Raw genomic sequence first — 144,179 nt, forward strand, 5'->3', positions numbered from 1 at the left:
TCTGGCCCTGGACTCTTGTTTCTGGGAGATTTTTGATTACTAATTTGATTTCTTTGCTGGTTATGGGTCTGTTCAAATTTTCTATTTCTTCCTGTTTCAGTTTTGGTAGTTTATATGTTTCCAGGAATTTGACCATTTCTTCCAGATTGCCCATTTTATTGGCATATAATTTCTCATAATATTCTCTTATTATTGTTTGTATTTCTGCTATGTTGGTTGTGATCTCTCCTCTTTCCTTCTTGATTTTATTTGTTTGGGTCCTTTCCTTTTTCTTTTTGATCAGACTGGCTAAGAGTTTATCAATTTTGTTAATTCTTTCAAAGAACCAGCTCCTGGTTTCATTGATGTGTTCTACTGTTTTTTGTTTGTTTGTTTGTTTTCTTTTGATAGCATTGATTCCTGCTCTAATCTTTATTATTTCCTGTTTTCTGCTGGTTTTCAGTTTTATGTGCTGTTCTTTTTCCAGGTCTGTAAGGTATAAGGTTAGGTTGTATACCTGAGACCTTTCTTCCTTCTTTAGGAAGGTCTAGATTGTTATATACTTCCCTCTTATGACTACCTTTGCTGTGTCCCAGAGGTTGGACTGTGGTGTTATTATTTTCATTGGCTTCCATGTACTTTTAAAATTCCTTTTTAACTTCTTGGTTAGCCCATTCATTCTTTAGTAGGATGTTCTTTAGTCTCCAAGTATTTGTTATCTTTCCAAATTTTTTCTTGTGGTTGATTTCAGCTTTCATAGTGTTGTGGTCTGAAAATATGCACAGTATGATCTCAATCTTTTTGTACTTGTTGAAGGCTGACTTGTGTCCCAGTATGTGATCTATTCTGGAGAATGTTCCATATGCACTTGAGAAAAATGTATATTCTGCTGATTTAGGATGAACTGTTCTGAATATATCTGTTAAGTCCATCTGGTCCAGTGTATCATTCAAAGTCATTGTTTCCTTGTTGATCTTCTGTTTAGATGATCTGTCCATTGTTGTAAGTGGGATGCTGAAGCTCCCTATTATTATGGTATTATTATCAATGAGTTTCTTTATGTGTGTAATTAATTGATTTATATATTTGGGTGTACCACGTTTGGAGCATAAATGCTTATAATTGTTAGATTTTTTTTTAAGGGGGTAGATCCCTTAATTATGATATAATGCCCTTCATCATCTCTTGTTACAGTCTTTATTTTAAAATCTTGATTGTCTCATATCACTCTGGCTACTCTGGCTTTCTTTTGGTGACCATTAGCATGATAGATGGTTCTCCATCCCCTTACTTTCAATCTGAAGGTGTCTTTAGGTCTAAAATGGATCTCTTGAACAAAACAACATATAGATGGATCTTGTTTTCTTATTCATTCTGTTACTCTATGTATTTTTCTTGGAGCACTTAGTCCATTGATGGTTACAGTGAGTACTGAGAGATTTGAATTTACTGCCATTATGTTGCTTGTAGAGTGGAGTTTCTGGTGGTGTTCTCTGGTCCTTTCTAGTCTTTGTTGCTTTTGGTCTTTTTTTTTTTTTTTTTTTTTTTTTTTTTCCCATCTTTTCTCCCCTCAGAGAATCTCCCTTAAAATTTCTTGCAGGGCTGGTTTATTAGTCACAAACTCCTTTAATTTTTGTCTCAGAAACTTTTTATCTCTCTTATTTTGAATGACAGCCTTGCTGGCCTGCCAAGTTTCTGTGGATAGGTCTGCTGTGAACCTGATCTGTCTTGCCTTGTAGGTTCAGTCCCTTGTAGACTTTTTTTCCCTTGCTGCTTTCATGATTCTTTCCTGGCCTGAGTATTTTGTGAATTTGACTATGATATGCCTTGTTGATGGTCAGTTTTTGTTGAATCTAATGGGAGTTCTCTGTGCTTCCTGGGTTTTGATGTCTGTGTCTTACCCCAGGTTATGGAAGTTTTCTGCCATGATTTTCTCACATAAGCCTTCTACCCCTTTTTCTCTCTTCATCTTCTGGGACTCCTATGATTCTGATGTTATTCCTTTTCAATAAGTCACTAATTCTTATGTTCGCTAATTCTTATGTTGTGCTCTTTTGCCTTAGTCTCCCTCTTTTTTTCTGTTTCATTATTCTCCATAAGTTTGCTCTCTATTTGGCTGATTCGCTGTTCTGCTTCATCCATCCTTACCGCTGTGGCATACATTTGAAATTGCAACTCAGTTATAGCATTTTTTATTTCATCCTGACTAGCTTTTACTTCCTTTATCTCTGCAGAAAGGGATTCTAATCTATTTTCAACCCCAGCTAGTAGTAGTATTATCGTGATTCTAAATTCTGGTTCAGACATCTGGCTTGTATCTGTGTTAAGTCCCTGGCTGTCATTTCTTCCTGTTCTTTTTTCTGGGGTGAATTCCTTCACTTAGTCATTTTGAAGGAAGTAATAAAGTAAAAGATAAAAATAAAAATAAAATTAAAAAGTGAAAAAAACATAAAAAAAATCAAATAAAGGATGCTAGATCCTAGGTGTATTTGGTTCCTTATCTGGGGAAAGATCAAGAAAAAAAAGGGAAAAAAATTCATTTGAAAAAATGAATACAATAAATAGAATAAAATGAAATGATGAAAGTAAATTAGAATTTAAAAAATTTACAAAAATAAAAAATATAGAAAAAAATTAAAGAAAAATCTTTTTAATAAAAATGGGAAGTAAAAATATTTTTTTTTTTTATTCAAGAATAGAAAAAGAAAAAAATTGAATAGATGGATCAGCAAACAGAATGAAATACGATTGAACTTACATCCAGTTTCCCCTAGAAGTCAAAATATGAAGCACTTTATAGTCTGTAAACTAAGCAGAGGGAGAGACTTGTGGGGTTCCTCAAGAGTGAGGTTGGCCTAGCTGGGCACAGCTTAGTGTAACGGCTCTATTCTCCACTAGAGGGTGCTGCTCAGCTTACTGGGGTGGATTGTTGTGGCATGTGTAGGCATGTATGCACATGTGCAAGAGGGGTGAAAATGGCACCACCCAGCTACCCAGTCTCTAGTTCAGAACTCTGTTCTCTCCCTAACTGGCAATCAAGCACCCCTCCTTTTTCTCCGGCTTCCGTCCACTCACCACTACTTCTACATTGTCTGTGACCAAGCCATCAGCCTGCCAGGCGGCACCTCCCTCCCTCTGGGGGAGGGTCTTGCTGAGCAATGACCAGGTGCTCGCCTGCCCCCAGCAACATTCCCCAGACCATGCTGCTGGCAATCCATGCCCAGAGACTGCGGCTGGATGCCAGCCACTCCAGAAAAAGTTTGCATGATCATGTAGCAGCAGCATTTCAGGGATTATGGTAAATCTCAACACACATCTGGCACCAGCCTTCCCCCTTAACATCCTTGTTCCAATACCAGCAAATGTGGTTGTCTCTGGGGTCCACTGGGACCTTTGTTTGAGGAGAGGCCACACACAGCGTCTACCAAATGTCTTCCCAGAAGGGGAACTGCCACTCTCATTGTGGCCCTAGGACTCCTTGGACCTCCCTCTCCATACCTGGAGTTTTGCCCTTCCCACCAGGGCACTGCCAGGTGTCCAGCTGTGGAGTTTCAGACTCTGCACTTCCCCGGTTTATAGAATCTTAATGGAATTTAAACCCTCTCCTTTCTCCTTTCTCCCATTTTAGTTCAATCCCTGTGACTGTTGCCACTCTTCCACTTTTCTCCAGCTGCTTTCGGGGTGGAGGGTGCTTTTCCCATACTCTCCCCCAGTGTCTGTCCTCTCTCCACAAGCAAAAACAGCTCCCTGTCCTCCATGGTTTCTCTCTCCCCCATTCATCTCTCTGCACCACATACCTGATGAGTTCTGTGGTTCAGGTTGTACAGATTGTTGTGTTAATCCTCAAATCAGTTTTCTCAGTGTGCAGGATGGTTTAATGTTGATATGGCTGGATTTCAGGGACTAGAGATGCAAAAAAAACCTTCCATGCTGTTCTACCATCTTGGCCCCTCCTCTCATTCTTTATGTATTTTAGATGTTAACACTTTTTTGGATATGTCATTTGGAAATATCTTCTCCCATTCAGCAGGTTGCCTTTTTGTTTTGTTGATGGTTTCCTTTGCTATGCAAAGTCTTTTTAGTTTGGTGGAGTCCAATAGTTTATTTTTAATTTTGTTTTCCCTTGCCTAAGGAGACATATCTAGAAAAATGTTGCTAAAGCTGATGTCAAAGAGATTACCACCTATGTTTTCTTCTAGTTTTATAGTTTCAGATTTTACATTTAGGACTTTATCCATTTTGAGTTTATTTTTGTGTATGATGTAAAAAATCGGTCCAGTTTGAATTTATTTCATATAGCTGTCCAGTTTTCCCATCACCATTTATTGAAGAGACTATCTTTTTCCCATTGTATATTCTTGCCTCTTTTGCCATAGACAAATTGATCATAAAATGGTGGGTTTATTTCTGGGCTTGCTATTCTGTTCTGTAGATATATGTGTCTATATATTTGTGCCAGTACCATACTATCTTGATTACTATAGCTTTGTTATATATCTCAGAATCTGGAATTATGATATCTCTAGTTTTGTTCTTCTTTCTCAAGATTGCTTTGGCTATTTAGGTGTTTCATGCTTCCATATAACTTTGAAGATTGTTTTAGTTCTGTGAAAAATACTGTTGGTATTTTGATAGGGATTGCGTTGAATCTGTAGATTGCTTAGGTAATATAGACATTGTAATGATATTATTTTTCTAATCCATTGTAACAGTATTCTTCCAATCCATTATCACAGAGTATCTTCCCATTTGTGTCATTCTCAATTTCTCTCATCAGTGTTCTACAGTTTTCAGAATATAGGTCTTTCTCCTCCATAGTTGAATCTATTCCTGTGTGTTTCATTTTTCTTGATGCAACTGTAAATGGGATTGTTTTCTTAATTTCTCTTTCTGTTACATCAATATTAGTGTATAGAAATGCAACAGATTTCTCTATATTGTTTCCTGCAGCTTTACTGAAGTCATTTGTCCATCCTAATAATTTCTGGTGGATACTGTGGGATTTAGTAAGTCCTATCTCCGAAACAGATCAAGAACATTATGCCCTGAGTGTGTACTTAAGGGTGTGGTAAAGCAAAAGAAAGGAATCAGGGTGGGAGGAGCTGTACTTGAGAATATTTTTGGTCAAAAGGTCCTCATGGTAGATTTGTCCAACATGGCATTAGTCTGGATCACATATAAATTTGTTGAGACTTGTTTTGTGGCTTAACATGATCTATCCAGGAGAATGTTCCATACGCAGCAGAAAAAAATGTATATTCTGTTTTGGGATGGAATATTCTATATATATGTTAGGTCCGTCTGGTCTAATGTGTCACTCAAAGACAGTTTCCTTATTTTCTGACTGAAAAATCTGTCCATGGACATGTGGAGTATCAAAGTCCCCTACTCGTGTTATTACTGGTAATTTCTCTGTATGTCTGTTAACATTTGCTTTATGTATTTAGGTGTTCCAATGTTGGGTGGATATTTTTTGTTATATCCTCTTATTGGATTGGCTCCTTTATCATTATGTAATGGCTTTAGTCTCTTGTTACAATCTTTGTCTTAATGTGTATTTTGCCTGATATAAGTATTGCTGACCTGCTACCCCCCCCCCCCTTTTTTTTTTTTGCTTTCACCTGTATGAAAGAAATATCTTTTCATACCTTCACATTCAGTCTGTATGTCTTTGGGTCCGAAGTGGGTCTTTCTGTAGGTAGCACATAGATGGGTCCTGTGTTTTTAAGCCATTCCACTCTGTGTCTTTAGAATGGAGCACTTAGACCACTTACATTTAAAGTAATCATTATTAGGTATGTACTTATTGGCATTTTGTTAAATGTTTTCAGGTTGTTTTTGTAGTTGTCTCTTCTCTTGCCTTTTTTTAAAAATGACTTTCCGTAGCGTTATGTTTGGCTTTATTTTTTTGTGCATCTGTTATTGGTTTTGGGTTTGTGGTTACCATGAGTTTCATAAATAACATCTTAAGTACGTAGCAATCTCTATTAAGTTATTGTCATTTTGCTTCAAACATATTCTAAAATAATTTTTTGCTCACTTCTCCACATTTTTATGTGTATGTCATGTTTTTATATCTTTTTTATTCATATTTTGATTATGTCTAATTATGGATTTTCCTCTTAGAGAAGTCCCTTTAACATTTGTTATAAGGCCAATTTAGTGGTGATGTGCTTTTAACTTTTATTTACCTGGGAAAGTCTTTGTCTTTCAATTCTGAATCTTGCTAGGTCAAACATTCTTGGTTGTAGGTTTTTTCCTCCCAGCACTTTGAATATATCATTCCACTCCCTTTCGGCATGAAAATTTTCTGCTGAAAATTTAGCTGTTTTATGGGGTTTCTCTTGCATATAATCTTTTGCTTCTCTCTTACTGTTTAAAGAATTCTCTTTATCTTTAACCATTGACATTTTAATTATTACATGTTGTGGTGTGGATCTCCTTGGGTTCATCTTGTTTGGAACTCTCTGCTTCCTGAACCAGATATCTGTTTCCTAGGTTAGTGAAATTTTCAGCTGTATATTTAAGTTAGTTTTCCTCCTTTTTCTCTCTCTTCTCCTTGTGGGATTTCTATAATGTGAATGTTCTGTTGATGTTGTCCAAGAAATCACTTAACATATCTTTATTTTTAAAAACTCTTTATGCTGTTCAGCTTGGGTGCTGACTTCCATTACCCCGTTTTCTAGATTGCTAATCTGTTCTTCTGCATCTGCTAATCTGTTGATTCCCTCTAGTGTACTTTTAACTGTTATTGTATTCAAATCTAGTTGGGTCTTTTTTCATATTTTCTACCTCTTTGTTGCAACTCTGAGTTCTTCCACTCTTTTCTCCAGTCCAGAAAGCATTTTTATGATTACTTAACTCTTTATCAGGCATATTGCTTGTCTGTTTCATTTAGTTCTTGGGACTACTCTAGGTTAGGGGCCTGGGGCTCATCGAAGTGGTAAGCTGGCTGGGGCACCCAGGCCTTCCCTTCTGACCAAAGTGTAGGGGGGAACGTAAACCATGGTGCTTTGAGAACCTCTCTGACTTGGGAGAGTTCCAGCAGCTTCCTTGCTGTTCAGTGGAGTTCTGGGGCTGCATCTTTTATTTTCTGGTGTTTCAAACTTTATTTTTTCTGTGCCCCAGGATATCCAGGAGAGGTGTGCGGGCATTTCCTTATAAGAAATGTCCCAGGGTCCATTGAGGGAACTGGCTGGCTATGGTGCAGGGACTGTGCCCCTAATCAAGGTAGAGTGGGAATGTAAACCCCTCATACCTAGAGAGAGTTCCAGCAGTTCTCCCACCATTTGGCAGGGTTCTAGGGCTGGATCTTTTATATACTGGTTGCTCTTTTCCACCATGGCTCCTTTTCTGTGCCCCAGGGCAGATGAATCTGCAGTCAGTCCCTCAGTACTATCCCTCCCATCACCATTCATAGCATCTGATTCCCTTGTTGTCCTGTCTGCCTCTTGCTTCTGTATGTGGCCTCTCTTGTGAAGGTGTCGTCCAACCCTCTTCTTCAGGAACAATGGTCCTATAAATAGGCATAGATTTGGTGTGTTCCTGGAGGAGGTGAGTTGATCTTTCTACGATGCCATCTTGGACCCTAAATCTAAGTTATTTTCCATCTTTTAAATGTTGGCCAAAAGATTTTTATTTTCTGGGACGTTTTCTGGACCATCCCCAGATATTTTGGCATGCTGTATTCTAGACTCCATCACTTTCACATTAGGTTATAATTTTCCCCTAGTCTGTTTTACCATAGGTGGTGAGCCTCAAATTGAAGAATGTTTGGGTTTGAGTACAATAGGTGCTTAGTAAACACTGGTTTTCCTATTACAAACAGCAGTAAACTATTTAATGCTTAAGATTTAGCAAGGCTTAAACCATCTTAGTTTCTTAAAGCTCACAGTTGGGAACAGGGTAAGGCTGAATGTGCACAGGTAGGGACATGTCAAATTACTGAATGCCCAGGCTTTCAGTAGCCTTCTCAGATGGGCTCAGGAAACCTCCAGTTCATCGGCTAACTTCGTTTAGGGCTGCAAGGGCATATACCAATAGGCACGTCATAATTTGCAGGTACTTAGCAGTTACAGGGATATATCTGTGCCCCAAAGATTCCTCAGCACTAGCCATTGGTTACTTTCATTTTAATTTCATTACATGCTAATATATATCATCACTGTATATCTACCCAAGTTTCAGATCATATGGCCCTTCTGTTGACAAAGACACTATTCTTTCATTTTTTTTAACCCAAGACTTCTTGAAAAATTCACTATCTGTATGAACAATTATTCTAGAGAAGGCAAACAAAAGATGAGGCATAATTAACATTTTTCCTGGGGAACACCATCAACAAAACAATACTCCAAAATTTACAGCTTATAACACAACTTTTATTAGAAAAGTTATACATAACATAGCATCAACTATTTTCAAGAACAATATTAAACCCGATAAGCAACAAAACCAGACTAACAAAATGTGTTAACAAGAAACTAATGACCTTTCTATAATCAAACATTCAATTATCTACAATGACTTTTTACAAAGGGAGAAAAAAATCCATGGTTTACAGGCACATATTGAAAATAAAGCTGCAATAGCAATTTTATACAATTACCATTCTCAAGAAACTGAATCATCAAAACAGTAATTACGAGTTCACTAATTTAAAACATTTCACATAATTTAAAATTATTGGGTATACACTGAAGTCTGAGTTTGAAAAGTGATTTTTTTCCACAAAAGTGCCAACATTTAAGCTAGAACTTTCAGTGTAATTTTGCCCTAAAAAGTTAAGACATATTTTGAGAATCATAATAGTCACATAATTTCTGGTGCTATCTGGTCTGTTAATAATAAAGCCTTTATTTGGATGTTTTTCTTAAATTACAGGAAACCGGATATAGGATTTCTGTTGCAAAGCCATTAAAAATAAAGTTCCAAACATAGGAGTGTGCAGCATTGGGAAAAGATCAGTACTAAAACTTGTAATAAATATCAGAGAAGCCATTAGTTATTAACAGCATTGTCTGCTTAAGGGCTAAGTCAACCAGGTGTACAATTTCCCATCAGTCTGTCCTTTCAGTTGGCATAGCAATTTCTATTTTCATGATCTGAATACTCAAATATATCCAAACATCTTTTTAAAACTTTGATTTATAGCTTCTGGAAAGTTATAAAATGTTTTTATATTTATTCTACTCTAAAAAGTCTACTTTGGCTCATTTTAGAGCCTCACTAAAACAACAGATTTCAGGATAGTCAGGTTCATTAAAAAGTTTCAAATGGAATGACTTACAAAATAGAACACTTTAAACCAAGTTCTATCATTTTGTAGCTGAAAGGTTTTACTTATATATAGCACAATTTCACATGCCCTCTTGGTCATTATGGAATTACACTTTAAAATGTATCTCAAGAGGACAATTTGTTTTGGGCACCATCCCTAAAAATAGGTGTTAAGATTGCCAGTGTTACTAGTGGGAAAAGACAACTTCTTTCTGTCAAAGACTCACACCATAGTTCTTAATTAACTGTCCAGCGTTTTTTTCCTGACATGTTTTCCTTTCCACTGCAATAATGGAGAACTAAGATAAAAATCCCGACTTTCAACTGCTACTCATCATCACATGCGCCAATATTGCACACAACTGTTCTGAACTGTTAAAATGATCTTCTGGGTCCTCGGGTGTGCTTGTTTCTCCATCAGAACACAAACACATCCATATAAGCAGTTTCCCTTAAAGATGAAACTGATAAATTTAAAATACTGGAAAATGAAGAAAAAGGCAGAGACTTTGTACAGACAAAAATCTAAATTTTCTCAAAGGGTTTTGTGTGCCCTACACATGGGGGCAATTTGTATACACTAGTGAAATGAACACTAGCTATAATGCTTCTAGCTGCTCAAATAATGTGGAACCTTGGTCCAGGTGTTGCAATGATGTCACTGTATGGTTCTTCCTGTGTCAGCTCGATAGCTTGTTGCTTTTTAAGAACCAAAAAACTGTAGAATTTTGCTGCAGCTTGCTTTCTGTTTGTGTTTCGACATAACTCAAGCAAACTGATAGATTCAGCTCCAGTTTTAGCAAGAGCTCGCTGAAATAAAACAAAGGAAGAATTAAAGTAATCTCACAGGAAAGTGCTATTTTTTTTTTTTTTTTTTTTAATGTTTGAGAGCCAGAGCATGGGAGGGGCAGAGAGAGACAGGGAGACACAGAATTGGAAGCAGGCTCCAGGCCCTGAGCTGTCAGCACAGCCTGATGTGTGGCTCAGAACTTATGAGCTGTGAGATCATGACTTGAGCTGAAGTTGGACACTGAACCGACAGCCCCAGTAAAGTGCTAATATTAAAAAGATGCTAATTTTGGATACTAGGAAGAGTATACTATGTATTCTGGTGGGAGTGGACTTTTTTCAATAGTGAGTGAAGGTAAAGGGGAAAAGCAAATGTGATACGATAGTAAAACTGAGCACTAACTCTTCCTAAGATTTCAACTTATTTTTTTAATGTCTTTGAGAGAGACAGAGAATGAGTGGGGGAGGGGCAGAGGGAGACACAGAATCCGAAGCAGGCTCTGAGCCAAAGTCAGGTGTTTGACTGAGCCACCCAGGCGCCCCTCAGCTTATTTTTAAAAATCTCTCGATCCTTTGACTCTATTTTGGGAAACCTTAAGCAACATGCCTGGTATTTCATAGATGCTCAAATAATGATCCAACAAATACATTCAATGATCCCTAAAAAGTAGCAGACACACAGAGGAATTCCATAAGCCACCACCACAGTTTACCTTCGCAGCATAACCACTGCAAATTGTTCACCTGGATGCTTTCCAGGCTTACTCTTTCTTTTTTAAGGCCTTATTTGTTTGGAGGGGGAGAGGCAGCGTGGAGCATGACACAGGCAAACTGTGTGATTATGACCTGAGCAGATATCAAGAGCTGGACACTTAATGGACTGAGGCAGCCCAGGCTTACTCTTGGCATATGTATTGGAATATGTAGTGCTGGAAAAAGTGTCACAAACGTAGACTTTCTGGTTATAGCATGTTGCTTTTTGAGGGAGCAATGTCAAGTTTTCACTCAAGTCTTTCTAAGTCTGGACTGGCACACGTACCTGAAGACCATGAAGCATCTGCTGAGTCCTTTTATTCCATCTTCTTTCTTCTTGATCCTGATCACCTCCAGAAGCATCTTCATCCTGAATGAAAATGACCCCACCCAACACATAAAAAAGCTGACAAAAGTGTTCTGCAAAATGTTATCCTTAAAGGTCTAATTTAAATTGTGTATTGAGTAACAAAGTATCTGTGTCTAGTATGAACTTGCCTAACTTACAGAAGAAAGTCTTCTGTAAGCAAACACTTAACTGAATATATAGCTCATCTCCTTGCAGACTAGTACCAAAGAGCATACAGATTAGCAGATGAGGAAGTACTACTGGTCTGGATAGTGTTTTAAAAGAAATGGGCTAATATTTGATTTTACTTGAGCTGCCTGGCTCCCAGTCACCTGCAGACCTGTCTTCTGTGAAGCTGGCATGGGGCAACTGCTGAGACCTGCTATGCCGGAACTACATACCCCATTTCCAAGAACCGGGAGTTTACAGCTTCATACATAATAAAATGCACAAGAATTTTAAATACCGACTCAACACTGAGTCCGAGATAATGTGGCATACATTAGTGCATAGAAGAGTAGCAGCTCTGGGGCTAAATCCTGACTGTAAAAAAAGGTGGTACTCAAGCACTAAATGGTTATAAAATCTATGGTTGGCATGATGATGATAAATTATAAATACAGATACTCATGAAAATATATACCCAATCCATAACCTTTAGTCTTTAGAAGAAATTTAAACTTCCTGGAAGATATTTTATTAACATTTTTATTGTAAATTTAAAATAGCTGACAGCATCAAAATAATAAATCCTAAGTTACCTAGAACAGCCTCAAAGGTCCAGAAAGACCCCAAACAGCCAAGAAAAGCCATTCTCAAAGCACCTCTTCTTTTAAAAAAATAAAGCCATTCAAATCTTTCTTTTAGCCAAGTCACATCTCACCCCAATCTAATGAAAACAAAACTCATGGAAAATGGTTATGTGCTTTCCAGGCCACAGAGAGCGAGGTCATACCAGAGGCAGACACTAATAGTAAGAATTGGCCACAAGATAATAAAAGCAGGTACAAACCACCTAGACTTTAAGAAATCCGTGAGAGGGCAGTCGTGTGTCCTTCAAAAGCCCACAAGGGAGCCAATGAGGTATAGCAGAGCATAAAACTTGATGTTCTTAATGATGATCCAGATCATTAAGAACTTGGTTAAATTTTGTTTATGTGTGAACATTTTTCATCACTGTGATGCTCAACATCAATTACCTTAGCTCTAATATGAGAAGTAAAAGAGAGCTGTTTTAAGATTTTTGCTAAATCTGGGATGGGAATTTATTCATCAGATCTCTTTTCCAGTATTTCCTTACCTCCTCCTCCTCATCATCTTCCTTCTCCTTCTCTTTCTCCTTCTCTTTCTCTGGTAGAAGTTCTAACTCTGGAATTAACTGACAGATATTTGGAGGCTCTTCTGGGGGCAGCTCTACAGGGGGGATTTCCACCTGCTCTACCTGCTGGGGCTGAAACAGTAGAAAGAAATACTGGGTCATATTGCCATACTTCCTTAAAACCAAAACTTGATCTGTTCTTCTTAAAGAGCTTTAACATTAGGGTACAGAAAAAATTAACCCATTATAACAAAAGTGTTGTGTTCTTATACTTACTTTTTAGGCATCAAATACCTATAAAGTCCATGTGAGAAAGTTGTAAATCACAAGAAAAACTAGGGAACAGAAAACCCTCCGAACTTTGTCTAGTAGCATTTTAGGAAAAACCATACAAAACAGACCCACCCACTAACTCTAAGGCAACGCAAAAAGGCTTTAACGTTAAATAGCCTGTACTATCAACCATTACTACATACAACTGTCTTAAGATTATTACAACTAATAATGGGCTTGCCTTGGAGCTCTTACTGGCAGCAAATTACAGGAATGAGGAGACTATCTTTCTGAGTCCATCTCTTGAATATCCTTCCTCTCACAGGCTTAATGTAAACAGTGAAGAACATTACAAAACAAGTTCCACCAGGATAGTAGTACTAGAGTAACTCTCTTGATACCTGTTTCCACCCTCATTCCTGAGCTCATACAGGAAGATGCTCTCCTTGACAACTATACCATCAGAGGGCACAGGAAACTAGTTCTTAAAATTGGCATTAAAATTGGCAGAGGAATCTTCTGCCAAAACCTCCTGATGGAGGCTGAACCAAGAGCCTAAGGTTATAAAAAATCATCCTTTTGCCCAGATTCATTTATTCTATAAACTTAGGATTAGGGAGCCTCACGCTACACCTTACTCTCTTTATACTTATTTTAGTTTTCCTATCCTACATGAACTTGAGGGTAGCCAGATGTTACTTCATGACCAGTATATTCTGATTATTTAATAAGATAGCCTAAAATGGTCTCATACTACAGGAACCTGGAACAGAATAGAGAGCCCAAGAATCAACCCGTGTATATATAGCCTACAATGCGGAAATCTTATTTCAATAATGGTTTTGGAAAAATTGGACCCCTATCTTATACCACACACACAAATCAACTCAAAATGTATTAAAGACTTGAATGTAAGATCTGAAACCACAAAACTACTAGGAGAAAACACAGGATGGGTAAGCTCCTCAAAATAGGTCTTGGCAAAGCGTAAGAGACTGTTAAAAACTGAGAACAAACTGAGGGTTGATGGGGGGTGGGAGGGAGGGGAGGGTGGGGGATGGGTATTGAGGAGGGCACCTTTTGGGATGAGCACTGGGTGTTGTATGGAAACCAATTTGACAATAAATTTCATATACTGAAGAAAAAAAAATAGGTCTTGGCAATAAAGAACAAATAGACCTACATCAAACTAAAAAGCTCTGCAAAGGATGCTATGGATAAAAGGAAAAGGCAGTCTACAGAATGGAAAAAAATCTTTGCAGATCATTTATCTGATACGGGGTTAATATCCCTAATAAAGAATTCACACAATTCAAGAGCAAAAATAAAACCAGTTTGATTCAAAAATGGACACAGGAGGTGAATAAACATTTTCCAAAGACCCTAGAGATGGTCAAAAGGTCCATGAAATGGTGCTCAACATCTTTGAAGCAAGGAAATGCAAATCAAAACCACAATGAAGGATCCCCTCACACTGTTAGAATGACTAGCATCAAAAGAGAAACCCTTGTGCACTGTTGGTGCAGCCACTATGGAAAACTGTATGAAGGTTCCTTAAAAGATTAGAACAGCACTTCCACTTCTGGGTATTTATCCAACAGAAATGAAATCACCACCTTCAACAGTTATCTGCACCCTCATGTTCACTGCAGCATTATTTACAACAGCCAAGATATGAAAACGTGTCCATTAATGGATAAAGAAGATATGATACATATACTATGGAATATTTACCACGAGAAAGAAAATCCTGCCTTTTGTAACAACATGGATGAACTATAAAGGCATTATGCTACTTGAAGTAAGTCAGAGAAAGACAGATACTGTATGCTCTCACAGGTAGAATAAAAAAAGGTTAATTCATAAAAGAGTACAACAGTAGTTACTAGAGGTTAAGAAGATGGTCCAACAGTATAAACTTACAGTTGTAAGTTCTGGAGATCTAATACACAGTATGGTGATCTTACAAGTTCTCAGGACAAGAAAAAAAAATCACGTAAGACAATATATATATGTATGTGTGTTGGGAAAGGATTCCATAGTATCAAATCATTATGTTGTATACTGTAAAGTAATACGTATGTCATTTGTATCTGTCAAACTGGAAAAAACTGTTCAATCTTGCTTACAAGGAGAAGAAAACCTATTAAAAAACTGGTCAGACACCTGGAACTAGGTGTTAATTACAAAAGTGACAACCTGTGTTCACTTTACTCATGACATATTTGATACTTAAAGAATTTAACAGGTTCTATATAATGATTTTCATCTTTAATCTAGAATTGTCAGATTCACCTGGACTATTGTCTGAGAAAGAAAAATAATAAACTGGACCCAAGTTCAGAATCAAGGATTTCACATTAACCAAGGATGGTCATGTTAGGCCCCTCTGAAACAAAACTATCCAAGAAGAGTCAGAAAGGCTCAAACTCCCAGATATCTTCTCCCACTTAGGACACACTGTGTTCACATCTTCGGTTGCCATTCTTTCTCTCTAGACCCATTCCCTGCCATTAATACTTCATAAGAGTTCCTTAGATAACCTTATTACTAGGGATCTAAAATTCTTAATGACTGATATGCTTACTTACAGGGATCACAGGCTCTGGGTCAATTTGTCCTGCTTTTCGCTTCACTCCCTGGGGAGGTGGTGGGGGCATGGCTGAGTCATCCAAGTTTGTCCTGCTGGTCTCCATCACGGACTCCTGGAGGCGGCTTGGTTCTTCCAAAATGGGCTCATCTGCAATTGGTCATATGAAGAGGAGATGTGGATCATACACTCTTTAATATTTTAGAGAATTTACTTTTTAATATTAATATATTAAGAGTACTTTTTCTCTAATGAAGAAGGCCAAATAAATTTTTACCACCTCCCCCCCCCAATATTACTCAAGTTGTCAATACATTTAAAGGTGGAAAAGGGCCTTAAAAGGACAAGTTTCACCACCTCCAACCCAATGCAGGATAATCCTTTTAGCAGAAGATTACTCAGCCAGTCCTACTTTAAACCTTTCCAAAACCAGAAAGCTTATATTTAACAAAGAAATCGAACGCTATAGTAAGGAATGGATTTCCAGGTCCAAAAATTTGAGTATACCCCTTTGTTCCTGATTTCTTCTACTCTGCCAATATACAGGTAAGTCATCAAGGAACTATTCTAACAGAACATACCGATAACATCACGCTGCTGGTGCTGCTGCTGCTGGTCCTCTCTGGGAACCTCTGGATTTTCAAATTCTTTGAGGAATTCATCCAAATTATCAGCCTCTCCTCCTTTCCTCCTTTTTCTAAGATCTTCTGGTACTAGTGGTGTAAGACAGCGTGTAAAGAGCTAGGGGAAAAAAAAAATCTCAATTATAAAATAAAAATCATATTAAAATCCACCACTGACATTTCTATTTTCCATTAAGTACATTTTAATGTAGTTGTATGATTTCTACTTCATGTTAAATCCACACTTCATTCCGTCTTAACTTTTAAATACAGGTTAACAAATTATAAGTACAGCAATTTCAGAAAAATCAATAAAGAAAAATTATCCACTATCCTGTAACCTAGAGAGAACACTAAAATTTTAAATTTGTTTGCCTGCAGTTTATTTTCATATTCATACACTTACTCTAACTGGAAACATACCAAGTGGTTTTACATACTGTTTTTTTTTTCACTTAGTTAATAAGATTTCCATATAATACTATCATTTTTAATTTTAATAACTATTTAATATTCCACAGAGTGGAGATATATATGTACATGTGTACATACCACATTTGAACCATTTTTTTTGCTATTTTGTTGTTGCTCTATTGCAAACACTGTAATGGACCATACTCACAGAAATGGCTTTTTTTCCATATTTTGAATTACTTCCTTAGGAATTTTCCTAATAATGAGATCACTAAGTCAAAGAGTAGAAATACCTTAATGACTTTCTTCCAAATAATTCCATCACTCAGATTCCAGTAAATAAATTTTACAATAGCATTGCTGCTCTGAAATACTTTCTAGTAACATCTATCGTAAAATCAATTCTATGCATATTTCAACTTTAGAATAACAGTCTAATAGTACTGTTTCACTCAGCATTCTCCACTTTTGGACCTTGTTTTGGAATAGTATGGAACCTAAAATGAGTAGAAAAGAGCCTAGAGATGTAAGTAATTTTTATTAAATAAATTTAAAGCCAGAGAGATTTGTTTTGTTTTGTTTTTTTTGAGAGTGAGCAAGTGTACAAGCAGGGGAAGGGCAAAGAGAGAGAATCCCAAGCAGGCCTCAAACCCACAAACCATGAAATTGTGACCAGAGTGGAAACCAAGTGTTGGACGCTCAGTGGACTGAGCCACCCAGGTGCCCCATCAGAAAATTCTTTATTCCAGGAAAAGAACCACGCCATGGTTTGGCTTGAAAGCGGTATCTAAGGATTGTAGGCTTGAAGCACAGTGTATGCTAAGGTAATAGAATTAGTAATTTATCAGAGGTTGAGGAGAGAGAATTATTAAAAACCACAGTAGCTTTTTCATACAGAAAAAATTCCTTCTGCATCTTTTAGAAATACAGGTGTCAACACAATCTTTCAGATAGGTTATGTTCAGTATATTGTGATTTAAGTAAAAAAAAGTGCCATATAGTTGAAAATACTTGATCAAAAATGATTCAAAAGTTTTAAAAATTAACTTAAAAAAATTCTGCAAACTCTATTACCTTCAGTAGTCTGTTATTCCATAAAGGCTGAGCAGGTAAGGAGAAGAGTTTTTCCACTCCCCCTGTTTCTTTCCACATCATCAATTTCTTGGTGGGTGGTGCCAGATCCAAAGTAGTGACAATATCAGAATAATCACTGAGCTGGGCTCTAATGGTCTTACTATCCAACTCTTTGACACTATCAACAATCAGCTTCCTCTTCCTCTTGGCTTTTGTTTCTTTGACTGGAATGATAGAAGAAAATAAGGTCATTTTCCTGTGAGGCCATCATGAAATAAAGAGCCACCAGAGTTGGTCTCACTGTATCCCTAATTTCTATACACCTGGTAGAAAAACATCAAGAGGGCAGAATCCGTTTTAACTGATGTTTCTGCAGTACCATGTAGAATAGAGACTGGAATACACAATAGGTGCTTGATAAAAATTTGCTGAATTATTTATAGACTTTAGGCACAAAATGAGTAAAATAATTCAAGTGCCAATATATTTTTCCCATGTAGGTTTACAGTGTAAAAAGGAACCTATCATACTTGATTCAGATCTGGGCTCAAGAACTGGGTTTTGTAATTTATTATTACCCAAGTGACCACTTAGAAAAGTTAACTTCACCTTGCTTATCCCTTTATTTTCTCACTTGAAATAATGCCAACCACTTATAGGAGTTGTAAAATACTTAGTCTTCTGTAAATGGTTGCAATTATTATGATTTTTAGTGGAGAAGTTACAATTCACATATGGCACTTGTACAAGCAGACTGATGAAGTAAAACAAAAGCCCACACCCAGATGGACCTGGAGCTCTACTCTCCATCCTGCCTGTACTCGTAATCCTTACCAAAAACTCAGCAAAGTAGGCAGCATTCTCTCAATTTCTTAAGCTACAAATTCCTCAACATCACATCCTGTCAGAAATGTTATACCTCCACTGATTTTTTTGTATAAAACATTCAGGGAGTTCAAAATTCAAGATTCAAAGAGATGTTATACAGTGACAGCCCCTGTACAACACTTATTCTCCAGCTACTGAGTTCCCGTCTCTGAAAGTTGAAGTTCTTAAAACAGACTGCAAATCCTGATTTTTTTTTTTTTTTTTACTATTTTTTTAGAGAGTGCAAGTCAGGGGGGAGGGGCAGAGTGAGGGGGACAGAGGATCCCAAGTGGGTTCTGTGCTGACAGGCTGACGGTAACGAGCCCGATGTGGGCTCAAACTCACCAACTGCAAGATTACGACCTGAGCCGAAGTTGGACGCTCAACCGAACCACTCAAGCGCCCTCTGATTATCCTATTTTAACCAGTGCGGTGTACCTATTTTGCCTTATTTATAGCTCTCTACAAAATCGGTCACTAATACAGTACATATTGTACTTACTCATGCTCCCCTAACTAGTACTTAAGTTCCATGGGATAAAGACTTGTTTTTTGTTCTATTTTCAGTTTCTAAATAGATGTCTACCAAGCACTCTTTATATACCAGAAGCCCAAGGCAATTTTTGGTGATCAAATTCTAGTTTTAGGTAGAAAAAAAGTTTATCTTGTTCTATTTAATTCAGGATACAGCTATCACTTTTATAGTGTAACTAATTTCAAGTATTCACCCCAAAGTACCCATAAACCATCTAGAAATTTTAGTTTCACATCTAATTTACCTATCTTAAATTGCCCTTTTTATTGAGAAACAGCACCCCAGTATGTTTGGCTTTGTTTCTTAATAAGCACTAAAAGTGCTTATTTTAGAATCACATTTCCAGTTAAAAAAATAAAAATAAAAAATATAAAAATAAAAAAATAAAAAAAGAACATGCTTAGCTTTTCCCAGATGGTAGCCCAACTCTACAGAACCTAGAAGAACTTTGGAAGGTAATCAATCTTGTAAAATGCCTTGTAATGTTTTCTAATTGTTACCTGTGATCTTTTTTGGGAACCCCCAAAGACTAAGATACACGTTAGCAAAAAACGTGTTCTCTATATTTCAGAGCGACCTGTACAGATATTCTGTAAGATATCTGGATTATAACTGAAGATTCTATAATAGATACCTGACAAAAAGAAAGAAGCTTAGTTATCTAAAACAAGAGTAGCAGATTAGAGAAGAGCAGCCAGAACTAGGACCTTATATTCTAAATTTTATATGTCGAAAAAGTCTATTTGCTCACCAGTGATATCAATAGGTTCCAAAGCAAAGGCTTCTTCCTCATTTGGAACAAGTGTTGTCTGATCAGTCATAGTTGGCATTGGTTCAACAGGATCCACCGAATCAGGACTATCAGGCCCACCCACTATAAAAACAGAAATTTGGTTACAAAAGCCTTGGGTATGTAATACATCTCCTACAAATGGCAGGACAAAATCCCCTTGAGAAACTGAAAGAAACCCACTGGTAACAATAACCAACACTTTTCTAGTTATGAAGGAGTTGCTCCAGACGTGAACCCTACTGGCCACAAAAGGGGAGGGACAGAGTTAAACATGAAAGAGAATAAGAACTAAGCACTGTTTTTAAGAAGATTTACAATTCATTAAAAGCTGGAACTTTTAGTTTACGGTCGTCTACATTAAATGCCTTTCTAACTACCATATAATCATGTCCAGGTCACTGAACAGGAAATGCTTACTTGATACGTTATCATCCTCATCCATATCATCATGTGCAGGCTGTTCTGGCAACATCACACCTGCCTCAGACAGGGCAGGGGGATCGTCAAAGATACCACCATCATTATTACTTATAAGTTTGTCATCTGAAATAGGGAATGTAATTTAGTTATAACTTGAAAAAGAAATGCTAAAAGAATAGCTAATCACTAGGAAATACAATTACATGAAAATCAACCAAATTAAAAAACTTCAACTTCCATCTGTTTCTCTTCAAGGTAGCATACAAAAGTATAAAACCATATACAAAAAAATTTCTCATTCTTAATTTAGATTTTCTGGTTCATATCTCTATTTAAAACATATTTACTTAATATAGATATCAAACACAAATAGAGAAGTTTTAAGAACTAGTAAACCTTAACACTCTGAGACAAGCACCTTTAAGAAAATCAGGTACATCATATTTTTAAAGGCTAGTTTCAGAGAACTTCAATGAAATCAAATGGTCACAATACACACATCTGTACCAAAAGAGCTACTTAAGGCATAAAATTAGTGACTACTCTAAAACACCACAACTGAACAAAGAAATGTTATAAAATAACCACCTTGTTGTGACCTACCTAATATACCACCATCATTTCCTTCTCCAAAATTGTCATCCTTATATTGGTCTTCATATTCTAAATGGTTAATTTTCTCATTCAGATTGCTGGTGCTCTGTTCAGGCTCTAACAGGAGGTTAGAGGCGCTAGTGCTCACTAACATGTCGTCATCCTCAAAAGCGCTGCCTTCTCTCATTATCTCACGATCATCCATTCCAAAGTCGCCTGAACAAATTTTAGTGATAAGGTAAACAAAGTTACAAACATCACTGTTATAAAAGAAAGCACCTAACGATTTATGATAATTGTGATGCCACATCTACTTATGGAAGTCTTACTTGAGTATTAAAACATCTAGTTTAAACTTTAAACCTTTAGCATTTATATTTCATAAACTGATTCTGGGGCATGACTAGCAAATTCAAAAGTAGGATCCATATTTACATCATCTTAAATATATCAGGTAAATTTAAGTATGTATGTAGGTTAGGTCTCATAAATACTCAGATTTTGTTACAATGTGTTTTCATCAAGAAAATACTTCCGCTAACTTGTTTTAAACACTATTCAAAAAGAATAGTAGGTACATAATGAAATTGTTCCAAAGTGATTAAATGTATTACTTCAATATTCAAACTTTTCACACAGATCCATACATAGGTTCTATCACTGTGTATGGGGGACAGGAGTAGACAAAATCAAGTTTGGTGCATAAATGGAAATGACGGTTCATATACTGGTAGGAAGGCAAATTCTTTTTTTGATGAAAATACAGGAGATAAAATTTTGTTTTTCTGTCATCATAAATGTAACATATGTCTGGGTTTTCTTTTTCAAATTGCTAGTAGTGCAACAACATAATTCTAACATTAGCTAGTGTCTAGTGATCTGTTTCTCTATTACCAAAATCATTTTCTTGTAGAATACTGATGTTCCCAACTTCTTCTCTCATGGTTATTTCTTCCACTCTACTCTGGTTCAGGCTGAACTGCTGGGCCACATCTATGTCACTTTAAAAGAATTTCAAATACGTTTTAGTCTCAAGACTTACCGTAACACGTATACATACATATGTGTGTGTATATATATATATATATATATATATATATATATAAAATCCTAATTCTCTCTATAAGGAAAAAACATGCACACAAGTTATCATGGTTTATAAGTCTTAATATAGAATACTAAATACAATTAAAGAATCTTTTTCAGTTTTTTTTTTTTTAACGTTTATTCATTTTTGAGAGATGGAGAGAGACAGAGCATGAGTGGGGGAGGGGCAGAGAGAGAGGGAGACACGGAATCCGAAGCAGGCTCCAGGCTCTGAGCTGTCAGCACAGAGCCCGATGCGGGGCTCGAATCCATGAACTGTGAAATCGTGAATGACCTGAGCTAAAGTTGGGATGCTTAACTGACTGAGCCACCCAGGCACCCCTACAATTTAAGAATTTTAACAGTGATTTGGAATTTATTTTGTATGCTTATTTAAAAATCATAAGTGACCGGCAGGCAAAATAGAATATGCTGAAATCACTACATAAGGTAATAGAGTATACAGAGGAAAAACTTAGAAGTGCATGGTCTAGACAGGCATGAGTTTTCATCAGGGTTGTGAAACTTACAGGTGTTATGAACACTGAAGCTACCCAGCTTTTCTGAGACTTTCTTCTAACAAGTAATCTCTATTATTTAAAAAATATTAAATAAAAAACATGTAACATTAAACAACATAGAATATCAGGAAAATTCAGAATGTAAATGCTTCAAAACATCCGTTTTTTTTTTGTTTTTTTTTTGAGCAAATGCCAATAAAAACATGAGAGACTTCCGAAACATACCAACCAAATGCAGTTTACAGAATGTGTACAGACCCTAACTTAAACTGGGGGGAAAAGGGCCTATGTGTCAACGAGAGACATTTGAATGCTGACTGGATATCACATTAAAGAAATATTGTATTTTTAAGGTGGGATGTTGTTATGGATATATTTAGAAAATTCCTGGGGCGCCAGGGTGGCTCAGTCGGTTAAGTGTCTGACTTCGGCTCAGGTCACGATCTCACGGCTTGTGGGTTCGAGCCCCGCGTTGGGCTCTGTGCTGACAGCTCAGAGCCTGGAGCCTGCTTCAGATTCTGTGTCTCCCTCCCTCTCTGCCTCTTCCCAATTTGTGCTTGCTCTCTCTTTCTCTCAAAATTAAATGTTAAAAAAAAATTAAAAAAAAAAAAAAAAGAAAATTCCTTACCTCAAAAGAGATACATACTGAAGTATTTACAGAGAAAGGAAGATCTATAGTCTTTAAAATAATCCAGTGTGGGTTGGAGGTTGAATTGGGGAAATACATATGAAATAAAACTGGCAATATATTCAAATTAAACAACAGTGCATGGGGTTCATTATACTAATCTAATTTTTGGCTGTTAAATTTCTATGATAAAAATTTTTTAAAAATGGAAGTTTAAGAGGAAAAAGAAAACAGGAAAGGAGCTAGATAGCACCTAGCATTATTTCACACACACACAAAAATAAATCAGAATTAGGAGTCATAGATCATTTTACAAAGCAGAAAAATTTGTCAAAAAAAAAAATGGGGCGTAGTGTAAGAGTTTTCTGGTTGTCACTTGTGCTACTAAATCACATGGAAAGTTATAGGCACATTCCCTGTCATGGTAACAGCTGGATTTTGGGGACTTGAGAAAAGAGAAATATACTACAATATTATGCTAGAATGGTCATCTCTGTACAACTTTCTCAATTGGATGTTGTGACAATGACCCTTTCTTGCTCTTTAAGTTAGCTTGGCAAAGAGGATAACTATAGATGACTTTAATATATACCTCCAGAGAAAAGTCATGAACCAATAGTTCATGTTTACTAATATCCTTATGTAAAGCACAAACCTGGGAAACTGTTTACACAAGCTTTGGCCTAAGCACATGTGAATTCTATCTTAGCTTTGTTAAAGTTGACATCTGTACGGTTTTCTTACAGAAGAAACAATTCTAGGTTATATGTTTCATATTTATACATTATCCTAATTGAAAGCTTATACATTTGAGCCTCATGTTAATTTGGTGTCAAAACATTCCAAGGAAGGGGCGCCTAGGTGGCTCAGTCGGTTGAGCGTCCAACTTCAGCTCAGGTCATGATCTCACTGTTGGTGGGTTCGAGCCCCGCGTTGGGCTCTGCACTGACAGCTCAGAGCCTGGAGCCTGCTTCCGATTCTGTAACCCCCTTTCTCTGCACCTCCCCCCTTGCACTGTGTGTGTCTGTCTCTTGAAAATAAATGTTAAAAAAAAAACTATTCCATGGAAAACTATACTATTTTGGTTTATGTAGACCAAGTCAACAATTAAAAGAGGGAGAGACATACTCTAAGTCAGGCAGTGGCTGATCAAAGTCATGAAATTCTTCAGGTAAGGTAATAGCATTGTAAGCAGCTTCTCGATTTTCTTCAGGTAGGTCAACAACACCTGGAAAGGAAATGGTAAGCTTGAAGGCCTGGTTATATCACAGGTTATCTAGGGATCAGAGGAAGGTAAAGTCAGTATAATCTCCTAAGGTTATAGTCCCGAAAGATTGATAATGTATGCAAAGTACCACCAAAGCTCAAGTACTTTTGTTTTTCTATACTCATAAGCCAAATTACTTGCTTTCCAAAAAAAGTCAAAGCACTAATAATGCATTAAGGTGGTAAGTCTTGAAAAGGACATGACAAATAAACATTAATAACAGTTTTCTTCATAAACATGACATTTATGAAGAAGGGGAATGACTGGAAAGGAACACCCTAAATATCAAGAGGAGTTGGTTATTTTAGGGTAAGTGGGATTACATTATTTTGGTTTTCCTTATATTCTTCAGTGTATGCTAAAAACGCATTGCTTTAAATAAGAAAAAATAAAAAAGCATGGTTACTTAAGCAAAATGCAATTATCTACATGTTAGAGATCATTTAAGTACCATAGCCTCTACCTAAACATTTTGCTTTTAAATAAAATCTTAGATCTCAAAAATTTCAGTTCATATGTTAAAATAAATTGAAGTAGTAAAACATAATCGGTAAAAACTACCATATAAGGCATCTCTTCATTATTTTAATTAGAATAAAATTCCATCATTGTTTTAAAAATTATAAAATGACATATGAAGTCAGATAAATATCATAATTATTATCTATGCAGATGGAAATTTGGTTGCTAGAATCCAGTTTTAGAGCCAATCACTACCTAAAACAACATAACACTATAAAGAATGTTTAATAAAAGTCTCAAGTTAAAAGTGAATTTTAAGAATATGCTAAACTTATTTGGGAAAAAAATTTTAAATCCTAAGATTTTCTTAAGTTACATTTAAAAAATTCATGTAACAATCAGCTTTCAACGTTTCAATTCTGACTCAGTTCTATGTAAGATAATGAAAAGGCATTTAAAAAGGGGTGACTGCCATAATTCCATATGTACGACTGAAGTGGGTTTCTTCCCTTGAACCACTGCCTCTCCAAGCCTAGCCCTGTTTTTGAAAGGTTCCCCTGTATTAATATTAGAACAAAACAAATGGAACTAGAATATAGGTTTTGCAATTTTTCATACTGCATGAGAAAATCCAAGGTTAAAAAAAAAAAAAAAAAAGTCAACAATACCTGGCCGAAAAGCCATCTTTATCTTAATGAATGCTTCATTACAGTCTGCAAGGAGATATTTGGCTTTTCTGTGATAGATTCGAACTACTCCCAGTAAGAGATGTCCTGATGTTCGGAGCGCCATCTTCACCTAGGAATAAAACATTAATCTAATTTACAAAGTTATTTTTTTTGGTTTTAGAGGTAATCATACTTCAAAGCTTGTATTCTGTGCAATTGATGGGCAGTTTTCACTTTCTCTCTTCATACTTTTAATCATTAATTATTTGAAGTTACCTTATAAATCACCTATAATTATTTTACTTGTGCCTTACCTATAAATTTCGAGTATCTGTATGGACCAGGACTAGACTAGCAGTAATTCATGAGTGAACACAGACACAAAGGAAGCTATGCAGCAGGTACCAAGGCATCCCACAGACTGCCATCATAAGCACATTAAGGAATGTGTGGCGCTTTTGTTTGCCAATCCAGAGCGATTGCTTCTTGCTAGCTAGCTGAACTCTATTTTGTCCGGGGAGTGAATGTTCTCAGCCTTGAAGAACTCTTTCCTCTTTGCTAATGCTTTTTGAGTGGGCACATAACCCAGTTTAACCAACAAGAAAAAGTATAAAGTATGTCAGCTTCTGAGAGAGATTTTCCCAATAAGAAGAACGCCTCTCTCTTTTTTCCCTCCTGTGTTGTGAGCAGTGGGGTTTGGAGCTGCTTGTAGTCATGAGGCTGTAAGTACAAGAACAAGAAGCCAACAGGAGACTGGTGAGTCCTTAGATGAATGACATCATTGAAAGAACTCAACTAAACCTGAATCTTCCTATCTCTAAACTTCTAATTAAGTGACTGTTAATTTCTTCGCTGTTTAAGACCTTTTTCACTGAGTTTATCGGTTGACTGGAAGGCATAATAACAGTTGAAAGGTAATGGTAACCCATCTTTTTTTTTTTTTGTTTACAAGAAAATACACTCCTCAGCCTGTTTTTTTTTTTTTTTTCCCTTTCAAGGTAGATCTCAATCAATGCTTGTGTGGAATGAGATGCAGTAGTTGGGAAAAGAAAGCACAGTAAACACCGAACTAAACAGCATGATTCACAATTCCTCTAGCTAGAATATGGAAAAGTTTTTGAGAACAAGACAACATGAACTCAAACTTTCCCAGATTATTTTCCAAATCATACCACAGATCTCAAATTCTAAGGCAGCAAACAAAGCTGTTAATCATTTGCTTCAAATATAATTAGGATGTTACTTATAAAATGTTACTTATAAAATGTTATGTTACTTATAAAATGAAACACTGTATTTCTCAGTTATATATGTACTGTCTATAGCAGCCTAGGATTCCATTTACAAGGACTCTCAGGCTCTGTCTTTATGGCAATTTCACATGACTTACAACATAAATTATAAAAGTTACTGCTATTCTTAGTATATCTAAAATTAAAAATTTGTCATCAAATCCAGGACTTATCATCCTTGATATGAAAAGACCCAATTAAAACACTGTTCCTAATGGAAAGAATCTACTTTTATGATGTGGTCTTAGAAAATTTAATATTGACTGCACCTTTACCTAAGAAAGGAGGAAGGATTTAAAATTAAAACCCACTGCATGCCATTATCTTGTAAAGAATTGGAAACTTTTTAAAAAGGTGGTGTTTGGGCAAAAGATTTCTTTCTGGATGAGTTTGGTTCAGAGTTTAGCAAAGAAGTAGGTAATATGAAGTATGGCCATTTTTGCTGTTGAGCTAGCTCACGTTAAGAGTATAGGTGTAATACGGAACACAGGCTATGTACCCAGGGAAAGCTCTACAGAGGTTACCAGTGGCTGTTCAAACAGAGGAGTGTCGGGAGGGGGCAGAAGCCACAAGGTTACAACTGAGCTGTATGTCTGACGCTTGTTCTAAAATCCCTCACAAGAACTGCACAAGAGCAAACAGACATTTTTGAGTTAGTACACCTGTGGAAATATATATTCTTATCAAAATAAAACAAGATCAATCATAAAAACCCACTTAGACGGGTGCCTAAGTGGCTCAACTGGTTGAGCATCCAACTCTTGATTTTGACTCGGGTCATGATCTCACAGTTTGGTTCCTGAGGTTCATGAATCAGAGGCCCACATCAGGCTCTGGGCTGACAGGGCTGAGCCTGCCTGGAATTCTCTCTCCTTTGCTCTGCCCCTCCCACACTCACACATGCTCTCTCAAAATAAACATTGAAAAAAACCCACTTAGAAATGGTTTTTAAAGTAAGTTGTTCTTTCTCACACCCTCCACAGTTTTTTACGTTATTCTTGAACTGTATGCCTTACTTTGTGGCAACTGCTACATACCTTCACGTATCAGATTATCTTGTATTCTTTTGTAGTGTCCCTAAAGGTGTACAAAGTACTCTGCACATACTATGAAAAAATGTTATCCTTTTAAGCCAAATCACCCTTAATATTTGCTTATGGGTGTTAAAGATTAGTCATACATATCAATTTCAAGAAAAGAGCTCAACTTCTCCTTTTTCCATTCACTTCTCTCAGTAAGCATACCTATAAAAAGTAGAAAACCTCATATTCTCATACAATTCGACCAGCAGTGCAAACTGGTACTATCTCCCCACAGAGCAAACTATTAATGCATATCAGAAATATACCACCTGGCCCATCATTTATCTTCCTAAACATCAACACTAAGGAAAAATTTACAGATGGGAACCAAAGATCAATGAAAATCCAAGACTGGTTTTGATGTATCCTAACCTCACATAGTAAACAATCTTGAGTCAAAAAAAAAAGGGGGGGGGGCATCTGGGTGGCTCAGTTGGTTAAGCATCCAACTTCGGCTCAGGTCATGATCTCATGGTTTGTGAGTTCAAGTACCTTGCCTGGCTCTGTGCTAACAGCTCAGAGCCTGGAGCCGGCTTCAGATTCTGTGTCTCCCTGTCTCTCTCTGCCCCTTCCAGGTTCGTGTTTTCTCAAAAATGAATAACAACAACAAAAAGTCCACAGATGTGACCAAAAGATTTTGCAAGCAATGTTTATTCAATGGTTATTTTTTAAAAAGAGGAAAATAAACCTGTAGTCCTACCAAGTAGAAAAATCTTTGTAATTTTAATGGTTGCACAGTACAGGACCAGTGGAAGTAAAATTCAAAAAATTAGGAAAAATTATAGATTATTTAAAAAAGACACTGGTAAAATAAATCATGTATAATCGAAACAATGAATTACAGGTCTATAATCTTTTATGTTAAATCCTTGGGGCCAAAAGTGTTTTAGAATTAAGGTAATTACAACATATATTAAGACATTCCCAGGATCATCTAGTTCAAGCTGTTTCCAATAATCATTTACATTAGTAGTTCTACAGTGAACATACGAATACACAAATGACCTGTTTCTATGTTTTGTATTTAAATTCTGTGGATAAGAGACCATGACACTATACAATGCAACCATGAAAAATGATGGTAAAGTTATGAACAGAGCTTTTCCTGAATGTAGTCTTGTTATAAAACATATAATGCAGTTTGTGTATACATGCTTATGTGTAAAATATATGCACACATTTTAAATGCATACCAAAATACTAAAACTTTCTCTAGGTGGTAGGACTAGAGGTCACCTATTTCCCTGTTAGTAAACTTTTCATTTTATAATTTTTCACTTTACATCTTAGAAATAATATGATAGAAATTTCCTTAAAACCAATAAATGCCACCAAATTTAACTCTAAAACCAGCCAAAATTCTGTAGACAAGTGGAAACTCTGTAATTTAGCTCTCATTACACATATAAACTTTCACTTTTCTCTCCTAAAACATATCCTCTCCCACACGACTTTTCTGAACAAGTCTTTTCTAGATCCCAGCTTTATTCATCTGAGATCCCCTTGCTTCTTCAGCAATAAAGAACTACCCTTATTTATTTAACACATCATGGCAGCCAGCATCATCCAAACTGCCAATTCTAAGAGTAGCTCTCAATGCGGTCCAGACAGCTGTATCTGGACTATTTTCTCGACAGGACAACTAGAGCGCATATGGGTTAATACAAGGTCCACAAAAGGACCTTTAAAACACAGACATAACGTGTGTGTGTGTGTGTTGTATCATATTTAAGGACTTTTCCTTTGAGATTAGTCCTTATACATTTTGAAGTCAACGTTATCTCAACAAAGTGTTAATGATGTTAATACACGTAATTGTGTATGTTGTAAAGGTCCTTTCTTGGCAACACAAAAAAACATGGATTATTTCTAGTTACACTGTTTGTGAAATCCAAGGGTGAAAACCACTGCCTCAGAACAGTTTCACAGGATGTTAATAAAAGCTCCTCTAGGAACAGAGCTGTAAACAAGGCAGATAAGGTAAGGACATTCATGAGGCTTCCATACTAGTGGGAGACACACAATAATTAAATATTTAGGGGAAGAGCACAGCAAGTATAAAAGTTCTGAGACAGGGAAAAAGCTTGATATCTTTAAGAAACAGCAAGTAGGCCTGTGGAGCTGAGGAGGTACAAGAGTTATGGATACTATTTACTAGATGGCTACAATAATTAGATCTGATCCCTACAACAGTTTCTAATTAAAGGGTCCTTATTTTGAATATTTTATAAATTCCCAAATTAGAAACACCTATACACATGTTTAAGTACAAAAACATCTAGAAATATATTTGGGTAGTGCCTGATCTCACGCTGATCTACCATGAAAACAGGCAAATGAAAAGATCTGTGCACTTACAGAATTTTTAAAGGGAATAGCATACCAAACTGGAACTCTGGGTAATCTAGAAATTTTTCTTTGCCTCCAAAGAAGACGTAAACCTAAAAAGCTGTTTTACAGAATTGTTTCACATATCAATAAACAATCTACAAAGTGAATAAAAATATCAACAACAAACATACCTTTGGTGAGATGATACTCTCCACACTGCTCTCTAAATTACACTCAAACACATGGGCTTTGGTTAGCTTCTTATCCCAATGGGCCGCTAGCCAAATTTTGGCCAGAGGCCCTCTCTTACTGAGAACAAAATGTGCGTAGAACATTGTTCCGGCTGATTATGAAACAGGAGGAAATCTGAAAGGGAAAAAAAGTTAATATAACTACCATATGAAAACAAACATTTATCAAGACATAGAAGAAATATGAAAATAAAAGTTTCCTATTCTTTTAAATATGGAATCATGAAAGGTGGAACAAAGTACAGTATATACATTTATGAAAACAATCTACTGTGTTAGTTTTGAGAGGGCAAGAAAAAGACCCCAAAATAGCAGCTGAAGAGAAAAGGGACAAAAGAGTCAAATCATTTTCATACCCAAAATAAAAGGGCCATTTTTTTTTAAAGTAAAAATTGTCACCAGAAAACTCTTTTCCATTTTGAAGTTCCATCAAGTGTTCATTCCATTCCTACCCTGATCACTAACTTGTGGAAAAGAGTCTGCCTCTGGCAAAAAAAAAAAAAAAAAAAAAAAAAAAAAAAATTCTTTATTGCAAGAAAAGTATGTCCAAGAATACTCAGGAACAGATATTAAACAGTGTGTAAATTTACATTTTTAGAACCCCATTAACAATGGATTCTCAGCTAGATGCTTTATAGGATAATTGCTACCTCATGACAAGTACTGTGCTAACAAGTATTTCATATTGTACCAGATAAAAGTAGGTGGGTTGGTCCACCTTTACAGGTGAGTAGTTTAGAAAAGCTGAGGCTTAAACAAGCATTATATATATAGTTTTTCCAACTCAAGAACTTGAAAAGCACTTGTCCAATTATAATTTAAACACTAACAGGACATTGTATCAGGACAATGATACAGCGTAACATTTATCTTATGACTGAAATAGTCTTAGTGGAAATACAAGTACACATTTTTCTTTTAGCAAGCTATGTGTTGATATAGAAGGAAAAAAAAGGCACCCTAAAAAATCCAGTTTATAGAGTACATTAACTGTGTATGTTTCCTTCATTTCCTGTGTTATTTCCTTTATTTATTTACCCTTACATAGAAGATTAAAAAAATCTATTTCGCCAGATGAATTTCTTTAAAATGTCTACGACTACAATACGATATACAAGTCATGTTTTTACAGAAATAAACTCAAGCACACCCATAGCACATGAAAAGTACATAAACATTTTTATAACATTTTTTCTCTTGAAATAATTATAGGTTCACAGGAGTCCCAGAAATAGTAGAGAGGTCCCACTTACCCTTTAACCAGTTTCCCCCAATGGTGACATCTCACATACAGTATCAAAACCAGGACACTGACATTGGTGCAAGTGTATGTATAGTTCTATGCCATTTTATCACATGTGCAGATTTGTGTAACCACCACTGCAAGTGAATAAGATACAAAACTAGTTCATCAACACAAAGCTCTTCCTCTCTATCCTTTTTAATTGTCACCCCCATTCCTTCCTCTCTACCATTCCTAAGTCCCAGCAACCACCACTCTGTTCTTCATCTCTAATTTGGTCATTTTGAGAAGGTCATATAAGTAGAATCATACAGTATGTGACTTTTTGGATTCAGCAGTCTAACACTCTTTTTGAGATCCACCCAAGTTGTTGCCAGTTATCAATAGTATGTTCCTTTTGATCACTGAGTAGCATTCCATGGGATAGAGAGGTACACCACTATTTGCTTTGTCAATCACCTATCGAAGGACATTTGGTTGTTTCCAGTTTGAGGCTGTTTCAAATAAAGCTGCTATAAACACCTGTGTATATAGACTTTTGGTGAACAGAGTTTTCATTTCTCTGGGGCAAAAGTCCTGAAGTATGATTGCTGGGTAGCACGACAAGTGTATGTTTATTTTTTTCATGTTTATTTTGAGAGAGCACATGCATGTGCATGCAAGCAGGACATGGGCAGAGAGAGAAGGAGAGAGACAATCCCAAGCAGGCTCCAGGATGTCAGCACAGAGCCCAATGTGGGGCTTGATCCCCGGAACTATGAGATCAATGACCTGAGCTGAAATCAAGAGCAGGATGCTGAACTGAGCCACCCAGGTGCCCCTGTATGTTTAGTTTCAAAAGAAACTTTAACATCATGCCTATTGAAATTCTTTTGAGTTTTTTTTTTTTATAGCCATTGACAAGATTTTTGTAACATTTCTTTGGAAAAGGCAAAGGAACGAGAATAGCTAAAACTACTTTTTTAAAAAAGAATACAGTGGGATGAATTTGTCTAACCAATTTCGAGATTTACCTAACAGCTACAATAGTCAACATTGTGTGGCAGAAAACACACACACACACACACACACACACACACACACACACACACACACACACCAATGAAACAAGACAGAAACCCAGAAATAAATCCACATAAATAACTCCAACTGATTTTTCACAAAGATGAGGAAGCTTGACAAAGGGGAAAGGACAGTCTTTTCAGCAAATGGTGATTGGATATCATCCACAAAATATGAATCTTGATCCAAACCTCATGCATTATATAAACAGTAATTCAGGGGTGCCTGGGTGGCTCAGTTGGCTGAGGTCCAATGCTCGATTTTGGCTCAGGTCATGATCTCATGGTTTCATGGGTCTGACCCCCGCACTGGGCTCTGCATGTGACTGCAAGCTGGCTATGCAGAGACTGCTTGGGATTCTCTAGACTCTCTCTCTGCCCCTGCTGTCCCTCTCAAAATAAGTAAGCTTAAAAAAAAAAGTAATTTAAAATAAATCACAGACTTAAATGTAAAACTATAAAATTTTTAGAAAAAACCAGAGGGGAAAACCTTTAGTACCTAAACCTTGGGAAGAATTTTTAGACAGGACACCAAAAACATGTCCCATAAAGGAAAAAAAGGTAATAAATTGGCCTTTATCAAATTAAGAAATTTTGTTATATAAAAGAGTTCACTGAGAATGCAAAGATACAAAATGGGGAAAAAATTGAAAATGACATATCTGACAGGAACCTAGATCCAGAATAAAGAATTCTAAAAACACAAGTAAAAAAATCTAATTAGATAGGTGCCTGGGTGGCTCAGTCAGTTAAGCGTCTGACTCTTGGTTTCGGCTCAGGTCATGATCTCAGAGTTTCCGGAGTTGGAGCCCCGCATAGGCTCTGCACTGACACCCTGGAGCCTGCTTGAGATTCTCTCCCCCTCTCTTTGCCCCTCCCCCACTTGCACATGTGCACTCAAGGACTCTCTCTCAAAATAAACTTTAAAAAATCTAATTTGAAAATGGGCAAAAGAAATGAAGAGAAATTTCACAGAAAAGGATATACCAAAGGTAAATAAGAACCAGAAAAGATGTTCAACATCACTAGTCATTAAGAAAATGCAAATTTAGACCCACGAGATATTACTGCACATTATTAAAATGTAAAATAAAAAATAATAGCAACATCAAAGGTGGGTGAGGACACAGAGAAGCTTCACCTCTTATACACTGCCAGTGGGAATGTAAAATTTAGAATTAGCTTAAAAAAAATATCCAGAGTAAGTTAACTCCAAATTTTCAAGTTTTTGCAGAGACTGTAAATTTTAAAATGAGAATCTGTAAATTTTATAATGAGAATTTTGCTTATTGTATTTTGAATTAACAACTGTATCCATTCTTTCCAGTGTTGTACAGGAAATATATATTAGTTAAACATATTATAGGCAAGAGATTTCATGCCTGTCAAAAAAGTTTGAAAGGGTAGAGGGTGGTGGTGCAAGAGTAATTCAGTCAGGTTTGCCTCCTTTCCATTTTTCTATTACTTAATGGCAAAGGGTCCTGAAATTTTCAATCGCTGAACCAGATGTGTCCAGAGGATCATTATTAATTCACACTAGGAAAACTGTTTCAAAAGAAAACAAAAAACAAAAAACAAAAACAGGCTTCATCAACTGCCCAATGTTGTGAACTCTCTTAAATGTGACTAAGGAATGTGAAAAGTAGGAAGAATTCAGATTAAACACTCTACGACAGAATTAAACACTAACTCCTCAAGTGTATCTTATATCCTGCTCAGCAGTATTTTATATTTCCAAATAGGCTTCCCATAATCAAAGAGAGCCTATGTTGCAAAGCAATGCTTTTACTTTAAGCCTTAATGTTTGTTAGCCTGAAAATTAAGCTGCCTCTACAGCGCTATAAATAAAGTCTACAGGATTTTGTAGAAATCCAATATGGCAATGTGTTCTTAGAAATACAGTTGCTGTCATACACAAGAAGTCCCAATTTTCACTATAGAAGATAGCTGTATTCCAAACAAATATCTCCTTAATATTTAGATTTTAGAATACTGCCTGCTGCATAACAACTACTAAATACGTGCTTAATGAATAAGGAAATGAGATACACCAAGTGATCTCATAATTGACATATGTAAAAAATTCTGGAAATTTTAGAAATTAAAACTACTGGCACTTTTCAACAGGTGTCAGTAACTCATGGCCAGGACTTAAGCTGCTAGTCAGAGTACCATGCCTAAAATATCCCAGTTATGTGGAGGCAAAGATTCCTAAATAGATGCTTTCTTGGCATGGGATGGGGTAACTAAAGCAAAGTGGTGCGAAAGTTATTCTGGGAAACAATTAGCAAGAGGAAATCACCCTAATAACTATAGGACGTCTGAAGCACAGTGGTAGATCAACAACTGGCTTATATCTAAATAAAGTACAATCTTTTGAACAATCTTTTTTCTTAGTATTAGCATACTTTAATTAAAAAAAAAGTTGATTAATCTCTGTAAATGTTGAAAATTCTAAGTCTGTTAATCCTTTGTAAAAGATCTTAGCATAAAGCCTGTATTTGCTCTGAGAGGATAGCTTACGCAATTTCAGGATTTCTCATTTTTTTCTAAAGCAGCCAACTTTTTTCAATATAGCCTAAAAAGTAATTTAAGTCTAAAGTGAAATGACAAATCAGTATTTTTGAACATATTTAGAAATGGAAAAAATGACAATTTATGATCTTACAAAAAAAGGCAAATTACAGCCTTGTTTCTACAATGTAGATACAATGTTTCTACCATGATATTAGTCATTATGATATTTCACTCATCTGTTAGAAAGCAGGGCAGGACAATGGTTGTATAAATTGGGATAACCTCTTTTAAGGGCAATCTGCCAACATCTTATGAAAATCTCAAACACTCGAAATAGAAACTGCACTTCCAGTAATAATGCCAATGGCATACCTTGAGATATATAATAACAACAAAAAAGGTTAAAAACTGATGTGTCCATCCTTTTAATGACAGTCATGAGGTAAGTACCAGCCCATTTTACAGATGAGGAAACAGAGAAAATGGACAATGTACCAAGGTCATTAGCATTTAATGCAAGTGAAACTTGAATTTCAGAGCTCACACCTCTAACGCAACACTGTGTTGCCTTGCCAGCATGTCTTTTAACAGCAAAACATTAGAAATAATTTACCTGGCTGCTAATTAGTGACTTTTAACAAATTAATACAGCCATATAACAGAATTCCATGCAGACTTAAACAATGGTATACATATATGTATTCTTTAAAGGAAGGCTCTCTCTGTAAGATATATTTCATGCACTTACATAAATTATCTGTGGTGTACAAATAAACTGATGACACTGGTTACCTTTGGAAAGCGGGTCTGCTGGGAAAGTGACACCTATCTTTTTGTACTGTTCGACTTTAACTTGGAACATACACAAATATCACCCAAAGTAAAAACTATTACATTGCAAGTCAAGACACAATCCTGCTTTGCCATTAACAAGTTAAGCTGCTTAGTCTGTGTGGTTCATTTTCACAAACTATAAAAACCTGGAAGGTTGAAATTCAGTGATTTACTAACCTTGGAAAACATCTATACCTAAAACTCAGATAAGAATGTGATGATCTCTGGAGGTTTGGGGGCTGCCTCAGGAACAGAAGTTATTTCCAACCCTGCACACTAGAGCTCCCCACCCTTCTGCTACTAACATTCTTTGAACAACAATTTTACAATCAAAAGGTCCTAGATTCAAATTCAGCTCCCTCCTGAGTTGTTCTGTAATGGTTAAAAGTTATTTAACTGAGTCTTAGCTTTCACATCTATAAAATGAGGATGTTAACCAAAAAGGATGAGAATGAAACAGAACAGCAAACTAGCACAATCCTACCGGGATGTAAATAAACAAATTTGAAAAAAATCTCACAGCAGAAAATAAAAAGCATGATCATGCCTAACAATCTGACATCACAACATTTAAACAAAATACACAAAACCTTTATTTTTTAAACATTAGAAATTTCCCTTCTGCACCAAACTATGAAAGATAAAATTTTTTCAGAATACTTTAAACCTACCACTCTAAGTGAAAAACAAGTGTAGAGTGTACTAATGTGTCGTCTTTATAAACAAAAAAGTTATTAAGGTTACTCTTTACCAATGTAATTCTGACTTGTTTATGAAAAGCACCATGTCCATTAGTTATGCACTGCTGTCACCTCAACAATTTACGAACTGTTAAATAATTTAATCACTGGTTACGGTATATGTCCTCATCAGTGTCTTTCTAAAAATAATTGTAAATTGCCTCCAACATTAAAAACAAAAATAAATTTAAAGACTCTACAACTTAGGAAAGCTTCTCCAGCCCGTCTCTAAAATTCTGCCGATTCACACAGCTCATTGGCATTTGCATTCATTTTTAAAAAGAATTTTTTTCTGGATTTCAGTGATGATTCTAAACAGCATTATGAGAGCAAATATTAAACTTCGCTTGCAAAGAAAGCTGACAGACATAAGCCTTTACCAGAAATCATTAAAAGCACTAGCGCGGTTTTGCACCCTTAAGACAGCGTTACAATCATAGGGTGGGCAGACAAACCCTCCAGCGTTTCCTTCTTCCAAATTTGAAAGAATGCCGCTAGGTCTGGCACCACAAGTAGATAGTGTCACCCCACTCTATCACAGCAGATCAATCGCAAAGACTTTCTCAGAAAGGAGAAAGACTTCAAGCATTTGTCAGAAACCACCTTCCCAAAGCGTCTCTACATCAATTATCAAAACACTCAATATCCCTAATCATTAGAAAAGTAGGGTGGGGGGGGACCAATTATGCTAATTTCCTAAGAATCAGAAGCAACTTCCCTTGGTCTCGTTTTCTATTGGTCTGTCCAGTGTGTAATATTCCCAACGTAAAATATTTCCTTAAAAAAAGGGGAGGGGGAGCAGCAGCAATCCCTGGCGAGGGGCCCGTCGCCGTGCGATGAGTCCACAGCGCCCGCGAGGGCAGTGTCCGCACGTCTCCGACCCCCCGCACCCAAGCTCGGCAGACGGTTGCTGCCCCACCGAGCTGCCACCGCGGGCGCCGACCCGCCGCCGCCGCCCGCCCCGCGTCCCGCGTCTTCCTAGACAGCCATTTTTGCCCGAGTAGGCGGCCCAGTCCCAGAGCGGGCTCGTTCAAACCTCCTCCTTTCCCTCCAGGACCCAAGGTTTCCTCTGCCTCCTCCGGGAGACGTGGCTCCCGAGGGACTGGAGGAGTAACGGCTTTTTCGGCCTTGGAACGGACCAGAACCATTTGTTACCAGACAAGCGATAATGCGGGCCCAGGTTGCGCGGGTCCTGGCCGAGGGCGGGCCCGGGGAAAGCGGCCTGGGCAGGCGGCGCTGCCGTTCCAGGGCTCGGAGGGTGGCAGCACGGCCACCGTCCCGGGATACGGCGAGTGCTTTCCTCCCTCGCTCCCCCCCCCACCCCCCCTCCCCGAGCCGGGCTCCTAGGCGGCAGGACGGCAGGGAAGGGGTAGGGGGAGGGAGCCGGAGGATAAGAGGGGCCGGCCGAGTATCTTACCTTGTACTCCGCCGGGAGCTGGGCGGGCTGGGTGGCCTGGGGAGGGGAAAAGGGTCGGGGGAGGGGGCGGGGAAAGGGGGGGGAGCCCCTGTGAGGTGTAGCTTCGGAGCAGCTCCCGCCGCCGCCACAGCCACCGCCTCCTTTCCGATTCACTCAAACAAACAAGATGGCTGCCGTTACGCCGCGGCTCTTCCTGCCGCCCAAATCCTCGGTTCAAATCGGCAGGATGTTTACGGTCAAAATGGTACATATGCGCCTGCGCAGCCAGCCTAGGACCCAGAAGGAGCGGACGCAGGCGCAGTGACCATTTCCTCCTCTTTGGACCCCGCCCTCTGGTTGTGCAGCCCCGAACTAAGCAGGCGCTAAGGTGATTTTCTGGCCAGAGCGTCTTCAAGAGTTGAGAACCTGGCAGATAGCGCACGCGCAGTGCTTGCCAGGGAAGTGAATCCCTCCCTGGCTTTTACCTTTATTCTTGCACTTGTCTTAGAGGGAAGAGCTATCGTTGTTTGCCACGACACAAAAACTCATTTTAATGGCTCTGTAGCGACGAAAGTAACATAAAACCCTTAAACAAGCTCCATAAAATCTAAGGGTTCAGTCAACCTAGATTTATAGATAGTTGGGGTACAACAGAGATAGAACCTGCCTCCATGAAGCTTTCAGTATAGCTAGGGAGGGATTTTTAAATTTTTAGACATTCCTGTGGCACAAAAAAAGTCAAATATACAAGGAGACCCAAAAGTAGGGCAGTTGGGAGTGGAAGAGAGGTCTTTCTTGAGGAATTTTGCAGCTGGGATGTGGAGGTTGAGTCCCAGGAAGAGAGAACAGCATGTACAAAAGTCCTGTGGCAGTAGAGAACAAACTAAGGACAGAAGAGAAAAAAAACGAAAGTCATGTATATGGACACTGATGGAGGATTCTGCATTTTAGAAAGACCATCCAGGCATATTGGAGAGGACTAGAGTAAATGACCAGTAATTTGTGTTCGTGTGTGTGTGTTTTGTTTTGTTTTTAAGGAAATAAAACCAATAGGAAATGGTAACGGATTCCTTATGGAGTTGTGGTAGAGGGAGTTGCAAAGATGATTCCTCTGGTTTGGAACTTATAAGGATTATATGGTCTAGACTGGGTAGCCATACACTGACACAGGGCAGATGGAGGAAGGTTATATAAAGGTTAGTTTTGTTCTGTTTTTGTTTGTTGTCCATTTCACCAAGTTTCTATTCTCTCATTGGCTACTTTAACTGGTCTCTCCTCTTCCACTCTCGTTCTTCAATTAATCAATTCCTTGCAATGCAGCCAAAAGAACCTTTGCAAAACACGTGTGAACAATCCCCTCCCCTTTAAAAACTCTTCCATAGCTTTTAGGCTATTACCCAGAATACTTGATGTAGCCCCTGTCTCCTGCTCCAGCTTCCTTGCTTTACCACCCCTGCCCCCCTGCACTGTGCTCCAGTCACTCCACTTTTAAAATCATCAAATGCACTATGAGTACTCCTGCCTCAAGAATTTTGCACTGGCTGTTCCTTGTGCTTAGAATAGTCTTGTATTTCCACCCCCCACCCCCAGTCTTTTTTTTGTTTTTTTTTTTTAATGTTTATTTAGTTAAACAGTGCTGTCAGCACAGAGCCAGACATGGGGCTCGAACTCACAAACCATGAGACCATGCCCTTAGTCTAATTCTTAATCTTCCACAATCTTAGTTCCACAGTTATTTCCTCAAGAGAATCTACCCTGATCTTCTGTATTACTTAGGGTAATGTTATAACTGTAAAGTAAATCCCCTCCTTGCCCAAAATTTGAGGGCTTTACAAAATGGCCCTACCAATTACCGCCTGTATGGGGATAATAATTTTCATGATTGTTGAAAGAATTAAATGAGATCATATATTCAAAGTATGTAGCATAATGCTTGGAACTGAGTTATTACTCAGTAAATTGTGGCTGTTGTTCTTGTTCCTTCTTTCTGAGCAATGAAATAACAAGGTATGGCAAGTATTTATCAGATACTCAAGTTTTAAGAACATTGAGAATACCTGGATACTCTTAAATGTCCCTCTTAACTATACTGTGTCCATCTTGTACTCCATATTTGAAAATGTCTCTCTCTCTCCCCCTCTCCCCTTCTCTTCTCTCACTTTTCTTCCGCTCCCACTTTCCCTCCAGTACTGAATTCCCAAGGTACTATCACTTCTTTCCTCTTGAACCATTTTTATACTTACTCATTAGATCTCCACCGAAGCCCACCTTCCCTTTCACGGATTTTTATATAGTTTCTTCACATACAGCCCTAGTCACCTAAATCTGCTGAATTTGATTCTTTTGACCAAGGTTTATGTTCTGTTCTGGCTTAAAGTCCCATCCTATCGACATATTCATTGATCTCCTTGTACCAGAATGTCAAGTTAACTTTTCTTGTTATACAATTTAGCTGCAGTCACTATCTCCTTTACCTGGCAATACTTATTTGATGATTCTGCATGTTAATTTTAATAACTGTGGATTTGTTTGACTGAAACCATGACAGGACCAATTTAAATCGGCTTTCATCTTCTTTGGTTGAAAATATCCTGTTTTCCTTTTCTGATTATTCAGTTGATGACTTGTGTGATTTGGGACAATCCGTGTCTGAAGAACTGGAGGCTGCCACTGTTCTGCATATGTTTATGAAAGCAGCTGTGTTCTTTCTTATTTCACAATGACATGCACACACACATGCATACACACACAACACATGCATACACACACAACTGAGAATGTGAAACAAAAATAGTTACAGAGAAAAATTACCAACTGATTGGTAATCATTTAAGATTTACACACAATTTTGTAGACCTATTCCTTTGAGTAGCCAAATTTTAAAAGGAGGGTTATTTTATAATATAAAAAATATAGGGGCGCCTGGGTGGCTCAGTCGGTTAAGCGTCCGACTTCAGCTCAGGTCACGATCTCGCATCTGTGAGTTCGAGCCCCGCGTCGGGCTCTGGGCTGATGGCTCAGAGCCTGGAGCCTGCTTCCGATTCTGTGTCTCCCTCTCTCTCTGACCCTCCCCCGTTCATGCTCTGTCTCTCTCTGTCTCAAAAATAAATAAACATTAAAAAAAATAAAAAAAAAATTTAAAAAACTATATTTGGTAAGTAGGAGGCATTCGATTAGGAGAGATATAAGGCAAATGGATAGATGTTCAGGAGTATTTCAATGTTAGTAATGGGTGAGTATTGAGCATGTGGCACCAGAATTTTTAAAAATTTTATTTAAATAAAAAAAATCAAAGTATAAAATATTTGTTGCATGAAAGTTCTAAACTTTATTTAAGAAAATCTAGAGTGAATAGCCTCGTTAAGATTCTGGACTAAGCAGAGAAATGGACAGAAAGTAACTGGGAAAACAATCGTATATTCTGGCTTTTCCTCTAATGTCAACAATATCCATTTTATCTTTAAAAGGGACTGGAGGGGCACCTGGGTGGCACAGTTGGTTAAGTGTCTGCCTCTTGATCTTGGCTCAGGTCAGGATCACTTGGTTTGTGAATTTGAGCCCTGCCTCCAGTTCTGTGCTAACGGTGCGGAGCCTGCTTGGGATTCTGTCTTTCCTCTCTGCCCTTTCCCACTGTGTGTGCACACTCTCTTTCTCCCTCTCTCTCAAAATAAATAAGCTTAAAAACATTTAGAAATAGAAGGGACTTTAATATTTTGATCAAAGCGGGAATGCATTTTTTTTTTAACGTTTATTTATTTTTGAGACAGAGAGAGACAGAGCATGAACGGGGGAGGGTCAGAGAGAGGGAGACACAGAATCTGAAACAGGCTCCAGGGTCTGAGCTGTCAGCACAGAGCCCGACGCGGGGCTCGAACTCACGGACCGCGAGATCATGACCTGAGCCGAAGTCGGCCGCTCAACCGACTGAGCCACCCATGCGCCCCAAAGCGGGAATGCATTTTAAGGACAACCATAGTCAAAAATATTATAAAGAGACATAGAAATTATATAAGAAGACATAAGAAATTATATCAGATTGAGGACAAAACATGGAAATATTAATTCTTAATGTGCTGAGGTATTAAGTAAATGACTGGGTAATGGGGTGTGTGTCAGAGAGAGCTTTGTGAGCCACATAAATGGTAGATTTCATTCACAGCCCCATGCTTTGAGCATATGGGTTTGAGTCAGTATCATACACTGGAGAGGGACTGCAAATCTCTCTGTCCAAGTGTACAAAAGATCTGATCAGACAGGTAGGTGTCAGCAAAGAAAAATCACCAGAGGCGAGCAGGCCCAGGGATGCTATAGGTCTGTGGGCCAGGTGAGACTGTGAGTTTGTCAAGAACTGAGGTTGAGACCAGGTGAAGCTGCAAAAGCAGAAGCTGGGTAGGGGCCTATGCTAATCACTTGGACTTGTCTCAGAAACTTTCATCATACTAACTGCATTTCAATGCCGAGAGCAGTTTTAACTCTTTAGCTGGGGATTTTTGTCAGTGACTATTTTAATGCATTTCTTCTGTCTTCAAGCCCATCATCTCTTCTGTGCATTGTGCTGCACCTTTGAGAATAACGGGTATTTATCCAAAAGTAGATGGATAGTGTTTCTTCTGAACCCCTCTAATCATTGCAGAATGTGGGCATTTGTGTTGTTGTAACACTATATACTTTGTTCCTTTCATTTAGCAAAACTGCTTACTAAAAATAATAGGGCAAACTGGAAGAAAATTCAGCTGGGTAGGTCTCTTAAATCCTATACAACTATCAAAAATGTTAACATCTTAATGAAAAATCCTTGCAAACTTAAAAAAGACATACTAAGTTACCATTCATCAAAGACGTAACCTAGTAAATAGAGTACTTTTCCTAAAAAGAAGGGGAAGGTGGCTTGATGGAAGGGGTGAAAGGGAAGGTGGGAGCTGCTAAGTTAAGAGGCAAGGACAAAATGCACAGAGATAAAGGAAACTCCAGCAGTAAGCACTTTAGAGACACAGCATGTGGCTAAACTGAGCCAAGTACTGACTTGAAGTGATTGGGAGTGATGTACAGTCTTGTGCTTTCTGTGGCTAGGTGCTCAACTGTATTAATTGCTTTGCATTAACTTGATGGGGGCAAAAAGTTAATGTGCTGGGGAAAGGAATCATATTTGAACTAATGTAATTTCCATGTTATTTGGAAATTATTCCCCTATCTGCTAATCCTATGTGAGGAATTAACATTATTATATAAACTCACACTAAAATATAACTGACTGAAATTCTTTCCCTAAAGAATAAAGGCGAACTTTATTATCAGTGAGGTCTGATATATTTATGGCAGAATGGCAGGGAATGATGCTTGTCCAACTTTAATAGATTTACAGTTCAGGAACTTGTTAAATTGCAGATCTGCATTTGGCAGTTTAGGGTGGGGTCCAAAAATTCTATTTTTTGTTTGTTTGCTTTTTTTTTTTTTTTTTGGCGGGGGTGGGGGGGCAAGATTCCAGGTAATTCCGAGGCTGCTGGTACACGAACCATATCAAGGAGCAAAGATTTTTACAGAACAGACTTTGGAACCAGGTAGACCTTGGTTTATATCATGGCTTTTCCATAGCTGTGTGACCTTCAGCAAGTTGCTCAACTTCTCTGAAACTCAGTTGTCTTATCTGTAAAATTAGGCTAAATAGTATCTATAGCCTCATGGCTGTGGTGTTCATTGCCCAAGATGAACTAAAGCATCTAGCTCAGTAAATCATAGTTACTATTTTAATATTATTGTAGTTGGATCTGATAATTTTCTCTTTCCTATTGATATAGAATAAAGGTCTATATTGAGTTCCATGCTAAACTGAGAACTACTTCCCACTATCTTTCCCTTTTCCTTTAGTTTGGCACATGGCCCCAGGTAAAACATTACATTTCCCAAACTCCCATGCATGCAGGTGTGGCCAAGTGAATATGTTCTACTCAGTGATATGTGAGTGTTCCTAAAAGATTTCTTTAAAAGCAGCAACCCGGGGCACTTGAGTGGCTCAGTTGGTTAAGTGTCTGACTTCTGCTCAGGTCATGATCTCATGGTCTGTGAGTTCGAGCCCCACATAGGGCTCTGTGCTGATATCTCAGAGCCTGAAGCCTGCTTCGGATTCTGTGTTTCCCTCTCTCTATGCCTCTCCCCCACTCATGCTCTGTTTCTCTCTCTGTCAAAAATAAATAAACATTAAAAAAAAAAAAAAAAAAAAGGAGTCCAGACTTCTTTTTCCTCCATTTTGCTGCTTGGAATGTAGATATGATAGCTGGTGCTCCGGCAGTAATCTTGGACCATGAGCACAAGGGTTATGCTAAGGATAGTAGAGCAGTGAGATGGACAAGTTTGGACCCATGATAACTTTACAGAGCTCTCATGTGACCTCTCAAGTGTCCATCTTCAGGACTCTTTCTTATAACTTAGAAATAAAGTCATGTCTTGATATTTTTGTTTTTTCTGTTATTTGCAGCGGTATCTAATCCTCACTGATACAAACACACCTGGTTCAAGTGCTTTATAAGATACAAGGGATATAAAAATGAATGTCTGGTCTTTAACTTCAAGTAGCTCAGTCTTATATGTTACATCATTTAGTTGTCTTTCATAGAGTACTGTTTTATAATTTCATTGAAAGAATTTTGTCACCTATAAACTTCACTTTCAAGCACCCTGTCCCCTCATTATTTTTTTGGCCATGCAAATAATAAATCTTCCACCAAATATGTTCTTCCAAGTCTTTGTCATATATTCCATTTTTCTTTAAAAAACCCATTTTAGGGGTGCCTGAGTGGCTCAGTTGGATTAGTGTCTGACTTCGGCTCAGGTCATGATCTCACAGTTCGTAAGTCTGAGCTCCATGTCAGGCTCTGTGCTGACAGCTCAGAGCCTGGAGCCTGCTTTGGATTCTGTGTCTCCATCTCTCTCTTCCCCTCCCCTGCTCATGCTCTGTCTCTGAAAAATAAACATTAAAAATTTTATAAACAAAAACAAAACAAAACAAAACAACCCATTTTAAATCATGAGGGAGAAAATCAGGACCCATCAATCAAAAGTCATGGTCAGTTTCTCCAGCATCTTCCTTTAGCTTTCCCAGTAACCACCTTCATGGTGAAGAAATAAATTTACATGTTTCATCCCAAGACTTGGCAATTCCCTATTTTAGACTTTAAGTTCACTGGCAATACTTCATGGTTTTCCTTGGAAGGCAGCATTTCATGTTATCTGAAATTGTTAGTACATGATGAATTTGTTGAGCCCCAGAAAGCTCTCTATTACATTTCTCTCCAAGATACTATCTCCCAAACCAAGCAGCATTTTTCTTTCGCATGTCAAGTCCATATGGGAAATCTCTGCACATACTGTAGAATTATGAAGGTGTAGCAGTCATGGATTATTCCTGGGAGATGTTTTCTCACTAGCACCTTTTCCTCCTTAGCATTATACGAGTATAGGTAACAATAACTGCTTCTTTGATGGTCCACAATTGATCACCGTTTATTGGCAAAGGTGCATCTGATATAAAACTCTTTTCTTATGCACTGTACTTCTTGTCTGGAATCAGTTGGATTTAATTTAAGTTTTACTTCAACCACTGATAGGATTTTAAGTTGCAGAATAAAACTGGGCAATCTCAGGGCATCTGGGTGGCTCAGTCGTCTGAGAGTCCGACTTCAGCTCAGGTCATGATTTCACAGTTCAAGAGTTTGGGCCCCACATTGAGCTCTCTGCTGTCGGTAGAGTCAGCTTCAGATACTCTGTCTCCCTCCGTCTCTGTACCTCCCCAGCTCATGCTCTGTCTAAAAAAAAAAAAAAAAAAAAAAAAATTAAAAAAATACATTTAAAACTGGACAAACTCTTTGTCCACTAGCTCATGGAAGGTCAGGTTCAAAAGGATGATAGTAAAGAATTATTTATTTTAGATATGGAATGGTATTGTGGTTATATTTTTATTTTATCATTTTTTAAATGTTCTGATGCTTTATGTCTTTACTGATTTTTTTTTTTTTTTTTGTCTAGTTGTTCTATCAATAAGGCATGTTAAAATCTCAAGCTATAATTATGGAATTGAATATCTCTCCCTTTATTTCTATCAATTTTTAATTAATATATTTTAAAACTCTGTTATAAGACTTAACTTCCTAACAACAAATTCCTTTATCATTATAAAATGTCTTTATCATTGATAATGATCTTTGTCTTGAATTCTGTTTTATCTGCAAGTAATTCCACTCCACTCTTCTTATGGTTACTATTTGTATGGTATATATATTTTCTGTCCATTTACTTTTTTAAAAATTAAAAACACTTTTTTATTAAGTTTTTTATTTTAATGTCAGTATAGTTAACATACAGTGTTATGTAAGTTTCAGGCATACAATATAGTGATTCAATAATTCTATACATCATTATTCAGTGATCATCATGATGAGTGTACTCTTAATCTCCTTCACTTATTTCACCTATCCCCCTACCCACCTCCCCTCGGATATGTTTTGAGTGAGTACCCTCAGTTAAAGTAATTTTTTTCAACAAGAACATTTTTTACTTGAGGCATACTTCAGAATAGATGGTTCTAAAAGATAAGTATAAAACATTCTATCCAAGAAAAATAGAAAGAATATGCATTTTCTTCATGTACACAAAGAAGAATCCTCTGGTTAAATCACATACAAAGAGAAATAACAGATATTACAAATTTAAGAAGACTGAAATCATACCAATTGTATTTTCCAACCACAATCGTACAAAACTAAAGATCAACAAAAACATACTGAACAATCAACAATGTAAATAAATATTAAATATTTAATTTGTAAATATTAAACAGTACACTACTGCACCAGCAATGAGCCGGATAAGAAATAAAATGGCAAATCAAAAAATGCCTCAAAATAAGAGAAAAAGAAAACACATTATTCTCAAATCTATGGGATGCAGCAGAAGCAAATGTTAGAAATTTATGCTATAAATGCTTATATTAAGATAAAAATTTAATATAAACAACATTACATCATAAGGACCTAGAAAAAGAAGGAACTTAGCTGAAATTTATCAGGGAAAAAGAATAACAAAGAAGAATCAGAAATAAATAGGGACCAGAATAAACAATAACATAATATTGAAAGTAATCACCAGTTTAAAAAAAAATAAAATTGGTAATGCTTTACCTACATTAACTAAGAAAAAAAGAGAAAAGATTCAAAAACCAAAATGAGAAATGGAAGAGAAAACAATACAACAGATAACCACAAAAATAACATAGTATGATAACATTACTGTAAATAATTATATAATAACAAATCAGATACTTAGGAAAAAACCCAGACAATTCCTAAAAATACATAATTTATCAAGATTGAATCATGAATCTTGAATCCAAGATGTGGGAAATTATCTTAGATCAATAACAAGAACGAATGTTGTATTAGGAATCAAAAATCTCCCAGCAAAGAACAGCCCAAGACTACATGGGTTCATTGGTGAATTCTAATAAACATTTAATTAATGGTAATCTTTATCAAAATCTTACATATGATGGAATAGAGAACACATTCAAAATAATTCCATGAGGCCAGTACTACCCTGATACCAAAGAAGGATAAAAACAAGAACAAAAAACCTGGTTTGTCCAATTTTTACATCTTTCTTTTTACATCCATTTGCATGATAAATGTTTCTCTACCCCCTCACTTTCAATCTGCAGGTGTCTTTAGGTCTAAAGTGAGTCTCTTATAGGCAGCATATGGATGGGTTTATTTTATTTTATTTATTTATTTAATTTTAATTTTATTTTTTTTAACCCATTCTGGCACCCTATGTCTTTTGATTGGAGTGTTTAGTCCATTTACATTCAACGTAATTATTGATAGATACGTTTTTGTGTGCCATTTTATTACTTGATTTGTTATTGTTTCTGGAGATTTTCACTGATTCTTTCTTGTCTTTATTACTTTTGGTCTCTCCTTTGCACTCAAAGAGTCCCCTTTCATATTTCTTAAATGGCTGGTTCACGAAATCCTTTAATTTTTGTTTGTCTGGTAAACTCTTTATCTCTTCTTCTATTCTGAATGATGGCCTTGCTGGATAGAGTATTGTTGCCTGCAGATTTTCCCCATTCAGCACATTGAATATATCATGCCACTACCTTCTGGCTTGCCAAGTTTCTGTCGAGAAATCTCCAGCTAGTCTTATGGGTTTTCCCTTATAAGTTAAGCCCTTCTTTTGTCTTCCTGCTTTTAAGGTTTTCCTTTATCACTGCATTTTGTAAATTTAATTCATGTTGGCCTGCTTTTGTTGATCTTAATGGGAGTTCTCTGTGCCTCAAGGATCTGGATAGCTATTTCTTCCCCCAGATTTGAGATGTTTTCTGCTGTTATTTCTTGAGATAAATTTTCTGCCCCATTTTCTCTCTTCTTCTTCTGGGTCTCCTATAATACAAATGTTATTATATTCTAATGGAGTCACTGAGTTCGTCAAGTCTATTCTTATGTTGCATAATTTTTCTTTCTCTCTTTTGTTCAGCTTCATTATTTTCCATTACTTTGTCTTCTAGGTCATTAATTCATTCCTCTATTTTTTCCAGCCTGCTGTTCATTGCATCAAGCTGTTTCCAATCTTGTTTATTGCATTCTTTATCTTTGATTGATTCTTTTTTAAAATTTCTTTGAGAGAGACAGAGAAAGCATGAGTGGGGGAGGGGCAGAGAGAGAGGGAGGCAGATAATCCCAAGCAGGCTCAGCTAGTTTAGCACACAGAGCCTGATGTGGGGCTAGAACTCATGAAACTGTGAGATCATGACCTGAGCCAAAATCAAGAGTTGGATGCTTGTCTTTCATTCTTTTCTCAAGCCCAATGAATATCCGTATGATTTTTGCTTTAAAGTCTTCATCACGCATGTTACTTATATCTGTTTCACTTATATATCTGACTGTGACCTTATCTTGTTCTCTCATGTGGGACACATTCCCCCATCTTGGCATTTTGCTAAGTCTCTGCCTTCTTCTGTGTGTTTTCTAGAAAAGCCTTTTTTGCCTCCTGCTCCTAAAAGTAATGGCTTTATGAAGAAGAGGTCACATAGCACCCACGGTCTGTGCTTCATGGAGTGTCTCCAGTGTGTACTGTATGTGCTCTGCTGTTGCGTTTTGGCTGCTCTATATCCTTTAGGCCATTCATTTGCAGAGGCTCTTCTTGCCTGCAGTGGGCATTGTTTGGTCCTTGGACTAAATGTGGCAACTTTAACTAGGTGTGCTCTGGTCTGCTTGTAAAATGAGATCCAACACCAACTCCACCAGAACTGAGGCCCTGTAGAACTCTCTGGTCAGGAGACATGGTGTGGATAGGGGTTTGTGCTGGCAATGAGGTTTGGGGTGATGGTGGGGACAGCCAAGAAAGAATTCTTGAAGACATCTTTGGTGCAAAAAGGTGATTTTGTTAAAGCATGGGAAAGGACCCATAGGCAGAAAGAGCTGCACTGGGGTTGTGAAGAGTGACAGGTTATATACTATGGAGTTGGAGAAGGTAAAGTCAAGGGAAAGTTTTCAAAGAGATTTTCATATGCTAAAGAAGATTCACAGGATATTAGAGGTCTAGCTATTGTCAAAGTAAGGTTGTTTTTCCCTCTAGCAGAGCATTAACATTAAGAGAGTAGGGAGTTCCTGGAGAAATGTTCTGCTCTGCCAGTCCCAAGTATTTGTCAATGGGCTGCAGGTTATAAGGAAATTTAATTTTACCTGCTATTTTCCTTCTTGCCTTTGTTCCCCATATCACTATGGAGGGGTGATGTTGGGGCTCCAGGAAACTGAGTCTACAGGTTTCTGGAGATTAGGCTATTGATAAGATTGCCTTTTTGTTGTAATTTACTAAGATGTTTGTAAACTGATGGAGACCCATGTATTGTATGACTGTGATCTCTATCAGCTAACCATTTGTTTTCTTTCCTTTCCTTTGTTCTTGGGCAGCCAGGAGTGCCTGAGGAATATCACACATATCCCACCTGGGGTGGTGGTGGTGGTGGTCATGTGCTAGCTTGTGCTTTGCCCTTAGCCTGTGTTAGGTTTCCACATCACTAGTGTTCTTGGGAAAGGGTCTGCCATGCTGGTACTGAGGCAAGGTTGACTGAGAAGAGCCATCCCTCCAGACCGCAGTGGGGTGGGACTTGGTGTAAGCAAGTTAGGTAGCCTGTGTTGGAGCTGCGCTGCTTCCTGTGGGTGGCTCTGTGTTTATGCTGAGGGGTAGGAGAGTGAAATGGCACCAGACGGTCTTTTGTTCCTGGAGAGGAATCACTGTGAAAACTGCCTCACAGGGAAGCTCCTAGACTAGTGAATAATATCCGTACTGTGTGCCCCAGGCATTCTTCAGATTGTTGTTTTCACACTGTCTGTCCCAGCCCCTCCCCCTGTTGTTTGCCTGCCTTCTCTCCTGGAGCAGGACAGTGCCCTCAGGGGTCTATCCCAGCCAAGCTCACTGACTTTTAACACTCCAGGCTTTAAGCCCTGATGGTTTCATGAACTCACAAAATTCAGCCCCTCTTGTTTTCCAAGCCAATGGCTTTGGGGAAGCATCCTCCTTGTGTGTTCTCCTGTGTGCTCCTCTCTCTCTCTCACCCTTTTCTGTGACCATGGCTCCCTTCCCTTTGCAGCACCTATGATCCATTTCTCCCTAAACCACATCCTGCCTTCCTGCCATCTTCGATGTGGCCTCTTCTCTCCCTTTAGTTGTGGAATTTGTTCTGTATTAAGGTCAATTTCCGGGGTATTTAGGATAATTTGATAGTCATCTAATTGTGTTCATGACACGAGATGAGCCTAGTGTCCTCCTACTCTGTTGCCATCTTGTTCCACTTGTAGTTATATTTTTAAAGAGCATTCTTATCCTTTAGAGATTCATACTAAAATATTTATATGTTAAATGATAGGATGTTTGGCATGTATTACAAAATAATCCCCAAGAAGGAGGAAGAGGAGTGGGTAAGGCTATAAATAAAACAGGATTGGCTCTGAGCTGACAGTTGTCAAATTTGGGTGAAGTGCATATAAAGGATCACTTTAAATTCTTTATCTTTGCATATGTTTAGAATACTGAACATTTTAAAAAAATTAAAAAAAAAATGAGATTGAGAAGTGAATAATTTTAACCTTAAATAAGCAAATTTCCAAAGATTCACAGAATGGTTTTCAACTGGCATTTGCTGTTGACCACTTGGAATTTATTAAAGTACACTTATGTATAAACACTCAGTTCAACAAATTTTTTCACCATCAATTGGAAACTGAAAAGATTTCTCATTTACATACCTTGTTGTTAAGCAGAGAGCCTTTATCCACTGTCTCACTATAGGAAGATCAACTGGGGTGAAATCTACTTGATATTTTAAGCAATGCATTAGTTAGGCTCTATGGTTTTCCATGCCTTATGTTGCTTCTCTCCTGCCATGATTCATTTCTTTAGCAAAGTGAGGCTATGAGTATCAGAGGCAAAGGTGGATCATGATGTCATCTGTCAAGGATCTGGAAGATCAATGGCAGTCTTCATCTTTTCATTCCCAGGTAAGCTCTGCCTACATCTAATCATCCATTCAATAAGCATCTATTTGATAACTGTTACATAGCAGCAAGATTTCCAATGTTTAAAAAACTTACTCGTCCCTCCACATCCCCTTTCAACTACTGTACCATCTCTCATTTTCCCTTTAGAACAAAACTTCTTGAAAGAATTGTTTATGTTTTCCACCTCCAATTCCTCTCCTTTCATAATTTATCTTTTTACTGTGGTAAAATACATATAAAATTCACCATTTAACCATTTTGTAGTGTACAATTCAGTGGCGTTTAGTGTAGTGCATTCACAATGTTGTATAGCCATCACTACTATCTAGAATATTCTCATCACCCCAAAAGGGAACCCCATACCCATTCAGCAGTTATTTCCTATTTCCTCTTCTCTCCAGCCCCTGGAAACCACTAATCTATGGATTTTCCTATTCTGGATATTTCATATACATGGAATTACACAATATGTGACTTTTTTTGCCTGATTCTTTAACTTAGCATAATGTTTTCTAGGGTCATTCACATTGTTGTCTGTACTTCACTCATTTTTATGGCTGAACAATGTTCCAGATATACCAGATTTTGTTTATCCATTCATAAGTTGATGAACATTTGTACTGGTTCTATCTTTTGTCTATTGTGAATAGTGTTGCTATGATCATTTGTGTACATTTGTTTGAATGCTTGTTTTCAATTCTTTTGGGTATATGCCTAGGAGTGGAATTGCTAAGTCACATGGTAATTACTGAACAGCATAACTCTTTTCCAGTGTCTGTACTATTTTAGATTCCTACCAGCAATGTATCAGAGTTCCAGTTTCTCAATATCCTTACCAACACTAGTTATTTTATGTTGCATTTAAAAAATTCTGAGTCGATATGAAATGGTATCTCCTTATGATTTTAATTGACATTTTTCTGACTAATGACATTAGGCATTTTTTCATGTCCTTGTTGGCCATTTATATATCTTCTCTGAAGGATGTCTATTCTAATACTTTGTCCATTTTTAATTGGTTATTTTGTCTCTTTGTTGAGTTGTATGAATTCTTAACATATTCTGAATAATAGATTCTTATTAGATATGTGATTTGTAAATATTTTCTCTATAATTGGTCATTTTTGACAAAGGATAGTGAAGAGCCTAAGGATCTCAAATGTTCTGATATTCAGTAGGATGGATTGCAAGTGTAGATTAAAAAATGTAGTTTGCCTATAGTCTCACTATTAGCAGGAATAAAAAATATTTCAAATTCTTGAGTTGTAGGCAATAGTAGTCCATTTCTGATACCCAAACATACCCCCAAACTTGAAATATGTAGATGTGCAATTTTTAAAAAATTTATTTTGGGAGTGGGAGGGGCAGAGATAAAGGGAGAGGGAGAGAACTCCAAGCAGGCTCCACACTGGCAGTGTGGAACCAGGCACAGGGCTTATCCTATGAATCTTGCAATCATGACTTGAGCTGGAAACAAAGAGCCAGACGCTTAACCAATTGAGCCACCCAGGTGCCCCGAGATGTGCAATTTAATTCTCAGACTGATATTTGAAATGTTGTCTTGGACCACAATTAAAATGAATCTTAATGAGTTTAAGGAAGATCACCACAACTGAAATTCAATGTTTTTGAGTCTTTCCTTTTCCTGGACCTTTGCAAAATAATATATATTGACTAAATTTAATGTACTGGATTTCCAGGTTTGGAAATTTGGCCTGACATTACAACTGATATTTGGAAGTTAGTAGACTCCTGACCTTTGTGTGAAATAAAGATACGCCATGCAGAATTCCTATGAGTGACCTAGAGATGATGTGTCAGTCAGGATCTATCCAGGAGATAGAAATCGCTCAGTAGTTTGAGTGGAACATTTTAACATAAAGTGTTACTATTTAATAATGAACTAATAAACTTATCCCATGGAATTAACTACTAAGGGATTAAATAGTTAACTAATAACAGAGGATTAACAACTAAGCAATAAAGAGAACTCAGATTACAAGAATAGTAGGTAGAGGGAATAACTTCTACAGCTCAGGATCAGTACCTATGAAAGGAAAAAACTTGAAAGGAAGCAAACACTGACATCCAGACCCTGATGGAGAGGGTGTGGCTGTGCCCTACTTAATGGCAGAGAAATCTGCTGCAGTGCCACCAGTCAGGGCCAGCTGAAAACCACCTCCCACCACCTGCTGGGGCCCCAATGAAACTAGGTGGTAATCAGTGTTCTGGAATGTTGGGGAAACTCACTGGGAAGCCACCCTCTGCGGTGCTAGACACTTTGCAGTGGTTCTGGCATTACTTGCTGGAGTGTGAACTCCCCTGGACGTCCCCTAGGTTTCTTGCTTTTAGGGGGTGGGGGAGCAAAAACTGCACAGAGGAACCGGGAAGTGCAGCCCCTTCCTCCAGTAATGTCTCTTCAACGCCCCCTACTGACAAAGCCTAACATTGCACCAGCTGCCAACAGGGAAAAGTTCACTTAGTCCAGCCCCTGTATCACAAAGCAAGACAAAGAAAGGTGGATTTGGAGCTGACAGACAATAAATTGATAACTGGCACAAAGGGTGTTTTGTGACTATTTGAGGGAAGAATGCAGAAAAAATATGGTTGATGAGGAAAAATCCTCAGAGGTGTTATGTGTGCAATGCATGGTAGCATTGCGATTAATTTGAGTACGAAAGCTTAGCAATAGCTGAACCAGGAAACCTGTAATAATTAAAAAATAGATATGTTGAGGATTATCTGAATATGTGAGCCAAAAGTTCCCAAAACAGGAAGTTCTCTTTTGGAGCAGACCCAAAGATAATGCCCAAAGCAGGTGCTATACAATCAATTATGAGTCAATATCACATGTTCTAGATAAAGTATTCCATTAAATGAAGAATTGCAGATATCAACAAGCAGATGACTTTTTTGTTTGTTTCTTTGTCTGGGAGTGTTGTGGTAAAGGGGTCTTGAAATCAGACCAGGCCTATTTTTGAGGATAAAAGATAAAATTTTCCTTTTAGGTGTGTATCAATTAAGAATGCATTTTTTTTCCTGAAAGTAGTAAATGACCCCCTCCCCCACAAGGAATAAAAAACAGTGGTTTCAGGAATAAAGAATAAGACATTTAATTATCTCACTTGACAAAACATCTGGTGGAAGAAGTTCCTTGATAGCCTCACAGTTCTGCTCTTTCATCCTTAAAATATTGTGGCTTCATGGTTGGAACATGGTATCTGTTGCTCTAGGTATCACTTCACCATTTAAGACAAGAAGAAGGAAGAAAGGAGTTGTCATATGCACCAATGCTCAGCAGACATCATTGGTATCAAACTGCATTTGACAAATATTTTAATGAGCTATCATGTGCGTGGCAATGTGTCAGGCTGTGAAATTTAATGCTTTATATTCTGGGTCTTTCCTACATATCTAAATATGAAACTTGTCCTTCCTAGGGATTCCTTTTCCACTCTACTCATGCCTGACCTTGCGTAGCAGGGTCTTTCTCCAATCCCTATATACTTAAGGTAATTCCTCTGCTTTGAGCCTTCCTGGTACATTTTAAGAATTATCCTATTATTTATTTTTGCTATAAAATGTTTTTAGGATAACTTTTTCTAATTTTTTTTGTGATAGAATTAATATAAAATCATTTTAAAAAATATAATTTATACTGATGGTATGAAAGATTAAAAAAATTTTTTTCTTAACATTTATTTTTGACAGAGAGAGTGAGAGACAGAACATGAGCAGGGGGAGGGGCAGAGAGAGAAGGGGACACAGAATCCAAAGCAGGCTCCAGGCTCTGAGCTGTCAGCACAGAGCCCGACATGGGGCTTGAACCCACAAACACGAGATTGTGACCTGAGCCAAAGTCGGATGCTTATCCAATTGAGCCATCCAGGTGCCCCTGATGGTAGCAAAAAATTTATTCTTTCTCTCTCCCCTCTCTATCTCTTCTCTTTTAAACCTAATAAACTATTATGCTAAATAATATGAAAGTGCCATCTTTCAGGCACATTCTTTGTTATGAGAGTCTGATTTCTATTTAAGCAGGGGGTGATTTATGGTTGATTTTGATGGCAGAAAGAATATTTCTTTTCTTTTAATAACTTTTACTAATAATGACAATTTCTTATTATCTTACAACTTTAGAAAGACTGTTCATTTCTTCTGTAATTTCTTGGACTAATTCTTAACACTCATAGAATAACTCTTTAAGTGAACAGAAAAAAACAATTTATTAAAAATTCAATATAGGTGGGCACCTGGGTGATTCAGTTGGTTAAATGTTCAACTTTTGATTTTGGCTCAGGTCATGCTCTCACAGTGGTAAGATTGAGCCCTGTGTCAGTCTCCGTGCTGGGTATGGAGACTGCTTAAGATTCTCTCTCTCCTTCTTTCTCCCACACCCCCTCCCCCACCAAAAACCCCCATAACATAGTTAACACATGTTATTTGACAACCTTGTATTACTAAGTTTCAAGTATCTATGAAAAAATTCATCCTCTGATATCTTCTCCTTCATTTGCTTCCTATATTATGGAATCCTCTCTTACCAAGTTTGTCTCTTCGGAGAAGTAGCCTGTCCTTGGCTTGTTTGTATAAACATTATATAAATAATGGAGAGGATTTCCCCCCGTGATATTTTTCTGAGATGGTTTTTTTCTCCAAAAACGTTTTCAGTTTCAAAAGCAAACTCCACAGATCCACGAAAGATAAGTAGACACAAAAACAGTTTAGCTGGTTCAACAGAATGTGCAAAAGACAGGAAGCAACAGCTAGATTCTCAGTCTTTCATTGTCCCAAATCACAGAAGTCATCAACTGAGTAATCACAGAAGGAAAACAAGCCACTTTTAGTTGCAAGAAGATTTGAATCCGTAATATGCACTGTAAACCCACAACGGATGTTTCATAACCATACCAAATGATTTTTGTGACTTAATTGGAGTTTCCCAGTACAACATACACTGAAAATTCCACAAAAATACCATACAGGATCATTGTGTAAAAACACTCAAATACTGAGATACAAGATTTTCTTGCCTCTTGGGAGCAGTCTTAACAGGCATCAGTAGCAGGTGCAAACTATTCCAGGCAAAGGGCGGCTGGAAAGAATATATGTATTCCTCAGTTCCAGAAATCGATGTTTCTGAGGGATTAGGAGGAGGAATATCTGGTACCAAGTAAATCTTAACTATTCTGAGTCACTGAAAGAGGAATCTAGAAGTGTTCATTTCATTTGTGTGATCATATAAACTTAAGCTTGACTTATTGTTCTTTAGTGTTCCTGATGTTCAGCTTCCTAGTTGTAAAATGGGGATATACTGTTGTGTCTAATAGGCAGCATCTGGATAATCTAAGGTGAATGAGGTAGATTGTGGAGAAGGGCTGGCTCTAGCTGTGTCTCCAAGAGTGACTCTCAGAATATCAACTGAGGAAGAGTAACTTCTACCACTGTCAGGAAGCTGAAAAATCAGGAAGGCATTGTTGGGACACTTGGTTCCATGATCACACCACCTTGGCTTTGGACTGGAGTTCAAACTGCCACTAGAAATAGCGCTCCAGAGCAGACCATGCCTACTAAATCCACTCCAGCAGGACGGATGTTGCTGGCATCCCCATCTTTCCTTCCTTTTTATTTACTAAACGAACGCAGCACACATTTATTGAATACTTACTATAACAAACAAGTAAAATATTTGGCATGTTAGTGATGAGCGCAGTGGAGAAAAGTAGTGCAGGAAATGTGGAGAGTATCGAGGGGGTGAGGGAAGTCCCCCCAAGAAAGTGACATGTGAAGACGTGAATGGAGTAAGAGGATGAGACGTGTGAGTTTTGGGGAGAGCGAACAAGGTGAAAATCTCTGAGACAGAAGCTTCCCTGCAAGTTTCAAGGAACAGTATGGAGACCAGAGTGGCTGGATGAAGTGAAGACATGAGATCTCAAAGTAGAAATTTCTTCAGAGATTTCTAAAGTAATTAATCTCTTGGTTTGCTATATTATTTGTATTTTGAACTAGGATATTCAAGATTCAAATAGGATTCAAACTAACATATGCTTCTTGAAATGAAAGAACTGATACCAATCTATTGGAAGCCATTGTGCTTTTAGATAACATTCTGTGCTATTAAAGATGCTATGTGTAGTTTGGTGTTTTTTTTAAATTTATTTGTTTTAGATATTATCAATGAAAAATTTAAAAATACATGCATCTTTGATGTAACATTTTTGTGTGAAGAATTGATGGGTTACATGATTAAATCACCATTTAGGGGATTTTTACGATAGGCTTCAGGTTTATTATAGTACAGTCATTATATCTGAAGAAAATCTGAGTGTAAGTTGTCAGATGCACCATGGAAACATGTCTTAAGGATGGAGAATAATAAGCAGGCTGTCTTTGACATACTACCTATTTCCGATGGAAGGCTAAGAGTGAGAAAATAAACTCATTTCTGTAGGAGACAGCAACTTACATTTATCTTTCTATGACAAATACTCCACCCTCACAAATAATATACATATTCTCTGAATATTAGTTTCTGTCTGAGGCAAAAGAGATCTTATTGTAAAAACCATTGTGTGGTCATTATAATCATGTATAACTCTAGAGATTAAGAAAAACACATGGAAGGTGGGCTGAGAAGAAAACTACTCAGAAGACATCTGAGAGAGAAAGCATTTGAGCAGAGGTTCTCAGCCTTGGCATTATTGTTATTTTGGGCTGTACAATTATTTGTCATGGCAGCTGTCCAGTGCCTAGGATTTTTAGAAGTATCTCTGGCTTCCACCTACCAGATGCCAGTAACATCTCCCTCTCCCTCCCTAAATTACAACCAAATATGTCTCTAGGCATTGCCAAAATGTCTCCTGGGGGCAAAATCACCCAGGTTTGAGAACCACAGAGTAAGAGTCAGAGGAGTGAAACAATTTTAAAAATAAATCTGAGCTTGAAATTTGGAAGAGACAGCTCCCTTCATGAATATGGGAGCAGAAAGACTCAGTGAAGAGAGACGTAGTGATTTAAAATTGGATCTTAGAGACAATTTTAGTATTAATTGCAACCCTAGTTACATAATTATTGGTAATAATTGCTATTTTAATATCTAGTTTTCAGACTAGATTGTAAGCTACATGAAGGAAGGGACTGTATCTCTTACTGTCAGAGTCATATCATAATACTAAGTCAATCACCAGTTATTTACTGCATTGCTATTAGAGGTTTAGCAATGGGCTATTGTGCTTTGGAAATAAAACTGAGGACTTAGGCTTGAGTCCTTAGAATAGTTTCTTATCTAGTTGCACAGAAAAGAACTATTGTATATAAAACAACGAAAGAATAAGCCATGAACTCAATAGTACTCAGGACCCTTGCTGGAAGAAGGGTGAAAAGAATATGAAATAGACTTTCAGGGAGGGAGAAGGACTGGACTGGAGCTGCCTCTTGTTAGATGCACAAGTGGGTGGAAGAAAAAGTAAATGAGTGTCCAGATATGGCGACCAGCATAAGCAAACTCCCTTTGATGGAATATTTAGTTGGGAAGGTGGCCAATGTTTATTGGTAATAGGAGTTTGTGTTATCATAATAGGACTTTGTTTGGGGTATTTTAAGGCTAAAACAGGTCTTTGATGCCAGATATGAGTCTAACAACCAGACAACCAAAAGGACATATCTTGTTTGACACCAGAATCTTCATGGGAAGATACAGGCAAAGGCATATTTTTGGATATCATCTTCTAAGGGAGTAGATTAGACTATTATTAAAGGAATTAACCAAAAGAAGAATTGCTTGCTGAAGCCAGAGCCTTAAAGACACCAGGTGTTGAAGCACAGAACAATGACTAAAAGGCAGCAAAATGGGTAAGAGAGAAAGAAATCAAAAAGGAAGGAGAAGAACCAGGAAAATACAAGGTCAAAACATGTTTAGAAAGCAAATGATGTATAATCTTTAATATTTTCTACTATTCTGTGAAATACAAGGGAGACAAAGCCAGTTTGGGGAGCCCCTGAAGTCATCAGACCTGAGTAATTAAAAAAAAATTAATGTTTATTTATTTTTGAGAGAGAGAGAGAGAGAGAGAGAGAGAGAGAGAGAGAGAACACGAGCGACTGAGCGCAGGGGAGGGGCAGAGAAAGAGGGAGACACAGAATCTGCAACAGGCTCCAGGCTCTGAGCTGTCAGAGTAGAGCCTGAACCCATGAACCACAAGATCATGACCTGAGCTGAAGTCGGACACTTAACCGACAGAGCCACCCAGGCACCCCTGACCTGAGCAATTTTATCAAGAAGATGAAGAGCTCCATTTGACCCTTCAGTTCTCATGGCTACAAAACATCATGAGAGGATGATTCAGTTACTCTGTAGTTTGTATTTCTATTTGTGGTTACAAATTGGATGGTTTACACTTGGTAACAATTTTTATAGAAAAACAATTAAATTTTAAAAAAAGGAATTACTGTAAAAGGGTGAGTGTGGAAGGACAAGTGTCACATGTACAATTGACAATGAGATCTAACACAGATCATAACAAAGTTCTCTAAACATGCTCAGTGTTACAATGAGCTAGAGCAACATGTCTTCTCTCATGTATCCACCATTATAGTATCATACAGGGTTATTTTCACAGCCTTAAAAATCCTCTGTGCTCTGCCTATTCATCCCTCCTCTCTCAACTCTTGGCAACCCCTGATCTTTTTGCTGTCTCCATAGTTTTGCCTTTTCTAGAATGTCATACAGTTGGGATCATACAGTATGTAGCCTTTTCAGATTGGCTTCTTTCACTTGGTAATATATATTTAAAGTTCTTCCATGTCTTTTCATGGCTTGATAGCTCTTTTTTGAAAAGTGTTGAGGGGCATCTGGGTGGTTCAGTTAAGCATCTGACTCTTGATTTCAGCTCAGGTCATGATCTCACATTTCCTGAGACCCAGCCCCACATCAGGCTCTGTGCTGACAGCACAGGAAACTGCTTGGTATTTTCTTCCTCTTCTCTCTCTCTCTCTCCCCTGCTCATGCTCCCTCTTTCTTTCTCTCAAAACAAACATTAAAAAAAGTGTTGTATAATAGTCTACTGTCTGGAGATACCAGAGTTTATTTATCCATTCATCTACTGAAGCAAATTTTGGCTGCTTCCAAGTTTTGGCAATTGCAAATAAAGCTGCTGTAAACATCTGTGTACAGATTTTGGTGTGGACGTAAGTTTTTAACTCCTTTGGGTAAATGCCACGGAGCATGATTGCTGGATTTTATGGTCAGAATATGTTTACTTTTGTAAGAAGCCACAGCTATCTTCCAAAATGCCTGTACCACCTTGCATTCCTATCAGCAATGAAAGTTGATCCACATCCTCATCAGCATTTGGTGTTGTCAATGGATTTGACCATTTTAATATGTGCATAGTAGTATCTCATTGTTTTACTTTGCATTTTCCTGATGACATATGATATGGAGTATCTCTCTGTATGCTTATTTGCCATCATGCATTTTCTTTGGTAAGGTATGTGTTAAGGTAGTTTGCTTATTGTTGAGTTTAAAAGGTCTTTGTATAATTTGGATAACATTCCTTTAATAGATATGTATTTTGAGAATATTTTCTACTATGTGGTTTGTCTTTTTATTTTCTTGATATCTGGAAGATCAGAAAACTTTAACTTTTTAAAAAGTTTATTTATTTTGAGATAGAGAGAGAGCATGCACGAGACAGGAGGGGCAGAGAGAGACAGGGAGAGGGAGAGAGAATCCCAAGCAGGCCCTGTGCTGACAGTAGAGAGCCCCATGCAGGATTCCATCTCACAAACCATGAGATCATGACCTGAGACTAACAAGAGTCAGAGGCTTAACCAACTGAGCCGCACAGGTCCCCCAGAAAATTTTAATTTTAAAGAGGTCTAGCTTATCAATTATTCCTTTCACAGATTGTGCCTTTGTTGCTTTATCTAAAAAATCATCAACAAACTAAAGTTATTTAATTTTTCTTATAGTTTTGTGTTTTACATTTAGGTCTGTGACCCATTTTGAGTTAATTTTTGTGAAGAGTGTAAGGTCTTCCTGGTCTTCCTCATCCTCCCCCTTCTCCCTCTCCTCCCCTTCCTCTTCCTCCTTTTTTTTTTGCATGTGGATATCCAGTTGTTCCAATATCATTTGTTGAGAATCTAAGCACATTTTAGGTGTTAATTTATTTAACCCTTATGAAAACCTTATGAATTAAGTGCCATACCCATTTTATAGACAAGGAAATTGATAGCAGAGAGGTTTAGTAACTTATCCAAGGTCACTAGGAAAGAGTGGAGGTTGTATTTAAACCTTTAGTCTAGGTTCATAGACTGATTGTAACCATTGGGCCAATGTTAACTCTTGCCAATAACTATAATAATGATATTGATAATCACTGATATTTCTTCAGCATTTTCTATAGTAAAGGAACTTTGATAGGTGGGGAGTGAAATTAGACATGGCACTATTTAGTTTCTAGAAAGAAATATTATATGCATATATTATGATATCTATATATTATTTATTCTGCTGTAGGTAATATTTTTATCCCATATCATAGCTAGAGAAACTGAGATGGAAGGAGGTTTAAATATCTGATAGTAAGTGGCAGACACACTCTGAAACGAGGTCTGTCTGACTCCATAACCATGTGCTCAGTTGTACTTGGCTTTTGGAAATTTAGTTTTGCCAGTTGTCTCTGCTGCATCCTGCAGGTCTTTCCCAATAAAAGGAAATAAAAACTCTGCCTGAAGTCTAAAGATGGGATTAAGAACCCAGTGTCTCCTTTAAATTGTGCCATTCCAGCCCATCTAGTGTGGTTTTACAACTCATCCCAGATTGCATTTATTATTCTTGTTCCAAATACAGGCCATAGAGACCAACTAGTCCAATTCGTGAAATATGGGAGAACAGACAGTCTTTTGGTTTTCTAATGGGGAAGTAGAGGATGCCAGCAATAACTTCCCATGTTTCCATTAAGATATATTATTGGTGTTTGCATTCACATAGTTGGATCCATAAATTTATGGAAAATTGTACTCATTTTTTCATCCCAGAAGTTGAAAGTTTCCAAGTAGGAAAGCAAATTGACTTTCATGTAATTTTCTTAGTTCATTTATGTTGAAAAGCCTTTTACTATCTGAAGTTTTCTGAGTGTAGCTCAGAGGCAAATGAATCTTTCACTTTAAATAGCATGAAACATCTGGGAGTTAGTTCTTATCTGTTAAATTAATAGTTCATGGAACTCCACTTCTGTAGAGTTTGTCCTAAATTCAGGGTTGAATGAAAGTCCTTTTCCCTGATGGAAAAAAACCTTTGCTGCTATGCTGAGATTGGTTTTGCCAAAGATTGAAGTCTGCTCATTGATTTAATTAGGTGATTCTCATTTTATTTGACTTTAAGAAGATATCTCTATGGGATTAAGTGAATTTTTTTTTAACAGATATGATGCAGACAAAAATTAGCTATCAGCCAATATCAGAAATTGTTGATTCAACCATTAGACTGTCAAGCTGAAGTCATCTGAGGTTGAGATACTTTTCAGGAGCACTCTTCAGATGGTAAAAATTGAACAATGTTCCATACAAGTTCACCCTGTTCTATTAACCATTTCACTTTTTAGAATTCAGCAAATGGTAAACATGAAATTCTGTATTAAACACCTTTCTATAATAAATACTGTTAGACATTTTCTATGGAGAATTTATTTCACTAAAAACTTGCAAGCCCAAACATGCAATTCCATTCAACATACAAAACTGTCCCCTTTTGATCCAAACATAGCACTGTTCTTCAAATGGGGTCTGGCCTTCACAGAATAAAACTGATTGATCTCCTTTCTCATTGTAAACCTTTAATGATAATATGGAAGACCCAAACATAGTGTAAAATAAGAAGTTACTAAATATTAATTGCATTTGAAAATAGGCTAAGTTCATATGACCTTTTTTCTGTATCCTACATTTAACCCATAATAAGCCGTCAATCAAAGCCCCTCTGATTTTTAAAATTATTATTATACCTGCTGCTGTTAAGTCACATCTCCCTGGATTTGTGCAATTGTTTCCTACATTTGTTCTTAGTTAGCTTCTTATTTGTGAATTTTTGGTTCATCTTAGTTCATATAGGTCTTTTTCAGTTTTGATTTTGTTAACAGTGTCTTCTGGAAATTTTTTGGCTATAACCTTATCCAAGTCATTAACAGCAAACAATGAAGCGAATAAGAAATATTACCTGGACAGCACCAAGGACAGAGTCAATATCTAGTTAAAGCCTTTGGACTGATTCTGTTACCTTGTGTGTATATACAAGGACTCAACTTTAGCATTAACACAGACTTTTTTTTTTTTAATGTTTATTTTTGAGAGGTGGGGGGGAGCAGAGAGACAGAGAGGGAGACACAAAATCTGAAGCAGGCTCCAGGCTCTGAGCTGTCAGCACAGAGCCCAATACAGAGCTTGAACTCATGAACCATGAGATTATGACCTGAACTGAAGTCAGACACTTAATTGAGCCACCCAGCTGCCCCTAACACAGACTTTTTAACTTACAAAAGACTAATTCACACACCAGAATGCCAATGGATTGATTTGTAACAGAAGATTTACATACTGTGACTAATGTTATTGTGTCCATCAGCTGAAATTCTCCTTCCTATTACCAAATACCTGGGACTTTAACTCAACTAATCAGAGTTGCTTTTTTGAGAATGATCTTGCTGAGCATAATCCAGTTGAATTTATCTAAGAATTATTTTCATCATTTTATATTCTCTCACACAGATAGCAAGAAGTCTTGAATTACCAATTGGCTCTGTTTCAAATGTCAACTTGGGATTTTTTTTTTTTTTGGTTAGAATTTGTAACATATTTTTTCATAAATAATGACATTATCATGGTGGTTGAATTCCAAGCCATTCCCAAAAGATTTGCGTGAGCTGTCACATAGGTAAAACAATGTACTTTTAGCAAAAAATAGGTAGGAAATGATACCTATCTTATAACTAATGATTAAACAGACACATTGAATGAAAAGTGGTCCATGAAATATTCACAGAAATTCTCCAACCTTCAATTTCTCTTGTGTTAACCCAGTCCTAGTCTACTTTCAACACATCTCCATCTATCACACTGGATAGATTTATAAAGTGGCATTATTACACTGCACTGTAATTATCAGCTTATTTCACTGTCTTCTTTACTAGAAGATTCTTTTGTAAACTATGATGCTAATGGAGATGTTCAAAAAAGTTTTTGGAGGAGTTAATTATGAGCAAGACACAAGCAAAAAGGCATCTAGAAGTTTAATTCAAGGATTCAGTCTTGGTAAGGACACTTAAAGGAAAAGGGGATGATTATCTAATCTGTATTGAATCATAGAAAGTAATGTTTTGTAATAGTCACTGAGTGAGTCAGCTGGGAGGGTGGATGAATGATTGCTTTCTCAGAAGTCTTAAACCCATTAGACCTCATGAGAAAATGCTTATCCATTTTTTTCAGGAGGGCTAATTTCTTCCCAGAGGCAGGTTTGGAATAACATTACAAAATAGGGCTCTGTCTCATACTAGGCGTTGATTTTTTTTTTTTTTTTTTACAAAGCTAATGAGGTCTTGTATATATAAACAACATTAATGAAAAAATATGTGGTTTAGTTCAGTCTTGTTAATGAACCCAAATTTAGCTCTTCACTCTTGGAGATCACAGGTGTATAATTAATGAGGGTATTACAGACAGAAAGTGTGTGTGTGTGTGTGTGTGTGTGTGTGTGTGTGTGTGTGTGTGGTATGTGTGTGTGTATAAGCTCCATCTCTACAGATATGAGATCAGGAAAACCTTGCCCTCAAGCACTGTGATCGTTTATGATAAGGCAGATGTTGCTGAGCACGTTGAAACAAATAGCAAGAATGCAAGTGTTAACCACATTACATTTCAAGCCAGTAAGGGCTAGTTCAAGCATATGAAGACCTTAAAGACCTGCAAGGTATTAAAATTGTGGAGAAATCATTTTTGTCTTAGCAAAATGATACCATAGCAATGTATCCTGAACAACAGAAGAAGGTGATTAATGAGAAGTGTTACCTAATATGTCTGGGTTTTAATGCCATGGATCTGATTTGTTTTGGAAGCTGCTTCTTTTAAGAATATATTTAAAATTGCCATTTCAATCATTATAACTCCCTATTTTATATGAGACCCTGGTTTGTGCCAACCTAATGCTTGACAAAAGTACGATTTTCCAGGATGATAGACCCCACAGGTTGACAAGAGATTAGTATATATATTCACCTAAGGCAGGGATTATCCCTAATTTGTTTTTGCTCAGTGGGTGGTTGGAAATTTTTCATGGGTGAACTTATTGGATAGAAGAGAAAATGTTTTCTGCAGTTCTGTTTAATCTATCAGGGGTTAACCAGTGCAGGATACTATGCCAAGTCACAGTAATTTGATGAATGAATGAATGGAATTACTATTGATCACCATATCTGTCTTTAGTAACTACTCATTTCCTTTACTCTTTTTAACATATCACTTAACTAAAATATTTTACTTTTTCAAGAGGCTTTATTATTATTCCTTTTTATTTTTTAATAGCTTAAGAACAGCTGTTAAAAAGATTAGACGGAATATAGACGTTAAAGTAATGTGATGCCATTACAGATTTGTCTTGTGATTATATTTTTCTACAACTAGTATTACTTTTTATATAAAAACACATAAAAATATCTTATACCTAATGTTTACTTACTTTCTTCTCAATTCCTGAGTTTCCTCATACCCAGAGCTAAATACTCACAAAACAACTGGACCCTATGCTCACATTCACGTAGCCCTCAGTAGATATACTAGAAGAATTGTAGTACAAGGAATTCAAACAGCAAAAATAAGATTGGACTAGATTTTATGTTTCTACAACATTCATGAAACAGCCTACATTAAATAAAATTTATTATTTATTTTTGAGAGAGAGAGAGTGTGAGTGAAGTGCAGAAAGACAGAAAGAGAGAGAGAGAGAGAGAGAGAGAGAGAGAGAGAATATCCCACAAGGGGCAGAGATAGAGAGATGGAGGGAGAGAGAGGGAGAGAGTGCAGAGCCTGAAGCGGGCTTGAGCTCACCCAATGCAGGGCTTGAACTCACGAACCGTAAGTGTGCTGTGCCTGTCCTGTGCCAAAGTTGGATACTTAACCAACTGTGCCACTCAGGTGCCCCAAACAGCGTATATTTCTTTTAAGCACATAACTGGTATGATAAGGAAGACCAAGATAAATAAGATGCTGGTCCTATCTCCATGAAGCTTTTATGTAGGCAGGTACACATACTGTCTACAATTCAAGTAGTGAGTGATAGATGAGTAAAATTCCAGGGATGCTATGGAGTCCAGAGGATGTTGTGACTCATTGCACTGTCCCAGGAGTATCAGCACGTTTTAAAATAGGCAACTGATTCCTTTTAATCTGAGTGTTGAAGGTTTGAGAGTTGTGAGGTAGACAAGGGAGGAAGTTTAGTCCTGGTAATGAAGAAGGAACCTGTACAAACATGTAGCCAATGTCACAGATGGCCATGGTAGTAACATGGTTAATTTAGAATTGGTGGTCATCACAATTTCTGGGTTCACTTTCATTGTTGCCACTAAATGGAAGCAACTCACACAAATTGGCAATTGTTAAAATGATAAGACTCAATAGTACAATAGAAGAGGTTATATGTCTGTTCTCAAAGTATTAGAGTCCCCTTGACATCAAGAAAAGATCATGAAGTGGGGAGCCTGGGTGGCTCAGTTGGTTGAGCAACCAACTCTTGATTTTCGCTCAGGTCGTGGTCTCATGGTTTGTGGGATCGAGCCCTGCATTGGGCTCCATTCTGACAGTGTGGAGCCTGCTCAAAACTCTCTCTCTCCCTCTCTCTCTCTCAATCTCTCTCTCGCCCTCTCTCCCTCTCTCTGCCCCTCCCCTGCTCTCTCTCTCAAAATAAATAAACTTAAAAAATCCTGAAGTTTCAGTAACTATATGACATTCTATTGAAATGCTATTAAAAAAAAAAAAAAAGAAAAGATTGTGAAGTGAGGCAGATAGTGCTTTTAAATGTAGATTCTAGAGTCAGACTGCCTGGCTTCATATTTCCAGCCCCACCATCTGGTCCATCTTCCAACATAAGATTACTTGGCTTCTCTCTGCTTCAGTTTCCTCATCTGTAAAATGGGAATAGTTCAAAGTGACTATTTTACAGGGTGTTTGTGAGCATTGAAAAGTACAATATAAGAAAGATCACTGTGGGTTTCTGTGTGTGCATGTGTGTGCATAATGGAATATTACTCAGCCATAAAAAAGAATAAGATATTGCCATTTGCAACAAAATGGATGGATCTAGAGGGAATAATGTTAAGTAAAGTAAGTCAGAGAAAGATAAATCCCATATGATTTCACTCATGTATGAAACTTAAGAAAAAAAATGAACAGAGAAAAAAGAGACAAAAAAAAACCAGACTCTTAAATACACAGAATAAATTGGTGGTTGCCAGATGGAAGGTGAAGTGGGTAGGGGGATGGGTGAAATAGGTAAAGGAAATCAACAGTACATTTATCATAATAAGTAGTAATGTATAGAACTGTTGAATATTACACACCTGAAACTAATATAAGAAATTATTCTTCAATTTAAAAAATGAATGGAAACAATGAAATAGAAATAACCTAGTGCATTTTTTTTTTTTTTTTGCCTTCATTGAATGTTTCTCCTGACAATTTACTATTAGCACTACTATTGCTACTATTTACTCATAGCTTCTTGGAGAGACATTTGTTTTCTGTTGGAAAAATCCCATACTTACTGAGTTATCCAGGAAACATTGAAAATTGAAGAATGTATAACAAAGGGTTTGCTTTGGCCTGTTCATGAGTCAGTGTTTTGGGGATGCTGGTAATGTGCATTAATTTTATCAAAAAATTTTTTTTAATGTTTATTTACTTTAAGGGGGGGGGGGTGGGGAGAGACAGAGCGTGAACAGGGAAGAGGCAGAGAGAGAGGGAGACATAGAATCTGAAGCAGGCTCCAGGCTCAGAGCTGTCAGCACAGAGCCTGACGCGGGTTTCAAACTCATGAACTGTAAGATCACGACCTGAGCTGGTTGGACACTTAACCGACTGAGCCACCCAGATGTCCCTGTGCATTAATTTTAGACTTAATTTGTCTTCTTTACCCTCACATTGCTGGCGTTTTATTCTAGGAGGAGCTTCATGATGGTTTAACTCATCCTGCATTGTCATTCTTGATGGTATTCATCATGAAATAGAGACATATGGATGCAGCTCAGGATAAGAAACTAAATTAAAATTTGTTAGTTTGAAGTTAAGACTGGTTATAGTTGTGAACCTAAAACTGTCTTTATCTGGAAGTCAACCCTACCCATGTACCTTGCCTTAGATTTAGAATGCAATTCCTCTTTTTTATTTGATGTTCACATTTTTCTTCAACCCATGTAATTTATTTTTATGATTGGCATCTTGGTTAGATTAATTTTCATCATTTATGCTCAGTTATGTTAATACTTACACATAACTTTATTAGTTCCTGCTTTGACAAGTACAATTTATACTTAATTAATGAAATATCCTACCTAGGCTAAATGATATTCACAGAGAATTGTAATAAATGTATCAGAGAAATAAAATATATTGAGTTATTTTTAGAAAGTGAATCAAGATAAGTTTTAGTGAGGAATAGCATTTTTTTTACATCCACCCCTTCATTAATAATACTGTTTGATTGCTATTACTATTAAACATGTGCCTAAAATGTTTCTTAATTAATATAATAAAATATTTCTACTGAATTTCATAATCTCAAGTAGTTACTAGAAAGACAAAAATTGATTCTCTGGTCCAAGACTCATAAATATCCATTGAGAGGTGTTTAAAAATTTAAACAACTCCTAGAATAAGATCTTTGGCTTATAGCTTTTTTATTTAAATAGAAATGTTCCCGTTCTGGTGAAAATTTTTAAGGTATAAGACAGAGCCGATTTATAATGCTGACATTGGAAGAAAGGTTCACACTTGATTAATAAGTTTATGTATTATGTTTAGAGGAAAGAATGTACTATAGGAAGTTTATTTGACTCTCAACCTGGTTACATAAATATGAGCCACATTTTTGCTTTCTGATTTGTCAAACAAAAAGAGCCACCTATTAATTTGCCATAAGAAATACAACTATCAAACCAATCAGAACCTTCTTATTATTTTTAAATTTTTATGTATGTATACACACACACACATTTAATTTGAGAGAGAGTGTGAGTGGGTGAGTCGGACAGAGGAAGAGAGAGGGAATTTCAAGCAGGCTCCATGCTGTCAGCCTAGAGCCTGACATGGGGCTCAATCTCACCAACCATGAGATCATGACCTGAGCCAAAATAAATAATTGGATGCTCAACTGACTGAGCCACCCAGGTGCCCCTTTCTTTTTTTAATCAAAGTATAATTAATATACAGTGTACGATATAAGGATTCAATAATTCTATACATTACTCAGTGCTCATTATGATAAGTATACTCATGATCTCCTTTATCTATCTCACCCCTCTCCCACCCACCTTCCCTTTGGCAACCACCAATTTATTCTTTGTAGTTAAGAGTCTGGCCTTTTTTTTTTTTTTTTTTGGTCTCTTTTTTCTCTGTTTGTTCATTTGTTTTGTTTCTTAAATTCCATACATGAGGGGCGCCTGGGTGGCGCAGTCGGTTAAGCGTCCGACTTCAGCCAGGTCACGATCTCAGGGTCCGTGAGTTCGAGCCCCGTGTCAGGCTCTGGGCTGATGGCTCGGAGCCTGGAGCCTGTTTCCGATTCTGTGTCTCCCTCTCTCTCTGCCCCTCCCCCGTTCATGCTCTGTCTCTCTCTGTCCCAAAAATAAATAAAAAACGTTGAAAAAAAAATTTAAAAAAAATTCCATACATGAGTGAAATCATATGGAATTTATGTTTCTTGGACTGATTTCACTTAGCATTATATCCTCTAGATCCATCCATGTTGCAAATGGCAAGCTCTCATCCTTTCAATGTCTGAGTAATATTCCATTGTGTGTGTGTGTGTGTGTGTGTGTGTGTGTGTGTGTGTGTTTGTGCATACACATACCACATCATCTCTATCCATTCCTCTATCGATGGATACTTGGGTTGTTTCCATATATTGGCTATCATAAGTAATGCTGCAATAAATATAGCAGTGCATATGTCTTTTCAAATTAGTGTGTTTTTTTTTTTCCTTTGGGGAAATACCAGTAGTTGAATTACTGGATCATATGGTAATTCTTTCTTAATTTTTTGAGGAACCTCCATACTGTTTTCCACGGTGGCTGCACCAGTGTGCATCCCCACGAACAGCCCATGAGTGTTTCTTTTTCTCCACATCTTTGCCAACATTTGTTATTTCTTGTGTTTTTTATTTTAGCCATTCTGACAGGTGTGAGGTGATATCTCATTGTGATTTTTATTTGTATTTCCCTGATGATTAGTGATGTTGAGCATCTTCTCTTGTGTCTGTTGGCCATCCATTTATTCCTATGTTTTCTTTGGCAAAATGTCTATTCAGGCCCTCTGCCCGTTTTTAATTGGATTATTTGGTTCTTTTTGATGTTGGGTTGTATAAGTTCTTTATATACTTTGGACATTAAGCCCTTATTGGATATATCATTTACAAATATCTCCTCCCATTCAATAGGTTGCCTTTTTGTTTTGTTGGTGGTTTCCTCCAACATGCAGAAGCTTTTTATTTTGGTGTAGTTCCACTTATTTATTTTTGCTTTTATTTCCCTTGCCTGAGGAGGCATATCTAGAAGAATGTTTCTCTGGCTTATGTCAAATAAGTTACTGCCTATGTTTTCTTGTAGGAGTTTTATGGATTTAGGTCTCACATTTAGGTCCTTAATCCATTTTGAGTCTATTTTTGTGTATGGTGTAAGAAAGTGATCCAGTTTTATTCTTTTGCATGTAACTATCCAGTTTTCCCAACACCATTTGTTGAAAAGACTATCTTTTCCCCATTGTATATTCTTGCCTTCTTTATCACAACTCAAAATAATAAAGGTCATATATGAAAAACCCACAGCTAACCTCATACTCAGTGGTGAAAGTCTGGGAGCTTTCCCACTCTCATCATTTTTATTCAACATAGTACTGGAAGTCCTACCCACAGCGATCAGAGAAGAAAAAGAAATAAAAGGCATCAAGTAAGGAAAAAGTTAAGTTTCACCACTTGCAGATGACATGATACTGTATACAGAAGTGAGTTTGGTAAAGTTGCAGGATACAAAATTAATATACAGAAATCTGTTGTATTATTATCCACTAATAATGAAGTAGAAGAAAAAGAAGTTAAGAAAATAATCCCACTTACAATTGTACCAAAAAGAATAAAATACCTAGGAATAGACTTAACCAAGGAGGTGAAAGACCTATACTCTGAAAACTATAAAACACTGATAAAAGAAGTTGAAGATGACACAAACTAATGGAAAGATATTCCATGCTCATGGGTTGGAAAAACCAATATTATTATAATGTCCATACTACTCAAAGCAATCCCTATCAAAATACCAACAGCATTTTTCATACAACTAGAGCCAATAATCCTAACACTTGTATGGAACCACAAAAGACCCTGAATAGGCAAAGCAGTTTTGAAAAGGAAGAACAAAGCTAGAGGTATCACAACCCCAGATTTCAAGACATATGGCAAAGCTGTAGTAATTAAAATACTTTGATAGTTGTTACTGGCACAAAAATAGACACACAGATCAGTGGAAGAGAATAGAGAGCTCAGAAATAAACCCATGTGTATATGGCCAATTTTCCATTCAATTTTTAAATTATAATTTCTAATTTTTTGCAAAATTTCCCCTTAATTGACACACACCCGTTATAGAAAAAGTTTCAAAATAAAGAGAAATCAAAAGCAGAAAAATATCCTATGAAATATTTACTACTTAAAGAAAAACACTCTAAATAATATTGTACACTCTCCTAAACAGTTTTAACCTAATATGTTCATACTGAATATACATTCAAAATGTATATTGCATTCTTTATTCAATATGCACACATATTATATTCTGTATTTTATTCATTTATCAATGTATCATAAACATGTATCCATGTTATCATTTGTAACAATTTCACAGTATTCCGATAAGTATACAGTCCCAGAATACATGAACATTTTATTAAACTGATACATATAGACCAGTAGCTTTCCAAGGATTGTACCAATTTACACAAATAGATCTTCATATTATGTGGGAGTATTTCCCTATTTTTTAAAATATTAATCTGTTTTTAGATGGTTTGTTCCATTTCTTAGATCTCTTTATCAATTCTTTTTATTTTTTTATGTTTATTTTTGAGACAGAGAAAGAGAGAGAGAGAGAGACAGACAGAGTGTGAGCAGGGGAGGGGCAGAGAGAGAGGGAGACACAGAACTCAAAGCAGGCTCCAGGTTCCAGGCTCCGCACTGTCAGCACAGAGCCCCACATGGGGCTGGAACTTACAAACTGTGAGATCATGACCTGAACCGAAGTGGGATGCTAACCAATTGAGCCACCCAGATGCCCCTCTTTATCAATTCTTAGGTCAGCACCACAGTTTAAATAATAAAGCTTTAGAGCGTGTTTTGGTTTTGGACAGGCAAATGCCCCCAAAGATTCTCCTTTTGCACCACGTCTTTAAAAAATGTATTAGGCTTGGGGCGCCTGGGTGGCTCGGTCGGTTGAGCGTCTGACTTCGGCTCAGGTCACGATCTCACAGTTCGTGAGTTCGAGCTCCGCATTGGGCTCTGTGCTGACAGCTTGGAGCCTGGAGCCTGCTTCAAGAGAGCCTGTCTCTCTCCTTCAAAAATAAATAAAAACATTAAAACAAAGTGTATTAGGCTTTCCCCCATAATAACATTACAATTGTTTCTAAATTTTTAAAAATGTTTATTCATTTTTGAGAGACAGAGAGAGAGACAGAGCATGAGTGGGGGAGAGGCAGAGAGAGAGGGAGACACAGAATCCGAAGCAGGCTCCGGGCTCTGAGCTGTGGGCACAGAGCCTAATGTGGAGCTCAAACTCACGAACCATAGGATCATGACCTGAGCCGAAGTCAGACGCTTAACTGTTTGAGCCACTCAGGCGCCCTGCAATTGCTTCTAAATGCAGTAAAAACAACCTTGCAATTTTTATTGTGTCTTATTGCTTTAAACTCTTTAATGACTTATCTTTTGTTTAGGGCAACTGTGCTTAGCTAGGGGTGACTTTACTCTCCAAAATCTGGCAATCTTTGGAGGCATTTTGGTTGTTGCATTTGGGAGGGCAGTGCTGCTAGTGCATCTAGTGGTTAAAGGCCAGGGATGCTGCTACACAGTCTTCCACAAGGGAAGGGACAACCTCCCTTGCAACAACACACAGTTTCTCCACATTTTTCAGTGTCAACAGTGTGGAAGTAGAGCAACGCTGGCTATGGGAGAAATTGCAAACTCCTTTGCTTGGCACATCAGTGCCTCATTCGAGTAACTTAGTCTTCAAAGGGAATATATATATATATATATATATATATATATATATATATATATATAGCTTTGGTGGTCAGTTTTCAGATCCTCAAACTGGTCTGCTGGATCACCTGCCCAAGCTCAAAAAATATTTCTACATTAAAAGAGAGGGAGGCAGGGGAGGAGGTGAAGGAGAAAGAGAAGAAGGGGAAAAAGGAGGAAGAGAAGAAAAAGAAGGAGGATAGAAGAAGCAGAAGAGGAGAGAAACATTTTTTACCCATCTCAAATCATACTATGCATAAATCCATGTGGCTATCCATGTGGCTTCAGCCTTTTTTAAAAAAAAGATGGAACACAGCATATTGGGTAAGGCTAGTCTTTAATTTTTTCTAGATAGTTTCACAAATTTATGATTACGTTTGAGCTTGAAAACTGGTTCAGTTAAAAAAACTCAATTCACTGGCATAATTGGATTACATTGACTTTATGGATTAATTTAGGGAGTGTGAATGGCCATTTATCCTTCTTTTATATCCTTCAGTAAAGTTTCAGAGCCTTCTTTCCATTTCTTATTATTGTGAGTCAGATCTATTCTCCCTTGACATTTAAAATGGTTAGTGTTTGAATATGAAATTGATCTGATGTAGACTCCCCTCCCTGTGACTCTTGACCACACATGCTTGTTTGCAATTCTCCAGCCTTGTGGGCTGGCTGGGTCTCACTCATCTTTGTATTCCCCATGCCCAGCAGGGTGCCTTATACATAGCAAATGGGCAAGAAATGTCTGCTGGATTAAGAACTGTTAAATGTTTGAGATAGGACGCCTGCATTGTAGTTCCAAGTACTTCACACAGTGCGTCGTTTCCCTCTAATTTACATCCAAATTAGGATATAGTGCAACAATGATTTCAGGAATAGATTCCTTAATTCCCCTTACCCATTTAGCCCATCCCCTCTCCCATAACCCCTCCAGTAACCCTGTTTGTTCTCCATATTTAAGAGTCTCTTATGTTTTGTCCCCCTCCCTGTTTTTATATTATTTTTGCTTCCCTTCCCTTATGTTCATCTGTTCTGTGTCTTAAAGTCCTCATATGAGTGAAGTCATATGATATTTGTTTTTCTCAAATTTCGCTTACAATAATACCCTCTAGTTCCATCCACATAGCTGCAAATGGCAAGATTACATTCTTTTTGACTGCCGAGTAATACTCCATTGTATGTATGTATGCATATTGCATACACACACACACACACACACACACACACATATATACCACATCTTCTTTATCCATTCATCCATCGATGGACATCTGGGCTCTTTCCATACTTTGGCTATTGTTGAATGCTGCTATAAACATTGGTGTGACCCTTTGAAACAGCATACCTGTATCCCTTGGATAAATACCTAGGAGTGCAATTGCTGGGTCATAGGGTAGTTCTATTTTTAATTTTTTGAGGAATCTCCATACTGTTTTCCAGAGTGGCTGCACCAGCTTGCATTCCTACCTACAATGCAAAAGAGATCCTCTTTCTCCGCATCCTTGCCAATATCTGTTGTTGCCTGAGTTGTTAATGTTAGCCATTCTGACAGGTGTGAGGTGGTATCTCATTGTGGTTTTGATTTGTATTTCCCTGATGATGAGTGATGTTGAGAATTTTTTCATGTGTTGGTTGGCCATCTGGATGTCTTCTTTGGAGAAGTGGCTATTCATGTTATTTGCCCATTTCTTCACTGGATTATTTGTTTTTTGGGTGTTGAGTTTGATAAGTTCTTTATAGATTTTGGATACTAACCCTTTATCTGATATGTCATTTGCAAATATCTTCTCCTATTCGGTCGGTTGCCTTTTAATTTTGCTGATTGTTTCCTTTGCTGTGCAGAAGCTTTTTATTTTGATGAGGCCCCAATAGTTCATTTTTCCTTTTGTTTCCCTTGCCTCCAGAGACGTGTTGAATGAGAAGTTGCTGTGGCCAAGATCAAAGAGGTTTTTGCCTGCTTTCTCCTTGTCCCTCTCCTTTTTTTAACCAAGTATTTAGATTATTTCATTATTATGCAGGAAATACATGTACAAATTAAGCAATTGCCTTGTTTATGTTTTTCCCAATGACAAAAGCAATGATAAACATTGAGCAGTTATAATATGCCTGGCATTGTACTAAGAGCTTTCCCTATAGATAGCTCATTCCATTCTTCCCAAAGCCCATGATGGAAGTATTGTTATTAGTTATATTTAAAAAAAATAGACTATAATTTTTAGAGCAGTTTTAAGTTCACAGCAAATTGAGCAGGAAGTAACAGAGATTTCCCATATACCCCCTACCTCTGCACTCCCACCTCCAAGCCTCTCCTACTATGAATATCCCCCTACCTGAGTGATACATTTGTTTTAACTGATGAACCTACATTGATACTTCTTCATATGTATACATATACATCATTAACATACTCATACTACCTTTGTGATTTTGGAGAACTGTATACTTTTTGTGTTTCTAGTTATAAAATGCAAATAATCTTTCCTGAGGGCAAAGAACAGGATCTATTTCCCTCTGTCTGAGGAGCTCTTTCTAGAATTATCCCAGAAGGTGGGTGGGAGAATTTGAGAAGTGTTGCACTTGAATACAGGGTGGGTGGGAGAGAAATGTGAATATCAGGTTCCCCGAGTAAACCAGTGAAATCAAATAAAAAAGCTAACTCCCACTAAAAGAACAAAAGAAAGACTAACCTCCTTTTCCCCCAAAAGAGAACACAATGAAAACACAAAACACTACACTAAAGTTGGTGGTATTATGATCCTTGTTTTATGAGGGAAACAGGCTCAGAGCAGTAACTTGACTCAAGTCATAAATCCATGAAGTATCTAGATTAACTCAAATCTATCTGATGACCATATGGCCAGTTTTTTTCCAACAGCAGTCTTTTGGGTTTTACCTCCAGGTGTGTGTGTATGTTTCGAGGATAGTTTTGTCCTAAGCAATAATTTCAGGGAAATTATGTTTTTGATGTGTTAGTTATATTTCCCCCAAACAAGATTGAACACATTCTACCTGCAATTCTCTCAGAGACACTGACTTTCTGGTTTGTGTGCAGTTAGGAGCACCTTGCTTGAAAGGCTAACACAACAATAGCCTAAAGGCAGGGACATGAGTGTTGAGTCTAATAGGCTTCAGGGTCTGTTATGGAGGGAGGGACTAGTGACCAAAAGAACGCTTGTCCTCAAATACTTTACCAATGGCATTGGATTCCTGAGCTTGTCCTATTCCTACATCTCAGGCATCCAAGAGTGATGTGTCTTGTAAGTTATTCCTTCTCAGTCACTTATAGGAAATATCAGTCATTACACCAATAAAAATTATTTTTTAATACCACCTATGCTAATTAACACACCCTCTGGTGTAGATATCAATAAGCATATTTCAAGGACACATTAACCAATTCTTAATCACCTGTTGCAACTACCCATTACACAAACGAAAGATTATTTTTAATACTGCTTATGTTAACTAACACACCCCCTGGTATAGCTATTGAAAAGAGTACGTTAAGTACCAAATAATCTCTTAAAATGTGGATCCTTTTTAGCACATTTGAGGTAGTAATTAATTGCCCCTACAATGTGGATTAGGGATAATTTGCATTACACTGCCAATTGCATGCCTACAACCCCCCTCCCCCTCTTTCCCCACCCCCCCCCACCCCTGCCCCATGCTATGTTGATGCAATTTAAAGTAAATGATCATGCACACCACAGAACAGCCTCAGCAAGTAGTAATTACTAGGGTATTCATCCCAATGTTATGTATACAAATGCATTTTATTTAAATGTCTAATAAGAATGGCTTGTTTTAAAAAAATCATGATACATTCTCAGGTTTCTCAATCGCAGCACTTTTGAAATTTGGGGCTGGAGAATTGTGGGGGATTTTCCTGTGCATTGTAGGATTTTTAGCGGCACCCTAGATGCTCACTTTCCCCAGTTGTGCCAATCAAAATGTGCCAATCAAACTTTCAAAATGTCCACTGGGGGCAAAATTGCACCTGACTGAGAACCACGTATTCTACAGCACAGAATACTATACTATAAAGCTATTATATATACATTGTAAAGAATTTTAAGGGCCTAGGAAGATGTTCATAATATTTTAATAAAAAAATCATGATATGAAACAAAAGGTAAGTGTGACTCCGATTTGCAAAATTAAAAATAATGGAGATAGTCGTTGAAATATAATGACAGCTAATCTTTTGTGTGTGTGCATACTCTGACCAAACATTAAGCTTTCACGTGTTTTATCTATTTAATTCTCAGAATAACCTTATGAGGTTGGTACTATTATTGACTTCATTTAACAGATAAAGCAACTAAAGCTCATAGAGGTTAAGAAACTTTGAAAACCATAATATTAACAGCAGTCGTGCCCAAGTAGTGAAACTGAGTGGTATTTATCCCTCTGTATTTTTCAAGCTTTCCTCAATGAACATTACCTTTTATCAGAAAACTTAAAAAAAGATACAGAGTCATAAACCTTTCTTTTACTGAGTGCTTTCTGATTGTTTCATCTAATACCTACATCCTTAGTCTTTTTCCTATGCCTTAACTTTTAAAAAATTTTTCTTTTTTTATTGAGATATAACTGACACACAATATTATGTTAGTTTCAGGTATACAACATAATGATTTAATATTCACATATATGTAAAAGGATCAGAAGTCTAGTTAACATTTGTTACTGTACATAATTACAACTTATTTTCTTGCGATGAGAACTTTTAAGATCTACTCTCTCAGCAATTTTCAAATATGCAACACAGAATCGTTAACTATAGTCACCATGCTGTACCTTGACTTCTTTCTAGATAACATTTTCTTATTTGATTACTAAAAGCTGTAATGAAGAATCTTCCCCATTATTCTACTCAGATGTATATTTAGTGCTTCAACCTAAAGCCTTGAATCACTAAAATAAAACCTTGATGAACTCCTTCTTGAGAAGCAAGGTACCCAGATACTTTGAAACATTTTTTTAATTAACTTATAATTACCTAGAAAATCAAAAATCCCTGTTGAAGATCTTTTGAAAAGAGATCACCCAATGTCTCCCTCCTTGGTGAAGTATACTAACAGGCCGAACAAGTAAAAACAGCATTCCTGTTCTTTGAGGATGGAGCTTCCTTGGGGCTGTAGATGTATAGGTTTCATGATTAGGACACAATACTGATGTTGAGGAAAGACATTTCTGACCACTGGAAACTTACATATGTTGCTCCTTGCCTGTTTGAGGATTATTCAAAGTTGCAGACATAGTTGGTTTCTGATTATTAATTCAGGTATTTTCTGTATCCTACTTATTTATGTTATACTCCTGATAGGACAGAGAGAAGCCTTCATGATTGGCCTTGTCTTTCTCTTTTGGCCTTGACTTTTCTTGGCAATTCCTCCAATTTCCCGATCCTCATCCAGTCTGCCTTAGTAGCCCTCTCTTTGTATTTTCCTAGAAGCCAGTGAGCTACCATCACAAATTTATCACAGTGCCATCAATGGAAATGTTCAACTTCATAAGCTGCCTCTTTCTGGAAGCAGGTCGGGGTATTAGTGATGAATAGGTATCAGTGTTGAGTGGTAAACATCATCCAAAGCTCACATTATTTTTTATATATTTTTTGATGAAAAAAATTACCAAATGATATTTGACTTTAAACTTCCAAGCAAGTTCCAAATTATGGAACTTTCAGCTCTACTTTTCAAGTTCCCATTCCTACAACCTGCTCACCAAGAAGATATTTCGCAAAATAATCATCAAACAAACACACACAGTTTTCACATGTATATTGGATCTTTGTCCAATATTCTCTTCATTCAATACTTTTTTCTTTGGAGTAATTCTGTAAGAAAATAAAAGTCAGGTATAAATTTTAGCCAAACGTACTTTAAAATAGACATCCAAAGATGGAAGAGCTAGATTCAGTATTAGCCATTTCATTACAATATGTTTGAGCAACCTTAGAATCAATGAGGTCTTCTCAGGTTGGTTTTTGCCTCTAAAGTAAATCTTTATCAGCAGCCAGGAAAGGACTCTGCAATCTGTGAGGTTCAGACCACTTTTGTCCTCTACCTATTCTCTTCTTTCCTATCCCCCACAAATGTACGTGGCTAGAGGTGAGAAAGTTTAAAACATCTTAGTGTATATGATGGGAAAGAGGAGACAACTGGGGGAGGAAGGAGAATGGATTCTGCATACTCAAGTGCATTGAAATGTATCTTCTATAGAAATCAAATCAAATCAAAATGCTCAAATGTGTGTGCCAGTCACTTGTTTGAAATTATCTGCTAAAAGATTTTAGGTTAAAAATTAGCAAAGTGAACAACGGCTCAATCTATATTCAACTAGCATGCATTTACTAATGTATGTTACTAGTAAAACATTTTAATAATTCAAAAACATAAATTATCATTAATGTTAATTTGTATTTGCTCTTACAACATTCACTTATCTAATGATTATTTCATATGCTCATATCTTACCCTTCACAAAACACCTAGTAAATGCTATTGTTACAAGTTAGGTAGTCAATTAATTATAGGTATTATTATTTCAAAGTTTTTTGGAGAAGAGAGTATTAAGAGTGTAAAACAATGGAATTATTAAAATTCATTTTGTATTATCTGTACAATGACTTGGGGAAAACATTTTAAATATTCAGTTCTATTACCACATTAGGCTAGATGGTAAGCTTGTTCAACATAATGCAATTAATAGGTAGCTAGCTAAGCAGGGGCTCAAACCCACGTGTCTCCAAAACCAACTCTTCCAGTTATTATGCCATTGGTAACCCAGCTTTGGTGGAAGAACACAGAAGTTGAGGTAGTGCTGTCAGCATTAGAAGACAACAAAAAGTCTGTTGAGCAGACTCATGACAAGATGGGAAAGAGAGATCAAGTAAGTCTCTTAGACCTGAAACATGGCTTTAGGACTTTAAAGGTCAAAAGTCCAGCAATTCTAGAAAGAGTGGATACTTCTCGAATGTTAGGAAACCAGTTAACCAAATTGATAAAACTAATGGTGAAATATCAGATGTCAGCAGAATGAAACAAGAGGGGAGGAGCACAGCCAGGACTTTTATCATGGTTCAGGTGTGATATAATAAGGAGCTGAACTGTAGTAGCACAGGGCTTTAAAAGGAGGACTCAGGCTGGATGCAGAAGCAGTGGGTTGGAAGGGAACATCTGCTTAAGAGCTCTGCAGCCAGAATTCTTGGTTCAAATCCCAGCTTTGGGCCCTGCCATATCTATAACTTAAGACAAGTTACTTAACCATCTTAAGCCTCAGTTTTCCTTTCACAAAAACATAATAGCTTGTCCTCAATAAGGGCTATTGAGACTACTGAGAGATTAAATGATGTTTAGTGCATGTGAGGAGCTTAGTGCAGTGCCTGACACATAGCAAAGTTCAATACATGACCATGATTGCTGAGAAAGAGGATAAGGAGGAAGGACAGTTTGATCCAGGATGATGTGGATCCTGGTGGTACCATTAAGAAAAACTGAAAACTCATAAAGAAGACTTGGGTGATTCTTAAGGAAGATGTTTAATAAAAGCAGTTGATAATGATGACCTGGTATAAAAGATGGTGAAAGTAAGTTTTTAAGGTTTATGTTAAAGTGTCTAACACCATTAGCCTGGGGGGAGGTTGCAGTATTTATTTTTATTTTTCTGGACAGCAGGGGGCTCCAAGGCACTGGAAAGCAGTAAGCAAGTCTACTGTTTTCTGTACTTTGCAGTTAACTTTCTTACTGCTGGCAAAAGCGAGCTGGCCTCGTCTGATGTCATGGTTAAAAAGAAGTTATGTAATTCTAGAATCATAAATGCACAACTTTCTCTATTAGGTACCTGACATCCACTGAACCTTATAGAGCTGGAACGTATCTCAGTCTATAGTTTAACGTCCATCCATCCATCCAACCATCCATCCATCCATCCATCCATCCATCCATCCATCCATCCACCCATCCATCCTTTCTGCAGCAATTATGGAACAGTCTCTAGACCCCATGAATAAGACAAGATGCCTTCATCAGAAACTCACAGGTTAAAGGGGAAAACAAAGGAAGAGCATCTAGCATAAAAAGGAATAAAAGTTGGAGTTACAGATCCAGCAGTGGAAACTCACAAGAGGGAGGTTGTATTCCTGCTCAGGGAATTTGAAGACTCATCATAATAGCTGGGTAAGGTGAGAAGGGTATTCCACACACAGGAACAGCACATGTTCAAAGGCGTGGAGGAATGAAAATGTCTGAGAAGTGTTCCAGGAGGAGCAAATGTAGTTTGTAGAAAAGGAACAAACAGGATAAAGAGAAGTCAAAATTCAAGTGAATAAAGAGTCCACGTCTGTAGATTTCTAGTTCCCTACTTCCTTCACTTCACTGTTTTATAGAGAGCTGGGTCACAGAGCTATGGGTGACTAAATCACAGATTCTGTAATTCTAGACATGGTATTTCTTTCAGCATATTTTTTAGTTACTAATTCCTTTCTTCCTCATTCAAAGAATCATGTCTCAGAAGTCACTTTTCTCTCTTTTTCTAATTTTGATATTACATTTTTTCTTTAACAATTTTTCTGTTATTTAAAAAATAAGTTTTAAAAAAAGTGGGTATCTACATAGTCTGACTTTAACCCAAAATAGCAAACAAGTAGAATCCACTCCAGGTACTCACTTTTCATTCTCTTAGTTCACATTTAGCACTTACCTGTCCTAAGCAATGTGAGTGTACCTGTAGCCAAATAAATTAAAAGTCAACCAAGATGCCGGGTCTCTTTGAAAACTTTGGAGTCTAATCATTAGATGAATTTAAAGCAAGAGAGAGGCTGTTGTTTTTGTTTTATTAGTGGAGTAGTTTCAGGTATGTAAGTTAATTTTGAGCATTACTATTTTTCAAGACTGAGAAATTTTTACTGTGTGGATTTGAAGGGATGGAAGGAAATAAAAGGTTAGTAAGGACAACCTAATTAATGTAAAAACAAAACAAAACAAAAACAAAAACAAAACCAACAGTGACAAGAAAAATGTCCACACTAGCATCTAGAGCACTGTGCCTGGCAAATAATAAGTGCTCCAAAATACTTGAATGTTGAATGAATGTTGATGCTCTGTCCTTTACCTCCATAAACATTAAAATCAGTGTGAATTGGTGCACATGAGTTTTGATGCTAGGCTATTTCAATACTGCATAGAAACCAAGCCTCTACTTGATAGCCTTGGTGTTTTTTTCAAAACAACAAACTGTAAGTTGAAGTACGAACTGTTTCTTCTTATCTTATGCCCATCTAAAATGCCAGGCTCTTTTTTTTTCTGTTATATGCATCATCATTTATTAAGTGTTTTTCTATTCTGTGTCTGGCAGAAGTTGTCAGTATGGTTATGATGGTGATGACTCTATTAACTGTTCCTTTAATAGAGAGATTCCATAAAAAGTAATACTGATGTGTAAATGAGGTGTAAGGAGCAATGCCCTTCATTTCTCTACCCAATAAGAGGGAAAAGAGTGACTGATAGAATTCTTTTAGAAATTCTGATTCTCTTTCTGATTAACTTGACACAGGTCAGATGGAAATGGTCTCTTGGTAGAAAACAATGGCATTTTTCTGCCCAATGGAGAAATGGAGAAATCTTATCTGTTCCCGGTAAACTCCACTTGGTTTTATTGATCTATGAGTATTGCTAGGTTAAGTTGTAGTTAAATGTTACCTTGTTTTTCCTACTAGAAATGTAATGTTTTCGAGACAGGTTGGAAGATGGGGGCATACGAGGACGCTGGGCTCACCACGCGTCCTGCTGATCACTTAGATTCCACCTACACCTGCCTAAATAACCCAGAAAACCACCAGAGGATTAGCAGAATGGAGTCTCCGGAGCCAAGCCCAGACGAGAGGCCCACAGAAGAGGGTAGGAAGGGTGGCGAGGTGGTGCCCGCTCCACGGACTGGCGGGAGGGAGCCGGGGCGGAGGGGCAGCCTGCCGGCCAAGCAGAGCCCCCGAGTCTGGCTGGCAAAAGCGGAGGGGCCGGATGGAGTGTGTTCCGACAGCAAGTGTGACTTAGCGTCTGGGAGGTCATAAGCTAACAGCTCTGCTCAGAAAGCGGGAAGGCTGGAGGACAAAGGGAGGGAGAGCTGCTGAGCCCCCGGAAGGCAGAGCTCAGCTTGGCGGGGAACAAAGGCGCTCGCCAGCGCCATCTCCCTCGCCCATCCCCCAGCCAAAATCCCAAAGGGAACCAGTTCCTGCCAGGGAACTTGCTCGCTCCTCTGCGCAAACACCCAACTCTGTGCTTCTGCGGAGCCAACCCTCCGGCAGCGATCTGACTCCCTCCCGCTGCCACAGGGCCCCTCCTGAAGTGGATCACCTAAGGAAAAGTGAGCTAAGCCTGCCCCTCCTGCCCCCTTGCACCTTGCCTACCCACCCCAGCTAATATGCCAGATCCCCAGCACCACAAGCCTGGCAGTGTGCAAGTAGCCCAGATGGGCCACGCCACCCCACAGTGAATCCCGCCCCTAGGAGAGGGGAAGAGAAGGCACACACCAGTCTGACTGTGGCCCCAGCGGTGGGCTGAGGGCAGACATCAGGTCTGACTGCGACTCCGCCCACCAACTCCAGTTATACACCACAGCACAGGGGAAGTGCCCTGCAGGTCCTCACCACTCCAGGGACTATCCAAAAAGACGAAACGGAAGAATTCCCCTCAGAAAAACGTCCAGGAAATAACAACAGCTAATGAACTGATCGAAAACGATTTAAACAATATAACGGAAGGTGAATTTAGAATAATAGTCATAAAATTAATCGCTGGGCTTGAAAACAGTATAGAGGACAGCAGAGAATCTCTTGCTACAGAGATCAAGGGACTCAGGAACAGTCACGAGGAGCTGAAAAACGCTTTAAACGAAATGCAAAACAAAATGGAAACGACGACGGCTCGGATTGAAGAGGCAGAGGAGAGAATAGGTGAACTAGAAGATAAAGTTATGGAAAAAGAGGAAGCTGAGAAAAAGAGAGATAAAAAAAATCCAGGAGTATGAGGGGAAAATTAGAGAACTAAGTGATACACTAAAAAGAAATAATATACGCATAATTGGTATCCCAGAGGAGGAAGAGAGAGGGAAAGGTGCTGAAGGGGTACTTGAAGAAATAATAGCTGAGAACTTCCCTGAACTGGGGAAGGAAAAAGGCATTGAAATCCAAGAGGCACAGAGAACTCCCTTGAGACGTAACTTGAATCGATCTTCTGCACGACATATCATAGTCAAACTGGCAAAATACAAGGATAAAGAGAAAATTCTGAAAGCAGCAAGGGATAAATGTGCCCTCACATATAAAGGGAGACCTATAAGACTCGTGACTGATCTCTCTTTTGAAACTTGGCAGGCCAGAAAGGATTGGCACGAGATCTTCAGTGTGCTAAACAGAAAAAATATGCAGCCGAGAATCCTTTATCCAGCAAGTCTGTCATTTAGAATAGAAGGAGAGATAAAGGTCTTCCCAAACAAACAAAAACTGAAGGAATTTGTCACCACTAAACTAGCCCTACAAGAGATCCTAAGGGGGATCCTGTGAGACAAAGTACCAGAGACATCACTACAAGCATAAAACATACAGACATCACAATGACTCTAAACCCATATCTTTCTATAATAACACTGAATGTAAATGGATTAAATGCGCCAACCAAAAGACATAGGGTATCGGAATGGATAAAAAAACAAGACCCATCTATTTGCTGTCTACAAGAGACTCATTTTAGATCTGAGGACACCTTTAGATTGAGAGTGAGGGGATGGAGAACTATTTATCATGCTCCTGGAAGCCAAAAGAAAGCTGGAGTAGCCATACTTATATCAGACAAACTAGACTTTAAATTAAAGGCAGTAACAAGAGATGAACAAGGGCATTATATAATAATTACAGGGTCTATCCATCAGGAAGAGCTAACAATTATAAATGTCTATGTGCCGAATACCGGAGCCCCCAAATATATAAAACAATTACTCATAAACATAAGCAACCTTATTGATAAGAATGTGGTCATTGCAGGGGACTTTAACACCCCACTTACAGAAATGGATAGATCATCTAGACACACGGTCAATAAAGAAACAAGGGCCCTGAATGATACATTGGATCAGATGAACTTGACAGATATATTTAGAACTCTGCATCCCAAAGCAACAGAATATACTTTCTTCTCGAGTGCACATGGAACATTCTCCAAGATAGATCATATACTGGGTCACAAAACAGCCCTTCATAAGTTTACAAGAATTGAAATTATACCATGCATACTTTCAGACCACAATGCCATGAAGCTTGAAATCAACCACAGGAAAAAGTCTGGAAAACCTCCAAAAGCATGGAGGTTAAAGAACACCCTACTAAAGAATGAGTGGGTCAACCAGGCAATTAGAGAAGAAATTAAAAAATATATGGAAACAAACGAAAATGAAAATACAACAATCCAAACGCTTTGGGACGCAGCGAAGGCAGTCCTGAGAGGAAAATACATCGCAATCCAGGCCTATCTCAAGAAACAAGAAAAATCCCAAATACAAAATCTAACAGCACACCTAAAGGAAATAGAAGCAGAACAGCAAAGGCAGCCTAAACCCAGCAGAAGAAGAGAAATAAAGATCAGAGCAGAAATAAACAATATAGAATCTAAAAAAACGGTAGAGCAGATCAACGAAACCAAGAGTTGGTTTTTTGAAAAAATAAACAAAATTGACAAACCTCTAGCCAGGCTTCTCAAAAAGAAAAGGGAGATGACCCAAATAGATAAAATCATGAATGAAAATGGAATTATTACAACCAATCCCTCAGAGATACAAACAATTATCAGGGAATACTATGAAAAATTATATGCCAACAAATTGGACAACCTGGAAGAAATGGACAAATTCCTAAACACCCACACTCTTCCAAAACTCAATCAGGAGGAAATAGAAAGCTTGAAGAGACCCATAAGCAGCGAAGAAATTGAATCAGTTATCAAAAATCTCCCAACAAATAAGAGTCCAGGACCAGATGGCTTCCCAGGGGAGTTCTACCAGACGTTTAAAGCAGAGATAATACCTATCCTTCTCAAGCTATTCCAAGAAATAGAAAGGGAAGGAAAACTTCCAGACTCATTCTATGACGCCAGTATTACTTTGATTCCTAAACCAGACAGAGACCCAGTAAAAAAAGAGAACTATGGGCCAATATCCCTGATGAATATGGTTGCAAAAATTCTCAATAAGATACTAGCAAATCGAATTCAACAGCATATAAAAAGAATTATTCACCATGATCAAGTGGGATTCATTCCTGGGATGCAGGGCTGGTTCAACATTCGCAAATCAATCAACGTGATACATCACATTAATAAAAAAAAAAAGAGAAGAACCATATGATCCTGTCAATCGATGCAGAAAAGGCCTTTGACAAAATCCAGCATCCTTTCTTAATAAAAACCCTTGAGAAAGTCGGGATAGAAGGAACATACTTAAACATCATAAAAGCCATTTATGAAAAGCCCACAGCTAACATCATCCTCAATGGGGAAAAACTGAGAGCTTTTTCCCTGAGATCAGGAACACGACAGGGATGCCCACTCTCACAGCTGTTGTTTAACATAGTGTTGAAAGTTCTAGCAATCAGACAACAAAAGGAAATCAAAGGCATCAAAATTGGCAAAGATGAAGTCAAGCTTTCGCTTTTTGCAGATGACTTGATATTATACATGGAAAATCCGATAGACTCCACCAAAAGTCTGCTAGAACTGATACATGAATTCAGGAAAGTTGAAGGATACAAAATCAATGTACAGAAATCAGTTGCATTCTTATACACTAACAATGAAGCAACAGAAAGACAAATAAAGAAACTGTTCCCATTCACAATTGCACCAAGAAGCATAAAATACCTAGGAATAAATTTAACCAAAGATGTAAAAGATCTGTATGCTGAAAACTATAGAAAGTTTATGAAGGTAATTGAAGAAGATATAAAGAAATGGAAAGACATTCCCTGCACATGGATTGGAAGAATAAATATTGTCAAAATGTCAATACCACCCAAAGCTATCTACACATTCAATGCAATCCCAATCAAAATTGCACCAGCATTCTTCTCGAAACTAGAACAAGCAATCCTAAAATTCATATGGAACCACAAAAGGCCCCGAATAGCCAAAGTAATTTTGAAGAAGACCAAAGCAGGAGGCATCACAATCCCAGACTTTAGCCTCTACTACAAAGCTGTAATCATCAAGACAGCATGGTATTGGCATAAAAACAGACACATAGACCAATGGAATAGAATAGAAACCCCAGAACTAGACCCACAAATGTATGGCCAACTCATCTTTGACAAAGCAGGAAAGAACATCCAATGGAAAAAAGACAGTCTCTTTAACAAATGGTGCTGGGAGAACGGGACAGCAACATGCAGAAGGTTGGAACTAGACCACTTTCTCACACCATTCACAAAAATAAACTCAAAATGGATAAAGGACCTGAATGTGAAACAGGAAACCATCAAAACCCTAGAGGAGAAAGCAGGAAAAGACCTCTCTGACCTCAGCCGTAGCAATCTCTTACTTGGCACATCCCCAAAGGCAAGGGAATTAAAAGCAAAAATGAATTACTGGGACCTTATGAAGATAAAAAGCTTCTGCACAGCAAAGGAAACAACCAACAAAACTAAAAGGCAACCAATGGAATGGGAAAAGATATTTGCAAATGACATATCAGACAAAGGGCTAGTATCCAAAATCTATAAAGAGCTCACCAAACTCCACACCCGAAAAACAAATAACCCAGTAAAGAAATGGGCAGAAAACATGAATAGACACTTCTCTAAAGAAGACACCCAGATGGCCAACAGGCACATGAAAAGATGTTCAACGCCGCTCCTTATCAGGGAAATACAAATCAAAACCACACTTAGATATCACCTCACGCCAGTCAGAGTGGCCAAAATGAACAAATCAGGAGACTATAGATGCTGGAGAGGATGTGGACAAACGGGAACCCTCTTGCACTATTGGTGGGAATGCAAACTGGTGCAGCCGCTCTGGAAAGCAGTGTGGAGGTTCCTCAGAAAATTAAAAATAGACCTACCCTATGACCCAGCAATAGCACTGCTAGGAATTTACCCAAGGGATACAGGAGTACTGATGCATAGGGGCACTTGTACCCCAATGTTTATAGCAGCACTCTCCACAATAGCCAAATTATGGAAAGAGCCTAAATGTCCATCAACTGGTGAATGGATAAAGAAATTGTGGTTTATATACACAATGGAATACTACATGGCAATGAGAAAGAATGACATATGGCCTTTTGTAGCAACGTGGATGGAACTGGAGAGTGTGATGCTAAGTGAAATAAGCCATACAGCGAAAGACAGATACCATATGGTTTCACTCTTATGTGGATCCTGAGAAACTTAACAGAAACCCATGGGGGAGGGGAAGGAAAAAAAAAAAAAAAAGAGGTTAGAGTGGGAGAGAGCCAAAGCATAAGAGACTGCTAAAAACTGAGAACAAACTGAGGGTTGATGGGGGGTGGGAGGGAGGGGTGGGTGGGTGATGGGTATTGAGGAGGGCACCTTTTGGGATGAGCACTGGGTGTTGTATGGAAACCAATTTGACAATAAACTTCATATATTGAAAAAAAAAAAGAAATGTAATGTTTTCTTAAACACTTAATATTAATGATATTTAATTTTAATTTAATGTTTAGTAGCATATTGATGAAAAGGAATACTTTTTTTGGTTATAATCTTATGTTTAGGGTCTGTATATTTGATATTATTTATCAATCAGGATAGATTCTAAAAAGAATATAATAAAAAAGGAAGAAGTTATGTTTCCCTCTCTATTCAGAGGTTTAAGAAGAGAATCTCAGGTGTTGGGGTTCCCCAACTCCTTTTGATTAATGGTAAAGGAGCATTATGAAAATATTCTTGTGCAGATGGACATACAGAGTATACTTCGTATTCTTAAAAAAATTCATATAAACATTGTGGGTGTCTGTGTTTGGATTAAACAATGGATCCATTGTATGCTTGGCATTGATATGACTGAAGATTTCTACTGGCTTCCTGCATTTACCAATAGTCCACAAAGGATGCATTTACATACATTTCCTACCAACCCCACAGTACTTTGGCTGAGTTTTCCAAGTCAGGTAAACCTCTCCTATTGTTTATATTGGTGTCTATGCCAAAGAGAAGTGATTCAATGGAAAGGCAGTCTTGCAGCATATAGCTGCCAAGTTTCTGGAACATAACTATTTAAAAGATGTAAATTTGGGACCAATTCTAGAAGCAAGGAAAAATACAGGATAATGAATAGCTTAATATTTTACATTTTATGTCTCTATATAACATTTAAGCCCTAAGGAGAAATGACAATCAAATGTCAAAACAATGAATCTGAACTTTTAGACTCTATTTTAATGCAGTACACTGATGCATTCAGACTACTGCATAAGCATTCTTTACAAGCTACCTCCAATATTACTGAGGTAGAACTCTGTGTAAAGAAATCCCAGGGACTTATAGAACGGATTGTGATTGGCTTCTCTTTTTCTTCATCCCTATTATTTTTATAATACAAGTAATGTAGCATATATCTGTTGTTAAAATTGAACAGTCCTGGGCAGATGTTACAACTCCACAATGTTTTTGGGAATAGGATGCCTTCGGTGTTCTGATACTGAGTGTGGTTCCTATCCTCAAAGGAATATCATGGTCCCGAAATGTCTATTGGAATTCTAGCAATCAAATCTTTTTGATTTGAGCCTGCTTCAGATTCTGTGTCTCCCTCTCTCTCTGTCCCTCCCCCACTTGTGCTCTCTTTCCCAAAAAAATAAATAAATGTTAAAAAAAAAAATTAAAAAAAAGTTTATATGTAGGATGATTGGAATGGAGGCAGAAAGAGAAGGTGAGTGGTGTTCAGAGTCCAGAATAGTTTTTGTGAGGGATTTGAGATGGCCAAAATGGAGTGAATTAAAGGATTATTGAACAATATGGAAAAGACAGCTGAGGCTGGGAATCATGTATTTATGATGAACATGGGCACATGGCAGTACTCGACTGCTTAGGAACAGGAGTGAAGACAATGGACAAATAGATTAAATTAGGGTTAGGACTGACAGGGTAGGGCTGGCAGAAGACCCAGAGTATAGAACGCTAGATGGTGCTGATATGAGTTAGAGAAACAAATTTACCACGGGGTTCTGGCTAGGAAAGAAGAAATATAAAGGCAGGAGAAGACTTCAAAAATTAATTTCTCAGGGCACCTGTGTGGCTTAGTTGGTTAAGCATCCAACTGGACTTTGGCTCAAGTCATGATCTCATGGTCATGAAATCAAGCCCCATGTCTGGCTCTATCCTGACAGCACTGAGTCTGCTTGGATACTCTCTCTCCCTCTCTCCCTGCCCCTCTCCACTTACACTCGTGTGTGCGCTCTCTCTCTCTCAAATTGATTTCTTTTGAATGAAATCAAGAGTCAGATGCTTAATCAACTGAGCCACCCAAGTGACTCTCAAAATAAATTCTTATAGGAGCGCAGTAAGCTACAAGAAAAAACAGATAAATAAAAACAGGAAATTAATACATGAACAAAATGAGAAGTTCAGCAAAGATACAGACAGCATAAAAAACAAAATTCTGGAGCCGAACAATACAAAGATTGAATGGAAAAAATGCAATAAATATCTTCAATGGCAAACTGGATCAATCATAAGAAACAGCAAACTGAAAACAAGTTATTTGAAATTATCCAGTCAGAAGCACAAAGGAAAAAAGAATAAAAAAGAGTAAAGAAAGCCTATACAACTTATAGGACAACATCAAAAAAACAAAGATACCTATCATGGGATTCCCAGAGGTGAAGAGAAAGGGACAGAAAGCTTATTTTAAACAGTAATGGCTGAAAATCACAAAATCTGAGGAGGGAAATAGTCATTTGTATTGATGAAGCACAAAGGTTCCAAATAGGTTGAACCTAAAGAGGTCTATAATGAGAAACATTATAGCAAAACTGTCAGAAGTTGAAGACAAAGAGAATTTTGAAAGCAGCCAGGGGAAAATTACTAGTCAGATACAAAGGAATCCCCATAAGACTATAAGTAGATTTCTCAGCAGAAACCTTACAGGCCAGGAAAAAATGGAATGATACATTCAAAATGCTGAAAGAAATGAATTGTTATATCCAACAAAACTCTCTTTTAAAACTAAAGGAGTGGTAAAAACTTTCCTAGGCAAACAAAAACTGAACAGGTTCATCACCACAAGACTTGCCTTAGAAGAGGTAATAAAATGAGTTCTTCAAGTTGAAACAAAGTTGTTAAACAACAACATGAAACCTTATGAAATTATAAATTGTACTGGTAAATATATAGGCAAACAGAGAATAATGTAATAGTGGTGTGTAAATCACTTTTAACATTAATGTAAGAGTTAAAAATACCAAAATATTAACAACTATAAGCACAAACAATTTGTTAATAGATACACAATACAAAAAGTAAATTATGACATCAATAACATACATGGGTTGGGAATAAAATGTAGCACTTTTTGTACACAATTGAAGTTGTTATCAGCTTAAGATAGATTGTTATAACAACCAAAAGGTTTTTGCAAGGCTTATGATAACCACAAATAAAAAAACCTATATAGACGTAAAAAAGATGAGAAAAAAAATCAAAGTATAGCACAATAAAAATAATCACATCATAAAAGAAGACAGCAAGAGGGAAAGAGAACAAAAGAACTACAAAACAGACAAAAAACAATGGATAAAATCACAATAGTAAGTTCTTACCAATCAATAATTACTTTCTATGTCACCAATCAAAAGATAAATAATGGCTGAAGGGATGAAAAAATAAGATTCAATTATATGAAGTCTACAAGACTCACTCTAGGTTTAAGAACACATATGCTGAAAGTATAGGGATGGAAAAAGATATTCCATACAAAGGATAACCAAAATAGAGCAGGAATGGTTATACTTATATCAGATAAAATAGACTTTAAGTCAAAACCTGTCACAAAAGACAAAGAGGTCATCAGTCAATGATAATAGAGTCAGTTCAAAAGGAACATGTAACAGTTATAGATATGTATAAATCTAACATTAGAGCACCTAAATACTTAAAGCAAATACTGACATATCTGAAGGGAGAAATAGACAGGAATATAACAATAGCAATAGAACTGAACAAAACAAACCAAATGGAGCTCACTGATATAGAGGAAACATTCTAAATATATATTCTTCTTAAGCTCACATGGAACATTCTTTAGAATAGATCACATGCTAGATTATAAGACAAGACTTAACAAATTTAAGAATACTGAAATAATTCCAAGCATCTTTTATGACCAAAATGGATTGAAACTAGAATTAAAAAACAATATGAAACTGGAAAAACTCAGAAACACATATAAATTAACATATTATTGAATATCCAATGGGTCAAAGAAGAAATCAAAAAGGAAATGAGAAAATATCTCAACACAACATATACAAACTTGGGAAATGTAGCAAAATAAGTTCTAAGAAGGAATTTGATAATGATAAATGCCTACCTTAAAAAAGAAGATTGAAATAACCTAAATTTTTACCCCTACAAACTAAAAAAAGAACAAATCAAGCCCAAATTTAACATAAAGAAGGAAATAATAAGGATTAAAGCAGAAAAATGAAAGAGAATAGAAAAAAATCAACAAAACTAAGATTTACTTTCTTTAGAAGATAAATTCAACACATCCTTAGCTAAAATGAGAAAAAATTAGAGAAGACTCAAATAAATTAACCAGAAATGGAAGAAGAAACTGCATAACCAATATCACAGATATAAAAAAAAGATCATAAGCAAATATGAATTATATGCCAGAAAACTGGACAACCTAGGAGAAATAGATATATTCCTAGAAACATACAACCTGCCAAGACTGAATCAAGAAGAAATAGAAAACCAAAACAGACCAATAATAAATATGGAGATTGAATTAGTAATCAAAATCATCCCAACAAAGAAAAGCCCAGGATCATATGGCTTTACAGATGAATTCTATTAAATGTTTAAAGAATACCAATCCTTCTTAAACTCTTACAAAATATAGAAAGGAACACTTCCAAACTCATTTTATGAGTTCAGAATCACACTGATGTCAAACCAAGACAAAGATACCACGTGAAAAGAAAATTACAGATGAATATCTCTGATGAACATGGATACAAAAATCCTCAACACAATATTAGCAAGGGGAATTAAAGAGCAAACTAAAAGGATTATATACCATGGCCAAGTAGATTTATCCCTGGGAAGCATGGATGGTTCAATATATGCAAATCAATCAATATGGTATACCACATTGATAGAATGAAGCATAAAAATTACATGATCATTTCAATAGATACAGATAAAACCTGACAAAATTTAAAACCTTTCCATGATAAAAGCTCTCAACAAATCAAGTATAGGAAGAACTTTCCTAAACATAATAAAGGCCATATATAAAAGCCCACAGCTAACATGATACTCAGTGGTGAAAAGCTGATCACTTCCCTATAGAATATGGAACAGGGCAGGGATGCCCACTCTCACCACTTCTATTCAACATCATACTGGAAGTCCTAGCCAGAGATACTACGTGAGAAAAAGAAAGAAAATTATCCAAACTGGAAAGGAACAAGTAAAATTATCTGTTTGCATATGACATGACCTTATATGTAGAAAACTCTAAAGACTCCACAAACACACAAAATACTATTTGAATTAATAAATGAATTCAGCAAAGTTTCAGGATACAAAATCAACATACAAAGATCAGTTGCATTTCTATACAGTAACAATGATCTATCTGAAAAAGAAATTTGGAAGACACTCCCATTTACAATACCATAAAAAAATACTTAGCAATAAACTAAATGAAGGAGGTAAAATATCTGTATACTGAAAAGTATAAAACACTGATGAAAATATTAAAGAACACAGACATAAATGGGAAGACATTCTTTGTTTATGGACTGGAAGAATCAGTATGTTAAAAAAGTCCATATAACCTAAAATGATGTATAGACTCAATGCAATCTTTATCAAAATCCCAATGGCACCCACAAGTATATGGTCAATTAATCTTCAACAAAGCAAGCAAGAGTCTCTAATGGGAAAAAATAGCCTCTTCAACAAACAGTTTTGGGAAAACTAGAAAGCAAGCAACATGCAAAAGAATGAAATTGGACCACTTTCTTATACCACACACAAAAATAAATTCAAAATAGTTGAGAGACCTAAGTGTGAGACTTCAATTCAAACCATAAAAATCTTAGAGGATAACACAGGCAGTAAACTCTTTGACATTGGTTGTAGCAGCTTCTTTCTAGGTGCCTCTCTGGAGGCAAGGGAAACAAAAGCAAAAATAAACTATTGGGACCTCATTAAGGTAAAAAGCTTCTGCACAGCAAAAGAGACAATAAATAAAACTAAAAGGCAGTCTATGGAAGGAGAGAAGATATTTGCAGATGACATATCCAATAAAGTTAGTATCCAAAATACATAAAGAACTTATAAAACTCAACACTCAAAAAACAAATAATGCAATTAAAAGTGGGCATGAATAGACATTTTTCTAAAGAAGACATAGAGATGGCTAACAGACACATGAAAAGATGATCAACATCACTCATCATCAGGCAAATACAAATCAAAACTACAATGAGATATCACTTCACACCTGTCAGAATGTATAAAATCAACAATACAAGAAACAATAAGTGCTGGTGGGGATGTGGAGAAAGGGAATCCTCTTGTACTGTTGGTGGAATGCAAACTGGTACAGCCGCTCTGGAAAAACAGTACAGAGTTTCCTCAAAAAGTTAAAAATAGAGCTAATTTACCATCTGGCAATTGCACTCTTAGGTATTCACCAAAAGAATACAAAAATGCTAATTCAAAGGGATACATGCATCCTGATGTTTATAGCAGTATTATCTACCATAGCCAAATTGTGGACAGAGCCCAAATGTCCATCAACTGATGCACGGATAAAGAAGATGTGGTATGTATGTGTATATAATGGAATATTATTCAGTCATAAAAAAGAATGAAATCTTGCCATTTGCAACAACATGGATAGAGCTAGAAAGTATTATGCTAAGTGAAATAAGTCAGAGAAAAACAAATTCCATATTATTTCACTCATATGTGGAGTTTAAGAAACAAAACAAAGGGGGGGAAAAAGAGAGGGAGGCAAACCAAAAAACAGACTCTCAACTATAGAGAACAAACTGATGATTACCAGAAGGAAGCTGGGTGGGGGATGGCTAAGATAGGTGATGGGGATTAAGGAGAGCACTTGCCGTGTGAAGAGCACAAGGTGTTTTATGGAAGTGCTGAAGTCACTATATTGTACACTTGAAACGAATATTATATGTATGTTAACTAACTAGAATTAAAAAAAATCTCAACAGCATTTTTTAGAGAAAAAGAAAAAAAATCCTAACATTCATGTTAAATCACAACAGACCCAAAATAACGAAAGCAATTTTGAGCAAGAACAACAAAGCTGGAGGCATACTTCCTGATATCAAAACATATTATAAAGCTACATAATCAAAACAGCATGGTACTGATATAAAAACAGACATATAGATTGATGGAACGGATAGAGAGCTTAGAAATAAACATGTAGATAATTAACAACTTGTCTTCTGTAACAAGGGTGCCAAGAATGCATAATGGAGAAAGGATAGTTTCTTCAATAAATGGTGTTGGGAAAACTGGGTATCTACATGTGAAAGAATAAAATTGGACCCTTATTTTACACCATACACAAGAGTTAATTCAAAATAGATTAAAGACTTAAGTGTTAGACCTGAAACCACAAAACTCATAGAAGAAAACATAGGGGCAAAGCTTCTTGACATTGGTCTTGGCAATGATTTCTTGGATATTACACCGGAAACATTGGCAAGAAAACCAAAAATAGACAAAGGGATTACATCAAACTGAAAAGCTTCTGCACAGCAAAGAAAACAATCAACACTATATAAAGACAACCTATGGAATCAGAGAAAATATTTGCAAACTACACATCTGACAGAGGATTAATATTGAAAAAATATAAGGAACTCATACAACTCAACAGCAAAAGCCAAAATAGCCTAATTAAAAAATAAACAAAGGAAGTGAATAGACATTTCTTCAAAGAAGACATTCAAATGACCAACAAGAATATGAAAAGGTGCTCAACATCACTAATCCTCAGGGAAATACAAACCAAAACCACAATGAGAGAAAACTTCACACATGTTAAGATGGCTATTATCAAAACAAAAACAAAGATAACAAGTGTTGGCAGGAGTGTGGCAAAAAGGGAACCCTTGTACACTGTTGGTGGGTATGTAAATTGTTATAGCCATTATGGAAAAACAGTAATGGAGGTTCCTCAAAAAATTAAAAATAGAACTACATTATGATCTGGCAATCCCGCTTCTGGGTATGTACACAAAGGAAGTTAAATCAGGCTCTGAAAGTGATATCTGCACTCCCATGTTCACTGCAGCAATTATTCACAATAGCCAAGACATGGTAGCAACCTTTACACCCATTAATAGATGGATGGATAAAAAAAAATGTAGTGTATACACACACACACACACACACACACACACACACACACACACACACACAGAGGAATATTATTTAGCCATGAGAAGAAAATCCTGCCATTTGTGACAACACAGATGAACCTACCAGATGAACCTGGAAGACATCATGCTAAGTGAAATAAACCGGAGATAGAAGGACATATTCTACATAATACCACTTATATGAGGAACCTAAAATAGTCAAACTCAAAAACAGAGAGCAGAATGGTGGTGTTCAGGGGCTAGAGGAGTGGGCAATGGGGTATATGGCATACAGTTTCCTTTATATAAGATGAATAAATCCTCAAGATCCACTGTACAGCATACAGCCACTTAAAATTTGGATGAGAGTAGATCATATGTTAAGTGTTCTTATCACAAATAATAAAAGAGGAAAGGAGTAAATTTTTGGAGGTGATGGATATGTTTATGGCATAGATTGTGGTGATGGTCTCATGAGCGTATACTTAAGTCCAAACTCATCAAGTTGTACACATTAAATATGTTCAATTTTTTGCATGTCAGTCACATCTCAATAAAGTTTGTTTTTAATTAAAGAAGTTAAACTTTACAAGCTTAAAATCATAAATATTTATTATCTTGAAATTTCTGTGTTCAGGGATTTCGTATTCTCTTGTAAGGATGCAATCAAGGTGTTGGGTGGAGCTACAGTGTCATTTGGAGGCTTGACTGGGGGAGGATTGTCGTTCAAGCTCATGCACATGGTTGTGCCAAGATTCAGTCCCTCATGGCTACTGGATTGAAGACTTCAGTTTCTCAGTGGCTCCTGACCAGGGGCCTCCCTCTATTCCTTGCTACATGGGCCTTTCCATAGATCAGGTCACTGTACAACAGCTGGCTTTCTTCAGAACAAGCAAGAAAGGAGATAAAATTCACTCTTTTTGTAAATCTAATCTTAGAAATAACATCCCATTCCAAGAGACCATTTTAAAGGCTGCCTACCTCCAATACTAAAACCATTTCTGTCAGTTATCACCATTTCAATCAAGTTGTGTCATCAGTTACAAAAGGAATACATTTGTTAACATACTTCCTTGCTTGGGTATTCTTTGAATGGTGCATTGCACTAAGTACAGTTCAACAAACGTTTATGATGATTCCATAATATTTTGATTTTACTGAAAAGAAAATTAAATCTTAAAATGAGGTAGCAATGTTTTCCAGCAGATATTGCTTCTTGAGTACTAATAACTATTCTTAGAATTGAAATTGCCAAAGAAAATAGTTAACTTGTATATCTTATTCTAAAATATATTTATTAAAGCTGTTTGGACAAATTTGACATTTATTCTATGTCTCAAAACTCTTGAATGTCACAGTACACAAAAGGCCCTACAGAAAAGTGCCATAAGTTTTCTAGTTTCTATGATTTTCTGGTGTCATGTTTAGTTGAATCTTAGAAAAAGGCTGTAATTGAAATGTCTTCAAGATACAGAGCATGAAGAGAAGATAAACAGCCAATGCTATATTAAAAGAAACATATCTCTTTTTATACTTGCTATAGAAATGAAGTTGTGATATTCTTTTCAGACTATAAACTGACAGTCTAAAATTATACAGTATCCTGAATATGAGCTTTAATATTCTCTGTCAATAAAAAAGTTACTGTTATCTATATTTCATACATGACTTTCATAAGTCATTTAAATTCATCTAATAAAAGAGCAAATGTATTTGGACAGATACTAGAAATGCTTTGTACCTTACAAGAACTAGATTTTTCTTGTTTGAGGCAAATAAGCTTCTGTGCATCTCTACAGAAACTATTCAGTAAAACTTCTATTTATTAGATAAAACTCAGTCTTCTGGATGCTTACTTTTGCATACTACTTTCAGAAAAGGAAATAAATCAAAAAGAGAAACTGATACCAGGGCTTTCAAGAAAGCAAACATCCTAACCTCCTTGAATTACTACATATGTTTATTTCTCAATCAAGCTATATATTCATGACAGGCCAGCTTCCACTCTGCTTGATGCTATCTTCATTTCAGGACCCAGGATGAAGGAGCTGCCTGCCTTAAGACACTGAAGGAAAAGAAAAGGCGGATTGTGTGATGGCACCAAAGATGTCACTGGGAAGCTGCATATGTCCCTTCTGCTCACAGTTTACTGAGTTAAGCAAATCCTGTGACCAAGCTTGAGGCCAGTGGAGTGGAGAAATAATCTTCCTGCCATAAGACACAGAGAATATCTTGAACAGTAACACAACTTACCATACAGTTACAAGATGCGATGGGCATGATTAAATGTGTCCTATATGATCACTGACAATTTAAAATGGTCATCCAACCCACTGGAATGGGCATTGTCCAACTCAATTTCACTGTTGTAGGTCAGACCTCATTCAGTTTCCCTTGTAATCCTAACACCAATTCTGGATCTTTTAGATCACATAGTATTGTGATGTTCATTGATGCAATGTTCAGAAACATGTGCCCATGGCAAGAACCCCACTCACATCCCTTATGTCAGATGGAAGAACCACATTTATAAAGGTCCTATTTGGTTCAGTGAACTCTTGGGTACTTTAATCTACTCAGCAACCAAGTGAGAAAGAAAAGATTATTCTCATTTTACTTGTGAACAAATCAACCCAGACAGCTTATACAAAGTCACGTGGCTAGCAACATGTGAAACTGGGATTTGAAACCAGCATTTTGACTTCAGAGTTCTGGAAAACTGTCCTAGAAAGACAATGACTACATTTTGGACATTCCATAACCAATAAGGAATTTTTGCCAGCCGCAAGACAACATGACTGTGTTCCCCAAACACTTCAAATGGCTCAAGCCACTAAACTGTTCACTGAAAAAATTACAAGTATTTGTTTTAAGCCTTATAAGGAAAATTTCCTCTCTCTAATGCCTAGAGAAATATTTTTTTTTCTTTTTGCACAGAGCACTCAGAGGCATTCTGTTTGCAGTTGGAAAACATAGGGCCCATTGCTCAAAAGAATAATTGTCAAGGGATGGTTGAAGACGAGGCAAAGAAGTGGAATTAGATCTAAGGTTCCTAAGGCACAGCTAAAGAACACATAAAAGGGGTGCCTGGGTGGCTCAGTCGGTTGAACGGCCGACTTTGGCTAAGGTCATGATCTCGCGGTCCCTGAGTTTGAGCCCCGCGTCGGGCTCTGTACTGACAGCTCAGAGCCTGGAGCCTGTTTCGGATTCTGTGTCTCCCTCTCTCTGACCCTCCCCCGTTCATGCTCTATCTCTCTCTGTCTCAAAAATAAATAAACGTTAAAAAAAAATTAAAAAAAAAAGAACACATAAAAGAACTGGGGACTAGGTTTCCTAGGGAAAGGTGAACAGGCAGGAAAAAAAGATAAGAAATGAGTTGCAACAAAGGTAGATATTAAATGATGAATTTATGTAAGAAGATGCAGAGAGACAATTGGGCTTTTGTGTAAGGAGTTTCAGGTTTTTGTTTGGCTGCTGTTCTGCATGAATTAGGAAGGGAGCTAAGGAAGATTGGTCTAGGTAATAGGAATAAACAAAATTTAACTTTCAACCTCCTTTAGCTGAGTTTTAAGGCTTGATGTGGTATAAGGGAAAGAGCATAACCCTTGGAGCCACCTGGATCTGGAGTCAAATCCTACCTCAGCTGTTTCCCTGCCTACTATGTGACCTTCGGCAAGTTTCTTACTTTCTTTGAACCTCAGGTTTCCATCTGAAAACAAAACAAAACAAAACAAACAAAACAATCTAACACAGAATTTTTGTGATTAAATGAATTGTATACCTACCTGTATCTGTGCCATATCTGTAGGGCATCTGTATGCTACATCTATATGTGTGTGTGTGTGTGTGTGTGTGTGTGTGTGTATACACATATATATCTGCATCCGTACTTGTATCTGTGTCCACATCTATCTAATGCTTAAGAAATGCTCTATGAATGTTAATTGCCCCTGCTGTATCAATCAGTTTAACCAATATTTACGTGTATCTTTTATGCTAACATTGTGCTAGTTTCTAGAGAGGACGAAAAGGTGATGAAGATCCAGAAACTGTCCTTAAGAAGCAAAAATGAAAAAGAGACATAGAGACCACATAATTCCAGATATTACATGATTTCCGAAAGTTGGCTGAGACTGCTGAGTTCAGAGACTGACAGCTTGTTGCATTTGGAGTTGATGTCATGACCTCTCAATGAATCATGTGATCCACTTTATACAAGTACACTGATAAAATATGCTTCAAGGCCAGTTCTTTTTCTTTTCATTAGAAGATACTGTACTCTTTCAAGCAAGCCTGACTTACCATTTTGGACTCACTGTGGAAAATTTCATTAACTTACACATGTTTGCTTCAGGTGCTAGCCTAGTCAGTGCCTTCCTCCTTCTCTGTTTCCCCTTCCTCCTTTCCCACTATTCTGCTGTTTTCTTTCTCTTTCCTTCTCTCTTTTTCATTCACTTAACAAAATTTTATGTAGTGCCTATTAACTGTAGGTACCATTTTAGGCATGGGGGATATAGTTAACAAGAAAATATTTGTTCTCATGGAGATTATGTTCTATTAGGAGAAAATAAACAACAGCATAGGAAACAAATATATGACAGTTGGTGTGTTAAGAGAGAAAAAGCAGGATAAAGACACAAAGAATGACGAAAATGGAGGCATGTATATACACTAGATCAGGGAAAGCCTCTCTGATGAGGCAATATTTGAGCACAGACCTGAACACAGTAAGGGAATTAGCCATCCACATAACTGGGAAAAGAGAATTCTAGGCAAAAGGAACAACAAATTCAAAAGCACTGAGATGAGAACAGCATAGAGACCAGGTGGCTGGGGTGGAGTAAGTGAAGGAAAGAGAAGAAGGAGATGAGATCAGAGAAATGGAAGAAATGCCATATGGGATGAATTAGGAAGAACCTTGTAGGCTATGGCAGAACATTGGACTTTATTCTAAGATGGGAACACACTGAAGATTTTGAATGAGGTGGCATGATCTTCTTCAAGGTGAACAATGTAGGGAAGAAAAATAAGGGCAATTATGCAGGGTAAGACCCTATGTCAATAGTCTAGATAACAGGGAGTGGGAAGATTAGTCTAGAATGGTAGCAGTTAGACACTCTTTGATTTTGGATCTTTCATAAAGTACAGCCATGTTGATAAATTGCATGTAGGGTGAAAGAGGGAGAAGCAAATTGTGGGTGATTCCAAATTTTGTATTCTGAGTAACTGACAGAATTGAATTTCCATTCTATGGGGATGGGGGACTGAAATTAGAATATATATAAGGGATGTGGGGAATCAAGATTTAAGAGTGAGATATATTAAGCTGAAAATCCAAGGGTAAAGATAGAGTTAGAAGAGATATCTGACCTAAAGATAAAAGTTTGAGATGTTGGCATACCACATAGATAGTAATAAAAGCCATAAAACAAGATGAAGTCACTATGCAGTGAGGAGAGAAAGACAAGAGAAGAGGTACAAGGAGAAAACATGAAAACATTCTAAATATAAAAAACTCAAAGATGAGAGGAATCAGTAAGCAAGGCTCAGAAGGATGCTCACAAAAACTTCCTTCAGGGACCACTGTCCTTCTTTGCCTGATATCCAGTGTCATAAAGTCTGTTCTATCATATATTTTGTGTTTCTTGGTTGTTCAGAATTGAGGATAAATCTAGTTCATGTTACTCTATCTTTACAAGACACAGAAGTTGTATCTTTGTATCTAAAGTGCATCTCCCCTGTAAAAAAAGTAATTAAAAACAAACTGCATCTCTTTTAGGAAGAATATATTTGTTTCTTGCTTTTGTCATCTCTACCTTTTAGTTGGAATATTTAGTACATTAATATTTAATGTAATTTTTGATATGATCTAATTTAGATCATTTTACTTGTTTTATGTTTGTTCCCTTTCTGTTTTGATTCTGTGTACCCCATTTCCTACCTCATTTTGGATTAATTTAATGTTTTTAGAAAACCATTTTAGTTTACCTAATGGCTTAAAAAAACAGACTTTATTTTTAGAGCAGTTTTAGATTCACAGACAAATTAAGCCAAAAGTACAAAGAGTGTCCAGTACTCCTGTCTCTCTCCAGCTACATAAACTCCCCACTATCAACATCTTTCACCAAAATGGTACATTTGTTACAACTGATGAACTTATACTGACACATCATTATCACCCAAAACCCATAGTTTACATTAGGGTTCACTCTTGATGTTACACATTCTATGAATTTTGACAAAGGTATAATGACATGCATCCACCATTGAAGTATCATACAGAATAGTTTCACTGCCCTAAAAGTCAATATGCTCTGCCTAGTCATCCCTCCCCCTCCAACTCCTGCAACCACTGATCTGTTTACTGTCTCCATAATTTTGCCTTTTCCAGAATGTTATAGAATTGGAATTATACAGTATACACCCTTTTCAGATTGGGTTCTTTCAATTAGCAATATGCATTTAAGGTTCCTCTATGTCTTTTCATGGCTTGATAGCTCATTTCTTTTTAGCTGAATAAAAAGAAATGATAGCTCATTTCTTTTTAGAATTCCATTACCTGAGTGTACCACAATTTGTCCATCTACCTACTATATGATATCTTGGCTGTTTGCAAATATTGGCAATTATGAAGAAAGCTGCTAAAAACATTCATGTTCAGGTTTTTGTGTGGATGTATTTTTAACTTCTTCATACAAATACTAAGGAGCATTATTGGTGGATTATTTGGTAAGAGTACACTCACTTTTGTAAGAAATTGCCAAACTATTTTCCAAAGTGGCTTTACCATTTTGCATTCCCAGCATCAATGAATGAAGGTGCCTATTGTACCACATGCTTCCCAGCATTTGGTGTTGTCAGTGTTTTTGATTTTGGCCATTCTAATCAGTGGATATTGATATCTCAATTGTTTTAATTTGCAATTCCATAATGACATGCAATGAGCATCTTCTTATATGCTTGTTTTCTGTGTATCTTTGATGAGGTGTCCAGGTCTTTTACCCACTTTTTAACTGGGTTATTTTCTTATTGTTGAATTTTAAGAGTGATTTGCATATTTTGGATCACAGACTTTTATCAGATACATATTTTGCAAATATTTTCTCCCAGTCTGTGGCTTGTCTTCTCATTTTCTTGATAGTGTGTTTCACAAAGCAGAAGTTTCTTTAATTTTAATGAAGTTCAGGTTAGTATTTCTTTTATGGATTGTGCCTTTGATATTATATCTAAAAAGTCATCACTATATCCAAAGTCATCTAAATTTTGTTTTATCTTCTAAAAGTAGTATAGTTTGCATTTTACATTTAGGACTATGATTCATTTTGAATTAATTTTTGTGAAGGTTGTAAGTCTAGGTCTAGATTCTTTTTTTTCTTCTTTTTGGCATATGGAAGTCCAGTTGTTCCATGACTATTTATTGAAAAGACTGCATTTTCTCCATTGTGTTGTCTTTCCTCTTAGGTCTATGATCCATTTTGAATTAATTTTTGTGAAGGTTGTAAGTCTAGGTCTAGATTCTTTTTTTTCTTCTTTTTGGCATATGGATGTCCAGTTGTTCCAGGACTATTTATTGAAAAGACTGCATTTTCTCCATTGTGTTGTCTTTCCTCTTTTGTCAAAAATCAGCTGCCTGTATTTATGTGGATGTATTTATGGGCTCTCTGTTCTGTCCCACTGATCTATATGTCCATTCTTTTGTCAATACCACACTCTTTTGATTACTGTAGCTTTATATTAAGTCTTATAGTCAGGTAGTATAAGTCTTCAAATTATGCTCTTCTCCTTTAATATTATGTTGGCTATTCTGGGTATTCTGAAATTCTGTATAAATTTAGAACCAGTTTGTTGGAATGCACAAAATAATATGCTGAGATTTTGTTTGGTATTGCATTGAATCTATAGATAAAGTTCGAAGAACTGGCATCTTGTCAATATTGAGTATTCCTGTCCAGGAACATGGAATATCTCTCCATTTATTTAGCTAAGTTTCATTTTTTCAGTTTTGTAGTTTTTCTGATATAGATCTTGTACATATTTTGTTAGATTTATACCTAAGTATTTCTCTCTCTCTCTCTCTTTTTTTTTTTTTTGGTGCTAATGTAAGTGGTAATGTGTGCTTTACATTTCAAATTCCACTTGTTCACTGCTGGTATATAGGAAAGTGATTAACTTTTGTATATTCTACTTGTATCCTGCCAACTTGATGTAACTGCTTCTTAGTTCCAGAAGTTTTTCTGTTGATTTTTTTAAATTTTCTACACAGATACCCATTCTATCAGTATTTTAGCTGTAACTCTTGGCACTATTTTTTGGTGGTTGCTCTAGACTATAAAATATATGCTCTTAATGTTTTACAGTGCACATAGGATCAATACCATACCACTTCACATAAAATACATAGCTCCATTTATCCTCAAGAGGTAACCATCGGTTTGTTCTTTATAATTAAGAGCCTATTTCTTTGTTTGCCCCCTTCCCTCTTGTTTTCCCCTTGCCCATTGTTTTGTTTCTTAAATTCCACATACGAGTGAAATCATATGGTATTTGTCTTTCTCTCACTGACTTATTTCACTTAGTTCTCTCTAGCTCTGTCTACTTCATTGCAAATGGTAAGATTTCATTCTTTTTTATGGCTGAGTAATATTCCATTGTGTGTATATATATATATATATATATATATATACACATATATGTGTGTGTAGGTATATATATGTATATAGATACATATATACATACATATATAGACACACATACATATACACATATAGAGAGATCTATATCCATATCTATATCCATAATATCATATCTATATCTATATCTATATCTATATCTATATCTAATCTATCTCACATCTTCTTTATCCATTCAGCAATTGATGGACATGGGCTGTTTTCATAATTTGGCTGGCTAGCTCAATTGATGGAACATGTGACTCTTGATCTTGGGGTCATAAGTCTGAGCCCCACGTTGGGTGTAAAGTCATATATTTTTTGAAAAACAGGAATGAAAGTCATTTATATATATACACAGACATTTATAATTTCTTATGATTCTCATTCCTTTGTAAAGGTCTAAGTTTTCCTCTCCTATCATTTTACTTCAGCCTGGGGTGTTTCCTTCAGTTAGACTGGTAAGAAATTTTCTTAGTTTTCTGCTACATCAAAACATGTTTATTTTGCCTTTGAAGGATATTTTTGCTGGATATAAAAATATCTGTTAAATCTTTCCTTTTTTCTTTAAAAAAATTTTTTTTAACATTTATTATTAAGAGACAGAGCATGAACAGGGGAGGGGTAGAGAGAGGGAGACACAGAATTGGAACCAGGCTCCAGGTTCTGAGCTGTACAGCACAGAGCCCAATGTGGGGCTCAAACTCACAAACTGCAAGGTCATGACCTGAGCCGAAGTCGGATGCTTAATCAACTGAGTCACCTAGGTGCCCCTTCTTTTTCTTTTGAGAGAGAGAGAGAGAGAGCATGAGCAGGGGAGAGGGGTGGGGGGGGTGGAGGGAGAGAGGGAGGGGGAGGGGAGAGGGAGGGGGGAGAGAAAGAAAGAGAGAGAGAGAGAGAGAGAGAGAGAGGGAGAATCTTAAGCAGGCTCCACACTTAGCATTAAGCCCAAGACAGGGCTCGATCCCATGATCCTGGGATCATGACCTGAGCTGAAATCAAGAGTTGGATGCTCAACCAACTGAGTCACCCAGGTGGCCCAAATTTTTCCTTTCTAAATCTAAAAAATATTGTCCTAATATCTTCTAGCTTTCAATTTTTCTAACAGGCAGTCAGCAGTCATTTGAATCGTTTGCATATATTTTTCCCATGGAAAATTAAAAATATATCTGCAAAGTTTTTGAGACACTTGAAAAGGTGGAGCCTAATTTCTCTCCATTTGAATATAGTCCAGACTTAAAGACTTTATTCTAATAAACAGAATAAACAGTGGTGGAAGTGAATCTGTGTAACTTCTAGGGACTAGTCATAAAAATGTAGTTCAGGAAACAAAGAGCTTCTATCTGGCTTATTCTTGATCTCTCTGTCTTGTTCTAAGGGAGGGTGGGCACCATAGTATGAGGACACTCAAGCAGTTCTGGGAAAGGGTTCCCAAGGAGAGGAATGAGGTCACCTGCTCACCATCAGCACCAATGCCTGCCATGTGAGTGATACATCTTCCACGTAGATCATCCACCAACCCCAATCACATCCAGCTTCAAATGACCACAGTTTTGGTGACATTTGACTACCATGCTATGAAAATCTCAGATCATAACCTTAGCTTTTTTCAAATTCTTCTCACAGAAAATGTGAGACATAATAAACATTTATTGTTGTTTTAAGCCAATAAACTTGGGGGTGATTTGTAATACAGCAACGGATAACTACATTTCCTAACTAAAATGTCTCTACATGTTATAGTCACTCTAATTCACCAATGCTTCAATTCACTTCTACCAAAAAAAATTGTAAAATTCAAGATACACTGTAGCTGAAAAAATCAATCTATGGAAGGAAATTATTAATTTTTGATAACTCCAGTCTATTTTAAAATACCATTTTGTCTTTCTGGTTTACCTTTCCAGCCTGAGCACCTTGTATAATGTCTGGTATATAATTAGACATTGATTAAATATTGCAGAATGAATAAATGAATTTGCTCCTCCAGGTTTTAGCTTCTGGAGGGTAAAATCTGTGTCTTATTCATGGTACAATACTTAACACTGAACAAATAGGCCCCGTTTGCTGTTGAAGTAAGTCAAACTTACCTGAAGTTCTTGTTGAAGTAAATGATCTGGAAACAGAAGTGAAAAATCATGGCAGAAAACTCATTTTAAACATTTATACTGTACATTGACCAGTGCTTATTTTCAAGCCCCACCTCCTATCACCATAACAAACAAAAAACCCACCAAACAAAAATACCCTAAATTTATATACTCTGTCGGTTCCTCACAAACCTTAAGGATTTTTACAATCTCCATCACTAGAACCCATCTTCGAATATTTCTAGAGAATCTTTATGAAACAACATACAATGATAGGTATTTGTGCTTAGATTGTAAACTATTGTTAAGATGTTGAATTTGGCAAATTAGCCTCAGAGGCTAATTTGGTAATCTGAATTCCTCCTTACCTAGTCAAAGCCTTAAACCATTTTAGTAGAGCTGAATTTTATGAGCATAGGCAGTTTGAACACCTCATGCAACATATAAATTGAGCAACTACTTTTCCCTCTTGAGGCAGTGCGCATACTTAGGTGTGGTCCGGTGGTTTACAGCACAAAGCAGCCTTCCTAGGTGCAAATCCCCACTAGACCATTTAACCAGCATTGCGATCTTTGGCACACAGCTTAACCTCTGCCTTAGATGCCTCATCTGTAAAATGCAGAAACTAACAGTATCTCCCTCACAGGACCGTTGTGAAGAATAAATGAGTACATGAGAAGTGCCTGGCACATCGTAAGCACTAATGAAAAATAGTTCTTATTGCCTTCAATGCCTACCACGAACCTAGATCGTGGCAGGGGACTTGTAGATCTTTACTGAACAAATGAGTAAGATAAGAGTACTGTATGAACATCTCTGCCACATTTTTTGGAGGGGAGTGGGGGGGACTGTGTTCGTGAAAACACAAAGGTTTGGATTGTTTCTTTTTAGAAATTCTCCATTAGATCAAAATGAGGCAGTTGATTATGCTCATTGAAAGAGGACATACAAGTCATACTAGCACATGATTACATTGAATTGGGAACTATGAGACAACACATGTTGGGGTAAGAGGAATTTTCATGGTTCATTTCAGCCCCTTCATAAACTTCATGAAAGCGGCAGAAAGTCAAATATAAAAAGGAGCACAGAGTTTCTGAATATCAAGTGCTTTCTGCACTGTTGGGCACGTGGAAAGGCTATTCTTACTAACTCAGAGAGACAACTTCCCAGACTGTGAGCAACACCTGTGGAGAGGTTACGGGCCTAATTAGACTTTAAACCCCCAACACCAGGCCACAGTGCCTAACCGACAGGAGAAAAGTCAGAAAAACATATTTTACAGGAATGGAGTATTCAGTAATCAAGGCAACTGGGGCAGACTTTGTGGCAAGATATTCTACGTTTGGTCCCAAACCTTCCGTCTGTACCTCAACTTCCACCTACCTGGAGAGATACAAGTCTTCCTCTTAGACACTCCAAGGAGCAAGAAGTGATCCAGTTGCAACCTCTTCGCGGAGTTACGGGGAACCACCTCCTCCGATTGCCGCTAAAATGGGAGGAAGGCCAGAGATGAGTCTGGGAGAAAGGAAGCGCCTCCAAGCGGCTGAGCGACAGCGGCGTCCCACTTGCCAGCGGTCCCGTCGGCTCTGTTAGTTACCCCCGTCCCCGCCCTCACCCGCCCTAATTCTCGCACTTGGAAACCAACGGTTAGCAATACATGCCTGGAATGGGCCCCGCCGCCTCTGGAATGGGCCCCGGGGACTCCGGCAGCCGCAGAGAAGCGACTTCCCGGGGACCCCACGGAGTCCCAGTCAGTGTTGGGCTTTGGCCCCGAGGCCCTTGCCCGACGCGCGGCTCCCCCGGGGGCAGCAAGCGCACGGACGGCCAGGTGGAGGCCTCCGTCGCCCCCATGCCGGCTGCCGGAAGACCTCAGGCGGCGGCTGGCAGGCGCCTTCCAGCTGGCTGTGCCGCGAGGGGGCTCCCGGCGCCCCCCGGCGGAGGCGGAAGCAGAGGCGCAGGAGGAGCAGAGACCCGAGCGTCTAGAGCGCCCGGGCCGGGCTGCAAGCCGAGCTGGTGAGAGCGCGCGTGTGCGACCGGCTCTGGGCGACACCGTCGCCTTTCTCTTCCCCTCGGGCACCAGAGCCTTGTGGTCCATTTGAGGACTTGAGAGGCCGCGGGGAGCTTTTCCCGGAGAGGAAGAGATGAGAGCGCGCAGCGAGGTGGAGCTGGGCACTGGCCGTCGGTCTTCTGGCGCCGGCCCCCGGCTCCCGTCCGGACTCGGTGCTCACGCACCCACCTCCCAGCGGCAGCCTGGAGCGAGGAGGGCCTTCGGGACCCGGGGTGATGGCACCTGCCCGGGGCCGAGTCTACTAGAGACACACCCAAGACCCCAGTGACCAACCCCTCCAACTTGTTCTATATTTTTCTGCCATATGGAAAGCTCCCTGTGGGGTGGGGAGGAGGTGGAGAATAAAATTTCAAACAGATGAGGGTTCAAATCCCAGCATTAACATTTACATGCTCTTCTAGTTCCTACTGTGTCTAGGACTTCAGGAATGGTAATGAGCAACTTTGGGTTTCAGTTTACTTGTATATAAAATAGAGATAATAACCTCATAGGACTGCCATTAGGATTATATGATAATGTTATATAAGCATCTAGAACATAGGCACTATTCAGCAGCTATTATTATAATTATTATTTTTTAAAAATTTTTTAACGTTTATTCATTTTTTGAGAGACACAGAGAGTAAGAGCGGGAAAGGGGAAGATAGAGGGAGGCACAGAATCGGAAGCAGGCTCCAGGCTCTGAGCTGTCAGCACAGAGCCCGTCGCAGGGCTCGAACTCACGAACTGCGAGATCATGACCTGAGCCTAAGTCTGACGCTCAACCTACTGAGCCACCCAGGCGCCTCTTTATTATCATAGTTATTATTATAGACCTTGGAAACGGTACCAAGAAAACAAAAACAAAAACAAAACCCAGAATGACAAATACACAGGTATGAAAGATCAAGGTTTTTTTTTTTTTTTTTCCGGAAAGAAGCCAGCAATTTTCACACATACACAGATATTCTGTTCTTGGGTTCTAGACCGTGGTCAACATCTTGATCAACCATTTCACCAAGGTGTATGACTGGTCATGAGGAAGAGGCAAAAGGGTCTGGTTGCTTTACCTTAACACCATCACCACTAGAAGAAGCAGTTTCTGATAAAAGGCTGTTACCAGATTTCTGTAGGAATCCACACACAACCATACGCATATGTCCATGTGTCATGTGTTAGGGTGGTATATGTGTAAGGAACAATGGTGCACAGGTTCAGTTAATTTAGAGACGTGTTGCTATTTGTCAGTTATGCTATTATTTGTTGTTTGGTCTTCTTAGGATGCATTGATTTCTAGGGTCTGAATTTTGAGAGTTCCATATACCTAAAATTGTAGGCAAATTATGTATGTGCATAAGGTGCACTTCTGACCAGCTGCAGTGGGGGCTGGTGTGGAGACAAGTGCGGGAAATGAAGCTAGAAGACTAGGGCAGGACTGGAGAGCACCTGTGCGGTACTGGAGAGCTGAGGCTCCCTGGAGACAAGGGGCAGGGGCTTTCTGTGTGGCTCACTGTGTTACTCTTAGCGTGCTGTATGTTCATTTACTTTGTCCTTTGCGAATTCTCTCGCTATCAGAAAAGTGGTTCCAGGTGCTGAAGAATAAAAAAAAAAAACAAAACAAAAAACCGTGGCAGAGGAAACTGAGAAAAATTTTTATCCAATGATTTTACTTTGCAAATTGGGGTGGGGGAGACCAGTATTTGCTTTTTACCACGCTGGTTTGTCCTGGGGTGGTTCTGTTGGTGAGTTGCTGAGGGTTTTAAGCCGAGAACAGGGTGCTCCTGTATTAAACAAGGCCCTAATTGAAGAAATTTGCAAACATTTAATTATTAGTTTTCAACCACAAAATAAAGATTATGTTGGACTAAGCTTTGTTGGGCAGTCTTATAGGTAAACTGCCCTAGAGGTTTATTTTTTAATACATGAGGACCTTCATAAACCCCCACTGGAGGAGGGTATAAATCAGTCTTGCTGTATAACAGATTTCACTCTAGAGTGAAAATTGTTAGATTATATAAGTACATATAACTGCACATGTGCCTCTAAGGTGTCGTTAAATGGTTTTGCTCGGCAGGGTGACCATTTAAAATCCTAAAAACTTGAAATGACAAGTACCCAAGTAAATGGGCCCAGGTCCTGAGAGCTCAGGTGGCCCTGGGCAGCTATCCTGTGGCTCAGAAAGCTCATAAAGATAAATGATCTCATTGCAGATCACACGCCATTGCTTGAAAACAGCCTTCCGTGCACAGGAATTTTTCATATGCACAGCTTTGTGCGTCAGCTATTTTCGTTTTCATTTCAAGGCCATTTCAAAAGCTATTTGTATATCTGGATTTTGCCTTGTCGCATGGAAAGTCAGTTTTATAGCCAGGCCAAACAGTCAGAAATGGAGAATAAGATGAGAAATACATCTTTCTTGATATCTTATTTTCCTTTCCTACAAAGTCCTTATTTTTCCTGTGCAGAAAGCAGTTTCATTTGATCCGTTATCTCAGGCTAATAAAAATCCTTATTCTTTTTCTAACTTTTAGCTGGAAACGCATTTCCAAAACCACCAGCTGGCCAGAACTTTCCTGGATTTAAACACGAAAATGTCGCAGTTGAAAAAGGGTATGAACTGTAAATTGTATCCGAATCTCAAAGCCCTGAGGAGAACGTTGTGACTCTGAAAGAAGAATATGCACACTTGAAGATCTGAACCCGAAAAGTAACACGACTCCAAAACAATTCTGCCGCTTTGAGAGAAAGGAGAGAGAAAATGGTGTGTTATCAAGTTTAAAAGTTATATATTCATAGTTTTGACTGGGAAATAGAAATGCAAGAAAAATATATTGAAGAATGCCTAAGGCCAATTTCTAGCATTCTGTCTTGTGCCACCTCAACTTTCTGTCATTACCTGAACTTTTAGAATCCATGCAAGTTTTTGTTTTACTTGATTATTCTTGGTTTGTCTGTCCAGTTAGCTCTCAGTATCTTCCCCTGCCTCTTTTTTATTTGATAATTATGTCCACCTAGATTCTAACCATACCCTTAGGGTAGAGTCTGTCAACACAGATGCCCCACCTCCCTGGATAGAGTCACTCAGATCAAGGCAGATTGATCAGCTTGTCCTAGGGGCTTCTGAAGTAAAACAAAAGAAATGGATGAGTATTGCCTGATGGTAGAGGCCATGGGGTGGGGGGCTTGGAGGCTGCTGGTGACCACCATGTGAGAAAGTGCCAGCTCTAGTGAAGGAGGTTGAAACTGAACCAGATTGCACAAAAGTGAAGCAAAGAGCCAATTTTCCTTGTCCCTGGGGTTGAGCTGCATAAAATCCCAGCCCTGAATCCCACATGAAAATACTGTGATATCCTCCCAATAAAATCTCCTTTGGCCTAAGTCATTTGAGTTGGATTTTTATGTCTTGCACCCCAAAGATTCCTAACACAATTCCTTTGTTAAGTTTTTAGGACTTAAGAAGATTCATGTTGAATTCGAATATCTATCTTATCCCTAAAAGTATTGCCTCTGTAATGCAAAAAATAAAGTTAATAAAAAAAAATAGTTGCAGATTTAAGTGATATTCACAGTGGTCATTATCTGTAAAAATAAATATTAATTTACAAGACATATAATTTTATTATTTAAAAATAAAAATTAGTTGTTGAGAGAAAGGAGAACAGAATGGACATGGTCTTTCTCTTAAAACAAACACAAGTTGTTTTATGTGTGTGAGGATTTGAGGATTATCTGGACCACATTTCATTTGTCCTTAACTTTTTTTTCCCACTAGAAGTGAATCATTCAAGCCTTTTGGTACTTTATTTCTTCCCTCTGTAAAACTGAGGTATTACTATGTTCAACTTATAGGACATTGTCAGCAAGCAGTGGGTAGCATCCTGATATCTGATCTCTGGATTTCTTGAGAAATTCTCCATATAAGCTCTTGGCTGATAAATATCCACTGATTTCTTAAATCATTTTCATAAAATAGATTTTCTATATGTCTCTCCCTCAAAGTTACAGAAATTCTGGGGAAAGAGTGGAATTCCTTGTGATCTGTTCTTTGAAAAAAATTCTAATTTATTGGAGCAGTCATTCTCAAGTACATTTTTAAGGTTAATATTCATAAATTGTGATTTTGTGTTTAGAAAATATTCAAGATGATTCATTTTATGAGTTAAGTTCCTTACAGAATACAGAGAAGCTTATACTGATTAGTTTTCATGTGAATAATTCAATTATACTGATAATGTACTCTATCGGGAATCAAAAGAAACTTAAAAGAGAACTTCTTTAATGTTTGTTTAACTTTGAGAGAGAGAGAGAGAGAGAGAGAGAGAGAGAGAGCATGAGCAGAAGAGGGGCAGAGAGAGAGAGGGAGACACAGAATGTGAAGCAGGCTCCAGGCTCTGAGCTGTCAGCACAGAGCCCCATGCTGGGCTCAAACTCACTAACCACAAGATCATGACCTGAGCTGAAGCCACGCTTAACTGACTGAGCCACACAGGTTCCCAAAGAAGAGCTTCTAAATAATGGATCCCTGTCTTCCACTTTTTCAGACATAAAAGTGCTGATCAGTTTATTGTAAAGTTTTTGGTCACTGCTTCTCTGTCCCTCATCCTCCCTCTCCCAGTCTTCTAGTGATAAGCTTAGGATCACTGTATCTTTTAGGAGTGACAGATGCAGAAACAGAATAAGAAACTTTTTTCAAAAGCCTCTGGTTTGGTGGAGCCCTAACCGGTGGAACTGGCCTGGGATATCAGCTGGCCATACAGAGATTAATGAGAGCCCGATATGTGGGACACTACCGTTATTCCAGGTTTTTGCTTTGTTTCCCCTTGCAAAGTGAATTCTCTCATATGACATCACCTGGTTTTTGTTTGTTTTAAAGTAGCAGAAGCCACATTGTTTTAATATTTTTTCTTTACAGTGGCACTCATCTGTTTGTTGTTAGCTTGCTGGATTCTGGTCCTGTCCGCTGTGGCACATGGAAAGGCAGCAGGGACACTTTTCCGAGGGATGTGGATGTGCCTACAACAGCTACATTTCCTGGCTTTCCAGAGTGTTTAAACAAGCTAGGGCAATAGTGTGACATTTTAAGGAAATACAAGGTGGAAGGGACCAAACTAATGCCAGCTGGAGGGGAAAATGAGAAAATAATTATAGCCTAAATTATGCAACAGGGAAGCAGCAAGTGGATAAGCCAAAGAAAGATGTTCATACCAAGAGTGAGGAGAGAGGGCCAGAAGAAGAGGAACTTAAAAACAAAACAGTTCAGTGAGGAAAATGTGGTGTTAAGTTTTTTCAAATGACACAATTTCTCACAGCTTTAATTATGGAGGGAAAAACCATGTTAGCAGGAAATGGGCTTTCCCAGTACAATATGATACTTGTTTAGCACCTACCAGTGAAGAGGTGCCAAATTAATTATGACAATTAGAAGCCTCGCACAGGTTGTTAGGCATTAAATCCCTTTACAGGTGGCCTGGATGAACCCACGTTTTGTTTGGCTTGCCAAATGACGTCTGCTGTAACAGGTGTTTCTGGAGCTCCCATCTGGGGACAGATCACAGTAAACCCATGATGGCTGAGTCCACACCAAGTGTAATTGCAAGAATCCCGCCTCCCCCAGCCCCTTCCCTGGCAGGGTATGGGCCCCCGGTGCAGCCATCAGCTCTGTTTATTTACCGCTGCAATCAATGCCGGAGTCCCTCCAGGCCCTGAGCCTGGCACAAGGCCCTCCAGGGCCAGCTGCTTTCTCTCTCGGTGCTCTGGGTGCTGCTGCCGCCGACACAGCCATTTCCCTCTGCCTCTCGGTCACGTGATTAACGAGGGTTATGGGAGGATTAGAGACACGCATAGGTTTGGAGCGGAACCTTTGCCGCCCTGCCTCCCTCTGGGTCTGGCAGCCTCTTGTTTCACCTGAACCAAGTGCTGGGCAATAGAACTCTGAGACGGGCACCGCTTCTCAGAGGGCCGCATACTTCTCGCTGCTTCCTGATCCTGGCTGGGATGAATGCTGAGGGTCAGGAGACTCCGCCTCTTCCTGAGGAGTGAGGGCGCCGCCATCTTTCCCTGCCGGGGCCAGTGCAGGAGGAACCATGGATTGTAAGGATAATAAGGAAACTAGCAGTGATATGAGCCACTACTCCTGTACCAGTCCCCATGCCGAGAACTGCATGCGTATTAGCTTAGTTAATCCTCACGATGATTCTAGGCAGGTAGAACAGAAATTATAACAGAAGCATGTATGAAGTATAGGGATGCTTTTTGCAAGAGTAAGTCAAAGACAGCTTCGTTGAGGACATGCCTGCAAGTTGTCTGTGTCTGCCTGATAAAAAAGCCCTTATTTTGGGTCTCACATTCTACATAAACTAGCTGGGTGCTCTTAGACAGTAACTCCACTCTGTACGGGACTCATCCGTCACATTCGAAAATGAAAGAGTGGAGGTGGCCTGTAAAACATTACTCGAACTTATAGAAACTATTCTGTTCTAATCCTGCCTGTGGGAAGTGGACTCTTCAATCACTCACCTTCCCTCGCCCAGGCTTTCTGATACCTGTGGTGGCACAGTAGGTCACGGACTCGATCAGTGGCCCTGGCCAAGAAGTGGACTCTCCAGGCCCCAGCCCTTGCCCTGATCACAGCCCTGGCTATTGCAGCCTTGATGATGACAGGAAGCAATTCTTGTCTCTCTGGGAAGCCTCTCTGCTCTTCTCACCCATACATGACTGCAGCCAGGGGAAATGTCACATTTGCACTTCAGAGGGAGACAGGCACTGCTCAGACTTTTTATGTGTTAGATTTTAGAAGCAGCCTGGTGGATTGCCTGCTGTGGCAGGCACTGTAGGCTGAGAGCAGTGTTATGTGTAGTGTGGAGAGCAGCCTCTGGAGCTAGACAATGGAGTTCGAATCTTGGCTTCACTGCTTTGCTCTGTTACCATCTCTGAGTTGAGTCTGCTTCTCTGTAAAATGGTAATAATTACACCTACCCCCATGGGCTTGTTGTGAAGATCTGATGGATTAATACACATGAAGTATTAGAATACTCTCAAGTAGTGTCTATTATTCTAACAGCCTACCCAACAGACGTTTTGCTCATCCTTCCTGCCAATTAGAAGAGCCCAATTCCAAGACAGAGACTGAGAATGCCAGCTTCACTTTTCACAGACCCCCTGGGGGCTCAGGTTGCCTATGGAACCCAATTTTGTCCAATAAGACATAAGGGGGAAATTTGCTGGAGGGTTTCTGAGAAACACGTGTTTTTCTTACAAAAGGAAAGACAGGAGGTAAGCTCTCGTCCTCCTTCTTCCTTTCTTGCTTAGGAACATTGTCACATGAGGGTGTAAAGCTTGTACCTGCTGCAGCCACCCTGTGACTAATGTGGGAGATATATGGACACTTTGAGGATGGGAAGATAGGAAGATGAAAAGAAGCAGTGTCTCTGATGGCATCATTGAACTGCTGAGCCAACCCTCAGATTGCCTACCTGTGGTTAGTCTTGACCTGTGAGGCAGCAGCAATGATAGGATTCTATTGTTTAAGCCACTTTCATTTGGGCTTTCAGTTTCTCGCACCTGGAGCATCCTGACACACTTAACAACCTCCTGGGATAAAGTTCAGGATGATGTGTTGGTCTGGTTGCAACCGTGCATATCATTAGAAACTATGGGCAAAGGACTCCAGAGACATCACCTGGGTGCTTAAGTGCCTCACACATGCCTTTAGTGAGAACCCATCTTCTGAAATAGGAGACCAATTAGAGTATACTGGGGGAGACTTGTCTGAGAGGAACAAGCCTCTGGAACCCTGTGGAGACCCTAGAATTCTACAGTGAATGTTCTGACCATCAAAGACATTTCCTCATTCTCACGCTTGTTAAAAACAAGACAACATGGCGCGTGAGTGGCTCAGTCAGTTAAGTCCGACTCATGATTTTGGCCCAGGCCATGATCTCACTTTGTGAGACTGAGCCCTGCATCAGGCTCGGCACTGAGTGCTGAGTAGAGCCTGCTTGGGATTCTGTCTTCTCTCTCTCTCTCTGCCCCTCCACCACTTGCACTCTCGTGTTCTCTCAAGAAAACCAAAAACAAAACAGAAAAACAAGACAACAAGCCCAAAACTATATTAAGCCCAAAGTCACCAAACTGAGACTTATGGTTTCAGCTCCCCCAGAAATGGAATCTTAAACCAGTGAGACAACAATCGCCTGATCAGCACCATTAGGTAATCAGCCTGATAGACCTCTGCCAACCCCGAAAAGAAAGTGATTTTGCAATAACCAACCCGCTTGTTTTTGCCCAGTATGATTTCCTTGTTCACGCTGCCTTCTGCCTATAAAAGCCTTTCATTTTATATAGCTCCTTGGAGCTCCTTTCTATTTGCTAGATTGGATTCTGCCCGATTCAAGTCGATTTTTGTTTATATAAACTCTAAAAAATTTTTAACTCCATCAAGGATCTCCAAATGCCTATGGAACCTACCACCTACCTAATTCTGTCAGAGAAGCCACTTTCATTTGTCACAGTTGGTGATGGGGAAACACTGGGTTTCAGAGTGTCTATAGTGAACAATTAAATAAGAGAAGGGAACAGGAAAAAAAAAAGGAAACTAAATTTAAATTCTCTATACTTTATCATTTTGCCTTAAGTTCAATTAACAACATGAATCTAAAAGTCCAAATGTTCTTTGTTTCTCTCTTTCTCTTTCTCTTTCTCTCTCTCCCTCCCTCTCTTCCTTTCTTCCTGTCTTTCAAACTTATTATTGTGTCTACTAGGTGTCAGGCATTATTCTAGGTATGTGTTGAGCACCCATTTTGAAATAAATATCTCACTGGGTGCTGAATTTAGGACAATAAACACGAAAGATGAGGTTCTCCTTCTCACTGTGCTTACACTGTAGATGAGGGGGCAGATAAGTCAGGAAGATATAATAGAAGATACATGCTGTGGTAGGGGAAAATTCAGCATGCTAAGGAAGTGAGTAAATAGGAAGCATGTTTAACCCAGATGTGATGGGAGAGGAAAAGCTTCCAGAAGCACAGCCAAGAGAAGGCTAGGAAAGGAAGAGGAGGAGCAGACAGTTTTAGGCAGAAACAATGGCTCAAGGAAAGTCCCTGAGGTGAGCAAAGTCATCATCTACTAAGAGGAGGTGAAAAAAGCTCAGTATAGTTGGAGGTTAGAAGGAAGGGGTAACGGGTCAAGGAGCAGGACTGGAACAGTAAGTGGAGGTTGCTATAGATGACAGGTCTTTCATGCTCTCCTTTGGCTTTCAGACTATTTTTAGGAATAAGGGTAGCTATTAATGATACTTTAAAATTTAACTTTTATTATGGTAGTACATGTAAATAATACCTAAAAAATAATAAAGTCTTACACAAAAACTGTCAGTGCCCTAATGGTATCCCTATCCCAACCCCATACTGCCCCAAAGAAAACCACTTTCAGTTCTTTGGCCTTCTAAATAATGTGAGTATGCTTCTTTCTTTTGTTGATTTTAGACATGAAGCTTTCATTGTACAACAAAGGAAAATTTGAGTTCTCTTATACTCACTCTTTCAAATCCCTCCATTCTTGCATTTTTAGTATAGGGGCAAATGATTCCTTTTTGTAGATGGCCACAGACAGGTATCCACACACAACATAGTAGTAAGGGACAGTGAATGATTCCTTTTAGTCATGTAGCAGTTATTATAAAAACAACTCTATATGTTCATTAAAAAATCAGCTAAGTATTTTGAGATACTGTGTGTAATTTGAGATACTAAGTAATTTGAGATAATTTCTGTCTACTTGTTTAGGAAACTCAGAGGGTAGAATCTGGAAAATTTCTACATAAGTTGAAGCAATCATATTTGAGGAACTGAGGAAAATGCAGGTTTCCACAACTTTAAAGAAAATTTAAAGTTAGGAAAATCTTTTTTATTTTTGTCTTAAAGAATGTGGAAGATCTTAATACTTGCATATTGTTGTGACTTATTTTATGCTTCTCCTCTTTATGTCTCTTATCTTAAATAATGAATATTCCTAAGATTTCCTCAGTGTCCTTAGAGAATAAAGGAAAGGAGGAAAGAAGGAAGGAAGGAAGAAGGGAAGAAGGAAGGGAAAAAGAGAAAGAAAGAAAGAAAGAGAAAAAGAAAGAAAGAAAGAAGAAAGAAAGAAAAGGAGGGAGAAAGGGAAAGAAAGGGAGGGAGAAAAGAAAGGGAGAAAAAAGGATGAAGTATAGTTGTTTATTTACTCATTCATTTAAGACATAGTTGAGAGGCTTTTATTTATATATAAAAAACAACTTGTTTTAAAAGGATTTATGTCAACCTCCAAAAACATATACAATGTAAAGGCAGAAAATAAGATACAGATGAAAAAGTGAAATGAAGAAAAACAAAACAGGGTGAACAGTTGAGACAAGGTTAAGATCAGTACTTGAAATATTAAATCTTGAGTATTTGCAAGTAATGGGCTGAATTTTGAGTTGCAGGATCTCTAACAGTTAACAACAATAAAAACAAAAAAATAATCTAGTCTATTTCTGGTGTACCATCGAAGACAAATTGTTTGCAATATAGGTGTCTGGGAACTGAATAAGTTAACTCATTTTATTGGCTCATTAACCATAAAGCAATTAGGATCAATGAAGGCTGCCGGAAATGATGACTTTTGGCTTTAGGATAGTTGAACAGTAGGGCTTACAGAGCAGTAACTAAAAATAAGGACAATTTTTTTGTGTGTGTGTTGGCTAATCTTTGGTTATACCAATAAAAGCTATGCCTCCTCCATATTGAAAAAAAAAGTTATAATTCTTTTCAGTAATCTCCCTTTTCCCCACCTCTGTTTTAACTTTCTCATTCTACAGTGATGTCAAGACATTCATGTAGATTTTATCACATCATAGCATTTATTCTCCCTGAACTTTCACAAAACTGTCCTTATTGATGCCTGCTCTAGTCATGCCGTTAAAGTCATGACATTTTATGAGCATCAATAGCCTGGGAGTAGTTTGAGTTTATGATGTTTAGCCAGTAGTTGATTCATTTTCAAAGAATTAAAAGTTAAAGAAAGATCAACTAAAGTCACAAAAATCTCATGTTGCTCCCGACATATCTAGATCAGACAAGGTCGGGCCGTTCAGGGTGGTATGGCCGTAGACACTCCTGATATATCTAATCACCAGGTAGGAAATAGTATAACCACAGCCATGTCTAAAGGCACTGCTTTTCTTGTATAACACTGCCCTGCAAAGATCTGGTTTCAGTTCATTGGAAGGGAAACTGACATACTGTTCTATGGAGGATTATTTGATGCATTACCAGGTCGATAATTTGGCAGCAGTGTATGGTTGTCATTTTAATGCACGAGGTAGAGTGATTTCTGACACCTCTCCTGTGTGTCCAGGCAGAGTGCAAGGACCACAGAAAAAGACATAAGACTCAAGGAACGTAGAGTCCGGTGGGGAAGGGAGATGAGCTAGCAAACGGTTATGACATATGTGGTAGTATTAATATATGTTCTGTATAATACCTATATTTAGGAATTATCTAAATTGGATCAGGAATGGGAAAGGTCAGGAAGTTTATTTAAAAACTTAGGAGATCTTGGGGGGTGTGTGGGTGGCTCAGTCAGTTGAACGTTTGACTTTGGCTCAGGTCATAATCTCGCAGTTCGTGGGTTTGAGCCCCGCGTCGGGTTCTGTGCTGAGATTTCAGAGCCTGGAGCCTGCTTCAGGTTCTGTGTCTCCCCCCTGCCCCCCACCCTTTGCCCCTCTCCTGGTGACTGTCTCTCTCTCTCTCAAAAATAAATAAACGTTAAAAAACAAAACAAAACAAAAACACTTAGGAGATCTTCAGGCCTGGAAGGAGAAAGCTCACTTCATGGAACTAGAATAACTTAAATTGAGCCTCATTTATTTCTCTGGAACACCAGATCTGAAAGGAGCCATGAGGCTGTCTACAATTCTCCCTAAGATTTCAGGCAGGCTTGTGGTGTTACCCTTCTGGAAACATGAGAATTAAACTTACTCAAAAAAAAAAGGGTCTTTTAGAAAAATTGTGGAAGAATAAACATAAAGCTGACCATTAGTGATGTTTAGTACATTCACAATGTTGTATAGCCACCCTATCTAGTTCCAGAACATTTTCATCACCTCAAAATGAAACCCATACCCATTGAGAAGTCACACTTCATTTCCTCCACCCCACAGGCCCTGGAAACCATTAATCTGCTTTCTGTATCTATGGATTTGCCAATTCTGGATATTTCACATAAATGGAATCATACAATATGTGGCTTTCTGTGTGTGGCTTCTTTCACTTAGCATAATGACTTCAAAGTTCCATAATGATTTCTTGCATATTATAGGATATATGAACATATGCTATATTCATTCCCGTTATGGCTGAATAATATTCCATTGTATGGATATACCATATTTTGTTTATCCATTCATTAGCTGATGGAAATTTGGGTCCACTTTTTGGCTATTGAGAAGGTTCTGCTATGAATATCCATGTACGAGGTTTTTTTTTTTTTTTTTTTTTTTGAACACCTGCTTTCAGGTCTTTGAGGCATATAAGCAGGAATGGAATTTCCGAGTCACATGGTAATTGTATATTTAGCTTATTATGGAATTGCAAAGTGCTTGCCACAGTAGCTGTACCATTTACTGAGCTTACTTTTAATGAGAAAAGTATTTCTTTCAAGGCTACCCTGTGTCTTGGTAATTTATTCTCTCTCCCAACTTCAAAAGATTGTTCTGAGGACTAATAATCTTTGTGATACTGTTAAAGGCCTTCTGAAAGCAGCCTTTATATAAATTAAACATATTATGTACTCAGGCATTCATTACAGTCTAGTTTGCAAGGAGTTTGATAGTTCAATAAATTTACATGAAATTCGATCTGTATAGGTGTAAGCTTTTACAATCTTGGAAGACCCGAAGCTGAAAGGAGACAAATTGAGTTGAATTAGTTTGCCTCCATTTGACCTGTTTTTCCTAATGAGATATTGGAGGCATAAAGAAAGTGCAATCCTTTTGAAGTATGGGCACGCTGATTCCGGTTGTTAAATCCATTAATTAATTTATCTCTATTCAGAACATTCTAATGAACTGAAACCCAAGATTGCTGTTAATTCAAAGAAGAAAAGCATGGCTGAGTAGAGGATGTTTGCTGCATTTTAGCAGACTTTAGTAATGGTTTTTGAGAGATAACCAAGTGAAAAACAAATTAGAACTATTTTTACGGCTTTAGACAAGTGTTTTAAAACCTCTTGTGAAGGGGAACACAGAGCTCCTATTCCATGTTTGACTCACACGGTGCTTTTGGGAAGCTCATCCACTCAGTATGTAGCACCTCTCCCCCAGAATGTCTGGGTTCCTGGATGCCAGACTGTCTGAGAAAAATCTGTTTCCTAGACCTGAATCAATCCAAGATGTGTATAATGGAGCAAGGTGTCAGAAAGGCTCACACAGCAGGCACAGAAACCAAAATAAAATATCAATACCTCTGTCTATATTTTACTTTCTCAATTTCAAAATTGCCTGACACTACATGAAATCTTTCTTTTTTTTTCTTTCTAAAGTTTATTTATTTTGAGACAGAGAGAGAGCAGGAGGGGCAGAGAGAGAGAGAGACAGAGAGAGAACACCCCAAGCAGGCTCCACCCTGTCGGTGCAGAGCTGGACATGAGGTTCAATGTGGGGCTCAAACTCACGAACTGTGAGATCATGACCTGAGCCAAAACCAAGTGTTGGATGCTTAACGGATTGAGCCACCCAGGTGCCCCTACACAAAATCTTTCTATAACCTACTCAAGCACTTTGTTGGGTAAGGTGCTTCACATACTTTACATATGTTAACTCAGCAAACACCGAACAGGATTCCAAAGCATGAAGTTCTTTGCAACACTCTACTATGTGTTATATATTTTATATTTCTTATTTTACATCTTTAAGACAACCATGCGAGTGGATATTACTTTTATGTTTATTTTAGAAATGAAGAAACAGGGTCTCCAAAGGATAAGTAATTGTCAAAACTAAAATGCACACCGAAGGATGGCTTATTCCAAACTCTGAGATCTTGCCAATACTCCGGTAACCTTCTAATCAAATAAGAAAAAAAGTAAACATAATAACAAATATTAAAAAAATTTTAAATTTGCTCCTCCAAACCAAGATATACATTAGATTATTTAAAAGATACATTGGATTTATCTTCCTACTACCTAGATGTCAGCTGAAGTCATTCTGTTCTTTGGGCTTTAAATGAATTTGACTGTATTCCTCATCCCTGTGAATTTCACACCTTCCCCGGATTTCGAGGGGCTTATCTTTCGCTGACTCACTCTGACTCCAAGCTATAGCTTCTTCTGAAACAGTCATTTCTGGAGTTTTCCCTTTCATTTCTCTTCCCACTCCCACCCCCCTTCCAGCAGTGTCTGCTATTGGAATAAAGAAGGAATAAAGAAAAAAGTTCACTGGCTCAAGTCAATTTTGACTTAAATAACATTTTATTCTTTTTATGTGAAACTTGAGCAGAAAAATCCCTGAATAGTTCTTGTCACTAACCATCTTTCTACTACAATGAAAGCTCCTTATTAGAGGTTCTTCCTTAGGAATGTTTTTGATTTTATTTATTCATTTAAATTTTAGTTAGCACACAGTGCAATACTGGTTTCAGGAGTAGAATCCAGTGCGTCATCACTTACATACAACACCCGGTGCTCATCCTTAATACCCATCACCTATCTAGCCCATCCCTCACCCACCTCCCTCCGTCAACCCTCAGTTCATTCTCTATCATTAAGAGTCTCTTGTGGTTTGTTTCAATTCTTAATAAGGTGAAGTGAACTAAGGGTGCAGCTGAGGGCTCGGTACGAATCCCTGGGAATCTGTGGAGAGTGTGTGCTCAAGAGAAGGAAGACACTGAGGGTTTGGGATTTTATCATCTTTACTTTTCAGTTGAGAGCACAGGGGATCAGCGTGGGCTCTGGTTTGCTCTAGTTCAATGGCTACTTAAATAGATAGGACTTTTTTTCCTGGACTCCGCATTGCTACCATTGATATCTCTCTACTGACCCTTGATTGTGTCTTTTTCAGACCTCCTTGAGGTGACAGTTGGAGCTTCCAGCCCCATTTCCCCCCCCACCCCCCTGCCAAGTTCATCTAGCCCCAGGGGCAGAAGCAGTGGATGAGGCCATCACCCTGGGAATATGTTTCACCTTAAAGGCAATGCTACTAGTCTGTCATATATTTAATGAGGCCCTCCTCCTCCTTCTCCAGCATTCGCAGTCATGGGCAGCCTCTTAGCCTGTCACATTTTAGGTTCTCCAGGATCTATTAATTATAAGGAGATATAGATTCTGATGAATTTGGCCTTGGGTAACCTACTTTATAAAATAAGAATGAGAATATCAATATTTACAAGAATCTGATGTCAGATTCTTGTAAAATACTTGCTCAATTATGGAAGAAAATTGCCAGGAAATAAGAGAGGAGAATATGTTGTTACTTGGGTACAAAACAATGACAACAAAGGCCATGAAGACAATGAAACTAAGTCCCAGAAGACACTTTGCTGCTGGCTTCCCATCTCCTACACACACGCCAAACTACAAGGACCAAACATTTGAATGAAATGAGTCCCTGACTCATTCACCAAAGGGAGATTCAGGATAATTAGCAGCAATCTAGTCTCACTCCTTGAATGTTTCTAACTGTTCAGCCTGCTACTTTTGTATCTTCACGAGTAATGAATGGCTGCATCTTGTCATTGTCACAAGAGAAAAGTAAAGGTGTGCATTATAGAAAGGACCAAGAGATTATTGTGACTTACAAAAAATCCCTGAGGGTCAAGGAATGGACTTTTAAAAATGTGGAGTGAATACATTTTCAAGATTTCTCAGTCTTAAATGGTAGTCTGAATTTAAAAACACAAACAAAACCCATTAAAACCTTGGTGGTTCCAATTTAGCTTATATTGAAAAAGGAGATGGAAGAAAAGAGAGGAGATAATGAAAAGCTAGCATAAAAAAATTGAAGAACAGCCAGATAACTTTCCTGTATGATTTTTAAATTGCCTGGGGAATTAATTTAATTTGCACTAGTCTATACTCCATGAAGCAGGTTTGTCCAATCATACATTTTCTTCCATGTTGCCATGGAGATTGTCCACTCAGGATATTGGTAGTTAACAAGAGTGTGATACTTTCTGATTTCTATGTTGCTCAAGGTACATTTCAGTTCTATAATTTTGAGCCATCAAATTCAATTGGATTTCATAATCTTCAAAAGGTAATACTTTGTCTTTCAGTATTCACGGGGTAAGAAGTAGGTACCTAAATAAGCGAAAGTCCATAAATGAAAATGATTAATATTGTTAAAATATATAGTGGTTTTCTCATGGTGGCATATAGGTTTATAAAGCATAACCAGGTAGAACTGGAAGCGATAGTTCTTTCTAAATAATATAACTTACAATTGGAGGTTTTCAAGTTAGTAAAGACAACAAATTCTGTGATACATCCAGCAACTTAGCTCAGGCTGGTTGTAGGCTGGAAGTTCTGAGTTTTCAGACTCCAGTGTTACACACTCTCTGTAGGCAATATGGGTTTTCTGACATCTTCTCTTTCCTGGAAGGAGATGCGATGTGCCATCATGAGAAAGACTTGTGCTTTGAAATCACAAAGATCGATAAGGGTTGGGGATGGCTTTGCAACACTAATGCTGTGGTTTTGGTCAAGACGCTTAAGCTGAGATTAGTTTTTCCCTTTATAAAGTGAAGATAATGATATTTTCCTAGTAAAACATGTGAAGATATTTGGCTTATTCAGATACACACTAATTAGCCTTGTGAACTCTGAACAACAATGTATTATACCTGCAAGACCAGAGAATTCATTTCAACTCCTATTGGCACTCAGGAATTGCTAACTATATTAATCAGCTATGTTGCGGTAACAAATAACCCCAAATTTCAGTGGATTAAGACAACAAACACTTATTCTAGTCTCTGTTATATGTGAAGAGCTACGAGTTAGATGACTCTGCATCTATGTAGGACCTGTCTTATTCATAGCAGAGAGAGAGAGAGAGAGAGCAAGAGAGAGATTGAGAGACATGGAGGAAACACATGATGCTTCTTTAAGCATCTGTGGGAACTTGGCAGACCGATATTCCATTGGCCAAAGTCAGTCATGTGACCAACCCTGCCATTAATGGGGAAGGGAGGTGTACTTCTTCCCCCAAGGCACTAAATCTTAAGGCAATGAATGAGTACATTTAATTCTCTTACAGGAAGAGGGAGTGAATAGTCAGGAACAATAATATAATCTACCATAATAACTATTGCTATTGTCAGAGAGGATGCATTGGATGGTCAGTAAAAGCATAAGACTCTGAGCCTGGGTTTTATCCTACCTCCAGTGTTACTCGCTAGAAGAGCTTAAGCAAGTTACTTTACCTTTCTGTGCTTGTTTGCACAATTGGAAAATTGGGATAATATTATCTACCACCTCTCACAGGATTAATAAGAAAATGAAATGAGGTTGTGTGTGTATATATATTTACTTGGAACAAAAGTTGACACATATAGTGAGTACTTATGTGTTAGCTATTATCATCACTGGTTATATTGAAAGGATAGTAAATTTGTAGTGGTATTCCCTGTAGAAAACACAAATCAAATTAAAATAGCTGTGGTGGGGGATGTATATAAATTTCCCACATCTCTCAATCAACTGACCTTCTCTACAAAATTCAATATCACTTTCTTCTTTTGTCCTACAGTCATCAGTCTTCGGAGAGGGACTGGAAGATAGGGTAAGGAGAAAGATATGACAGCTCACATTATGGCATAAGCCACTAACTTTGTTTCTTTTTTTTGAGACCTTTGATGATATTCCCTATTTCAACAGCTTTCAGGCAAAGCAATTTGTCTTTCTGGAATATTTTTCTATGTTTTCAAAGAATCAAATTCAGAAAGATGTTGGTTTCTGATAATGAACATTAGTCTTTCTCTCCCCCATGGCTTGTTTCCTTAGACAATGAGCATTGCATTCTTGTACTGCTTAATACTCTTTTTTGAGGAAAAATCAGATAGACAAATTGCCCAAATATCACTCTAACAGTAATAATGCACATGGCCTCATTGCCATAACAATGATGGTTCTATAATGCAAACTGTGTGTGATTTATACCTCTCCCTATATCACAGATTCTGCTTGAAAACTTAGCCTGGATTTCCTTTGAATAGCTCCTCTGAAATTTACTAGATAAGGAGAGATAGCTGTAAACTGAGATATTCATGCAAATAAATGTTTAAATGAAAACGATCTTTCCTACCATAAGGCAAGCAGCCTAGTGAAAAACTAGCTCAAATCCCATAACTGCTCATTTCAGACACTGCAAAAGCATGGCTGAGTGAGAAAAGATCCACTTACACAATTACTTTTCTAAAAAATTTTTACTTTCTCCTCCTTCCCATGAAACATGCCAAATTACACCTTTATACCTCATCTCCTACTCATCAGAAATATTATGCAACATTCTTCCTACGCCTGGTGGCACGTGATTCAGGTGACTGGAGAACAATTTATAAATTTGCTAAAAAACCGGTCCAAGGCACCAGGCTTGGATTAGAGGTCTGGTCTGGGACCTGCTTTCTGCAGGCTGCCCACAAAATAAGTGAAGTAGCGTCTGTGACCTTTTGTTGAACTGAGGCAAGGAAGTGAGTCAACAGGTGAATGACTTCAACCACGGAGGAATCAGGGACTGCTGTTTTTGAGCTGGTTAAGATGGTTGGGACCACCAGGAAAAGAAAGAGAAGGCAACCATGCACTCTTTTCTCAACGTAGATTTCCCACTTTCAGTGGACCTGAGCTCCCTGGAGAAGAAACACTTTAACTCTCGAAGGATGTTTGAGTTTTAATTATGATGCTTAACTAGACCTAGAAACAATACCTTGTTTTCTATTTAGGCCTGTACAGGGACCACTAATAGTTTACAGGCTTTCATCCGAACTGCTTTTCTTACTAGTGATAAGCCCCCTAACTTTGAGCTGATCAGATAGATGCCCAGTAGTGACCACATTCCCCAGCTCTCATTGCAATTCAGTGTGGCCATTTAACTAAGTTTGGACAAATGAGTATGGGCACAAGTGCTCTCTGCAGCTTCTAGGTCACTGCCTTAAAAACAGTCTTTTTTATTTAAATCTTCTTTACCCTATGCATGGGTAATGGCAACTAATGAAACAATTTGGATAGAAGAGCTGTGCCACCAGCATTAGACTGCTTAGCTCTGGGATAGTATAAGAAAAATGAACCGTATTTATTTAAGACATTGTATATCTCAGTATCTTTGCTGTAAAGCTTAACCTGTACCCTGCTTACTATAGAAATTAGCATCCAAAACTGTGTTGCTATCATAACAAAACCCTAAAATATGTGTCCTTTCTTAGTGGTCAGGTAGAAGGTGACCAAGGAACATGTTAAGGCTGGAAGCCTCATGACCCTCCTGTAATGCTTTGGGAACATGTTCGGTAAAACTGTCACCTGCAGTGACATGGAGGGAAGACCATTTAATTTCAGGGAAGTGATTAGAAAGAGGTAGGCTCTGTGTCTTGACTGCTTCTTGCTGCTTTTACCAAGGATTTCAGAAGAAAGAAAGGAGCCCAGGTGAGAATTCACCAATTTGTTAGTGAAGATGAAAGGAAACGAACGTGTGCTAAGGAAGCTTTCTCAGCCTTTAGTCTGTCCTCCAGATTAAAGGTCTAGAAATTTGGGCCTGCAAGATTGGAAAAGTCAACTTTATCTGTACCTGAAAGACCAGGAGAGAAGATTCATTCACAGCCTTTTTTGAGGGTGTCCCACTGAAACTGTTCAGCTAGAGGGAGGTAGTTATGGCCTCCGGAATCAGGACTTCCTGTAGTTGCTGAAATAAGGGAGAGGAAGATAGGCTGAGCTAGAACTTAACACAGAAGGGGGAGGGGCGGGTTTAGTAAGGTTTTTCAGAAGAAATTTGGGTACGACTACTTCCACAGGAAACCAGCTGATAAATACTTAATAATCACTTCTATGTTTAAAAAAGCCTTGATTTTTATTGTCTGCTGATTTTCATGGGGTAAATACTCCTGCCACAGTCTATTTTAAACTACTAATATGATGTGACAGATCGATTGTGTGGAGTTGGGAAGAGATGTACACAGTATGTTCTCGCAAGCCGGTGTGAGCCAGACCCCGCACAGCCCTGCATGGAACTGACTAGAAAACAAGAGGCGGGTAGCTTTCTGAGTTTTGGGAGCAAGAAATGACAAGACTGGCTTACAAAGTCCTGTGCATTTTCTCATCCCTGAAGAATCCATAGAGCTCCCAAACTTTGTAAAAGCAGAAGATGCGTCATCTTGCAGAGCGTACCCTCCAACATCTACAGATGGGGCCACAGAAAGTAATGGCTAAGGAAGACTCTTCCAGAGAGGAAAACCAGGGTCACAGACAGCAGTAGACAGGAGAGCCATTTCCAAAGAGCACAATCCAGGTTACCTACTTCCTTGACAGAGCAGGAGGTCTTCACAATTACTGCTTGGCAGAGTGTCATCGGTGCTAGGGACCCTAGAATATAAAATAAAACAAAACAAGAAACCAAAAATCAACTCCACAGTGTTCCCCATTCTTTTCTTTTCTAAATGGGAGTTCCTACTGTGCACCTGCTGTTCCTGCCCTACCATTGTCCACTGGCTATGTGGAGGCCTGGAAAATGGGGAGGTGGAAGTCACTTGTCTACTGGTGTTAAAGTCACTGGACCAATGGAAGTCACCCTCAGACCTGATGCAGATTACCCTACGTCAGCTTGAGATTCTGGGAACTGGGCCGGACGCTGTAATTGGGCAGAGTTTAGATCTATTTCCTTAGGAGAAGGAAGGGGTATTCTGTGAATTGGAAGAAGGGTGATTGATCATGGATACTTTGGTGGTGAGCAAGGCACAATGCGGAGGCATTGATAATTGTTCCTCAGCAGCCAGTCTCCCTGTCTTCCTTTTAGTAATAACTCCTCCCATCCCCCACCCCCCCCTTGAGTTTTTAACTGCACATGAGGACAAATGTGTATGCCAATGGGCTTGCAATGCCATTTTGGACTTCGGAGAACTCTTCCCATGCTTTTGTGATTTAAATCTGAGAAAGGACCCATCCTGAAAGAGATTAACAATCCTCTTCTTAATCAATCAAATGATCCCTTCAAAATCTTGCCTTATTGAGGCAAAATACATTAGGTCTACCCTTTCACTTTTAACTCACTGAACTTGGTTTTGAGTACTGTGGCTCTCTTTTGCCTGACAAGAAATAAATTCAGCTTAGCTTTTTTTTAGCTCTGGTGGTTGTATTTTTATCCGCCATCCTGAAAGATAAGCTGCTTGCCATGAATCTTCCCTGTCTTCCTCTGCTTGATGGGAAATGGCTTCTTTTTGAAGAACCTTGGAGTCCGTGAGTTGAGGATGGCATATCTATCCTGCGAGCTTTGAGCTGTTCCCCTCTTCATTGTCTTGAACAAGAAATATAACCTTTCCATTGAAACCACTCTATTTTGGTCACTTTTTTATACGAGTGGAGGCTGTACTATAACTAGTTCTCCACATGGAAGTTCAAGTCTTTCAACATACTGTTTACAGATGTAAAGTCAGCACTGTGGCTTACATACTGTATGTTCTCAGAGTTTGCTATTATTCACAATAAATATGCCTGTTGACCAACTGAATGGGGAACAGACACTTAAAATCTGTGTTACCATTAAAGATTTATTTGGGAGGGCGGGAGGAATTTCTGAACAGCATCTGCATCATTTAACAAAAAGCAGAAGCAACAACTAGAAAAGCATCAGCCATGAACCACTAACATTGTTTTCAGCATGCACTATGATTGATGCTTTATAAATATAACAAGAGATATGACCTCTTCTTAGCAGGCTCCTAACCTAAATGAGATGATCAGTAGTGTTGCAAACCAAGGATAAAATGTGGGCAAGTCTGACAGCAGGGTGTTGTTTGTTCTTCTTCTTCTTCTTCTTCTTTTTTTTTTTTTTTTTGCAGATGTTTTCTCCAAGTCTATAGCTAATCTTTTCATCCTCTTCATTTGAGTCTTTCACAAAGGATGTTTTTAGTCTCAATATAATCCAATTTATCTTTTTTTTCTTTTATGAATTATAGCCTTGGTATTAACTCTAAAACCCCTTAATCCAGCCCCAGACAGTACCTTTTAATGTTTTTTGTTGTTGTTGTTTTGTTTGTTTTTTTACTTGCTGTTAAAATTTTAAAATAGACTTACGTGGTCAAATCTGTTGATCTTTTCATTTATGATTTCTGGGTTTATGTGTAGCTTAGAAAAGCCTTCTCCACCCCAAAATTATAAAATTAACCTGTGTATTATTTTAGACAGAAGTCTTTCTTTACTAATTTGTTTTTAATTTATAAAAGTAACACATGCCCATTAAAGAATTTCAAGTGCAGAAAGGTAAAGTTCAAAGAAAAAGTGCACTTTACCACTGCTCATTTTATTTCCTGAGGTACCCGTTAATTTTTTCTTGTGCATCTTCCTAGAATTTCTCTAGACATATAAAAGCACACATACACAACTATCTTTCTTTAAACCCAAAGGGTATTATACTGTATGTACTGTTTTGTAACACTTAATATTTTCTACTTGACATATCTCTTGGTAGCAGTACATCAAGATCATTCTCATTATTTTTGACAGCTGCAGGGATAAACCATAATTTATATAATCTTTCTCCTAATAATAGACAATTGTTTATAGGAGTTTTATTTACTATGCTAAATAATGTTGCAATAAATTTTCTTGTACATATAATTGTACAAGTATTTATTAAGAATAAATTCCTGTATGTAAAATTCTTAAATCACAGGGTATGTGCTTTGACAATTTTGATAGTATTGGCAAACTGTCCTTTAAAAATGGAGCATCAAAATATGCTCCTGCTAATGATGTATCGAAGTGCCAATTTCCCAATATCCTCACCTACTCTGGAAATTAATCAATTTTTTATTCTTCATCTATCTGAAAAGTAAAAAATGCTCTCAGGTTTTTCTGAATTCTAAATAGATTTAAGAGATTGTGTGTGTGTGTGTGTGTGTGTGTGTGTGTGTGTGTGTGTGATTGTTAAGGAACACAGTTTTATATGTAACTCTATAAAATTCAAATTCTTTGGAATGTGTGCTGGTGGAGGTTTTATAAAATAAAAGAAACAATGTACTTCTAAAGCCGACAGAGATGAGTTTTACACTCTGGAGAGTCAGCAACTTTCTGCTTTGTTGTGCTATGAGGGAGCCAATGAGATTTGTCAAAACATCATCAGTAGGAAATATCCCATCCACCATATAGTTCCAGAAGTCTGACTGTATCATCTAGTAGTTGTAGAATGAGGGAAGATTATCTATAAACAGAGGAATATCTGATAGATAGTTTCTTCTTAATTTATCTCAGGGTTTGATCATCCATTCATCCATCCACTCATTTGTTTGCTTAACTACTATTTATTTACCATCTAACTGGCATAAGCCTAGGGCACCAGGGATAGGAGGATTGTGTCTACTGACCCACAATCTGAAATGTGGGTGGGGAGGGAAAAGAGTAAACAAAGCCTTGCCATCCAGGAAGAGCCTCCAAAGACTCCTGGACAGGAAGTCAGGCCAAGACAGAGGAGGACATGCTTAAACCCCATCCTGATGAGCAGATGATTAGATACAAAGGGCAATTCTACTTATTGAACACTTCAGAAGCTGGATCGAAAACTTAATTAAAATTCAAATTAAGAGCTGAATCAAAACAATTTCCATTGATGATCTGTGGTGAGAATCAATCACTACGTCAGAAGATAGGCCTAAAAACAAACAAAATTAGCAGCTCATCTTGTATGGTGTTCAAAGAGAATTAATCAGTCATACCCCAGTCAAGAAAGTTGCCTAACAAGCAATGATCACCTACTCAGCCATCAGCAAACACAGTGCAAGCTGGCGGGGGTGAGGGGTGGGGGGGGGGGGGGAAGGCAGGTGGACGGGGATTTTATAAGCAGACAGATAGTGTGAGGTGGATTTTCACTACAATTTGTAAGGAAGGTCCTTATAAATAAGCATTTTCTAGTTTTATTAAAAAAAATTTTTTTTTAACGTTTTATTTATTTTTGAGACAGAGAGAGAGACAGAGCATGAATGGGGGAGGGGCAGAGAGAGAGGGAGACACAGAATCGGGGAGGGGCAGAGAGAGAGGGAGACACAGAATCGGGGAGGGGCAGAGAGAGAGGGAGACACAGAATCGGGGAGGGGCAGAGAGAGAGGGAGACACAGAATCGGAAGCAGGCTCCAGGCTCTGAGCCATCAGCCCAGAGCCCGACACGGGACTTGAACTCACGGACCACGAGATCTGACCTGAGCCGAAGTCGGACGCCCAACCGACTGAGCCACCCAGGCGCCCCGCATTTTCTAGTTTTAAAAAGACTGGTTATAATGAAGCCTAAGTGTAGACTTGAAAAAATCAAACTGCTCTACTCCATATATCTTTATTCCTCTTACCTCACCACCTTACATTTTCTAAGGAGGATGATAAAGCGATATATTACCCAGTCTTTTACAGATTTATATTATCACTGTTCGGTCCTTGTATGTGAAAACACGTCTCTAAGTAAAAGACATAATATGATATCCCACCAACAATAGCACATTGGTGTAGGAGCAAAATCAACTCTTAGAGTTAGAAATGGGATAAGTATTGCCCAAGTTAGAGGATCCAGTTTCTATTCATGTCATGGTATAGAACTTCTTCAGTAGAATATCTTTCTGAAATGCGTCCTTTTAATAATGGGCAGGGGGTTCTGTGAATAATAGAGGATTAAAAGAAACATTTACTAGTCTGGACTTAGAAAAATTAAACCCCACACCTATGAAATCTTTGAATTCCTCTTTCAAGTCAATACCAATAAGAAGTTCCGTTAGCTTTTTCATTAGCATCATATCCAGGCATCTCACCACCATCTACCAAAATAAATAAATAAATAAATAAATAAATAAATAAATAAATAAATAATATTAATTAATTAAAATAAAATAAAATAGAAAGAAATACATTTCCTGTGAGTTACATAAAGTTTGATCTATATTTTTATTTATTTAAATTTTAAAAAAACCTTGTTTTTTTGGTGGGTGCTCTGTTTCTGCACACTTAAACTGAGCTGCCCCCATTTGGTACTTTATTAAGTTAGGGCTGAGGTCCATGTTTTAGATTTACACCCTAGGACCATGTTCTGCATCATTGGGATCTTTCTGTCCTGTCTGGCCCCACCAGCTTTCTGCCTTGCATACTCTTACTCTGACAAACTCATCCATGCAGATGTGATCTCGATGGGCAACATAGTCAAGGGGCATTCCGGAGGCAATATCATGATCCAAAGGAACTCATGACAGGTGACTAGAAGATATTTGAGTGTAACCTCCATTTTTAATACTGTTACATTATGCTACACAGTCAGCTGGTGGGTTAAGTACTATGAAGCGTGGGTCTTCATCTTCATTCTTCCTTCCATACACTGCCTGGCTCTCCAGTGCCATTTTGCATGGGCAGCATCCTTTCCTCTTATCACACCAAATCTCTTTCAGGGTATACCATGCAGCCTCTGGCTTTGGAGGCTTCCCCCAAGCTCTTCCCTCTCTGAAGTGGTGTTCTGGTCCTATTCATAGAGTTACCTCCTATTCATCCTTTAAAACTTGGCCAAAGAGTCACTCCTCTAGGAAACCTGCTAGAGTTTTTGCCTTCGTTGCCCGTAAATTTTTTAGATGATTTTCCTCTTTGCTTCCTTAGCATCTTATGCATACTCCTCTCAGAACACTTGTCAAAGACCATGCCTGTAATTTTGTTCATCCAGCACAGAGAAACCTCTGATTAAAAGCAATTATTGATATTATTGTTATTATCACACTACAATCCCCAGTCTCCAATAAAGCCCCTGGCATATACTTGGAATTTGATAAATATTTGTAGAATGAATGGATAAACCCAGACTCGCACTGGGAACTATACTTGCCTTTTGTGCTGCTTCCTTTGGATTATCTTAGAGGGAAGTGATCCCCTTCTTCCTAGTGCTTGTAATACTCTCCGCCATTTATACAGAATTTTCATTGCATTCCCTGATTTATGCAGATGTCTCCTTCTGCAGAATATAATTCTTTGACGGAAACTTTGTGTCTTCTCCAGAGCCTAATACAAGTCACTGAAGAAAGTAGCTATTCAAAAAAATTTTTTTGAACGCATAAAAAGTAGGTAACAAGCAGGATCACCTTGGTTGATTTCCTAGAATTACTGTATATTTTTGCTGAATTAAACACAGAAGAGGGGATGAATAAAGATACTCAAGTAACTCTGAATGTCCTATGCAATTCTAGCTCCTCAAGAAAGACCATTGAATAATACTAAAACATTTGCTGAAAACATGATGGTAGAGTTTGTAGCAATGTTCTTCAGTGCAGGAAACAAAAGAAATGATGTTAGGCTTCTACCTACACATCTACTACCAGCGCAGTTAATAATGAAAGAGCTCCAAAGCTACATTGGATAGAATTGGAAAAGATTCCTTCATTGGTCAGTGATGTCTGCCATGAGAGTGGGGATGGCATGCCCATGCATTTACCATTTTAGGACTATGCCATCTACCCAGTCAGTTGAATAGCAAGAACTGAAAATTAATTTCTAATTCCTGCAGTTAAGACTATGGCATTTAGGATTTTGTTCACTTGGGTTCTGCAATAAGATATACTATAAACTCGTTTTGGAGTTGTTACAAAACCTGAGTGAACGAGGTAGGGTTTTTCGTTTTTTTTTTTTTTTGTTGTTGTTTTGTTTTGTTTTGTTTTTTCATGCTTATTCCTAAGATCTACGTTTTGAAGTCATTTGTTGCCCCTTTAAATAGATAGAGCCTAATTTCTCCCATTGCCCTTGAGGATGGCTTCCAAAGAATAGCATACACAGAGGGAAATATATATATAACTCTCCAGTGGAGGAAACTGGCAAGCCCTTCCTAACCAACTGCTCAGGGTCAACATCCCCCATGATAAATCATATTGATGGCATGTACTCTTTGATACATGATAAGGGCACTTTGTGTCTGTGGTATTCCTCCATGAATCCTAAAACTCCGAGTTTAATCATGAGAAACCATCAGCCAAACCCAAATTAAGGGGACATTCTACAACTTATCTGACCAATACTTCTCAAAACTGTCAAAGTCACACAAAACAAGGAAAGACTGAGAAACTGTCCACACCAAGATGAGCCTAAGGTGACACCACAATTAAATGCAGTGTGGCATCCTGAAAGAGAAAAAGAATGTCACAGGAAAACCAGGGAAATAAAATAAAGCCTGAAGTTTAGTTAATAGCAATGTACTACGTTGGCTTCTTGGCTTTGGAAAATGTACTGTGACAATGTAAGATGTTAACAATATGGCAAGCTTGGTGACAGATACCCCAAATGAGGAACTTTTTGTTATCTTTGCAACTTTGCTATGAATCTATAATCATTCTACAATAAAAATTTTATTAAAACCCAAACAACTACACAAAATTTGTTAATGAGCTGTGTGTATTCTTTTATAGTGTATGTGCCTATGTGCGTGTGCACTAAAAATTTGTTCAAATACTATAGATCTGAAATCTAGCCTTCAGAATATTTCCCCTGAGGGGAAATGTTCAGGTGGATGCCACTGGTGACCTGTTTAGTTAATATTTGTCATTCTACTTTTGAGTCTTCCTTACCTCACAGTAGTTAGAATTTTTCTTCCTCTTTTTCTCTTTATAAATGAAGTACCAGAAGAGTCAGTATTTTCCTCGTACTTCCTCTACTTTCAAATACTAATTCCACTATCTTCTATCAAGAATCTATCCTTTTTGATGTCTTCCCACATTTTCATGTGCTATTCCGAACTACTTTACTTTCTGTTTTCTTCCAATTTACTCGCAGAACTCAGACACACGTTTATCATTCATGACATCAGTTGTGAATCTTAATCTTTAAACCAAATAAAAGATTTGGCTTAACAATAGATATGTAAATTCAGCCCGTTTATCTTTTATTTTCTTGCTGATATTAGTCAGTACACATTCATAATATTGAAGTTTAAATTACTTTTCCTGACTAGAACAATATATTCCCTCTGATTTATAGTCAGAGGGAATCATGCGAGGGTCTACTGCTAATGTGAAAAAAAGGATAACATGAGAGCCACATTTGATGATGCTTATCAAGGTCCGTTTCATTCCATAGTTAAGTGTCCTGTGGCCCTGAAGACTGGCAGTACGGGGTCTACAACCTGGGAGGACATTCTGCTCTTCAACAGCTGTAAAATTAACTTAAAATTTATAGTTCTGGCAAATACTTCTGGCTTTTTATGTGTTAGTTATTAACTAAGAATATTTCACTGGGGAGATTTATTTGACTAAAATGCATTGAAATTACTTGCATCAATGAACTATATTATAGGTGAAGCACGGTATAAATTATGTAGGAGGGGATTCAAAAATAACAAGGCGACAAAACTTAGAAAAACCAGTCACGCCATCTCTTCCCTTGATTTGATTTTAGCTTAGTTTCACTCTAGGGCCAGAACTAAAAAATGGTTCTGGTAGAAAGTTAAAATGAAAATCCAAATGGAGGATTTTTGCAACATCAGAGGCACTTGTATCAGGCTAAGCCTTCCACTGAGAACAACTATCAGAGTTGAATTAAAGCACAAAACAAAGGAAATGTTGATGTCTAGAAGTGGCCAGACTGTGACCAGAAGTATGGGGCCAAGATTCAATGGAGAAAGAACATATATCATAAGCCCTCAATTTGTCATGATTTTAACCCCTCAGAGCATTTGCCTCTATGCAATATGAGGCTTAGAAGCTAAGAAAGGGTGGTATCCTAGAGCTGGGGCAGTCTTATGGATGGGGGAGACAAAACTGGGAGAGCAGGATGACCAAGGCAATCCCAAAAAAGTGAGCCTGAGAGTTTGTATGCAGTTTCCCCATGAGGCATCTATTAGTTACAAAGGGCTGCATGTGTGGGACCGGAAGCTTAGAAACCAAGCAGAGGCTAAGAGTCATACACCTAAGGAGAAGAGACTTCTCTTAGCTGGTATTGGATTTACCCTATTGTTACAAACATATGTAAGAGATGCACAAAATACCTAGAATAACAATTTGCGGCTATTGGACAGCAACCAGCACACAGAGCTTTAATCCTTGAGAGAAGGAAAGCATAAGACGTGATCCCCACATTCCTGGTGCTTTCTCTCTGATGGCAAGTTTCCCATTTTCAGAGCAAGAAAATGGAGCCTAAGCAAAGAATTGTGGTCTTGCTACATGATGGAGACAGAGATAGAAATTTTAGGCAGCCGAGGTGTCTGGGACTTGGGAGCATGGTCCCAGAGAAAAGGCAACCAAATTATTAGGGAGAAAAGTCCCCCAAATCTGAGTAAATAATTCTCTTGAAACCTTGGCCTACTCCTAAACTACGGGCACAGTGTGCTGCTCCTAGAGGCTTAGCAGAGAATAGTTGTGAGGCTTAGGTCTGAGCAAATATTTCAGAGGCTGCACAGGGCTGGAGAGACAGTTTGGAGTCGAAATCCAGGAAGAGTGGAGAAATCCTGGAAACACCTTGGACTTCAGTTGACACAACACAAAGGCCACATGTTAGGAGTAAGGACAATGCCCAATGAATGTGGGCAAAACTAAAACCTAAGACCCACACTTACACAACCTAAAAGAGGTCAAGGTGATTTATTTGTAATTTTACTGTCCACCAGAACAAATTTAACATTCTTGAGATGGAGAAAATGTAATTCAAAGCATGTACCATGCCTAAACAAATTGCTGGCATGCAAAAAAGCATGCAAGGTGATCAATAATTTGGAGAAAAGATAGAGTCAGACCCCGGAGATAAACCAGACGTTGGAGTTCACATTTAAATATGTTAGAATAACCACAATTATTATATTAAAACATAGAAGATGAAAAATACATGAAAATATGGAGAATATTAACAGATATTCAACATCTATAAAAAAAGAGTCAAATGGACCTTTCAGAACTGCAAAGCACAGTATCTGAAATCAGAACTGATCAAATGAGTTTAAAGTAGACTGGATATAACATAAGACAAGACTCGTAGACTCAAAGACATGCCAAGAGGAAATATTCAGTTTGCAAGACAATGTAAGAAATAATAATAAAATAGAACATGAAATGAGAGAACACAATCAAAAGGCCTACACAGCAATTGATAGTTCCCCAAAGAGGAGGGAGACAAAATGGAACGGAAACAATACTTGAAGAGATATTGACCAAGAACTTCCCAAATCTGATTAAGAAGATTTTACTCCACTAATTCAAGAACCTGAGTAAATGCCAAGAAAAACAAACAAACAAACAACAACAAACAACAAAGAAAACCACACCTGGCAAACTAGAGTCAAACTGCTAAAATTCAAAGACAAAGAGAAAAATCTTTTTTTTTAATCCAAGTATAATTAACATATAGGTGTTATATTAGTTTCAGGTGTACAATATGATTCAACAATCCTATACATTTCTCAGTGCTCATGATGATAAGTGTACTTTTAATCCCCTTCACCTAGTTCATGCTACCCACCCACCCAGCAACTACCAGTTTGTTCTCTGTATTTAGGAGTCTGTTTTTTTGTCTCGTTTTTCTTTGTTCATTTGTTTTGTTTCTTTTTTAAAAAAACTTCTTTAATGTTTATTTATTTTTGAGAAAGACAGAGACAGAATGTGAGTGGGTTAGGGGCAGAGAGAGAGGGAGACACAGAAGCAGAAGCAGGCTCCAGGCTCTGAGCTGTCAGCACAGAGCCCAATGCGGGGCTCGAACTCACGAGCTGTGAGATCATGACCTAGCCGAAGTCGGACGCTCAACCGACTGAGCCACCCAGGCACCCCCATTTGTTTTGTTTCTTAAATCCCATATATGAGTGAGATAATATATGGTATTTATCTTTGTCTAACTTATTCCATTTAGCATTATAATTTCTAGATCTATACGTGTTGTTGCAAATGGCAAAATCTTATTCCCTTTTATGGCAGAGTAATACTTCACTGTGTACATGTATGTGTATGTGTATCACTTTTTCTTTATGCATTCATCTATTGATGAACACTTAGGTTGTTTCTAACATTGGCTATTGTAAATAATGTAAATAAACATAGAGGTGTATATATCTTTTTGAATTAGTACTTTCATTTTCTTTGGGTAAATATCCATAGTAGAATTACTAGATCATATGGTAATTCTATTTTTAATTTTTTGAGAAACCTCTATACTGTTTTTCATGGTGGCTGCACCAGCTTGCATTTCCACCAACAGTGCATGAGGGTTCCTTTTTCTCCACATCCTTGTCGACACTTGTTATTTCTTTTTCTTTCGTCCTTCCTTCCTTCCTTCCTTCCTTCCTTCCTTCCTTCCTTCCTTCCTTCCTTCTTTCCTTCCCTCCCTCCCTCCCTCCCTCCCTCCCTTCCTTCCTTCCTTTTTAGGCCACCCTGACAGATGTGAGGTGATATTTCATTGTGGTTTTGATTTGCATTTCCCTGATGATTAGTGATGGTGAGCATCTTTCCCTGATGATTAGTGATGGTGAGCATTTTTCATGTGTCTATTGGCCATTTGTATGTCTTCTTTGGCAAAATGTCTATTGATGTCCTCTGCCCATTTCTAATTGGATTATTTGTTTTTTTGTGTGTTGAGTTGTATAATTTCATTACATATTTTGGATATTAACTTCTTATCAGATATATTATTTGCAAAAGAATAAAACTGGACTACTTTCTCACACCATGTACAAAAATTAACTCAAAATGGATTAAAGGCCTAAATGTGAGACCTGAAAACATAAAATTCCTAGGAGAAAACACAGGCAGTAATTTCTTTGACATTGACTGTAGAAATGTTTTTCTAGATATGTTTCCTTTGACAAGAAAAACAAAAGCAAAATTAAACTACTGGGATTACACCAAATAAAAAAGGTTTGCACACTAAAGGACACTATCAACAAAACAAAAAGGTAATCTATTGAATGAAGAAATTTGCAAATGATGTATCTGAAAAGAAAACCTTAAAAGCAGCCAGAGAGAAAAAAAATACATTAGAATTAATAGCTGAATTCCTAATGGAAATAATGGAAACCAGAAAACAATAGAATGACATCTGTAAGTGCTAGAAAAATCAACCTCCACTGCCATACCTAGCAAAATATTACTGAAAAAATGAAAGCAAAATACACACAATTTCAGACAAATTGAAGCTGGAAGACTGTCAGCAGCAGACCCACAGTTCCAGAAACAGAATTCTTCCTACTCAAGGAAAATGATCCCAGATGGAAGCATGGGAGCATAGGAAGGAATGAAGTATATGATAAAAGGTAATATGTGAGTAATTATAATGAATATTGACTGACTGAAACAATAAAGTCTTTTGCAATTTATAACACCAATACAAGTAAAATATTTGACAGCAATGGCACAAAGAACATAAGAGAAAAATGGATGTAAGCTCTCTACATTTCTTGTGTTGTTTGGGCAGTAGGTAAGGTAACAACTTAAAGTATGTTATAATAGGTTAAGGAGGCGTATTATAATTTTTAGTGTGACCCCTATGAGAATGACATTACAAAGTATGACAAAGTGGCTAATAAATGAGACATGAGACACAACAGAATATTAAAAAGACTTGATTAATACAGAGAATGCAGAAAGGAGGACTAAAGAAACAAAGAGCAGATGGAACAGAGGGAAAATGTCAGTAACCTCAACTATATTAGTAACAAAGCTAAATGCATATGAACTAAAACACACCAATTAAAAATGAAAATTATCATATTTGAGTAAAAGAAAGGAACAGAAAAGAAAAAAAAACATTTAGTTTACAAGAACCACATATGAAATCAAGACATAGGTTGAGTTTAAAAGCATGGAAAAACATATACCACACTAACCAGAAGAAATCTGGTATGTTTATATCTATATCAAAGTAGCCTTTAAGGCAGAGCAATATAGGAGATAATGAAATATATTTCATGGTGATAAAGGGTTGACTCAACAGGAAAGTGGAACAATGTTAAGTGTAAACGCACCTAATAACATAGCTTCAAAATCTATAAAGAATTACCCAAAAGAGAGGTAACTCTATAATTGTAGTTGCAGGTTTTTAATACGTTTCTCTCTCACTGATGGAATATACAGACAGAAAATCAGTAAGGATATAGAAGATATGGGCAATATAATTAATAGACTTGATCAAATCAAAATACATAAAATGGTATAACCAACGCTATAGCTAAAACTTCAGTACATACATTGTTTTCAAGTGCACATGGGTTATTTAGAAAAACATCATACTCTGGGACATAGAGCAAGCCTCATCATATTTCAAATAATTTAAGTCAGCAGCATATGTTCTCTGTCAAGTTTGGAATTAAGTTATATTTTAAAACTAGGAAGTATAAAAATATCCAAATGTTGAGAAATTAAGAAACACACTTTTAAACCATTCATGGATCAACAGAATGAAAATTATAAAATAGTTTGAACTGAATA

General features: G+C 37.7%; 2 protein-coding genes and 1 long non-coding RNA gene across 4 annotated transcripts; 1 reads left to right on the plus strand and 2 right to left on the minus strand.

Moving 5' to 3' along the window:
- Positions 1-8,338: 8,338 nt before the first annotated feature.
- On the minus strand, positions 8,339-38,230 carry RAD21 (RAD21 cohesin complex component). 2 transcript variants are annotated; one of them, XM_019459987.2, is made up of 15 exons: positions 38,051-38,230; positions 31,492-31,618; positions 30,179-30,353; positions 25,283-25,412; positions 24,014-24,113; positions 21,545-21,651; positions 20,660-20,866; positions 20,054-20,179; positions 19,595-19,717; positions 17,442-17,665; positions 15,912-16,071; positions 15,332-15,480; positions 12,450-12,599; positions 11,087-11,170; positions 8,339-10,068 (listed from the first exon to the last, which is right to left on the minus strand). In XM_019459987.2, exons 3-15 carry the CDS (start codon positions 30,320-30,322, stop codon positions 9,877-9,879), a joined length of 1,896 nt encoding a protein of 631 aa, XP_019315532.1. In that variant the 5' UTR covers positions 30,323-30,353; positions 31,492-31,618; positions 38,051-38,230; the 3' UTR covers positions 8,339-9,876. The 2 variants fall into 2 exon arrangements, with proteins under 2 accessions (XP_019315532.1, XP_019315530.1); XM_019459985.2 differs by lacking the exon at positions 31,492-31,618.
- Positions 38,231-47,676: 9,446 nt separating this feature from the next.
- LOC109273240 (uncharacterized) lies at positions 47,677-110,046 on the minus strand. Its single transcript, XR_008419875.1, has 3 exons — positions 109,902-110,046; positions 108,516-108,541; positions 47,677-51,537 (listed from the first exon to the last, which is right to left on the minus strand). It is a non-coding gene; the product is annotated as an uncharacterized LOC109273240 (long non-coding RNA).
- Positions 110,047-110,175: 129 nt separating this feature from the next.
- AARD (alanine and arginine rich domain containing protein) lies at positions 110,176-113,943 on the plus strand. The gene is given in 5 exon segments (XM_053896166.1): positions 110,176-110,373; positions 110,375-110,487; positions 110,489-110,531; positions 113,097-113,172; positions 113,175-113,943. Coding segments are annotated over 5 exon segments (519 nt in total). The 3' UTR covers positions 113,264-113,943.
- Positions 113,944-144,179: the final 30,236 nt, after the last annotated feature.

The sequence above is a fragment of the Panthera pardus genome, unplaced genomic scaffold (genome assembly GCF_024362965.1).
Source record: "Panthera pardus isolate Hobbes unplaced genomic scaffold, ASM2436296v1 HiC_scaffold_7, whole genome shotgun sequence".
In the NCBI taxonomy this organism is placed as follows: Eukaryota; Metazoa; Chordata; class Mammalia; order Carnivora; family Felidae; genus Panthera; species Panthera pardus.

What these genes read in the sequence shown, in the direction of transcription:
- RAD21 (XM_019459985.2), bottom strand. Translation starts at nt 30,322, where the DNA reads ATGTTCTACGCACATTTTGTTCTCAGTAAGAGAGGGCCTCTGGCCAAA. An exon ending in CAGCCACTGCCTGACTTAGA is followed by an intron (nt 21,652 to 24,013) that starts GTATGTCTCTCC and finishes ATTCTTTTAAAG; the next exon opens with TGACATAGATGTGGCCCAGC. An exon ending in TGAGGATGATAACGTATCAA is followed by an intron (nt 19,718 to 20,053) that starts GTAAGCATTTCC and finishes CTGTTTTTATAG; the next exon opens with TGGGTGGGCCTGATAGTCCT.